General features: G+C 42.9%; 2 protein-coding genes and 1 non-coding gene across 12 annotated transcripts; 1 reads left to right on the top strand and 2 right to left on the bottom strand.

Annotated features, from left to right (window-relative positions):
- Positions 1–19078: 19078 nt before the first annotated feature.
- emilin1a (elastin microfibril interfacer 1a) lies at positions 19079–39772 on the top strand. Its single transcript, XM_070849744.1, has 12 exons — positions 19079–19191; positions 29560–29676; positions 31796–31992; positions 32390–32489; positions 32901–33009; positions 33104–33277; positions 33857–35125; positions 35962–36376; positions 36717–36842; positions 37029–37046; positions 37147–37281; positions 37990–39772. The coding sequence occupies exons 1-12, from the start codon at positions 19079–19081 to the stop codon at positions 38307–38309; spliced, it is 3093 nt and encodes a 1030-aa protein (XP_070705845.1). The 3' UTR covers positions 38310–39772.
- A 7136-nt stretch (positions 39773–46908) lies between these two features.
- On the bottom strand, positions 46909–46991 carry trnal-cag (transfer RNA leucine (anticodon CAG)). Its single transcript has one exon. It is a non-coding gene; the product is annotated as a tRNA-Leu (tRNA).
- Positions 46992–48979: 1988 nt separating this feature from the next.
- On the bottom strand, positions 48980–143154 carry afdna (afadin, adherens junction formation factor a). 10 transcript variants are annotated; one of them, XM_070848787.1, is made up of 38 exons: positions 142874–143154; positions 113468–113663; positions 113244–113356; positions 112553–112710; positions 112200–112360; positions 110269–110426; positions 108856–108940; positions 108413–108559; positions 105991–106035; positions 104830–104924; positions 104323–104573; positions 100865–100934; positions 99862–99932; positions 99634–99701; positions 96097–96302; positions 94348–94368; positions 91582–91727; positions 91341–91435; positions 90628–90893; positions 89634–89777; positions 89311–89509; positions 88909–89015; positions 85147–85227; positions 72618–72683; positions 72443–72516; positions 70126–70244; positions 68559–68759; positions 67878–67969; positions 67442–67636; positions 66736–66886; positions 65962–66364; positions 65410–65663; positions 65102–65316; positions 64787–64966; positions 59948–60082; positions 55811–56363; positions 51133–51217; positions 48980–50912 (listed from the first exon to the last, which is right to left on the bottom strand). In XM_070848787.1, exons 1-38 carry the CDS (start codon positions 142973–142975, stop codon positions 50759–50761), a joined length of 5862 nt encoding a protein of 1953 aa, XP_070704888.1. In that variant the 5' UTR covers positions 142976–143154; the 3' UTR covers positions 48980–50758. The 10 variants fall into 10 exon arrangements, with proteins under 10 accessions (XP_070704888.1, XP_070704895.1, XP_070704897.1 ...); XM_070848794.1 differs by having other exon boundaries at positions 56036–56363; XM_070848796.1 differs by having other exon boundaries at positions 56081–56363.
- Positions 143155–144179: the final 1025 nt, after the last annotated feature.

Raw genomic sequence — 144179 nt, 5'->3', positions numbered from 1 at the left:
CCTCTCCACTGACATTTCTCCACTCTGTCGGTCAGAGGTCTGTATTTTGTTTTTTAGATATAATCATATTTCCATCAATTAACCAATTCTGTAAAAATCTATACCTCATTTTGTCTGCCAAGATCAACTCTACACTGCTTTTCATGCGTGGACTGAACTATTTTGTTTCAGTTTTGCCATGTGGTTTGAATTAATTATGCCTCTATAGCCTTTGGCTAAATGGAACATGTCAACCTGTAATGTCAGGGTACAAAAACATATCAGATATTGTTTCATAACGCTGAAGTCGGTCCAAGTCGTACCTGATTTTCAGCCACTTCACGTTAAATCTACTAAATCTGGCTCCTGTGAGACAACACACATGCAATGCAGATGCTGAATAGCGTTAAAGAGTACTACATGCTATACAGACTGGTATTCTGAATATGGGTTCATAGTATCACATGTAACTGTTTCCTGTCTCAGGCAACCACATTTTTTGGTAACTTTTGAAAACAAGGCTCCTTTGGACAATAATGACATTATACAGACAGGAGCATTTGAGGATCAGAAGTTTCTAATTCACAGGAATTGGGTGAGGAAGTCTGAGCATACCATTCTGCATTAGTTCAGCTCATTCATGGGGGTCAAGCACAGATGTGCACTTGTGGAAAAGTGAATTCCCTCCTCTGATCCCGGGGCTCGTCAGCTGACCACCACACTCTCGTAAACCAAGGCCAGACCTCTGCCACGCCTTTGATCACCTTACACGTTGAAGAACTGCGGCACATTTATCACCACTTTGAAGGGGTGCTCAGGGATCTGATGATCCGCTGCATTCCTTGTGTGTGCCATCACAGTGCTTTCTTAAAAGAAGTTAGTATTTCTTTCTCAAAAAAAAAAAAAGAAATACTGCGTAACAAACAGATATCAGCTTTGGAAAAGGAGGTTATGTGCTATTCAGTTGAGACCTTTCGTGGAAAATGAAGAAGCCTGTTCTGTTGTTCTCCAACAGCAGGAGAAGTGCTATGTGCACAAAAAACAGCTGCCTGAATACTGAATGTTTAAATGCACAAAAATAGTCATCTAGTAGTCTAATATATTGTTTTGTTATTATTGGTTAATGTTGCAGTTGTGGTATATTTCTTGAATGAAATCACTCCTTGAAGCAGTAATCAATATTTTTCTATTAACAATGGATGACAGTGTGCATTGGGGTCATTTGTAGTGTCAAACCCACCCCCAAAAATGAAAAGTTGATGTATTAATAACGACAAAAGCAAACTTGGTGAATAAATCATGATAATCATCATAAATCAATTTGGAAATTTGGTCATAGACATGCTACATATGGATGGAAACCTGATCACCTGATTGTTGTGCTGGTAAAAAAAAATTATAAAGTAAAAACCTCAAGATACTATTCTACTACTATTTTATTCCTGATTTCAAAATTTCTCAAATTTGAACTTGTATTTGAAGGTTTTCAACCATAGAGTTAACAACATTCGACATGAATTGTAAGAGTATCTTTAAAAAGTATGACCCACCTCTAGCTTTCTCAGTAAAGCCCCTGGTATCTGTCTCTAACATCTCAGATCTTACTTCTCAGGTCCTGGCTGCTGTTTTCCCAGTGGTACCGTTCAAAAGCAGGAAAGATGGAGGCCTTCCTCCATCCAGGGACCCCTGCTCTTGCCTCTTTCTCCTCTTGCTCTAAATCACAGCAGCAGGACCTGCAGGGGGCAGGGGGAAACATAAAATACCACAGCTCTGACGTGCATGAAAGACTGTGACAGTGTTGCTGGGAGCTGAGACAAGACAGATGCAGATACATAAATGGATGGATGGATGGATGGATGGATACCCTGAACTAATGACCACCCCCTCTGACTATGGACACGTGCAGGGGGAACAGGGAAAACATGAGGAAGCCTGATCCCCCTTCTGGTGCCTCAACTGTATTTATAGATTTTCAGAAAAGCTGTGTGGCGTTTTTAAAATCTGTGAACATCATAACATTGTTTTCATAACAGTCTAGGTAGCTAAGCCAGCTAGCTGAAGCTGCTTCAGGAGCAAGTTGGGGTTCAGTGTCTTCCCCAAGGACACTTCCACATGCTGGCTCATAGGAGCCGGGGATCGAACCACCAGCCTTCCGATTGAGGACCCACTCTACCTCTGAGCCACAGCCGCCCCATGATCAGATATCTTTAGCCTTATTAGCCCTCTATTGACTGAATTGTTATTCAAACATGATCAAAAATGCACCGTATCTTTTCATTACTTAAAATTGGAGATAGTTGGTAAATTGCTGCCATGTGACAACAAAGTACAACCATGGAAAGTATTATTATCTATCTATTTTTTTCTCTAAAAACATACTTATACTCATGAAATTACATAACCCAGTATTTACACAGTGAAATTAATCTACTATGATATAATTAATGGCTTATATAGTCAAAAACACCGCAAAATTCTGCCTACTATTGCATTTACCAGCACAGTGTGTTTGCCACCTGTAGAGCATTTATAATACATTATCTTCTAGGAAGAAAAGATTGTTGTTAAAACCGACTGGGCTCATTCACTAGAAATGTACATAAGAGTGGACATATAGCAGAGTATAGTATAATTTACCTGATGAATTACTCTGATAAGCCTTCACATCTGGTTCTCCATGGAGCACAAGAAACAGTTACTATCAAAGTCTGGTTTGAATCACCTTCAGAAACACACCACTACTTCTTCCCTGAACTACAGTTACCATAAGTCTTATCATATCTGCCTTGCAGAGGCTGATAACGTTGGTAATTTCATTTTCACTCGCTGCCTCCTGTCACCAGGAAGTTAGATGTGTCAGGATAGACAGGACGATTATTTTCAGACAGGAGCAGCACTTAAGACAGGACTGTGTGTGTGTGTGTGTGTTTGAGCATGAGTGCTAAGACTGAGGTATTACAGTTAAACTCCGACACCTAGCGTAATGTGAGAGACAGATCAGTGGAGAGACATGAAACACTACTGACAGTTTATAAGGATTTGGTCCAGCTCAAAAGCAATACAGCACAGATGATTTGAACAGGGCGAAGAGAGGCTTGAAACTAAGAAAGCAATAGAAATAATCTGAGAATCAAGATTAAGGTGATGTGATCTGTATAACAAGCATTTATGGAGCATTAGTGTATTTTGCAGACTATCATGTATCATGTCTTTTTGAATCACTTTAGTCTGTAACTGTTGGATGGATTGCCCACATGGTCCCCAGATAATGAATCCTAAAGACTTTGGTCTTTTATCTTTTCATCTAATGCTGCCATTACAAATAATATACAACAAGATTCAGTGAGCAGTACCAAAGCAAACAGAAAAACTGGGTAGAGATATTCCTGGTTTCCAGACAGTGTATCGGATGTTGGTGATCCCTGACTTCCATCTAGTACCAACAACCGGTGAATCTATTTCATACTATGGTTTATGACCAGTTGCCTGAAAAACTAATGACATTTCCACCAGTAATTGTTTGCATGCTAACATGCCAAATACATAAGAATCTTTACATAAGAAAATTTAGCTAGCCAGACTGAGGTACTGCACGTGAGTAAACCATGCCGTGCTTTAATTATGTGTGTGTGTTTAAGCGAATGCCACTGAAGACCTTAACAAGAGCTGTCTCAGTGCTGTGCTGTGGTCAAAATCCTGACTGGAACACATCAAAACAGTTGTTTATTGCCAGAAGCTTTTCAATCAGAAATGGGAGATTTGATATGGGCCTGTAAGTGTTCATTTGTCAGGTGTCTAGACTGTTCTTTGTCAAAAGTGGATTCATAACGCCGGTTTTCAAGGTCTATGGAAAGACACCTGAAAGAAGAGACATTTCAGCCACTTAAAAAAGGTCCATCTAAAAAAAAATCTGTATTATTATAAGTGCATGCTACAGTCAGAAGTTAGTCTGGCGTGTAACACAGGAGCTCCTCATACAATCCCACTATCTCTTTAATGCAAGGACTATCCATCTTAAGGTGTCTTAAGGCACAGTTTTGAAGCAGGAAGTCAAAGGAGCCATCTCAGAAAAGCATAAATTATCAATTGCTTTAAAGTTCTTGTACAGAGTATATCGAGGCCAGTCCCTTGGCACACACATGACCAGAAAATTGTCACTGATAGTACGGGGAATAATATCTGTGAGATATGTCATCCATGAGAGTGTAAGAAAGGTTCACATAAATGAATACAGAGGTTAACATTACACTTTCTGAACCACAGTGCATTTGTTTGAATATTAAACACCTGAACTAAGTTGTGAACGAGCTGTCACATGACTTATGAATATATTTTGCCTTCATCTGACAGTGCTGGCAGAGACATGAAACATGCACATACATACAAACTCTGTCTGAATTTTGTTCCACATCTTGAACTACATCTGGCACATGATAGCTGAGGACAACATTTTCAGGGTCTACTGTTTGTAGACCTTTAAAAATGACTTATTGGGGATTCAAGGTTTTCACATGACAGCGCTCATAATTACTGAGTGACCAATGCCTAACAAAGAGGAGCATAGCTGTTTTTCAAACTGTCACCATGGCAGCTTAGAGGAAGTGTGGAAGAATTATACGGCACTACAGGGAGAGTGCGTCAAGCACTGGGGTTTTTTATTGGGGAGAGGCCTGGGAGTGTGAAATGTCCTGGCGTACGTGTGTGTTTGACATGTCTATTAACGTTTCTGTTACAGTGTCTGTCAGATCTGTGGAAGCTAAGCATTGTTGTCACTGTAAGAACTGTTATATGTGTGTGTGTGTGTGTGTGTGAGAGTGTGTGTGTGTGTGTGGTAAATTAACTTCTGTCTCCTTCCATTTAGTCTCGGGGGCTAAACGTACATGACAGCCCCACACTGCTGTGGCTGACCTCCACAGCTAACAGCCTCCAGCTTATGATCCCAGACCAGCAGGACTCCTCTTCTCAGCGCAGCAGGGAGAAGCAGCTACTGAGTCTGCAGCCACACACTTTAATGGCCAGAAGAGGTTCTGTTCAGCTATTACTCTAAGTTTCAAAGTCAAACCTTGACTTGTTTTGTCTCACACTGTGATCTATGTCTGCCGGTCTTCCCAGACTGACAGAAGCCTTCATGGAGGATTTTAAAATGGAAAATAATGCAGATATCATTGGTTCTACTCTACAATTTTACCTTTACCTTTATGTCTTTTTGCATCTCTAATGCAGACTACCTCTCCGATCTGATCTCATCTCTGTCTGGCTCAGCCATCACTTGAGACACCAACTTTCTCCAGCTGTCCTTATCCACTGCTTCCTGGCTGTGATCATGATGTGAGACTCTTCACAACAGCAGAAGACTTGGATGAAAACCAAGCTGGAATCCATGGATCGACTACTGTGAGCAGCTCCCCGACGAAGACACAATAACAGTTTCAAAATTAGCCTCCACGGCGTTATGATTAAGTCTGACTCTGAAAGAACAGGAATGGTGATTCAAATTGTCCACAGCTGGAGCAACAGAGAGTTGTTATGAAGACAAAACGTAGTCATATAGCATACTGACCCACAAAGAAAGAAACAGCATGAGGTGTCCATAGTAGTGGGAGGCTGGCGTGTGCACTTCAAATAGATACAGGGATACTTCTGACTTTTTGACACAAGGTGGGAATAGGTTATTCACTGGTGGTGGCATTCACACATGGACTTCCTGTGGATAGAGATATATAGCTACCAGCTACCTGCAACATGGTTGGACAGAAATTATATTGAATTAATTAAATTATAATGTAAAAAAACCCACATTCAGTGAGTGACTTTTATAAATATAGCTTTTATAGTCATATTTGCTGGAACTGTCACTATGTCCTGACAGTAGTTCATGAGACAGGTAATCTGTGGAAAAAAAAACCTGGCTCCTTTGGCTCCTTTCTACTGCCCCTAATGGTATTTGCAAGAATCCACCTCACCTGAACCGAAAACAACCAATCAGAGCAGGAGGAGTCTCTAACGCTGTGTCAACCACTGCTTGTGCACAGCTCCACAGTTCTTCCCCAAGGCCTGGAGCTCCATGGTCAGCTTGCATTGTTGTGAATGGCATCGTAAACCTGGCCTCTTCAGTTGCCGTGGTTAGCCTGAGCACACATGACAGCCCTCTCTGCGGGGAGGGGCTTTGGAGGCAGAACCGAAGCATGCTGGTGAGGAAGGGGGGGGGGGGGGGGGAGGACCTGGAAGTTGTACTCTTTCTAATAGTGAGAATAGGCCAATGTTGTTCTCAATGTTACCCACTGCTGCTTTAAAGCTGTTTTAATTGATATCTAACGATGGATGAGGGATGAGTTTGTGTGGGAACTCACTCTGTAAGTTCCTCTCAGCTCCACCAAGCATTTAAGCATCTTTTAACTCACTGATTTGCTTTTTAAAAACACATACAGGTTAAGGGTGAACCTGAACTTCTTATGATACAAAATGACTCATAGTAACAACAGCGGTGGCAGAAGTTAATAATGCTCTCCAACAGATTCAGTTCCTCTGTAAACAGTCTCACTGTAGGTCATGAGCAATTGATGGCAGAACCAAGGTCAAGTAAACAAGTTAGCTGGATTCCTTCGGCTCCCCAAGCAGTCATATCAGCCGTTGGCCACCTGCTGCTAATCTGCATGGCTACTGGGCCTCTGGAACCATGATGCACCAGAAAAATGCACACAGAGCTCATCCACACACATGATTTGTTAACCCTGTGTTAAGCTATTTGTTGCATTATTCATCCTTGGTAATAAATTAAAAGCTGATGTTAGGACACTAAGGTTCACACACACACACACAAAGATCCAGCACTACAACCTTGGCAGACATTCATCCAGCGGCCCCTGTGCTGCTGCCTGTGAAAAGGGAGATTTCCAAAGTACAGTGTTCTAAAGTTAGAAAGAAGAAATAAGGTAATGTCAAAGAAATGTTTTACCATAACAGTAGGCCTGTGGAGGGAGGTGCTGACTGTTTCCTACAATCCAGTGAAGCATAAAGATAATGGAACACATTGACAATGACAGACAAATTAAAGCATTGTGGTTCAAAGGGAAACATAGTTACCCTGCGGTAATAAATCATCTGAAGAAAGTTTTTGTCATGAAGCAACCAATGAAGCGTTTTTTATTCGTTCACTTGAACCCTGTGCTTTGTTTGAAATATTTGTATCCAGTGATTCAGAGGTGGTGATGTCATGTCATGGCATGAGAACAGTCCTTGATAAGTCAAACCACTCTGCCTGCCTGCTTGAAGAGATAAAAGGAAATCTTGCTCACAGATCTGTGAGTCCTGCCTATCGCTGGCTTGTTGCTGAGGTCAAGGTGGACGGCCTTCCCACACAGCTGGCACACACAGTGCGCTCTACACTGACCAAAGTTCCTGGCACGCTCATTAAAGAGAAATTCTGGTGTTTTTCAATCAGTCTTAAGGCCTCACACCAGCATTTAGAATTTAAATTTCACTGCAAAATTACTTCATTTGAATTGAATCACAGAAATGTCATTAATTTATGCTCATTTTCAAGTTCATACTTGCATTTGAATGTCTTACTGGTTTACGTGGTTTAATGTTCAGAAAACACTTTTTCTCTCATACCCGACATGGCTGCTTTAGTTGTATTTAGAATCGGTCTGAACGTTGAACAGCCTGAACTGTTTTAGAAGAACTGTTACTTTGCTATGCCTCGAGGTCTTCGTGTTACCGTGAGCTGATGTTATAATGAAGGAAAAACAATGGTGGACAGTGAGGTGCATTCAGAAGGTTTTCAGCGGGGTGGGAACAGTTGGCCTGCTGGAGGATCACCTTAAAATGAGAGTTTTCACACATTTATTGAAAGTTGGAACAGGAGAAACAGAAATAGGCACACCAAGAACACATGTTTATGCAGGAAAGACATTAAAAACTGCATTTTGCATAATATGGGACCTTTCCCACTATTATGAGAATAAAGTTAAAAAAACGTCAGAATTTCCCTTTAAAGCTGCCGAAAGCTACTGGACTGGAGTTCATGATTTGAAAGTGGACCGCGCATAAGAGACTAGATGCCATTTACATTTGATGTATGGAGCATACGTCCTTTAAATGGCTCTGAAAGTGGGTGCTAAAACAAATATAAGTGTTTCAGACCAAAACCCACAGACAGTCTTTTTCACACTATTCTCTATAGTATAAACAACTTCTTCTTCCATGGGATCTACTGTACTGTAGTAGCAGTTAGAGCTTTGCTTTTCTTGATAATTAAAAGTGGTTGAGCTTGAAACACTGGCGTGTTGTCCTCAAACACTACCCCTTCAGAATTCAATGCTAAAAACTGTTGGTGTGCTGAGGGGACTATTCATTCAGTGCTATTCATGTTTTTCCTTTCCATGAAATATCAGCTCTACGTTTCTCTCCATCCTGTTGGCTGCTGCTTTCTGTACGCAGTCAGAGCAGTGGGCGTCAAGGATGGTGGACGAACGTATGAATGCTGGGCTTTGTATGATGGCATGTGTGGGCTGCGATCACCTCTCTAGTCTTACCATTTAGGTGGAGGCATGAGAGGGAGAAAAACATAGGGTTTGCTTTACAGCTGGTTTATAAAAACTTTCAAACTTTTTACATTTCCAGACTCCTGCTTATGAATTTCAGAACTGAAGTGGGTTTTGTTGAGCTCACTCACATCAAAGCACAGGGAGGAGCTTGGAGAGTTGTAGCTTAAGTAAAAAAGGAGGTACAAGCAACGGCAGTAATGAACATTTGACTGGTAAAAAGCCTTAGGCCTCTTCTTCCATGTGAAAATCTGCATATGGGGAAGGTAGAGACGGTGGTGCGGGGAGCAGAGAAAGGCCTTACTTCCAGGTCTGTGAGGGCCAATAATCAACTTTGCTGCTGATCGCCAGCGTGCATATTCAAGTGGCTGTATCTGTTTCAGCTAAATAGTCCTCCTGGGCCAGTTTTACGTGAGGGCGGACTCCCTCGTGCCACACCAGATCAATACACGTCAGTGGGGACAAAGAGCGCCTTTTAGAAAACAAAAATTCCAAGTAGCGGGAATCCAAAGTGAAACAGAGGTGCTGCAGTGTTTGCTTTGGATGGGGTTTCACTGTTTCAGTGCTGCCTCTGCAGCTGAACTTACTGCTACAAGTGACGGGAGGTGTAGGTGGTACTTTATAAGATGGTCTACTCCTGCTAACACAAACACGCACACACTCAGTGAATCAACACATTTAAACACATTTTCTCGCCCTTCTGTCTTTCGTTCTCTCACACACACACACACACACACACACACACACACACACACACACACACACATACACAAAGGAAGGCTTTCTTCACTTGGGCCTTTTGCTTTTTTAACTCTGACTCTTATTAAAGCCCCTGCCCCGGCTGCAGCCTGGCTTGCTGAGGGAGTCAGTTGAGTGGTCAGGTTGAGCTGTATGCAGTCATGCACAAGTTTGACCCCAGAAGACCCTAAACTCTCAAGGCTGGACATTACCATGTAGGGAGGTAGGAAGCAGGGCTAGGAGTTTGAGATCACTTCAGTGTGAAATTTTGATTATGCAATATTAACTCCATATTGCATATTGTACTTTTTCCTTTTTTATTATTTCCTTTTCTCTTTTTCAGCTACCACAGCCATCATAACTATCAATCCTCTGCTGTATTCCTCTCATTATCTCATACAGGCCACTGTTGTTGCTGTTGGAAACATAAAACACAAGACTTCCTGTGAGGATATTTACTGAGAAAGACCCACGTGACACAGATTTTGGAACAACAGTGTAAATACTTTTATGAACTAGATATAGGTGGAATCACAGCGGTGTTCGTTCAGTAAGCAATAGAGAGCAGAACACAGCAAAGTGGACATTTTCTTGGAAAATCATTGGTCGTTGCTGATAATATGATTAGATTTATCATTTCTGCAAGACAGTGCTTGTCATCTGATTGAAGAATGAACACTACATCTACTACATCAGAGTAAACCCTAACTGGAAGACAGGGGACAACAAGTCTTGACTATTTTTATCTTGTTCAATACCCAAACATTTGACCTTCTATCTCTATTTATCAGCACAACACGCAACACACAAATAAGTACTGAGTCTTTTCGTAAGTAGGACACAGTGTAAATGTCAGAACAGGCTGTTACTATGCCAAAATCTAGCTGCGGTCCCGAGCGCAGCCTAATGTTTTCCCGAGAGAACCAGCATCAGAATGGAAGTTCCGGCAAGGGGCTGGCGCACTGAAAATACACCTAAATGGCCAAAAAAAGCTGAGCACAGATAACGAGGACCACTTAGTATCAAGTTTTTTTTTCCCATGGGAGAGTAACACAATGACAAAGCAGCTGCTGCAAGATGCATGCAATAGCTGCAGACATATGGTAAACATTGTGCAGCAAGTGGAGCGCTCATAAATGGAGAAATAGTGCAAATCTGTTGTTTTTTTTATTCATTTTATTCGACCATGTGTGTTACAGTGTTGGACTTCTGGTTTAGGGCCAGGGTTAAAACTCTACAGATGGGTAATTTTCTCACACGATCTGCGGCCTCCCCCGCAGATCGTGTGAGAAAATGACTTAGCTCAGTAACAGAGCACACCAAAATTAAACAAACGTTGTTAAGGTTATTTTATTGAATATAAAAGTGTTGTTTAAGAAGTTAAGCGGTGGTTTCTACTTTTACTGGACTTTGAGTTCTGTATATCCAGGGTACAGAACTCCAGAAGGTCTAGTGTTATATGGTGTGTGCATCTGTAGATTTATGGGAATGAGCATGCATATGTGTGGTGTGTGTGTGTGTGTGTGTGTGGCAAGGGTCCTGGTGCTTAAACTCCTGCGGTTCCTAATTCATTCTACCTCACATCCCCATAAACATCCTGCTGCAACTCCCTCGTGGTTTGTTTATGAGCTCAGCCTCTTCAAACAAAGCCCACACAGGAGATCAGTTCTCTTGTATGACAATGAGGCAAAATGCATCACATCATTCTGAGTGTGCCATCAATGGAAGCTATTAAGCAGCTTACAAAAGTGCAAGCATCAGCAACCACCAAGAATAAAAAATGAAACAGAACAGGAGCGTTTTCTTTCTAGAATACGCCCAATAATCGTTTTTATTGAGACTAAATTGGAAGCTTAAGCCCTGCATCTATTTTCCATTTTACATTACATGATTTCCTTTCTAATCCCCCACCTTCTATTATGTGCAGACAATATGAGACAATGTGTGTGATCTGGTGTGTGGCACACTGAGGGGCCTTCTACTGAATGAACACCGAATAAACATGTGGTTCAAAGCTTCTGACGCTAAACCAGCTCAAGACATCTTCATCCTCACCGTCACAAGCGCCGCGCTAATGCAGGGTTTCCTAGACAAACATCCGTGGTGATAAGGAGACGAGGTAATGACTACAATGATGGGGAAATTGTTTCCCCTGCGCCCCGCCCGGCAACGCTGGAACACCGGTTTCAACACAGCAGAGCAGACAGAGAGGGCCAAGTCCCAGGTCTGGGTATTTATTTCAACATGTGATAGTGATGAGACAGTCTCTTGAGCAAATAAACGGAAGCGTGCCTGTGTTAGTGTTGGAGAGTATCAGATTTTACAAGCTTTTAAAGTGAAAGTACAGTGAATTGTGGGTTTCTAGGCTGTAAAAATCTTTCTCAGTCAATTCAAAATCTGCTCTAATTCAAACTTTTATATGATGGCGCAGCACAGAACTGCTCTGATGACATGTCATTGGCAACTGTACCATATGTGTTTTGTAATTGTTTCGGGTTTTCACACATTACTGATACACTTGTGGCAGCAGGGTTTGAGAATCCACACATCACACTCAGAAATGTGGCACTCATCAGACTAAAACACACAATTTGCCACAAGTTTGTTCAGTTTGGTGAATCTGACTTGGAGCATTAACGTTTGTGTAGGGAGGAGACCAGGGCTTCTAATGGGTCAAACACAGGACTTCACCCAGGAGACCGGGGGATTGTGTCCGGTGTGAAACCAAAAGTCAGCACTAAGTTATTCTAACTGATGAAAATGATGTCATCACTTCTTGAATTAGTGTAGTTATTTTAATCAAGACCACAAATGTTTTTGAAACCTAACTAAGTACTTTTGTTACCTAAACCTATACATATAAATACTTATATACATATGACCACGTGTTTATTGTTGTTGCCATGACGGCCTGGTAATCTGTCACTGTGGACGTTGCTCCGGATGTATTGATAATATGGGAAGATGTGCACCTTCTTGCCTACTGGTGCAGTCAGCCCCATCTCAAGCAATCTAATGGGAGTGATAATAACCTACTAACATCATTTTACATACGAGCATTTAGCCATTGTTATGTCTTTACAGCATGCAACTTTACTATTTCCATTCACCTCATTCAAAGGGTATTTGTGACCATTTGAGTAAGAAAAACGGTTAATGTTAGCCTCCAAGCTGTAAATGGACTGTACTTCATGGTACTTTAGAACTACATTCACATTCACCCATTCACACACCATTCATACAGAGATGGGAGGTTGCCAACCCTGCCATCAGGAGGTAACTAATCATTTACTCACATTCACACACCGAAGCTGTGCTTCAGGATGTCAGTGTCTTGTGACTTTGATATGTGGACTGGAGGAGCCAGGGACGGAAACCCAGATCTTCTGGTTGGTGGATGAGCTGCTGTACTCCCTCTGAACCGCAGTCGCTCTGCTGTAAATCTGATTTAGAGATACTGGGGATTCCAGGAACCTCAAAATACAATTGATTCAGTTGATATAAAAGGAGCTATATATAAATAAGGCTCATATAAATAAGAATGAATATTAGGCTCACATCATCTCACACACAACTCCAAGTGAATGTTCCTTTATGTGTAAATGTCATAATCAACTGTTTTCTGGCAGGTTTGACTTCATGAGGTGATAATATATCATTATCATGTTTACAGCTTGCAATACCACAAATTTAACATTTGGTCTTGCTATGCTTGCTTTTGCTTTTGCTATGCAAAAGTCTCAGAGTGGTATTAGTCAAGTATTAGCAGTAGCAGAGAGTCATCATCTCTTTGATCACTAAGTGTTACCAAGAAATCAACTCAGCGGGATTTTAAAAGAAATAAAACATAGCATTCACCATCCTAAAAGCAGCCCACCATGACACCCTGGCCATGGTCCAAGAGCACAGCACAGGCTATGGATCATTACTGGGAGATATAAGTCATTCTCCCTTTCCCCTCCAAGTCTCTGCATCATAAAGAATTCCTGTCTAAACACAGAGGTGAATCAGTGGAGCCCCAGAGTTTAAGTTTCTAATAACAGAGGTTAATGAACTTGTGTTCTGTGAGGGAGGGTCACACACGTTACTTTTTTTCGGAATGTGAATGTGCCACTCCTGGTTATTTCCTATGAAACTTAAACTTTATGACAGCAAACTCTGATGATTAACATTGAAGCACCTTCTTAGTTAAAAACAGGCTTTGCCACAGTCACATTTTATTTTACGTTTTGTTTATCTTCGTCTGACAAGGCTTTAAAGTGAAGTAACTTTTTGTTGGAAGACCATAAAGGGGTTAAGATAAGTTTCTGAATCATTGGCTCCTGCTGTGTGTGTAAAGTCTGGAAAAACACGAAGGTACTTTGTGTGTAAGGAAGCTGGGTTTGCTTAGGACTACTGTATGTTTGCTGCACACACACTGCAGTGTGACTTATGAATGTGGGCTGTCTTATAAGTGCATGTGGCCTTTGCATCTTAAGTCTCAGAAGAATCAAATCAGACAGCGAGTCCAGAGCTTGTAGCCTGACAGAATTTAACTCTAAAGACACCCTCCCCCGAGGCTCAAGTCTTTTCTGTGCAGCAGAGCATACCACACCAGCAGAGGCATTTTAAAGGTTCCTCCAAAGTGCGAAATAACAACCGGGGGTCTCCCATAATAGTTAAAGCAAACAAAACACCCTGACCCGCACAAATGTGAAATACAGGCCAAGCTTCGAAGAATGTCAACATGGCAGCCACAAAGCATCGGAAACATGCACCATTCAAACGCCACACACACACACAAAGTCTAGATAAAGGCTGTGGCGGAAGCAGGGCGAGTAGATAGAAAAGGAATGGGGTACAATGGGAACAATAGAAAGGCAGAGAATTATAGTTTTTCACAGTAAACAAATCAGAGTTGTACACAAAGTGTTTAGGGGAATGGTGCCCTGATCAGCACATACTGTATGTTGCTACAACAGAGAGCCTTGTTGTTTGTTTTATTGTGTATGGTCTAATCCTGCCTATTTATAATGGCAGAGAAACAGTGGTCCCCCCCCGCAGGAATGTTAATCTTCACAAGGACTTTGGTCAAGAGTCCAGCGGCCTGGCCAACGAACACCACACAGCTGACAGGGTCCATCCAAGTGCATCCCAATGCTAGTTGGCTCTTTAAGAAAGATGCAATTAATCGAAAGCCACAGGAAAGGAAAGAAACGCTGTCCAGATGCATTCTTTAAAGGCAGCATCACAGTGCAACCGCATAAACCGATGAAACGCCACAGATTCCTGTAAAATGAAACTCACTGTGTGGAAGGAAAGCAGAAGAGACTCATCAGCAAGTTTCACCCTGCAGCATCTGCAGGAGAAAGTGAAAAGTTGACTGCGCATAAACTGTAAGAAAGAGCCTGTGACACTCTCAGATGGTATAGAGCTCTCGTCGGACGTAGGCTCTTGGGTATGTGTGACATGGATGCTATCATGGCTTGGGAGGTAGGTCAAGCCCTGTGAGAAAATGGAACGGCAGAGTTACACCAACATGCAAATTCTTTGGGAGAAAAATGTATTCCTAGGTTAATATTAGTCTTATTTATATACGCCTGGCCAGCAGGAGGTCTCTGGGGATGGCAATGTGGGTCTGTTGATAGGTCGATCAGTCAGGCCGCCACTTTGGTCCAACTAAAATATTATAACAACTAAGGACTGCATTGAACATTTTGCTCAAACATTCATGGTCCCCAGAGGATTAATCCTACTGATTTTGGTCCCCTGACTTTTTTTCTATGGTTGAAACTTTTGTTTTGAGTGAAATGTCTACATATGTTGGGTGGATTGCTGTTAAATCTGGGTGGTCACTTAAGTGTCCCTCTGGACGAACAGTAATTGCTTTAGTGATTAATTTTTTAACTTTTCATCGAGCACCATCATCAGGTCACATTGTTTTGGACATTTTACGCTTTTGTTTGACTGAAACAGACAGGACTTTGTGTCACTTTGTGTCATGATCAAATACAATTTTTACATGCCAGTAATCAAACCTTACAATGCTGAACACCCTAGACTAAGATGATGATAACATTACACCTGCGAAGCACCAGCATAATTGCATTTTCATTGCAAGCATGTTAGCACTGCTAACAATACCACAATGTAATGCACCGCACTTTACGGATATGTAAATTATTGTTGTGTGACATTTTTAAGTGATGATGAGCTGAGCAGCTCACGGGACGATTCAGAGATCCAGAGAATTTGGCGTTACTGTACATTTATTCAGTTCAACTTCTTATTCAATTATGATGGGTGATTCCCACAGGCAGTCTTACTATAAGATCTATCATCAGCTTCAAAAAAAAGTCCTCCACACAGTCCACCAGCAGCCCCCGGGATGATGAAATCTGTCATGCTCTGCACAGCACACAGAAGTTGAATGAACTGCAGTGTGTTTGAAAAGCGCAGTAGATAAGCTGGCGACACCTGTCTCTAAATGACACACTGGCTCATAATGCTCTATAATACCAAAGGATGCTAATTTACACAACTGATTCTAGAAATCTTACAGATTAATCATGGCGAGCTTTGGCTCCTGAGAAGAAAGTAATTTAGAGAAGGAATTTGGCTGAAGTCTGTGTGTATCTGTCCAGATGAATTGCTTTCTAAGATTTACAGCTAACAGAAGAGGGAATGTCAACAATAAGTTGTGCTTTCTTACAAGATGAAGGCAATCCTTCTTCACAGCCTTCTTTCAACTCGCCCCCCATTAGAGGTCTTCCTATATCTGGTTTGTGTCATGCATCACGTGGTTTGTGAGGCCTGACATTTACCTTATGCTGCAGCTCGGCCAGCGTCTCACACCAGGCACAGTTCATTTGATTGGTACAGTAGTAGCTGTAGCCTGTAGATACAGTTAATGAGCCATAAGCCATTCAGAAAAAATCCAGTCCTATCACCGAAACAGAGTTTGCCACTTCTCCATCAGCTTAATATGTTCCAACTTTTACTTGGCAAGACTTTTTCATACGTTGTTTTGAATGGACCCAAAAAGTTCAGAGGCCTGTGTGGGAGTGCAAAGGCTGATTTTATGTGTGTGTCACATACTTTGACTCCTTTAACTATCAACCAGATTTATACTGATGGCTGAAGTGCATATAAACCAAGACAAACAAAGCAGTCATGGAAGACATTTGTCTTCTAAACACTGTCACTGTCTTGAGGCAACATGAGATTGATTTGACTGATGTCTTGGGTTGGTATATTTGGTGAACACTCAGATTAGATGCCAAGTTAGCAGGTAACTGGTTTTTACATCATGCACGAGCAGGTAGTGGCTATATGTTTCTGTAATGGTGTCATCCTCCGCGGTATGCCTGGCTGAGGCCTCAGTGGGGAGTCGCAGAGTCTGTGACAGAGCAGCTGGGAGAGCTGATCTCATTAGTAGGCCGATGGGAGGACTGCTGAGCTGGGCATTCCTCTGTGACAGCGGCAGAGGAGATGCACAGCTATGATTGAGTAAAAATGTAGAAATAAACTAGGAGAACAAATGAACAAATGACCCCCTACATGAGTTCTCACAAAAGCTGGAAAACAAAAGCAATCAAGACTCTTAGAAAAAAAAAAAAAAAAGAGTAACCTTCTGAACCACAGATCCCCCAAAACGACTTTCTCATTGGAGTCCGGCAAACGTGCCAAAATGTGGTATGATATACTGCACTTAATTCACTGAACAATCAACTGGAATGACGTGGAATTTCAACTGACTGTTACTGTATCTGTGAACAGGAGGAGAACTGCTGAGATTGCAGACGTCTATTTTTAACCTTTTTGGCATGTTTGCCAAATTTGGATACAGATAATGACAGGAAAGAGGTGGATGGGGAAATGAAGTGCAATGTAAATCATGGCACGGAGTCAAACTCTCTCTTGGCAGCGGGAGTACAACAGCATCAATCACACCTTGAGAACAGCCTCCTTATCCGGCAGATAAGGAGCTGCTACTACGTGCTGTGTGTGTGTGTCTGTCTGTCCCCTGAGCTGGACTGTTAGATGTCATGCATCTCACAGATTGGAATCTGCCATACTGATCAAAAGCGAAACAGGCCAGACAAACTGATTGCTTTAAGATTGACTGTGAGGATGAGGAGGGGGACGAGGGCCCGACGGCCATCACTGTACGCAGACACACACACATGCGCACTCACCCACTCGTCTATTTGCTGAATGTAAATAAGCTCCTTCTCAACTCCTGCGCTTTAAGTTTTCTCTTTGCCGAATAATTAACCAAACTCAAGGTAAAAAAAAAACAAAGCAAGTTTGTCCAAGAGATTGTGGAGAAAATATATCATCAGTATGAAATAGTGAGACTGGACGTTTATTCTTGGACTTGGAAACAGTAGTGAATAATCTTCTCACCACGAGGTCAGTTTTGTAGCTGTTCTGGAACTTTCAGCCATATCACATCATCTTCATCAGCAGATGAAGTTTGTCCATTTTCATGGAATTGTACTGTAGGTGTTCAAATGACCATATATTGGATCGACTGACACACTTTTCCTCTTAGCAATAAAAAAAATGTTCAATTACTCAATCAATCAATCAATCTTTATTCATGTAGCACCGATTCGAAGCATTATCTATAAACAGTTTTCATACGGAGCAGCTCGAGGCCAAACTTGAATTCATGAGCCATAAAACACAACCTTGCTCAGCCTGCCTTGGCAGCTTCTGTTTTCTGTAGCCAGCCAAACGTTAGCTAGATATTCTGCTCTGGAACGGACTGAGCCACTTCACCGACTTTATGGCTCTTCTGTGCTGCTACCATTTCAGCTCAATCAGTCTGTCTGATGACGGAGTCTTTAAAGCTTCACGAACGAGGGAATATGAGAAAATTCAATGTGCTCTTATTCTGCAATTACAATTTGCTGTAATTGTAGTTTTCAAAAACTATCTATTGTTAGCAGAATACTTTTAGTAAAAATGACACAGTGCCGCTTTCAGATAACATGAGCAAGAATCTACTGTGACTCCGTGACAAGGAAGATCATGTTGAGATTGTTTCAACAATAGAAATATGTGTTTAGTTGTGCTATAACATGCATTATTAATATTAATACATGTAAAAAAACACAATATATCACAATACTTAAAGACATTTTAGTCTCTTTATTGTCACACACATGAGGATATACAACACTTCCCCAGACAAAACACAAAGTTATGATTTTGAAAAGTCTCATCATAAAGAAAGGAAAAAGTTCCACCTGCTCTTGAACTTAATGTTGGGGGCTTTTAGGATTTCTGGACTTTTCCCTTGTTTCTTTTGGACAAGCCCTCTTGTTATTATTTTACTGTAAAATTGCTTTGGTGAGGTCGGAATTACCTTACAGTGCCAGTGATACGGTTTCAGCTGAGTGGAGCTGAAATGAGTGGAGCTGAAGTGAGTTTTTTAAAGAGAAGCAGAGAAGAAACGTACATGCGGAGAGAGGGAGGCAGAGGGAGGGAGGCAGAGGGAGGAGGGGAGGTGGGGGAGTGCAGAAACCCTGAGCGGGCATGACTGCTCTTGGATCCCTGACAGGAAACTTTCCTCTTGTTGCTCCGCTCCTCAGCTGCAGCACAAGTCTCAGGCTCCACCGCTTCAGCCGCAGTTTACCATTTTAAATGCACTTGACCGGAGTGCGCACGGTTTGCGGGAGCTTCTCTCTTGGTGGAGTCATGGCTCTGCACCTTCCTTCACTGGCGGCTCACTGAATCCAGCAAACAGTGACCAGGGGACTTTTCAAGGATAATCTTTGGAACACACAAGCCATTTAGTTTCTTATAACCCCCCATTGGACGCGAGTATGGAGACCTTGTTTTACCTGCTTGCCTGCGTCATGATGGCCCGGGTTAGTTGGGGTCTTGGGTATTCGGAGTCCAGCATTCAGACGGGACAGAGAGCGGCCAGCAGACACAGGTAGGTGTTCACTTTTAGATACAGCTGCAGTCCGTAATGTTTGATGAAGGGTTGTGTCAATGATGGAACCTTTAAGTGCTCTGGTTCCCAAAGTGAGGTTCGGACACTCTCAGGGGGCCCTTTAGGGGCTCCCACTGGGTCGTGCCTAATGAAATATTAAACAGTTTCCGGCTGTAACAATTAAGCAATTAATTCATTTATTGAATGATTTTAAGCTCCAGCTTCTCAAATGAGAGGATTTGCTGCTCTTCTCAGTGTTATACAAGTGTCAGAGGAATATCTTTCGGTTTTGGACTGTTAATCTAATAGAAATAGAAATAGAAATATTTGACGATGATAATAAAAAAAATATATAATAATAATACTAATGATGATAATAATAATAATAATATGAAGAAGAGTAATAATGAAATATAAATAATAACCTTAATGTGTTTCACTATAACTTTAATAACAACACATCTTTATTTAAATTCTCGTTAAGAATGTCAAAGTCAGCAGAAAGTCTCTGTCAGAGTCCATATTGTGAAGATATCATCGGAGTAGGTCTTGGAGAGGTAAACATGGTGTCAGTTCTTATCTTCAGAGGAAATATCTTGTTGGTGCTTTGGTCTCTTACTCCGCAGGATCCCTCCCTGAATTGGGGGTGATAGGTGGGTGGGGTGGGGTGTGATGATTCAGGGGGCCCATAGGCTGGACAGGGGTTACGGGGATTATAGGTATTTACTGTTTCAGGGCTCCAAGTAAAAAGTCTTCAGGGGGCCCAGATACCCCCCCCCCCCCCAGCTTTCGCCTTGTTGGAGGAGGATTCATCATTTTTTTTCTAATAACGTCCTCCAGTGAAGTTAAGCTGAGTGAGCTCCATAGGGAGTGACAAGTTGCAGAGATACTGAACACTGGACACCATTAATCCAGAAGACTGAAAAACATGGAATTTAAATTCGGCTGCTTAATAAGTTGTTCCTATTATCTTAATAGATGTGAAACTGTTATTTTTATTTTATACTTCTCTTTCTCCCAGTACTTCTTTTTTTTAATATAAGACCTCTATCTTCTATATTTTATTCTATATATTTATCGTGGCTTAAACCGGGACCTGAGAACGTAATTTCGTACCTCCCAATGTGCAAATGTGTGTTGGTATGACAAATAAAGTTCCTTGAATCCTTGAATCCTTGGAATTTTGAATTGAGTGATTCAGATTTAGGATTCCTTAACTACCATCTTGCCCTCTTTCATGAGACAGTAAGAAAACCATTTAGATCTTAGCGACTGTTGATTAACAGTCAGCAGCAGTAGCAGTAAATCAGTGATGCCTGTTGGAGTTTCTGCTCATAAAGCTGTTCGTACTGTCATTAAGCCAACACATGCATGTTTTTATTGTGCTGTGCAGCCCCATAGTGTGTTATTAGCATGTAATTGAGCTTCTGCCTGAGGGCCCCTGCTGTGGAAGACCTCTTCACCTCTGCGGACAGATGTGTTTGTGTGAGTTGGTGTGCTTGTAAATGAATCAATGAGGAAGTTTTGGCAAATTGATTGATTGATAATGGATATGTGTGTGTGTGTGTGTGTGTGTGTGTGTGTAAATCAAAGGGGTTACAACAGAATGAGTGAATGAATGACAGAGTCTACCTCTCACATGTGTTATGTGTCTGCTTGCATGCCTGCATATGTTTGTACTTAGTGTGTGTGGATGTGTGTATGCGAGGCAAAACAGGCTTCTGGGACTAGCAGCAACAATATGAGCTTCTATCAGGTTTCTCTTTACATCACAGTGATGACTGGCCTTGTCGGTGTGCGATGACGCCGAAGTGTTGGCTACTGTGAATGAGAGGAAGCGGGAGAACATGGGACACGGGGCAAAATGTAGAGAAAGAGAAGAAAAAGAAGGATAGGGGAATAGAGGAGAGGCGGGAAAAAGATATATCTCAAGTATTCGCTTAAGGGAGAGGAAGACAAGATGATGAAGTCAAAAAGAAGAACAAATATTGGGAAAACTGGGAGGACAAAGAAAGTAAAAGATCTGGAGGGGCGAGTTAACCCAAGCAGGCGTGACAAGAGAGGATGAAAGAGTGAGAGAAGGCGAGGATGACCCCCCATGACAAGAGAAAAGACAGACTGACAGGAGAAGAGAAGAGGGGGCCTTCCCCCTGCTGAAACCAGTAGGCTATGGAAGAGCAAGCATGGCTGGCCTGTGACGTACACACACACACACACACACACACACACATACATACAAACCACACACACATAAAGTGACGCATCGGGGAGAAGAATGCGCTGGCCCGTGGCAATGCGGTTTGCCCCTCTGACATCCGTTTGAACTCAATTGATCTGTTTTGACAGATGTGTGAAGCATTCCATAAGTGGTAAAGGCTGTTGAATGAACTGAAGACATCCAGCAGTGGTCTTAAGGGGGCTCAGGAGGACCCAGAGCTGTCCGACTCATCTCCTGCCAAAATGTCAGAGCTGCCCGTCGGCCTGTCAGCTCCAGACGGGGACAGAGGTGGGGGAGGGAGGGAGGGAGGGAGCAGTGTGTTTTGGGGCTTGATGCAGGTGAACTGCCGATCTGTTTAGGCTAATGCACAGTTTGAAGGACAAGGCTTTAGATCACCACTGGAGGGGAGCAAGGAGAAGGTACAGAGCATCTCCCCCCTCCATCATTAATCATACTTATTTCCACTTTTTTCCTTACATTAGCATTGGGGGTGCTCCATACAGAGGCCATAAGGATAGACAAATGCACTCTTATTCAGTCACTGGAGTTCCAGATGTTGTGTTGATTTAGATTAAAAAAATTAAAATATATGGTCGTCTGCTTCGTGGTAGTAACAGGAACCCTAACCCTAACAGATGAGCCAAACAGACGATTAGTTCTGATTATCCTAGTAATAAAAGTACACTATATGGCCAGAAGTATGTGGATATTCTTTTGTTTTTTACTCGATTTGGGCTGTGTGTGCTACAGCACATAATATTTGTGTCCTTACAACTTTGTGGCAACAGTTCAGTGTGACAGCGCCCCCATACACAAAGCCAGGCCCACTGAGAACGTGACTGACCTGCACAGAGCCCTGACCTCAAAGCCATGCAACACGTTTGGGATGACTGTGTCGCCCAAAGTCAGTACCAGACTAAACCTAACAGACTGCTACGAAGCCGTTAGACACTCCTCTAGTCCCACTTTTTTTTTCTTTTCATATTTCTCTCTCTGCTACATCCAGTCTGGCTAATGGCACATAGATCATGCTTCTTCCGTTGTTGTTGAAAGGACTTTTGGGAAAAGTAGGAGGTCGGCAATTCATATATCCTAAAGGCGATCCAAGTAATATCTAAGGAATTGCCCTTGAGAATGGGATAGGGTTAGACAGAGACTGATTGTCAGTAATCAAGCTTATTTTAATAATTGCTCCGGAGCAAGCGAATCGACCCCAGTGGCTCCAGTGCAGCAGAGGCAGACTGTGGTTTCACAATCCACAATGCGCTGTAATATGGTGAGGAAATCTAGTCACTACATATGTGATGGCATACCAAAATGCGCCAGTGTGTCTCCTAGCTATTAGACTGTAATGGGATTGTCCCCTTCTTGACCAAAAACATGGAAAGTATCCAAATTCACTTCATCTCTGTGATTTTCTGCTAATTAGGGCAGTAAACAAATCTCATTAGAAATGGTAATACAAATGTGGGAAAAGGGGCCCTTTTTAGTCACAGCCACTGTAACCTAATTACCTCAGTTCCCAGCATAGATTTAATTTGAGACTGCTTTCTTTACCTTGTTTAGATAAACTTACAGAACACTGCAGAGATTTGAATACAGTCCCCCCCCCCCATCCCACCACATACGAACAACTGAAACTATAAACTTCCTCTCAACTTAAGGAATACATGGACATTTAACCACTGAACTCACTGTTTTGTACTTCAGATCAGCTACTAATAGTGTACCTACATATATAGTATAAAACTATTTTGGGCAACTGCAATGTTTAGGCTTTGGGGGGATTTATGTTTCAAATGCACATTCCTCCATAAATGGTTAAAAGCCAAGTGAGCCACTAAAACCCCCTGCGGGTCTCCAAACGCTGATGTATCTGGGTAATAAAGCTAAAGCAAATGGCAGCATCATTGGACATTCTCTGTATATGCTCCTGACCGCCAGGCTAAACAATCAGAGAGAAGTTTACACAGTCACGCTGTCCCTTAATGTTGGACGGAGTCCAAAGGGAAAATGGTGTGTGTGTGTGAGTAACACTGCATTTTAAGACAGAGTAGAGAGACTGGAAGAATGTGTGTGTTTGTCCGTTGGCATGCGATCACTCAAGCACGAGTGAGTGCACTCGAGTGCGTATGTTGTCGTCTGTGACAGTCTGTGTGCTTTTCGGTGTGTGTGCAGGGGTGTACCTTTACAAGGATGTTGGAGGGGTGCTTGACCTTTGGGTCGCAGTTCAAAACACCGAGACACACCCCGTTCCATCCAGTCATTCAGGTCACAGCTGAAGCCTTTTCCTTGAAGCTAAACGAAAGATTGCTCAACAATAGGCGCCGCCAAGTAATTTCTTTGTTTAAGTATTAAACCTCTGCTCCCCCTTTTCTTTCTTTCATTCCTTCTTCCGCCCACTTACTCCCTATGTCACTTTTGTCGCGGACCATTCCAATTTTACCCACAATTCACCTCTGTAGGGCTCATGCGGAGATGCTGTTGAATAAAATGAGCCCGGTATGTGTGGGTTGAGATGTCAGACAGCAACTTCCTGCTTGGCTGTGAAGTGTCCGTCTGCTATTTTATAGAGAGGTGAAATTTATTGGGAAATAAAGTGATCCTGAGACAGGTGCAAGAGTTCCACTCACGCTGAGTTATGGCTCTATAAATAGAAATAAGACGTGTACAATGAAAGTTTCACTGCTCGATGCCGGGCAGAGGAGTAATGAAAATGTTTGCATGTAAGGTGAAGGACAAAGTGTATTTATGTGAATTAACATGCATGTAAGTGTGTTTAGGCTTGTTTCCTGTGCTTGTTTGTGTATCCGTCTGGGTACGTTTTATTAAATGTGTGAAATCAAACAGTTCTTACAAAGCTAATCCCACTTCAGCTGCCAACTATTTGCTACTCGCGATGGTATGGCAAAGTTTCAGCTCGTGCTTTTTAGTGTCGTCAGCGTCCTCAAGGAAATGATATCACAAAATTCACATGCGTATTTTATGATATGATGCCCGTGTTAATGTACAGTTTACCATTTTTTCCTCTTAAAAATAATGTATAACATGACTATGTGGCTGTTCGTGGTTACAAACACACAGATTTATTATCTCTCTGTCATATAGAATTTTGTAGAGTTTATATATTTCACCTGCTTATTTGCGAGTTTATTGTATACACCTACCCAGAACTAATGCGGGCTAATACAGGGTGTATCTGTATTAGCTTGTTCCAGCTCCTTCCTTCATTGAAGGACTCCATTTTTGATGGCTACAGCATTTAAATCAAGCATTTCTGAATCAATTTGTAGGCTTACATTTTTTTTTTTTAGAAACATTACCCCAGTCAAAGCTGCACATTAGGGGTGTTAACCAAATGTGGATTTGCCAAACCAACCAGTTAGACTTTATCATTGATGTCTTTCCACTTGCATAAATGAAACATGGTGTCAGAAAGCACCATAAAAAATCTTTGGTTTTACCCCAGACCCCATGAGGGTGAGGACCAACTGGTTGGTTTGTCTACATCCAGTTAACTCTTCCCCTCTAATAAAGAGCAGCACATTATTGCTTCCATAAGTTTTTCCATTAGGGAAGCATGAGACGGTCCAAAAGGGGGCTAAGCATTACCGTAAAAAGCAGCCTGACATAATTTGGTATCTTTGGAATCTTTGAATATAGTTCAAGTATAGTAACAGAGGGCCATTGAGGTTTGAGGTCTTCATCAACTTAGAATATAAAGAAAGCATTTTTCACATCACATAAAGACGGAGTCTTTTATCTTATAAGCATTCTACAAATACATATTGTAGCTATAAACACTCAGTAATATGTGCAGGAAACGGAGTGTTTATTATGCAGTGTTTTCCTGTGATGCTGATATGGTGAAGGAAACAGGCAGCTGAATACGCCATTGATGGGAGACCAAGCACACACACACACACACCATGTTAGGTTTTAATCTTCTATTGTAACTGGCATCAGTTTCTAAAGGTATATGGCTTCATGTGTAAGTGTAAGTAAAGTGGAAAATAAGTCAACCTCTTCCTATCTGCATGTCTTAGTGTCCTTGTCAGGCGTGAATGTGTGTGTCTGTGTTTGCTTGTAATTGTATTTTACACTTATGGAATAGATGCCAAGTCTAGTTAGCGGACTTTCATCTTAACAATTTCTCTGCAGCTATTTGGATTAATGGGACTTTATTGGATTACTGTTTGGAATGTTTAACTTCACGCTGGTTACAGAGAGAGAGAGAGAGAGAGAGAAAGAAAGAGAGGGAGGGAGGAAAAGGCCATCGGGTTTGGAGCTGAGATGTTGTTTTGAAGGTATCAGAAAACTTGCATGCAGGAGCACATACAGTATACATAAATACATGCATGAATAAATGGAGGAGACGTAAACAAGTCTCTCTTTTGTGAAGGGCGTACGTCTAGGCTAAAGCACACACACACACACACACACACACACACACACCTAGAGACAAACTCGGTGCTGCACTAACACTTAGTCATCCCCCTGCAAATATAAAGGCTCCTCTTATGCATTTCACTGGAGTGAGAAGCCCATGATGAAAAGATGGAAAATGAAGCGGCAGGGAGGGTGGTATGTAAGTGTGGGTGTTTGGAAGCTGCAGAGATGGAGGGAGTTGTGTGTTTGTGTATTTATATATATATATATATATATATATATATGCATCCACATCTGTGTCTGCTCAGGAGTGAAAAAAGAGAGATGGTTAGGTTTATTTATATGAGACACAGTGCCTGGTCTCCATCAGAGAAGACAGGGTGTGAACGTTGCCAACTTTATGCTTTATCTGCTGAGTCTGTGACCCTGAGAGTTAGTAAGTCAGGATAATAGATTGGCAGAGCTGGCCCACTGAATCACAGTGACAAAAATAGCAACACAGTGAAACTACAGGGGGATGAGACAGAGCTGTTTTGATGTATCACCACTGTCTTATTGCACATTTTCCCTAATCCCGTCTGTATTAATCCAACTCCTGATGGAGATGTTAGATTCCCATTTTTCAAAAACTCTGAATCCAGCATGCACAGCATGGTATGACAAACCGCAGAACACGATAACACAGCAAACCCTCACACGGCATAATGCAGTAAGGATCGCTGTGATGAACCACAAGACTCTGGAAAGACATGAGGGGAGACACAGCTGTGTTTGGAAGCACCGACGTTGCCTGATTTCAGATGTATGGTGGCAGAGTTTTGCTCCAAGCTCTCACAGAAAACATTAAAGACGACGTCATGAACCACAGGATAGCGAGGCGAAACGTAATGTAATTCAATGCATAGCTAGAGGAGGCCATGTGGATCACCGTGAAGAACCGCAGGCCTTTGGAAAGGGAGTTACTGGACTATTTGGATGCATGAACGCTGGTTGATTTCAGCCAAATGACATTCTCTTATGCTCGATTTGCTGTCGACTCAAGGCTGAGCTGAATCCCCCCCTAAAACTAGTATTTCTTTCAGATCAGTTTAAAGTAACATGATACACTGTGAATATATGAAATATGCAAAATCTTCACTACTTTTAGTGAAAGGTTTCTGCACAACATAAAACAGATACTCCAAGAATACACTGTGTATGTCTTAATTCACAAAAAAGCAGCGGTCACACAAACAGTGCTATACAGCTACAGCGTGACTTTTCAAGTTTATCAAAAGATCAAGTCAAAGCTACAATCCCTCGATGACATGCTTCTAGTGGTATGTTCTCTTGTCTGTCTGGGGTTTTGGAGAGTGGTACCAATATTGATACTGAGAGTTTTAAAACGCTGATATTGATACACTGGAAGCTGTTTTTAGTGATTACAGTTACAGTGAAGTTATATGGCTCAAAAAGCTTGGGACAGAATCGCTCCCATACAAATGCTTTTTAAATGAATTGCATATAGTAGTCAAGTAGGCTAGTCTGCTTACAGAGGTCTTTTCTTACATTAGAACATATGTGGGGAAAAAATTGGATAATTCTTTCCTTTCCTTCCTGTTGCCACACAGTAACCCCTATGCCTGGCTAAAAGTAAAGTTCTTCTCGCTGAATGAAAAACGTCGTCTCTGTTTGGGTTCGCGTTGTTATGAACACAAGAAAGAGCGTGGCTTTAGTTGGTGACAGGCTTTAGTGACGGCGGACTGATCGTACTAACAAGTTACAGTGCAGGAACGTACGCAGTCTCCTCCAAGCTTGTGATAAATTGTGAAAAACGAGCCAACACGACGCAGCCGCAAAAGTTGGCGTACATCAGGCTACCTTGTGTCAAATAAACAGTCGTGGCTGCCAGTGACGGAGACAGTAAATGAATGCGGTCAGGGAAAGCACCTACGGTTGCAGTTGTCTTCGTCAAGTGGATTTATACTGATTTATACTAATGGGTAGAGTAAAAAATAGCCAAACTGTCTCTTTCATTACTTTGTCAGTTGGATAGTAATCTGCACGAGACGTGAAAGATTGTCTAATAAACACTCCCTAGTCGTGATCAAGTTGAACAAAAGTGATCAGTAAAAGTGGTTTCCATTTAATACATTAGTTTAACACTAGTTTTTCTTTCTTTTTTAACTTTCAGTGCTTGCTGGTGGACAAAATGATAATCTAATGGCACTTCTGTGATGATATTTCTTGTTACTTCTTGGCCAAGATATGGTTCTTGAGAAAGACCTTTACAGTACAGGGTCTGAGCCTGTTAATTAGTTCTGTTCACTTTCCCACGTACAGTAGCAACAGGAACAGGAGGTCATGAGGAGGAGGTCGTGAAGGGCAGGGGAGGATTGTAGCATGATAAACGCCTTCTGTCAGTCAGGCAACCTCAGGAATGAAGGGGAGGATCACGGTCATGGGGGAACAGGGAAGAGGTGTAGTCGCACAGAGGGGGAGATAGAGCAAAAAAACAAGGAAGGGAAAAGGCAATGATAAACAGAGATGGGCAAGGAGAGACGCAGGTGGACGGGGATGAGTTGAAACAGACAGCGACGGTGAGAAAAAGAACGAGGACGGGAAGAGATCCACACAGACAGGGAGAGCCTGAAGAGGAAAATGAAATGAAATGCACGGGGGGAGATGTGTAGAGCAAGAGAGACATGAAGACAGACAGAGAGAGGACAGCTGCTGATTGACTTTCCATCATGAAGGGACTCCTTGTACGCTCTAACTTTTATCTGTAAACCCTTCATAGTTCTGTTCAGATGAATATAAGAGTGACACTAATTGACCATAATAACCACCGGGGAAATAGCAGTGGATAGGGGATTCTGGGTAATAGGAAAATGATGAAAGAAAGCGACTGAAGGACGTCTGTGTCTTAAATCTATCTGCAGTTGTTATCACGAGAGATATTTGAGGGTCAAGGGAGGTCAGAGGGATGAGGACAAATCAAGCTGCATGTAGACTTCTTTTGTTCTCTCCATTTGAGTTTGGGGAGTTTTGATATGTGGAAATTATTTTGTGGTGGCCTTAACTGGGATTAAGTGAAAACCTGAATCCACTTTAAATGTGCTACAGTCAATATTTTTTATTACCATCAATGGAGCACACGTCATGTGAAAAGTCACTCGTAGTGACGAACTGAAGACATGAGGTCCGATCTGAAGCGTTCCCAGTGGCTAATTGAAAACACACACATTGAATCACACTTCAGTTTTATTTCCTGTCAAATCTCTGTGTGTTGTTACACGTGTGAGATGGTCAAAACTTTTATTCTCGCTATGTTACTAATGGTAGATTTCCCATGGATATGCAGTATAAACACTACATGGATCTGTGTGCGTGTGTCTGTCTGTGTGTGTGTGTGTGTGTGAGTGTGTGTGAGTGTGTGTGTGTGTGTGTGGGGGGGGGCATACAATGGTAGCCATTGTTGAAATCATGCAGTTATCCCAAACTGATCTGATGTTTGCTCCAGAGGACAATTTCTCTTGAATGTTTTACAGAATAATGATCAGTCCGGGGTTTGAGATATTGATCTCGAACCACATAGTGAGGGCTAACAATCGAGTGAACAGATGTTTGATTATTATTTTTACAAATCTTTCCTCTTTTTGCTGGGAAACAGTGTACAGTGTTTGTGTCGACGCCTGACCTAAACTTACAGTAAAGTGCCAGTCATCACACAGTTACTCATGTGTCATTTCCTTTTGCCTGCTTGTGTGTTGACTTCATAGGAACTGGTGTGCTTATGTGGTGACACGCACTGTTAGCTGTGTGATGGAGGATGGGGTGGAGACGTACATCAAGCCAGACTACCAACGCTGTACCTGGGGCCAATGTCCTAGAGTTGCGTGAGTATCCTTCCATCTTTCATATTTCACGTCTTCTGATTATTCCTGTCTGTTGCTGGAATCTAATCTGTATTCAGTCTTGCTCCTCCAGCCTCCTGTCCTCTTCCACAGAAGTATGTATCCTCTGTCCATCCAACTTCTCCCCGTTTCCTGTCTGTGGATACTGAATTCACTCAGCGCTTTTCATTTTCTCTCAGGAGAGTCTGGTCATGGAGGTCTCTGGTTGTAGCTGGGCTAGTGTGGAGCCAGAACATCACTGTAGACGTAGTTACAGCTTAGTATGCGGCTTGTTAATTCCAGTAATTAAATGTTGGTCTCAAACTGACACATGTTACTGCAGTGCAGCTCCACACAGACCAACTGGGATATCCAATATTAAAAATACTGGAGCAAATCTACTATAGCTTATTGTGTGACCAAATTTGGATGTATGTTTTCAAGACATTAATTTCAAGGCATTAATCAAGCACTCCTGATGTTTTTCCCCTTTTGAAGTTTTCACCATGTTGTTTGACCCTGGACTGGCTGCTTGATCCCCATGTCCTGCCAGGGGCCTCGGCCTAAACCTGGGCTATGCTAAGAATGAAGCCGACAGGGGTTCCAGGCACCACAGTCTAGTCTCCTGCACTGAAAAAACAATCTCTTCTTCTTACTCTGTCTTTCTTTCTTTTTATGACTCTCCCCCGGTTTTTTTACTCTTACTCTAACTCTCCAACTCCTCCTCCCGCCATCTCGCCAAGCCCTGTTTTTGTTTTTCTTCGGAGAGTTTAGTCGGATCCCTTTTTCTCACGCTCTCAGAGCAGGGAGCTGGAGGATGAAGTCTTTTCTATGGCACAGAAAAGACTCCTACCATTACCTACAGTGATGTTTGTGGGTTGGCATAAAGGAGAGCAATGTGCTGAACGTTCAGAGTCACGGCTTGTTAATGCTCCTGTGACGCTGCCATAAATCTTTAGTGAGACTTCCGGCCAATTCTGGTCTATTTATTGCATTGTTACTGCAACGGGGAGTCTCTTCAGTCCCAGAGCTAAATGACACATTAGTGATAAAACTACAGAGGAGCCATCCAAATAAAACATAAATATAATAGTTAGAATAAAGCAAGAAAATAAGATGTAGTTTAGGCTAAATGCAGTTGATGACTCAGTGCACCTTTAGTGTACAGTGGTGGTGTTCAATACAGGGTTCAGGGGCCATGATGGGTCCTGAACTTTGTTATCAGTAGGGTTGGATTGATTTCCAGTTTGACCTGTCCAGTCCAGTCCAGTCAACGAGCTTAACCTGGTTTGATTTTATGGGGACTGACTGAACTGGCATTTGTCATTATGAGGCCCTCTGGCTAATTAAAAAGTAGCCTACATTAGCAACCTATGCCAATGATGGCAGTAATAAGTATTATGACAGCGTGATTAACACAATATTATGTTTGTTTGGGCTACAAACAGAGCCTCTGGTGTCTCTAACAATGGAGAATTTCGCTGGATGAAACACTAAAACTAAACAAGCAGACGAACCAAACAGATGAAGCTCCGTCTGAGGTTTTATCTGGAAAAATCCTCGTTCCTGTTATTTGTCTGGACTTCAGACGCTGTGTACACATGGAGGGGCTAACGTTAGCCCTGTTAGCCTCCAAGACTAAAAACAACAAAAACCTGGGTGAACCAGCTGCTTCTAACTATCACTTTTTTTATGGCCCCGATTGCCTTCAGTGGATCTAATTTCCAGTTCCTTCTAAAGTTCAGCAACATTTTTTTTTAACTTTCGGAGCAAACACAAAGTACAAATGGGAATGTCAGGTACAGTTTGTGTAAACATGGTAATAAACCAAAACAAGGTATCATTAAATTCAGTAGGATGGTGGATGTTTGTGCAAAATTTCACAATCCAATCCGATTTCGATCGATATTTCAGGCTGGACCAAATTGGTGGACTGATAAGCCAATGTTACTATTCCATAGAGCCCCATCGCTGGCATGGCTGAGAAGAAGAAGTCACCAGTCTTTGTCACAGTGTTCAAACTCAAGTCATGTATCAACGTTTAAACGTAGAAAGAAACGTAGTCAGGTAGAACAAAAAATGTGGATGACATTTACATCTTAAATTCCTGTTTGATCATCAGCTACCGGACATACAGGAGGCCGAGGTATAAGGTAGCGTACAAGATGGTGACAGAAATGGAGTGGAAGTGTTGCCATGGTTACTCTGGGGAAGACTGCCACGATGGGCCGAAGGGAATCGCCGACACCCAGATCAATGGAGGGCAACCCCGCGTCACGCAGACAGGCTACAACACAGGTGGTGGACAAAGAGGAGAAGGTAGAGATGGTTTTTACGTCATTGGGACGGGATTTTGAAATGTTGCTAAACTCTGATTGTTGCCCTTAATACATGACACCTTTTTCCACCTGAGCCCTACCTTACCTCGGACCTTATACAAGTGAGGAGAGCAAGCACAAAAACAAAATGCAGAGATCTTTCAATAGAAAAGACCAAAGCTTTTGGCAGAAAAATGTTGATGTAGCACCTAATCAATCACTCCTTGTAGGTAGCTGATTGAGAAAACACACTTCCAGAACCATAAACAGCTCTGTCAATACTTTTTAAAGCTTCCATACTTTTTGTATTGGGTTTGTATATCCCAAGCTGTAAATCTGAGAGTTAAACTTCACATTTTGTCCTTCTGTTGGCTGTTATCCCTGCTCTTTGTCTCCAGGTGACACCGAGAAGATCCGACAGCTGGAGGAAACCATCCGTGGTCTGAGCAAAGACCTCCACAACATGCAGACCACCATTCACAACATAAACCAAAGGCTGTACGTCAACGCTGTTTTAAATACATCATGTAAATGTTGTATTTCATGAAGTGTATTCACCTGCTCACCAAAATCCTGTTTATTCTCAGGAAACTCAGATTTGCTAGTTACATTGTTCTGATATCACCCAGTACCCCAGTGGATGTACACTGTATATAATTTGATGTTTACTATAGTTTATTTCAGTAACTCAGTTTATCGAGAGAGGATCCGCTTGTTTATTAACACGTACACATAGATTTGTAATTGGAGTGTGACGGTATAAATAGGCAAACCTTGACATGAACTGTATAGGATGTTACATACATACAGTCCTCTCCACACACGTGGCAATTACTGTTTCATCCTCCACTTTGATGTCATATATTATTTAACATAAAAACTTGAGGAAATCTCAACTCTTCTGTGCAGGCCTGGACTGAATGGGGCCATTGTCCCTGCTGATTCAGCTCAGCCACACATGAAGGAAACTATCAACAACATCCAGACCAAGCTGGATCATCTCTATAACAGGACACAGGTAAGCAGTAGCTATTTCTTTCTGCAGTGTTTATACGTAGAATTCAAATAGTAGCAGTGACCATTTTACTTCATGTTGGCATTTGCGTGCTCAGGTCCATGACCAGACCCTGCTCACTATTAACAACCACCTGGTGAACGGAGGGGGCAATGAACTGGATGGAGTGGCCAGAGGAGGTGGAACTGGGGGGAACCAGCTGAACACTCTGAAGGAGGAGATACTGACAGAGCTGGAGAGAAGGGTGACTCTGTCTTGCTCTGCCTGTCAGGTGAAGCCCGATATGTCAAAATCAGATCTGTGAGCCTCAGGCACAAACATTACCCTTCATTTGTCACCAGCTGTGACGCCAAATTTGGTGCAATGGAACACATGCCATGCGAGTGTTTGTCGAGACAGATGAACAGTGCCAGATTTATTCAATATGTCATCCTCTCATGGATGAGAACATCCAAGTAAAGGTTTAAAGTATCTTCTCCCTAAATAGTATGTTTTATTTGTTAAGGATGGAATGGTTATTGTTAACAGATGTTGCAAAATGCTACTCCCCTACTTCCAGCATCCTTGCTTGGATCACGCCCTTCTCCAGGTTATGATCTCAACCGCATACCTGAATTTTTTCGTGCAGTCTCTCCTACCTAACACAATAGCCCTGCTCACCCCTGTAGAACTTGGTTGTTGTACACTGCTGCTGCTTTTGGTTGAAAACTACACCTGAAAATCAGTATTCATATAATCCATATAGGAGATAAAGAGAAGGTGTCTAAACCCTGCCCGTATCAAAGCGGATGCAAGCTACACAGCTAGAAAAAACAAACACAACAGTTCATGTAATCCCTGTTGGTTTTAGGCTGGTGTGGAGGACCTCAGGCGCCAGCAGCAAGAGGACAGGGAGCGGATCCAAGCGCTGGAGAAGCTGATGAGCTCCATGGACCAGCACCTGAGACAGAGTTTGGATGTCTCCCGCAGCCAGACTGAACGCTCCCAAGAGTGCTGCAACACAGTCACCGAGCTGGAGAGGAGGCTGTCTAATGTAGAGGTCCGTGTCACCTCCACGGCTAACAAGTGTGACACTATTAAAGGGCGGCTAGATAAGGAGCTGGCTGGGACAGGTGGAGGAAAGGGAAGAGTGACAGAGGACAGGCTTAATGGCAGACTGAGAGAGCTGGAGAAGAGGGTGAATAACACGGTGAGGAAGACGGAGCAGAGGTGTACTAACACTGGAAACAACTTGAAGGACAACGTCCAGAGGGACATCACGCAGCTGCGCAACATGGTCATCAGTCGGCTGGACGACCACAGCTTCAAGATTGGCAAGATAGAGCTGGACGTGGCTGTTCTCGGAGATACAGTCACTGACCACAGTCGGCGTCTAAGCCAGATGGAGAACGTCACGACCTTCCTGGACAGACGACTAACATCAACTACAAACATGTGCAATGAGACGTGCGGAAAAGGCCGTAAGAGTGACGACACTGTGAAAACCTTACAGTGGAGGGTTGTGGCCAACGAGGAGGAGATCCAGAGGTTTAACACCAGGTTGGATGATTTCTCTGTGTCAGGGGACTCGCTGATTGACAGGGTGATCAACTTAGCGGACGATGTGAAAAAGATAACAGATGTGACCGGGAAGAATGGCGAGCACTTCAACCGGATTGTCACTGAGGTTGAAACGCTGGCCCGTGACTTTGAGGACTGTTCTGTTTGCGGCAGCGTAGAGGAGGACTTGCGCTCCCTCACCAACTCCACCCAAATCGGCCTCAGCAGGTGCCAGGCTGAACTAACAGACCTGCGAAGGAAGGTGGACTCGGGAGAATCTGTTTGCTCTCAGGTGTGCTCCAACCTTCAGGAGGAGGTGGGACGACTCAGAGAGGAAGTGGAGGAGTGCACGGGGCAGTGTAGGAGCAGCATAAATGATCTGAAGAATCGCCTGGATGGTCATAGTGTCCATAGTGGAAGATTAGGAGGGGATCTGAAGTCCATCCAGGGAGAGCTGTCTGAGGTCTTTGCCACGTTTAGCTCCATCAACGACACCCTGAAGGGTCTGGGAAGGACTGTCCAAACGCACGGGAACACGCTGACTGATCTGACCAACACTAAGGACGACATCATCTCTGAGGTAAGGTGATGTGGTGATGATGAAGATGATATGTGGATGATAATGCTGCTATTGCTGTGGTACTTTAGTGTATTTGACCTTGGTGACCCTTTAAACTGAAATCGTCGCAGGAGCAGTTCAAAGAATCATCTTCCCCGCTCAGATTGTTGAATTTAGATTGTTGTGGTCTGGATATCGGGATCATAGCCGAGAGTTTAGAAATACTAGTTTTCATAGATGGCTATTCTTTTTAAATGTTGCAGGTATTAGCTGAAGTTAACTCTAATAACTAGCTCAGGACATCTCTATTTCCTGAAATTACGACCAGATTACAAACCTCTTCCAAGAAGATTTCAAAGGAAATCAGCATCAGCTGTATTGGCCAAGTGTGTGCACGCATTCTACAAGGCATTTGACTGTGGTTTTAAGTTGCTCTTAATGTACACGCACTGTTCCAAGAACAATTTACAGGAAGATGGAAAAGACCAAAAACAAGGACAACAAAGCTGAACAAAGATCAGCTGTTTTAACTGGACTTACTGAAACCTAACTTTTCTATATGGACTTTAGAAACAACATTATGTCAATCAAATATGCCTCGTGGTTATCTTGGCAACCGTGTTTTCACATAATATTATTATAGTTAGGAAAATATTTGAGCATATTACACACATACAAGTCCTCTTGACAGACATGTCTTAGATAATACGCCTACATATTTCTGTGTGTATAAGATACCATAGGAAAATAAATGAGAACAAAGATGGAGGGGGGAAAGAGTATATTTATACTATGAATTTGTCAAAAGAAACTCATCCAAAATACACACATTAACAAGTATTTGCATTCTTTACAAGGTGGACAATTTGCAGAGGGAGCTGAAAGAGCACGCTGATGACCTGAACATTCGATTCGACGGTTTGGGCAAAGAGATCCAAATTATAAGGAGCAACTATGTGACAGAGGTGGGGGAGTGCCGGCGGTCTAACGATGGCCTGGACAAAAGGCTTTCCAAGCTGGAGGGAGTCTGCGGACGTTTGGACTCTTTCTCAGACAGCCTGGAGAGGATCAAGGAGGGCCTGAACCGACATGTGTCTGGGCTGTGGAGCTGCGTTAATGGACTCAATGTGACAGTAACGTCTCAGGGAGATCTTATCGACAATATCCAGAGCGTCCAGCTGGAGAACATCCACTCCAACATACACAGACTGAACTCTTCTCTGGTGGACTTGGTCAAGGACTTCCACAATTTTGTGGAGCAGGACTTCATGGGTGAGTTGCAGAGGACGGAGGGCATGGGATTTGACTTTTGGACAAGAGCTAGCACTCAGTGGAGGGGAGGCGAGGTCAGGGTGAGGGGAAAATAGACCGATGAAAGAATCTAAGCTGTCATTTGGAAAGCCATTCACTTAAAGTCTGCATTCTGTCTGAAAAGGAGTTCTAGTAAACATGAGGGTGAAAGGCGCATCCTGAGTCACAGCTTGAATATCTTTCTTGACTTACTGGTCATGTTTTTGTGTTTGCTCCAAACAGAAACTGTTGCGGGAAAGGATGATTTTCAGGAGGGTGTTTTCTCAGATGTGAAGTATCTTGAAATATTCTCCTCCCGCAGGTCCTGCTGGTCTACCGGGCCCCCGTGGAGAGAGAGGAGAGCGTGGACACGTGGGTCCTATGGGACCCCAAGGGAGGACGGGTCCTCCAGGCAGAGAGGGCAAGAAGGGACCAGCTGGACCCCCCGGTAAAGACAACAAACCATGTCTTGGAGTTGTTTGATTACACTTTGATATAATAACTTTCACTGGTTTAAAAGTCGTATCTTGGATCTTTCTTTCTTCACATCGGCTGTAGATCCATCGTGATAATGAATGATAGAATGATGTTATTGGATTAACTCACTGCTTTTATCTCTCGTCTTGCTTCTCAGGTCTCAGAGGTGAACAGGGTATGTGTTGTTCTTACTAAGCAGCACATCGAAACACTCGTCAGTCTTAGATCTTAGTTTCACACTAAAGTCCCTTTCTCCGTCTCTCCTCCACCGGCAGGTCTTGCGGGGTCTGATGCCCACGTGCCACGCCTCTCTTTCTCCGCTGCACTCACGCGCCCGATGAGGAACCCAGGAACCATAGTGTTCAATGAGGTCTTCGTCAACGAAGATAACGCCTACAATCCCAAAACAGGTACGTTTTGGATCGGCTGAACTTTGAACAGGTGCAAAGAAAGGTAGATGTTTCTTATGTGAATCTTAAAAAAGCGTGTAGGGAGAAATTAAATAATATTCATAACTATATTTCAGTTGCATATAATCACCTGAAACTTGAATCGTTGTGTTTTCTTAAGCTTAGACTGAGCCCTTCATATCTACATAGGGGGTGCACAGAGTGCGCCATTTTGCACCGCAATGCTTGTACAGTAGCCCAGAATGGACAAACTGAAGGTCTTTCGTGTTTCTACATTATAGTGGAAGCGTGAACTGGTTGAAAGCGAAGAGGAGGAGGTGTTTTTTGAACCAAACTTTTGGCAAAGTGTCACCTATTATTTACATTAAGGCCGCTGAAGTGTCTCCTAAGGGAGGGTGGGTCAAGGAGTATTCTGTGCAACTGTGATAATGATACTGAAAGTGTCATGATACTGAACTATAATAATGATACTGAAAGAAGCTGTTTGATTTTCCTGAATTTCTATTTTCACTTAAGTTATTCAGCCTGACATCATTCATTTTTTAGAATGATGTAAATGCATTGACTTTTTAATGTGATTCAACAGATGTTATTTCATTAAACTCCAGAGTTCATGAGCTTTATTGTGAAATAAGGAAGTCTGAGCTCTTCATGACACAGCAAATACACAACACTAAGTCTTCCTTGTCACGGGCTTCCATCCTCCAGGTTATTTCACAGCTCCAGTGAGTGGGAAGTACTTCTTCAGCGGCATCCTTACGGGCCATAAGAACATAAAGATCGAGGCTGTGTTGTCCAAGTCCAACACTGGTGTGGCCCGAGTGGACTCCGCTGGCTATCAGCCCGAAGGCCTGGAGAAGCCCATGGCGGAGGCCAAACACATCCCAGGAGCTCTGGCTGTCTTCAACATCATCCTGCCCATGGAGGCGGGGGACACGGTCTGCATCGACCTCGTCACCGGCAAACTGGCCCACTCCTCCGAACCCTTGACCATCTTCAGTGGGATGCTGCTGTACGAGACCATCTGATGAGATGCAGTCTCGCTGTAATTAGCCTCTCTGGCTGAAACTTTGAGCATGAGGGCATCTGATATTGTTTGCTGGACTATAAGAGACAGAGCCACTCACTGAACTGTCAAAGAGACTGAAATAACTGGACTGGATTCATTCAGCAAGGAGAAAATATATTTTACTTTATGTGCCAAGAAGAATAAAACCATTTCAACCACAATATTTTTTTTGTGTTCAACAGCTTTAAGGAAAACAATTTGTGCGAAGAGCCATTGCATATTTTAATATATGACATGTTTTCCTGAGAAAAAAGCCACTGCAGGATTATCCTGTTATTCCATATTTCATGCTGTGCTATAAACTTGAATTTGTTCGACGAGATAGCCGTCAGATCTCACTCCTGTTAATGAAAGGAAATTCGGTAAGCCGATAAAAGGTTATGGATGTGGGTTTTTTTTTTTGTGTGCGATCCACCCCCAGTATCTCAAATGTTGAGAGTTTTTTCTGCTTCAAATGTAGTTTCTTTTCCTCGTGCTCACAACTTCATTTTGACCACAAGCAAATTCCCAGAAACACAACGCTGAATGCCAACTGCCTTGGAAAAAATGCAAGAGGGTGTGTAGGCGGAGGGGACTCAGTCCAAACCACTATTCTTTAGAAGGAAGTGCACAAATGAAGTCACTGACAGTTCAGTCGAGAAGCCACAGGATTTTATAAATCATACAACAGCAAAACAATGAGACCATTTTAGGACATTCGCTATGCCCAGAAATACTAGGCGGAGGATGGCCAGGGGGAAGAATGGGGATTTTTTTTCCCTCTGTCCAAATAAGGGCCATCCAAACTTAGAGGAGGATCAGGAAGTTGAAGTTGTTAAGCTGCTACCATCAGACTATCTTAGAATGGCATTTTTACTCAAAGCTCGCAATAACAAATAACGAAGCTACTCAAACCCTTGTCTCTACGCTCCAAATCCAACCTCTTACATAAATACACACACTTCCTGCCTTTAGAAGTCTAATTGCAATATCTCCCGATGGAAATACGTGTATGATATTCAGTTTGTATATATTCTTGAAAGGATTCTAAAAGGAACATTGCACATTTTCTGCAGAGACAACAAAAGCAGATTGGGGCCACACATTGCCTTATATTTACATTGTGATGGAAGTAATACATGAATTGATATCTGCATATCAAGCTTTGCTCACGATGCATTCTTTTGCCACATTGTTTTCAGTGCTGAGTGTGGGAATGTAACTGTATTTGTTTCAATGCATTGTATAACCTTGAAGGACTGTAAATATTTTTTTTTAGCAGTTTCATCCTTATTAGATTTTTACGAGTTACCACTTCACCTGACAGGTACTGTATGTTTTGTATGTTTTTGCCACATGTGTGCCTCAAATACAGATACACAGTTTTACACAGCTGATGTCAACAGTCTCACTTTCATATGGATGGTGTTCTTTTATTAAAAGAGTGTGTATGTGCTGGGTTTTTTTTTTTTTTTTTTTTTTTTTTACACACTTCTTAGCCTGCTTGGAATTTCACTTATTTAATCTGGCACATTTTCGTCTTGCACAAATACACACAGCTGGGCTGACTTTTGTTTTCTGGCTCCTTCTTAAACCTCTCTCATCTCTTTCTCCTAACTCCAGTAGGTTAATTTTAGCTGAAGACATCGAGGAGAGAGCTGAAAAGCCTCGTGCTTCTTATGCTGCACTGCAGTGACACCCTGTGTTCAGTATAGCGAGCCTCACTGCTGGAGGGAGGTGAAGACTTAAAGCCTCCTAAGGGAAACAGAATCACTTGTCTTCCACTTTTTGGGCATTCGTGACTCTGCAATGAGAATCACATGTCTCTTTGTGAGCCTCTCTGCACTTAATAGTTGTCATTTCACTATCAATCACACAAAGTCATCCCCAAGAGTAAGTAAGTTGATCTATGCAGTGACAGTCGAGGGCAAAGGGCCAGTGATTCTACCTTGGCTGCTTAAGGGTGTAAGGATGCACGATATGATTTGGATTTAGATTGTGCTAGTAGTTTTATGTTGACTCCAGGAAGACTAGCAATCACTCCGTGGAAGCTAATAAAGAATGGAGAATAATGAAATCAGTGCTGTCAGAAATAGCAGATAGTGGCTTGGATTACACAACACAAGTGTTGCTGAACACATCCATTAATTATACTGCTTATCCTTCAGGGTCGCCAACTGACATTAGGTGAGAGGCGAGGTACATCTGATGACACAATCACCACGATGCATTCTACATATTTTTACCTGCTCCTCACACGCCCTCAGAACTTCTTCCATCTCCTCACCAAAACTTCTAGTTTTCAATCCCTCACTGCTACTGCCTTCTACTGTGGCACTTTCATTGTCATCTGAAGGCTGTACTGGATCGTCTTCGTTCTCACTATCCTGAGAAATATTTGAGACATTTTGCACTGCAATTGCTAAATCATTTTCTGTTGCATTTTGGTGTTCTTTGGATTTGTGTGCATTGTGTGTAGACTTGCAGTCCCTGAATGGTCTTAACACACACACTCACACAGGGCAATGAATGAAAATTGTGATACCATCTCTATGTCCACGTACCACTCTCTTCTCAGAATGTGTTTTTGTCAAATGCACCTTCAGTGAATTGAAAGTACCAAATGTACACATGCAGTTAATATAGAGGCAAGGCAAAGGTGACACTGTTGAATACTGGCCTTGGTAGAGTCTGTAATGTCTCCATAACCGTATTTTTCAGACGCTACAAAAAACGCAAAACTTACATTTCCACGTTTTACACTTGACTGAACAACTGACATATAAAACTCCTGGAAAATAATATTTAAAAAAACTTTGTCAAAGTCACCCACAGTAGCCTGATTTTAGTTTCATGTCTATGAAAGCGGACAATTAGTGGCTATGTTGTATGTTGCTAATACACTGAACAAAAATATAAACGCAACACTTTTGTTTTTGCTCCCATTTTTCATGAGCTGAACTCAAAGATCTAAAACATTTTCTATATACAAAAAAACAACCATTTCTCTCAAATATTGTTCACAAATCTGTCTAAATCTGTGTTAGTGAGCACTTCTCCTTTGCCCAGATTATCCATCCCACCTCACAGTTGCGGTATATCAAGATGCTGATTAGACAGCATGATTATTGCACAGGTGTGCCTTAAAAGGCCACTCTGAAATGTGCAGTTTTGCTTTATTGGAGGGTCTGGGGGGGTCAGAAAACCAGTCAGTATCTGGTGTGACCACCGTTTGCCTCACGCAGTGCAACACATCTCCTTCGCATAGAGTTGATCAGGTTGTTGATTGCGGCCTGTGGAGTGTTGGTCCACACCTCTTCAATGGCTGTGCCAAGTTGCTGGATATTGGCAGGAACTGTCGTATACGCCGATCCAGAGCATCCCAAACATGCTCAATGGGTGACATGTCTGGTGAGTATGCTGGCCATGCAAGAACTGGGATGTTTTCAGCTTCCAGGAATTGTGTACAGATCCTTGCAACATGGGGCCGTGCATCATCATGCTGCAACATGAGGTGATGGTCGTGGATGAATGGCACAACAATGGGCCTCAGGATCTCGTCACGGTATCTCTGTGCATTCAAAATGCCATCAATAATATTTCAGTGAACTTTGTAAAGCACTATGAGACAACTCTTGTGATATTGGGCTATACAAATAAAATTGAATTGAATTGAATTGAAATAAAATGCACCTGGGTTCGTTGTCCATAACATATGCCTGCCCATACCATAACCCTACCTCCACCATGGGCCACTCGACCCACAACGTTGACATCTTGGAGGTGAACATGTTGGATGTGGAGGTCCTGGGCTGGTGTGGTTACACGTGGTCTGCGGTTGTGAGACCGGTTGGATGTACTGCCAAATTGTCTGAAACGCCTTTGGAGACGGCTTATGGTGAAGGAATGAACATTCAATTCACGGGCAACAGCTCTGGTGGACATTCCTGCAGTCAGCATGCCAATTGCACACTCCCTCAAAACTTACGACATCTGTGGCATTGTGCTGTGTGACAAAACTGCACATCAGAGACATGGTGTACTAATGAAACTGGTGTTTTAGTAATGTACTGCAGATCAGTAATACACAGTACTTTCTGAAGCAACGTGCAGTTAACCTGACATCAGCAGGTAGGCCGAGAACAAAGCTAAGAGTGGTGACATGCATGAAGCTGACGACACAAACGGGGCACGAGCACAAAGGCCTCTGGAGAGAAGCTACCCCTGGCTAGCGAGGCGGCATTGACCATTCGTGAGGCGGATTTGACCTTTTCTGCTGCACCCACGACTGTAGTGGAATTAGATATAAGATGTGGGCAGAGCCTCGCAGGGTCAGAGAGATTAAGGAGATGAGACATTGCAAACACAGGCTGCTTGTGTGCTTCTGTTTGTATTTTATCGCGCATTAATGCAGTTGTTTTTATCATTATTTTGAAAGTCAGTTGCTCACTGGCTCTGAATACAAACCGTGGGTCACAGGAGGGGTGGGATGTTGATCAGTATTGGCTCGGGATAGGCGTCATCGCACGTCTCAACCAATGAGAGCACCATTGATTCCATGACTACGGAGAAAAAAAGTTCTCATCCACCACAAACAATAACCTTTTTGACCTCTGACAACGACCTCTGTGCATTTAGTAGTAGTTTTACTGTCCATAACTCTTAAGCCAGCATGAGCAGAGCTTTCATCTGACTCTAATGAGAAGGCTCTATGACCACTTAGAAAAAAATGACCTTTCATAGCTGAGAAGTCGTGGCTGATGGTGGATATTTTGGATTTGGGGCTCACACACGTGGAAAGTCGATGACTGCGGACTGCAACGACCTCTGAAGACTTCCTGCAGATGACTCATGTAGAGATCTGTCCTCCAGCGCCACCTTCAGGGCAAACCTCCACTTTTATGTCAGGTCATGTTTGATCTTTTTCCACTTTTCATGGTGTGTACTGACTGTTCCAGAGCCACAGATGTTGCTATAGACTTAGTCGTATTATGTGTGTGTGTGATGGAGAAAGCATTATCTATAAAGTGATGCTTAATGACTTGAAATCTCACAGAACATAGGATCATATGACATGTCTGACTCATTTATTTGATTGAAGTCGACATCAAAGCCGTCAAGTGTAGAAAGCTGGTGCTGAAGGCGGTTCGTTGTGTCCAGTCGACTTCTGGGGTGCTTCCTCACATGCAGTTGGTCCCAGGAAGAGTCAGTCCTGTCCTGTGCCATCAAAAACCAAGTCATAAATATGGATCCTTTTCTTGGTCTCTTGGCTGTCAGTGTCCTCCAAACTTCACTAATAATAATGGACTATGAAAGACTAATTGAGTCATAGTTAATTCATAAATAAATCTACATGAACCAGTGTTGTCACAGGTAGAGGTTGTTTAACTATTCCTTTAATGTGCAGCTTAGTGGACAGGAAGACAGGGATCCATTGCTCTCCATCTTGTGCCCGGTCATCTTTACTCATCACATCAGGATTGGTCGTTTCTGCTGTGTCGTCAAGGAAACTCCGGGTGGATTTCAGGAATGTTGACGCTGTGAAAGAGAAAATAAAGGGAAGGCTTATGATCTCTGAATGACTGAATTTAAGTTATTTAGGTTATTCTATATATAAGTGCCATGCATCTGTCAGAAGACCAAAGAAAGATAAAGTGAATGGTTGAGACAAACGATTCACATTATTGAGGAAGTAATATCATATGAGTAAAGAGGATAAGACGATGACATACAGTATATTATTTTCTCTGGTTTGTAATGAAAACTGTCCTTGGTCACTTACTTCCTTTGTCAGGAGATGATTCTCCTGTTTTCATCCACGGTGAACAGCAGCAGCTCAGGTGGTGGAGTGACATAAGAGAAAAGTAAGACAGGAAATGATTAGTAAAACAGGTGATTTTTGACACGTTAGTATTCAGTGACTAACAGAATACTTCATGTGAGGTGGATGGCAGGAGGAGTGGAAGAGGAAGCATCAGAAGGAGTGAAAGGAGAGGAGGAGTGCCAGGCTCAGTCAAACCTTTTGTTTGACTGAGCACTACTACTACTACTACCACTACTACTACTACTAATAATAATATATATATATATATATATATATTAGATTCTGATTCTGATTCTGATAGGTCAGTCCACACATTACCAGGAATGCATCAGCGTGTCTGGGGAGGCTGACCCACAATGTCACTTTCAATGACGGCAGAGAATTTTCACAGGTTGGTGGTGAAGTGGACTTGTGTCAGCGTCACCGGTGACTGTGAGGAGGGCCACACCAATATCTCCGAGCTCTGGCTCAGACTCATCCTGAATGAATGAAAGAAAGATACTAATCACTAACTCATGGTGTGTACAAACATGTCTATGTCAAAATATAACATGTATTTCCATTGAGTTATAAAAAATTTTAAAAAATCAGATACATAAATTAAAAAAAAATCTTGTCACATCAACAAAGCTCTAAGAATTTGTGTGTGCTAATATTTTCAGACTCTTACTTGTTCATATTTTAATCAGGACTATGTTTTTGAGAGTTGCTTTGTGAACAGACTACACATGAAGAGCTGACAGACAGATTGTTTTATCAGGAATCAGCTGAGATACCAGTGAACCTATGCGGCAGGAGATAGACCGATACTAAGCTTGAGAACATGTACAGGAAAATCTTTTACTAAACTTCAGTGTCGCTTTGAACAAAACAACACTGATCCAGTTCATTTGTGGAGATGTGAAAACAGATCAAACCTCAGCAAATGACACAAACTATATGGACAGAACTATAAGCCTAGACTGCCGGGGGACTCCTATGATGCACTGGGCTCCTCTCTCCTCCTCTTCCTCTCCATCATTATGTCTCATGTCCGCTTATGTCTGCTACTAACTTGCTATCTTCCCCGGAGCCTTTCTGTGCTTTTCTCATCTCTCAGGCTCCTGTGGATCCTGGTCTGCAGGGGGTGAGAGGTGTGGTCCATGATGCTGAGCAGCTTCCTCAGCATCCTCCTCTCTGACACCTCCGCCGCAGACTCCAACTCGACTCCCAGGACAGAACCAGCTCTCCTGATGAGCTTGTCGAGTCTGTTGGCGTCAGCTGTCTTCAGTCTGCTGCCCCGGCACACTACAGCATAGAAGATGACGCTGGCTGCCACCGAATGATAGAACATCTGCAGCATGGTTCTGCAGACGTGGAAAGATCTGAGCCTCCTGATGAAGTACAGTCGGCTCTGAATGTCGGCTCCTTTCTTGCAGATGGCATGTGTGTTTTCTGACCGGTCCAGTTTATTGTCTATGTGAACGCATAGAATGTCCAAAATGTCCACCTCTGATCCATTGATGGTGGCTGGGTTCGGACAGGTCCTCCGTTTCCTGAAGTCACAGTGATGTGATTGTAAGCTCACACTGTGATACAGTAATGTGTTTTGTTATTTAAAGGTTAAATACAGTAATTATAAATCTATTAGGATCTTGGCTCAGCGGCATTTAGCAACTTTATTTCAGTTACTTCAACAAATGTAAGTAACTAAACACTGAAATGCTACAAAAAACAAGTTTCACTTTCAAACTACATTGTGCAGCTGCACCACCATCCTGCTCACACAGAAAGATCCTAATTACAATGTTACAGGAATTATGTTCTATCAGTGCAACCAATCAGATCATGAGTGGTAGAGATCATCATTTTTGTTGATCCCCCTGCCTAAGCGTCATACAGTCTAATATTTATACTGAGATTCGATATTTTAGTTTAACATTTTAGTGGAACTGCTCTAACACCACATGGTGGTGCTGTGGTTAGCACAAGCTTTCCTCAATGCAGTCTTACATGGAGCCCTAAAAACTCTGTATTTCCGGGCTCATCACCAGCACTTGAACGCAGCATCCGAAAAAAATCCTTCAGGATTTTCAAGTGTTCTGTTGCCATGGAGCTGAGTTTGTTTACTTCCACTGGCTTTGACAGGTTGTGCTTTAAAAGAAGATGGGGGCTCACCCCAACTTGCAGGACCACATGTGGATTTGTGTGCCCAAACACAAATAGGCATTAAGACAGAAATTCAAACCGTGGTGTGTTTAATGGCGTTTCCACAAACACACAACTGGTTTTCTTTTAGTCCGAATCAGTTGGTGAGGTTGTAAACTTTTACCAAGGAGAAAAATCCGAGCGAACTGAATGCATCACTTCAAACCACGTGAGAACGTTCTCTCTGCTTATTGGTCAGGTGTGTCTGGGGCGGGAGCAAGCAAGTAAATAGCGGAAGTGCCTTTTCAGCACAAACGACCCGCTCCCTTCTTCTTTGGGGATCGGACCGAGACCGCCTCCTCCAAACAGGCTCGGTGCAGATGTTTTGGTCCCGTTGGTGCGATTAGTTTATTCACACCCGCCCGAACGAATTGCACCGAGGGAGGTAACGAACCACAGTCTGTTTTAACCGGACTTAAAGCACTAATACAAGATAAAGTAGAATAAGCCTCTTTTGATCCCAACAGCATAAATATATTAACAGTCCACGAGAAACTGAGTTAAAATTACGAGCGAAAAAAAGTGACACAGATGGCTACTAGGTGACTGGATGAAGGAAAAAGGTTGTTGTCAGAAGTGGGATTCGAACCCACGCCTCCAGGGGAGACTGCGACCTGAACGCAGCGCCTTAGACCGCTCGGCCATCCTGACATCTGCGATACGGTGGAGAAAAATCAGTGTAAGTAGTTTCATATAGGACATGAGTTATTCAGTCTGCTCTTTATATGACAGGATTATAAATGTTGGAGCCTTTTATCCTGAAGACTCGCCCCTCCTCACTGCTCCGTGCTGACAGGCCACCGTTGTGTCCGCTTGTTCCACGGCGGTGTCTCATCTGGGGGAGGTTGAGGCGGGTTACTAGGTGGCGCTATGACTGTGGTTCTAAATTAGCATGTGCATGTCTTCAGAGCCGGACAGTCATCAAACAGTGTAAACGTGGTGAAGATAGAGGAGAGTGGAGTTACTGCACTTTTAACTTCGATCGAAATTTGCCGCATCGCCATGGCAACACCTTTTGACGAAAACTCACAGTTTTCACTCCAGACCAACATCAACGTCTTAAAGGTTTCCTGACCACATTTGAAGTGGATCTGGTCACCTGGCTGGTCTTGAGACTTCATAGCGTAAAACGTAGCATTTCCTGTCGCCACCAGGTGGCGCTGTGACTGTGAGTGAATGTTGACATGTAGAAGTCTTCAGGGCGGGACTCTTATCAGACACGTCAAGTTTGGTGCCACGCCCACACCGTTAAAGTTTGGTAGAGACTTTTAATAACTTTTCATCGTTGATGCCTTCTCTAGTCCGTTCATTTACGACCCCTGTAAATCGCCAAAAATCCAACATGGCCGACTTCCTGTTGGGTTTAGGTCATCCCTCCAAGAGACTTTTTTGTACACCTTGAAGAGATACATGAACCCACCTGGGGCTTGAAATTAGGGGGCGCTATGGAGCCATTTTGCCACGCCCATTTGCAAGACCCATAAAATATGTAATGTTACACCACGACTGATGCGTGTGCAAAGTTTCATGAGTTTTCGTGTATGTTCAGGCCCTCAAACCTGCAATTTATTTCGGATGCATTTCCTTACATTTCAATAGGGTCCTCGGGCCCTAATAAAAGCTACTCAGGAGTGAAGTGGAAGCATAAAATATTATTAAAGGGAAATAAGGACAAGTTACAACTAACCTAGAGTAAAAAAAAATCCACTGTTATGAAGATTGAATTAATGAAATCAGTGCACTGATGATTATTCTTACTTATACAACTGTCTCAAAGAACGATGAGACCCTATACAGGGATGAAGTCCACAGACTGACCGGCTGGTGTGGGGAAAACAACTTGTCTTTGAACATCAAGAAAACTAAGGAGCTCATCCTGGACTTCAGACGGAACAAGAACGAGCACCTGCCGCTGAGGATCGGAGACCAGGAAGTGGAGCAGGTTTCAAGTTCCTGGGGACTCACATCAGCAACGACCTGACATGAAGCATCAACACCACTGCTGCAGTGAAGAAGGCCCACCAGAGACTGTACTTTCTCAGGACCCTGAGGAAGAACAACATCTCCCCATGTCTGCTGAAAACCTTCTACCACTGCTCCACAGAGAGCGTACTGACTTACTCCATCCTGCCGTGGTTTTGGGAACTGTACAGAAGCAGACAGGGCTGCTCTCCAGAGGGTAGTTAACACGGCTCAGAAAATCATGGGTCTCCCCCTCCCTTCCCTGAAAGACGTCTACAGGTCACGCTGCCAAAGCGAGGCAGGATCACCAAAGACATCACTCACCCCTTCCACCATATCTTCTCTCTGCTGCCCTCCGAAGTGCCGTACGGCAAGGCTGAGGAACAGCTTCTACCCCTCAGCTGTTCACGAGCTGAACTCCTACCCCCCCATCCCACCATCTGAACTGCCCAAGGACTTGTTTTGTTGTTTTCTTTATCACTGCATTGCACCTTATTTCTCAGGCACTCCACCACTGTATTTACTGGACATCTGCCTGTGCGTGTGTGGGAGTGAGCGACCAGTGAAGAGCTTTTGTATTGTACAATGCAATGACAATAAACTATTCTATTCTATTATTGAGTAACACCATCAGAATATTTGCGACGGCGACAAAAGATCACACTTCCAGCCTGCACTGTTGAAAAATCTGTATTTATTAATGATTTACAAAAGGCTAAACATGAAACCATTTAAATGATTCAGTTCATTTTGAAACCTAGAAAGGAGTTGTTGTTGGAGTTGTGGGGGGGGAGAGGAGAGGAGAGGAGAGGAGACACGTCTGCACTGTGTTTACAGGTCAGTTATTATAACAGCATCTTATATCTCATCATGTAGAATCGGTTTCAGTGGAGGCTCCTGGAGAGGAAAATAAAATGAACCCACACACAGGATGGAGTCACTCAAACAAACTGCAGAAGAGATACATTTGAAACTTCACTATTTTCATCTTCTATTAAAACTGGAGGACGCGCCGGGGTCTGAAGTGCGTTCCTTTCCTACATCCGCAGAGCAGTGGTGGTGAATGTGATTATTGAAATTGTGTGTATATATATCTGTACAATCACAATTCTATCACCGAAACTCCAGTCCCAAAAAAAAAAGAAAAAAATCTGGATCTCTTCAAACTACAGCTGGTGTAAAAACAGAACTCTAATGCAGAAGAACAAAGATTATTACCACAGTACGAGAGGTCCCAAATGTAATCCACTTCTTAAAACAGTTTGCAGATACATATTTAATATTAAAAACGAGTTTTTTTATGCAAGTATGTTTTTTTTTCCACAAGGTTTGAAATAAATATCTGTAAAGCAAACGAGGACTTAAAAAGTAGTTTTAATTTCTTTTTTTCTTTTTTTTTTTATTGTGAAAACCAACATTAAATCACATTGTGAATGAAAGAAATCCTTTTCTGGCTTGAATTTAGGGTACAATCAATCAAATGAATCTCACACAACTCTGCAAAAAAATGACTATTAGATTTAAAAGAAAATAAAATTACCTCAGATTTGGGCAAAACATTTTTAAAAAAAAAAAACATTACCTCCACTAACAGTGAGGAGTAGCGGGGGAGATTTTAGCAGAACTTCCTGTTGGGATTATCTGTCATCAAAATGCTGTTAAATCACATTAGTGTTGCAGTTTTTAGTGGCCTGGCAGGTTTCTACAGTAGTAAAAGAGTGAGACAGTTGTGGACCCAAATATTTACAGTAATGTTGTGCACTTAAAGATCCTTCTCTGAACTGACTGATCCTCCTCTGGAGAATCTAGCGATGTTAATTCAAAACAACAAAACAAAATCCCATGCTTTCCTGCTATGGAATGAAATAACAGTGTTTCCACTCACCGAGAATTTAATTTTAAAAAACAAGAAAATAAAAATAAAAGATTGGTCTGGAGCTCAACCATGGGCAGGGTGTAATCAAGAGAGTGAAAACAACATGATGCAGAAAAAGAGCTTAAAATAACACCATAAAATTGTTCATATTTCAGTGAGCTATTTAAAAAAAAAAAAAAAAAATTAAAATGAATCCCTCACCCCATGAACCATTTTATAAACAAAAATATATCCCCCTTTTGTGTGATTCTCAAATTCTCACTAGATACAATTAAAACTTTTTTACAGTGCTTTATCATTATATATCTTTGACAGACCTTAACGAGGGGGAAGGAAATTTTAAGCCATCAGTGTCTCTCCTATTGCAACGATAGAGCTACGTCAAAAAAAGTGAATGGTCCAGTTATTTAATGAGTAAAATAAAATAAAAAAATAAAGGGGAGAACAACACAAACAGGAGGAGACGGTCAGTGGTGGGGAAGCGAGCGTCGGCTCGCTCGACCCGGCTTTTCCCAGGAGCACCCAAACGCCACGGCGGTGGCGTTAAGGTGGTGCTGGGAGGGTGAAAGGTCCGGGTCCGCTACTTGGTGTTGAGCTCGTTCTCCAGCTCCATGAGTTTGCGTGAAGCCTTGACCTTGTTGGAAACCTCCTTCCCCTGAGAGAAGAGACGCTGGCGCTCCTTAAAGGTCAGACTCTCCGGAGCGCCGCTGGGGTTCGAGTTCTCCTGCTCCTGACTGCAACACACACACACACACACACACAATTATTCTATTATCCACGTAGGGCACACAGCAACACAGACACAAGTCACACTGTACATACTCCTTTACAAGTACAATTCCGGTAATGATGAGATCATTCTAGTAAAAGTCTGTAAGAATAATCAGGAAAATGTACTTTTCACATGTTGACTTAAGCAGACCTTCTACTTCAGCCCAAACCAGAGAGACTCACCTCTTCGTCCATTTGTCTCGCGGGTCCTTGTAGACTTCTCCCGATCCTACAACTCCTGCTGAGTTTCCAGTGTACGAGTTAAATCCTGTCCAACGTTCAGGAGTCACACGGCAGAGAGACAAGGCAGTGAGATACGAGTTAGCATCGTTCATAATCAGCTGTTGTCATCTGAAAACATCGGAGCGAGAGGCTGCTGGGTGATGGCTGGAAAGCTCTCTGGGTTCCCGTTTCCAAATATTCGTATAACTCAGAAGGAATTGCAGACTTTTATGCATTTTAATCACAGAAACCTTGTTTTAAGTTGCATAATATTTCCCCATTACAGCCGTGATTGTTGACCAGAGGCCCTGGGTGCCAGTAACCAGCAGCTTCTCCTCCTGACATCATTTCATTTCCCACAGACCAGCCTGAGCAGAGGGAAGGAACAGAGGGAACAAGTTCTGGAGAAGCATTAGGCAGAAACAATCAGATCTCATTAAACTAGAGCAGCGAGCCGAGAAAAGAGAAAGAGAGAGCGTTAAAAAAAAAAAAAGGAGAAAAAGAAAAAGCTGTTAAAGGGCCATTCCAAAGCAGCAAAAATGGTCTGTGGACTTGTGGGTGGGATCTGAGGTTGAGGTCACCATCAAACATGTCTGAACTTTACTGTTTTAACTTTCTGGTTTTGTCTAAATGACAAAATGAAAAACTGTCTGATTTGTTTTGGAATCCAGAAATGTAACATCCAATTCAAGCCAGACTATGAAGAAAAGCTCCTGCATAGACATGAGAAGTAAAACAATTCCTATCCTGGGCTTAAAGGGTTAAAGCTGGTGGAACTAGCACGAAGAAGGTGACCCCGACCTTTGACCCCTAAAGGAGATGTTAATCAGTTGGCTCATGTGTCCCTGTGTCTTTAAACACCCCGGCTACGTCCAGGCTGAAGAGAGAGAGACAGTCAGACCTGAGAGTGTCACAGCTGTGTGACTCTGGAGTCTGCAGACTTTTATTTCCACACAAACAGGAGATCCATCAGTTCCACCTGCTGATTTAGAGGGTGTTCTAATGTTTCAAGTTTATGGTGATGTAGTCGCACTATGTTACTGCTATTGTCAACAAATCCCATGAAAAGACCAAAAACTCCAATGAGCGGATCCTATTAACGTCCTATTATCGTATAGATGTCCTGTATGAAGAAACTTGACTTGATGCATTCTGATAATGTCAGAAAATACATGCAGTCTCGTGCTGCTTGAGTAACGTTAGACGACTACTGTGCCCCCAGCCGTTTTAGGAAATTACTTAAAGCTACTATTACTACTTTTTTTAAAAGTGTAAATGAAACTAATTATCTGTCAGCTGCCTTTGAAGATGATCAGAAAGCACTGAGCAGATTAACACATTCTTACTTTTGGTCTTTTTTTCATCGGATTTGACAGAAAAACGCAGAATAATACCAGCCTCATCCTTTAAAGCTGCAGCATTTTTTCCGCCACGACAACATGCCATCACAGTTGCTAACACGCTGGGGACTGATCGGAGTTGGGTGTTTAAATTGAGAGAATAAAACCCTGCAGACTCTTCACGGCACAATATTTCACGCCGAAGGCCGAGAGGACACACAGGATCCAAAGAGTTCTTCTTTCTTGTTGTATTAATTATTGACAGCAGGTACTGACCCAGGAACAACCAGGACTTGGATATTAAACACACAAGTCTCAACTCTGCTCGACTGTGTTTCAAAATAACACAACATGGGAGTCCAAATGCATGTTGGTCTCGAGTTTCAGATGAAATGGAAAGGGGGCTTGGTACGGTTCAGATGTAGACACAGTGACAGGGTGTGAACCCAGACGGATTCATCCAGCTGGCAGCTCCTCGGCTCTTTCTTTGGGAGTTTTATAGCGCCACAGCAGAGAGAGATCTGAAGTGTAGTTTGGGACGGGATCAAGCCACTTCAGCCTCAAACCACATAAACACAAACTGGCAGAGAACAAAGTAACCACAGAGAAACAAGCCTTATTCAAGGCCAGTTACATTCCTCTGTGGAGCCAAAAGAGATGGAAAATTATACTTCTGGCACTACGATTGGAAATTCTTCAGATTCACAAAAAAGTGAAAAAGGCTTTTCATGGATTCTCAAAGGTTGTGAATGTTTTTCTCGGGCTCAGGCTCTGTTATCTTAGCCGCCATGGAGTCCAAAAAAACTCTCTGTTTTTTTGTTTTTCTGCACCAATACACAGTTTTTGTTAAAACATCCGTCTCTAGGGATAACTGAATTTGTTCTGGCTTTGTAGCTCTCTCCAGTTCGTGCACCTTCTGAGGAAAAACTGGCACCAGCGCTGTCTTTCTTATAGTTCTATTCCGACAGAAAAATAATTTGCCTTTCAACGAGAAGAGGCCACTTTTTTTTTTTTAATTAAAGTCAGACTCGAGCTTTTGGAGCTGCCCTGCTGATCGAATCGGAGACATTGAATACATTTAGAGATTCATATGTCAGGCAAGCCAGAGACTCAGGTGCCATTTGGTCACCTAAACCTGCTGCAATGCCCTGTGGGAGTTGTAGTAAGGTCTAGTAAAGCCGCAGTGTTAAGACAGAATTGCAGCTACAGCGGAGACACAGACTGACAGGCAGAATGAAGGACAGCCGGATCGGCTGACAGAGCCGAAACAGGCGGACGACAAAGCACGTCATACAAGGGGGGGGGGGGAAATTAAGCCAGACAGACCGAGAGACAGGCGAAGTGGGGAAAAGGAAGCAAAGACACAAATAAGGAGTAAATATAGACAGCAGGGTGCAGCCTGGTGGAAGCTACGCTCAGGCAGCAAAAAGCAATAGACATCAAGCCGGTTACTGGGGTGAGCTGCTGGCAGCCAGAGTGCAGTGTTGTGTGTTTATGATGCATGTGTGTGTGTGGGTGTGGGTGTGTGTGTGTGACGGGGTGGTGAAACATGCAGATTTGATTTCTGAGGAAGGTGGGTGGGTAGGTGGGTGGGTGGGGCAGGTAGTGGGACGTTAGTGGGATGTTTTTTGGTTTTTTTTTTCTAATTTGAGTGAAAAAATAAATGCAACACAAAAGTTGACCATGAGGTCCCGGATGTGTTTTAGTATTCAATAAGCGGCAGGGATGGAGGAGGTTTACGGTGAAGGTCCGGGCAGCCGTTTCTTCCTGGACATTCAGGGGTAGTGATCACATTCACACTGTGCTGCATTCAAGCGTGTTCGTCGTGTTTGTCTGTGTACGTTCAAAACCGCTGGAGTTTAGAGCTTCAGTAGTGGCAGTTAAGATGCTGCTGACACATTAATATGGAATCAGCTTGTGGCCACACGTCACTCAGGCTCTGTATCGCTTCCCTGTTTTTTTTTGTACTAGTGATGATGTGTAAAATTAGTTTTACATGTATTTTACATTACTTTGATAATTAAACATCTTCTATTTGATAACCAAGAGAGGCATATACCTAAAAAAGAAAAAAAAGAAGGCCAAACCAATGTGATAATATTTTCTTGTGTGAAAATATAACCATATAAATACCAGAGTGTCTAAGGTAAACTCATGGATGGATATTTTGGGAGAAAACATTCTAGACGGCTGCCAACTGACTGCAGCAGGACTCCTCTACAGTTAGATACTGCTGTCCAATAATGGGGCCTTTTGAAGAAAAGCTATGATACATATCTTGACATAACATTTGACATGGACAAGAAAAGCAGCCAGTCTGTCAAATATTTGAACTATGTTAAGACAGATTACTTCTAACCGCATTCTAAGTTCCTTTTAGAAGGAACTGTGGCCCGAGCATGACCTTGAATTAATGAATACCAGCAGCTATGATGGTTAACTGTCACTAGGTGTTATACCGAAACTCAAGAGTCTGACGACGAGAACATTTAGAGTGTAAGAAGCATTTCAAACAGCCACAGACAAAGAGCAGGCGTCTCACTCAACACACTGCTGCTGCGCGCATTTTTGCATGTTTGTGAAATGAGAGCGGATTCTTTTTTAACTGCGTGACCGATGGGTGTGTGAAGCCAATGGTGTGTCTCCTTCACTTTAAAAGCCAACACCGCTAAGCAGAGCCACGGGGCAGGAAGGGGGCAGGCAGGCAGACTGAGGGCTGGCCTCGCGCCCCGTCCCAAGCAGCAACAGACCAGACACAAAGGAGGCGGCGAGCGACAACACCAACAGTACTATGATTGGCTCTGATGGGTCTCAATCTGCAGCAAAAAGTGGTGGCGTGATTATCGATTGCTTTTTTCTGTTCGCTTGTGCTGATCGAAGAGGGGGGGTGTGTGATTGGAGGAAGATGAGGAGGGAAAAAAAATTTACTGGGGACAGGAGATGGTGTTCAAACAAACCAACATAAATAAATAAAATAAAAATAAATACAAAACAACCTGATCTGCTTGAGGAGAGGGAGGAAAATTTCCACATATAAATTAACAAACAAAGTGATGAACGGAGGGACTGATTGACAACAAAAAAATGGGGACAAACATGTAAAGAAGGAAAAAGTAGACGGTGGAAATGAAAGGCAGAACACCGTTCTACTGAAAAACAAGGTCCAAATAAACACAAAAGAGCACTAAACTATGAAGGAGTGGGTAGTAAATGAAAAGATGAGTGACTGAGAGGGAGGTATGGGAGCTGCAGAGGGCGCTGTGGCGAGCCTGACTCCTCTCTCCTCTCTCTGGGTCTACCTTTATAGCCTCCTGGGGATATGGAGCTGGGTTTGGCAGGAAGGGGGGGACCTGTACTGTTGGAGTTGTTGAATGGCGGCTGGAACGAGGCAGACAGGAAGATGCCGTCAGAAACAGGGCGGGGCTTGCGCGCAGTGGGCGGCGGCTGAGGCCTGCAGTGATTGGGTGAGGCTGTGGCAGGGAGGTCGCCGTACGACTTCCGGGTCGCCGACAGCTTCACCTGACCTGATTGGCTGCCACTGCCACTGCCTGCTTTGGTGGATTCCTTGCCTTCCTCCTCGTCTTCCTCATCGCCCGCGTAGGTGACAAACTTGGCGGTGTAGAGCGTGTCGGGGGAGGTGACCTGGGTTTTGAGGTAGGAGGTGTTTCTCTGTGGGGGGGGCGGGGGGGTGTTAGTAGGGTTGTGGGGGGCGGGGGGTTGGTAATCCCGGGGCAGTGGTGGCCGATACAGACCGGCCGGCTCGTCAGGCGTCAGCAGCTTTCTCTCGGCCTCCTCGTGCTGCCGGCGCCGCTCAGCCTCCAGGCGAGTGTAGTACTCTTCCTCCTGTCTCCTCTAAGGGAGGGACAACCTGTTAGTAAGCTCCACTGTCATTGGCTCTCACCTCAGTAAAAGAGCTCCACCACCCTGCCTCTACCACGGGTGAAACCACATCGGTCAAGCAAGACTCTTCTGGGCCTAACTAGACCTGCTCTACAATATACAAAGATCTGGTACAGTACAAACACCAAGTCCTCCACGACTACCAATTTAAGAGGAATGAAACCTAGCTTAACTGATGCTTACATCAGGGGCCTCATTTATAAAATACTGCACTAAGGAATACGCTGGTTGTCTTGAGATATTTCATACCTGTTCATATGGTGGAGCAAAAGCTTGTTCACAATAATCCATGAACTGGCACAACTGACAAATTCAATTTCCATTCAAGCAAACAAGAGGATGAGATCCAGTACGATGTGCCAAGCTTTGAAAGCAGCACGTGAAAACACATCTGCTTTTGTCATATAGGAAGATATATTTTGGCGCTGCATTATTCTAGTGAGAAATTAATCTGTCTTGCAGATTAAGCGAACAACGAAACAAGTCACTTTTCCTGATTGTCATGATTTATTTGACTCGTTTGCTTTGGTCTGTAAAAGCGGAGGCCACTCTGACAGCCACACCATAACCATCTGTTTTAGCCTCCCAATGCAACTTTATACTGCCAAAGAATTATTATTATTATTTTTAACAAATGTCAAATTTAAGAATGCCAGTTTCAAAATAAATCCAAGACCAGTTCTATGAATGTTGCCCCTGAGCTGGACTTGACCTAACTGGTTTGCCACGTCCACCAGTCACTACATTGTGTCTCACCTTGTGTGAAAAGGACGATATTGTGCTATCCCCGACAAAGTCTATATGCTGCATTAAGAGTGCCGTCAGACAACCAAACCTAATCTCTTCTCTGAAGGCCTGACAAGTTCACCAATCTGGCAAGACACTAGAAGAAGGCTCTCTAACTGGGCCACACTACCTTGGCAAGTGTTTCTGGACTTACGGTAAAACTCAGCCCCTGCTTCCTGGACCACCCTGTCTACCACCGTCTCCCCTTCCCTCAACACAGTGGGAGTGTACGCATGAGTGCACAAACTATATGTCCATATGAGCTGCAGTTCTCTGTGAACCCCCAGTTTACACTATATGGTTTTGCGGGCAGGCTTTTCATTCAAAGCCCACCCTGTCTTCAGTGGCTGCGCTCTAAGCTCCTACACTCCAGGGAGACGCCTGTGATGTTACAGATGAAGCTACACTGGAGAAATGTGTTTAGATTTATGGGTCTGGAGCTCGACCAGCTGCTCCGGGTCTCATCGTGTGCTCAGCCTCGATGCCTCTGATGTCAGATTATCTTCAACGTTTTTTTTTTTTTTTTTTTTTTTGGTCCGTTTCATGTGTTGGCTGAATGTAGTCAAGATGAGCGCATGTCCTCAAAAAGATAACCTCTGTGGGCCGTCTCTAGTGGTGTGGATGTTTCCAGGCTGATTGTGGCGTTAGCCCAGTTGGAATCTGAAGAAACTGGGAGGGATTAGTGGGTGTGTGGGTTTGAATGAGTGGGTGACTGGGTTTCTGAATATGTACAGCATGGATGGCTGAGGGCAGGAATGAGGCAGGTGGGCGAGTGTAGTTTCCCTGTGTTGTGTCTGTGTGTGTGTGTGTGTGTGTGTGTGTGTTTGCATAAATATGAAGCATGTGATTTTTGGGGAAAGTGGGAGGGTAGGCAGCATTCCCTGAACACAGTTTCTAAAGTGATGCTGGATGGAGATGGTAAAGAAATCAAATAAAAATGAAAACCTCACAAAATCATAACCGCTTCCTTATGAAACTGAAACAACTGAACTTCCTGATACACACCGACAACGACCAACAACGACAACATGATGGGAGTCCCATGCTTGAGGTGGGTGGGAGCACATAACATGACACAGCAACACATCACATAGGGTGGGGGTGGGGGTGGTAGGGGAGGGGAGGGGGGGTGCACAGGATGAGGACATGCAATTGGACATTTTCACAATATACAAAACAGCATCAGATTAACAGTCATAACACTTTAAAAACAACATATCTGGAAATAACAACTGTCATAACAAACAAAACGACTTACTTGAAGCTTTCCACAGCTTCTTTTCTACTTTTTTTTTTTAAACTCAAGTAATGAAATCAGTCAAAATCGCTAAAACAGTTTGAGAGCCACTTCAACGAACTACATCATTCGGTGGCGACGTTTTGTCTTTGCACAGATTTTGAAACAACCAGTGGTGCGATCAGTGGTCTATATATAGTTCACAGGACAAAAGCACCAGAATCATGGCGTCATGGTGAAGGCAGTGAACACGACACAATGACAAAACACGGAATACACGTTTGATTCAACACGAGACAGAGATGGGTGGGTGGACACCAGATCGGACTACTGGCCATTTAAAACCCCCCAAAGTACAAAATATTTCCCAAATTCAGAATGATTAACATTTTCTACATTATAACCCCTGTTTTAGGAACATGTAGCATCTTCAAGTTAGCTGAGGACTCGAAATTAAACAAGCAGCCTTGACAAAGGAGGGAGAAAATTAAAATAAAGTCATTGTAGCATTTACAGTGGTTTCAGTCGGCACACACTTTATTGTATTATTTTTAAAGCATGTGAATAAATAATAGATTCTGTACTCAATAACCCACAAAAAATGGAAAACTTTTCTCTTTTCAGTGTTCAGACTTTATGGTGTTCCAAATGTAGCTCTGGTGTGTAGGTCATTATGTGCAGAATTTATTACTAAAAAAAGAAATGTAATCAAACTTAAATCAATAACTATAACGACTGGATGACATGATAAAGTGTGCACCCATAGAGGGGGTCTGAAGACTTTCTAAGTCACTGTACATCCTGGGGCTGGACTAATATTTTGGGCTGACATTGCCCCTTTTTGTAATTAACCAGTAAATGCAGTGTGCCTCTGATACGATAGAAGTGAGGACGTCATTTAGGATGTTAGGTGCACTGTATTTTGAAACCTGAAGCTGTAGTGATTACAACAGTGCTTCTCCAGGCTTTAGTTAACACAATCGTCTATTTAAATGATACAATTGTCATTTTTATAGAAGAATAGCTCAACTTCATACTATTCTAATGTCTCGCCTGTAAAGTATGAAGCTGGGGCCAGGAGAGGGACAAAGACTACATATATAATAAAATCCACCAGCCAGCACCTCTTAAAGTTCATAACACATTATATTTAGTTTGTTTCCAAGGTGGTTGCACTTACCTAAACTCTTAACCTACTTTGTCTGTGCCACATCATTTTATATGCACTTGTGCCAGTAAGTCAAAACTGAATGGGTTTGGCTTTCAGTGGAAAGTTGAATGACTGTCTAAACACTGTTTTAGGGGCTTTTCCAGCCTGAGATAGTGAGGAAACAAATTTAAAAAAAAGTATATTTTGAAGACACTAAAATGTGTTTCCCGTCTATGATTCTGTAGTCGGACTCACAAGTGTCTACGGTATCATATCAAAACATCCTACACGTGCTACAGCTAGGGTCGTTGTCTTTAAGTCTGGCCACATAACTCCTAGAGTTTCACAGACAAACAAACCGACCTTCTCCGCGGCCTCTCGTTTGGCTCTCTCCTCCTCCCTCCACCTCCTCTCCTCCTCCTGCTTTGCGCGCTCCTCTGCCTCCCGCTTGCGAATCTCCTCCAGCTGCTGCTTACGCCGTCGCTCCTCATCCTGCAACTGCTCGCACACACACACACACACACAAGACACACACAATAACATGCCAAATGGCCCGCAAAGACAGGCACACAGGCAAACAAGGAACCGATTAGTAAAACATTAAGAGTACGTCACTCACACACAGACTCTGAGAGCATCTCCACATCCAATGGCTCTGTTTAACTGCTCGGACACTAATGTGCACTAACATGTTGTTTGTGATGTGAGGTAGTTTGGTTTTTGTCTCACAAGGCTGCTCCAGAGGGGAGGAGCAGTGTGCACTGCAAACACACACAGACACACACACACACACACACGCCCTGCTGAACATGCAGACAACAACATGCAACAAGAACAGCAACCAGAACAGGGCAACAGAAACAAAGACAGCCCCTCTTTCAGCTACTTAAGGTGTATTTTGTTTCAGAGAAGCATTTAAATGTCCTGCTGAGCAGGAGAGGGATAAATGAAATGTACCTGAAGTAACTGCAAGCTTGGTGGGCTGCTGTAGAAATGTTGTGCTAACAAAGCCATCCCAACACAAACTCAGCTGACTATAGAACAAAGACCCTTCTCTCTGGGCTGGATGGTGGTAACAGGGCCAGTTCAACCGAATCCCAAAGCAACATATTTGCCACTTGCCCCTAGAGGTATCTATCTATACAGAAACTGTATGATGCTGTTATGACGCTCTTTGGGCCATTTTGTTTTGTGGAGCTAAAAAAAAAATAAGAAAATGTAATTCTACACTGTTTTCATGGGGACATTTAGTTTTTTGTAAAAATATTGAGCTTATTTTCATCCAGAACATGTCATAGATTATAATATCAGTTTATTGGCGGTGTGTACTATTTGATGTTCTGTTTTAGCTCATAATACTTTTTTGTATACAATTGAATGTTTCATTTTTAGTTTATCATTTTATTTTCTATATTTGCTTCATTTATATATTCTGTATATCTTTATTTATTGTAGCCATTCTTATTCTATCCAGACATTTGTTTCTATACATTTGTTTTCATTTTTATATATTCATTTATTTCTATTTTTGTTGTACGTTTTTATTTTTATTTTTTAATCTAATCGTGTATTTGTATCATTCCTTACACGTGTTTTACTTTTATCTTATTAAGGAATTGAATTTGCATCAGTTATTCAAATATAAAATACATTGATATTAATATTTAGATTACATAAAAATGTAAGAAGTGCTCACTCTGTCTGTATTTATGGCACCTGGCTGACGAACCCTAAAGGATGTCAAGAGATTTTCAATGTCAGTAGAGTTTGAGATATTTTTCTTATATTCATTTTTTTCCATTCACCTCAGCGGTGTTAAGGTATCAACCCAATAATAAAAAGCCAATCTATCTGATGGATAGATAACAACGAGAAGAACCAAGTGAGAAAATATGTGTTTTTTGTGGTTGAACAGACCCTTTAATCAAAGAACATGAAGAGGCTCAGCTGGGCACACACACAAATGGATGGATGGGTGGACAGATGGAAGGAATCATGGACGACACAACATCATGATGTGGCCCTGCGCAGGCAGCGCTGGGGGCTCACAGGCCTATCATGCGTGGATCCCGACCTGGACACCCCCTGTGATGCATTCAGCCATGCAGACGCCACCTCCATATGCACTCAAAACATGACTGCTGACAAGAGTCACACAGACCTCAGCGCTGCTTCTTTGTAAGCATGTGAAAGTTGGATTTTCTGATGCTTTTACGTTTTGGAAACACAATTGCAGCATCTTCACTTGCCACCCCCCCCCCCCAGCAGTTGTTTTGAGTGGACAGAGAGACGGACAGCTTTCCCAGCCAAACAACATCAAGCATCCCAGGACGCCCTCTCCATGACCGGCTGCTCTTTAGCTAATCATGGCACAGCCCTGCCTCCAACCCCGACCCCACCCCCAATGAAACGGTAACAACAGTAGTCCAGATGGGTGGGGAGAGACAGATAGGAAAAGGAAACACGGGCAGGTGTGCAGCCCAGACGCAAAAAACAGGAAGTGATGTAAGGGCAGGGAGAGGATATCATTAACAGGAAGAACATACCAAGTCTAGAACAGAGATAGCTGGGACAGCATTCTGCTGCTGAAGAAGAAGAGAATAGAGAGTGAGAGAGGGGGAAGATCGGGAGGGAGGAAGGAAAAGGAAAATACCCACATACTGAAAAGGAAGATGTGGAGTAAAACTGAGTTAGCAAAACGAGGGGGGGGGGGGGGGGGGACTGAGGAGTAAAGTTTAAAAAAAAAGGGGGTGGGCATACAATTAAGTGAAAACATTGCTTATTTTTTTCTCCACTGTGCTAATGACAGCTGCACCACCTAACCACTTCTTTAAGCTATCTGTTTTATTCATTTATTATTTTTCAAACCAAATTTGAAATACATATGTATTTGTTTTGAATTGTAAAAACCAAGATGAAAAACCAATTGATGCAAAAATCCAACATTTGCTGCAGAAATATAATTAGTAATAATGATTAATGACCCTGGGAGCTCTGCTCTCTCCATTACTTCTCTATTTACTCCTCCTGAGGTTTCCATGCTTGGTTTTCCGAATAAAGAACCACAAAAAAAGCTCTTGGCTAGAGCAACCAGAACAACATTTGGGCCCCCTTTTACCCTCACATCTAAATCTGCTAAGAAAAAAAGGCCATTTGAACTGAAAAACTAAAATTCATGCGGGCATGGGTTAAGGTCCAAATTTGTATTGATCAAATTACAAAAACCAAGAAATCAAAACTCATGATTGGGTCAGGGATTGTATCCTGGACAGAAGGTAAAATTCTCCAGGACCAAGTTGAGATTTTAGACTAAATTCAATTATTAATTTGACCTTCTCCTCTGATCTGTCAAATGATACTGTACATGCAGCCAGAAAAAGGCTTATACCACAACATCCAGAAGATCAGTTTAAATTCTCTTAAGCAAAAAAAGAAAAAGAAAAAGGGTGGTACCAAACCAACCAGGTCAACTGCTGTACAATCAAACACACCTTCCAGCCACTTAAGCCAACCACACACAGCTGCACCCACCAGCACCCACACACATACTGCCACCAAACGCACACACACATTCACCACAGCTTGTCACAATTAAGAAATTAAGAATTTAAGAAAATAATAATGCATAATTATTCAAAAACGATGTCTACCAGATTCAAGAAGGACCAGAAATTTACCTGAAACGTTTTGGATATTTGGCATTGACATTTTAATGCTGTAACGGTGTTAGATAAGTAAAATAAGATAAGATAAGATAAGATATTCCTTTATTTATCCCAAATAATACCCATGATAACTTCTATATCATCAGCCTGTGTAAAATCTCTGTGGGTCGGTTACTTCCACATTGGATTATCTGACTATTGCACAGTTTGATGTAAATAAAGATGGGATGTAATTATCATCCACTTCAACCTTGGTATTATGCAGACTTATATAATTAAATAAGCAAGTCATCAATATCCGCTCAGGATGCAAAGAACCTTGTTGAAATGCTGAAAGTGACACTATGGTCATGGTTCATTCTTGCTATGTAACACTGCACATATGCCAAATTCTATTTAGGAAAATCGTTAGTGAAGAGTAGGAAATGGGGCTGAGTGATATGGGGGGAAAAAAAACATCTCAATCATAGTAAAAGTCAAAATAGGCATAATATGATTTTTTGGTTATGAGTCACAAGTTTAGTGGGAATAGTCATGTTTGCATTTAGTTTTCACTAAAAAAATGTATATAGAAAAATGATGATGTGATTTTTGCTGGGGTCTATACCAAACAAGCAGGTTCCATTATGTCTGGAGAACATCATTAGCAGGCCAGAGCATCTCTGTGCCACCACATTGCTTCAGTTATAATTTCACGTTGTGACACTTTTTTTGGACTTGGATATTGCACTCTGCTATATTGCGATTTTTATGATCATATCAATTGTTCAGGCCACTAGGAAATCATCAATATAACACCATAACTAACCAAATGCTGATGAATGGAAACCATTCATCTACAGCAAACGTAAGTCACATCTTCAAAAGCACTTGCAGCCTTGACCTGTCACCCTAAAAACCACAGAGTTATATGCTGTCTTATCCAATGCTGCTGTGAAAGCAGCATTGACAACAACCTCACCTGCCTGCCCCCGAAACCCTCCCATCCACCCGTCCAGCCAATCAGATTTAAGCAGCTCAGCATGGCAAAGCGATGACAGAAGCATGTTGCAGATGCACATTGCAGGACATTCATAGTGGGAGTGCTGCCCCAGAGGAATTCATTCCCCCTTCTCGCATTTGAAAGCAAAATTCTGGTTTTCCCCTCCATCAGCCTGAATTAAGCAATTTCCCCCTGGGGATTATTAAAGGAATTCTGATTCTGATTCCTGTGGCTCGCCCTTTCTTGTGTACTGAAATGCAATTTGTTTGTGAGGTGTGAGCCGATGGACTTCTTTAACTTAAAACTGTGTTTTCTGGCATAACACCCTTTGCACTTAATACAATTTCCTGCCGCTTGCTTTTTTTTTTTTTGCGTCTTCCCTGCTTCCCTCAGCCCTCCCTGTAAATGTTGAATTTGCTCCCTCTCTCTTTCATCCTCATCTCTTTGTGGCTTTCTTGTCACTTGAGTTGCTTGTCATTTTTTTTTATTTCCTCCATCCTTGCCATTTACTTCCAGTCTCTCTATCCTTTCCTGTCACCATCACCCCCGTCTCACCCTGGCTCTCTTCTCGGCCTCCAGCCTCTGCATGATCATCATGGTGTCCACGTCTTCATCGTCCTCCTCCTCCTCGTCCTCGTCGCTCTGCTTGGACTCCTGCAGTCGTTTCTGGAACTGCCACTCCAGCATTAGCTTCCTGAGGCGGTCGCTTTCCTCCGCGGTTCGCTCTGGCTTCGCCTGGAAAATGAAGTATGCTCAGAATTGAATCGGGCTGCAGCGGCTATTCGTGAATCCGTCAGTACGTTTGTGTGTCCCTCTTAAGATAAAACAGAAAACAAGCCCCTCTGGACAGAGCTTCATTTGTGTGCACACCTGGAGCTCCTGGATCTCCTTATCCAGCAGGTCGACGATGTGAAGCTGCTGCTGTTTCTCGGCCTTCTCGCGGGCGTCTCGCTTCCAGGGGTCTGGAGACAGACTGTCGCTGGACGTTAGCTCCTCCTTACTGATGGTGATGTACTGCAGGTCTCGCCTCTCGATGGTCCGCGGCTGCTGCTGCGGCAACAGCTCCCTGATCACTGTGTCCATGCCTACACATGCATCAGATTTTATTCATTATCTGCACATAAAAACAGCCAACGAGTAACAGTCTTACAGATGAAACATCAAATCACTTGTGTTACCAGCAGGGTTGGCAGCAGTGGCCGGAGGAGGAACAGCTGACCGCGGCAGGCTGGCCAGCTTCTCCGGTCTAGATGGGGGAGGCTGGGGCTGAGGCTGTGGTGGGAGGTATGGCTGGGGTGGGGCCACAGAGGCCAGAGGGGGCTGGTGGTGAGGAGGAGGCATAGATCCTCCATTGTTGTGAGGTTGGACGGGCATGACAGGGTTGGCCCGGATCTGACCCAGCTTCCTCTCCTGCTCTCTCCTCTTCCTCTCCCTGAGAAATCATCATTAAAACTAAATTAGTAATTATAATTACTAACACTATTAGTTTGGTCTTTTAACTGGCTGTTAAAAACCTGACATGTTGTAAAAGTAATGCTGCATATGTGTTTCTGTGAATAGAAAATTGGTTTGGGATCATTCTTTTTGATGTGATCTCCAAACTGTAGATGGCGCTGTCACTTTCTTCCTCAGTTATCTTTGCTGTGCCTGTTAGCAGACTTTCTTTCAGTCTTTCCCTTGTGTGTGCTATAAAACATTTTGATAAATCTAATAAAAAACAAAAACCTCACCTCTCTTCCTCCAGCCGAGCCTTCTCCTTCTCATACCAGCGTTGCTGCTCCTCGCGTTTCTTGCGGTCTGCAGCCTGCTGGGCTGTGACAGGAGTGACAGCAGCGGGAGGCGGTGGGAGCGGTAGATCAGGCTGGGGATCGTAAGGGTCGTAGGCGTCAGGGTAAGGGGCTGGTGGCGGGGGTGGAGGAGGGGGCAGGTCCGAGCGGGATGGCGTCTGAGCAGAATGTGCTGGCGCTGAATGGGGGGCGTTTGGCGTCTTCCATCGGCCCGGCCCGGTCTTCTGGTTCTGGGTCTTGTTGGAGGAGGAGGAGGAGGCTGAGAAGTTGAGGTGCTCCTGGCTGGACGTGGATGACTCCAGCGAGGAGGACACCTGGGGCTGTGGGGCCCAGTGGTCAAGACCTCCTACACACACACGCACACACACACACACACACACACACACACACACACACACACACACACACACACACACACACAAGACATTTTATCCTTCTGCGCAGATGGAATATTTTTGTCAATCCTAACTGACTGACTGTAGCACCGTAACAGGATTTCTCATTTTACTGACTCCACTGATGGCCATTCCAAATTAACTAACATATACAAACAATACTATCACTTATTATTATATTTTAGAGGAACACTTGGATGCTAAAAACCACTAAGCTGTTACATAATCTGGCAGCTAATACACTATCAGGTGCCACAGTCCTCTTTTTGTCATCTGCTCTCTGCCTTCCTTATCTGAGGTCTCTAGTTCTGTCTCTTCTTACCCCCTGGTGGACCTCTCTGGTAATCAAGATCTCTATGTTGGTAGTCCAGGTCCCGGTGCTGGTAGTCCTGCTGGTAGTGCTGCTGTAGGCGCTCGTCTGGTCTCAGACCTCCTGGAGGCGGGTACAGCTCCTCCTGAGAGTGGTTAACCCGCTGGGCAGAGAGTAAGACGTAAAGTAAGAGACAGGAGAAGGAACACAAAGTCTAAGGAACACTGAGGAGGGAGCGTGGTGGGGTAAGACATTAAGTAAGGATAGGCAGCAGATTGTGCAAACTTGTTTTGTCGAAGGATTCAAACATTCCCTGACTTTTCCAAGACCGTTTTGCAGTTCAGTACATCTGATTTCTACAAATTTGCTGAGGGAAACAAACAAAATCTATTGACTTCTACAAATGTATAAGTTGAAAACAGTATACAGTATGCCTGCTGCTTTCAGATAGTATATTCATTCATTCATTCATGTATGCTCTGATGAAGGTCTGATGGACTGAAAACCTTTCAAGCTATTTAAGTGGAAAAAAAGGAGGAAAAACTGTTATAAATTGTCTTGAACTGTGCTGTTCTGAAAAATAAAGTTGAAAAAAAAAAAAGCTATTTAAGTGATTTACTGCATAGATCTAAGTGAGTGGAAACTTTTTTCATCAGAGAGTACATTTATAAAATGTTTATCCCAAAGAAGACCAAGTTGGTGTGTGATGCTGCCCTACCTGCATGCTGTTGTGGATGTTGTCGACCACAGGGAGGCGTTCTCTGTCCTCCATGCCTTGCCAGTGCTGCGGGGGCCCCTGCCCAGGACCGACAACCCGATCCTGGCTCTTTGAGGCCGGGATGGTGAAGTACTCTCTGGGGTATGTCTGGGTAGGGATGGGGTAGGCCTCTGGACGGGGAGGGGAGGGCTCATCCTGATGAATAAAACCATAATTTACTGTGTGAAAAGAAAATATTTTGGACACCTTCCCGAAGCTGAACAGGCACCACATTGTAAAGGAGCGGGTTTGGATAGTAATGCTCTACATGAAAAATGATTTCTCATCGCAGTTCTAGATACTGTGTCCTCGAGTGTTAGTGTCACTCTGGTCTCGTCTGATCTGATGCAGCATTCCACATGAAGACGCCACCGACTTCAATCGCACAGTTACTCACGTCTGCACACAGGTTGCCGGTGGAGACGGAGGTGATCTTAGTGCCAGGCCCTCCGGGGTACACCGCTTTGCCTGCGGGACTCTGGCCCTGATCTGATGATGCAGCAGGAGAGACAAAGGCATTAAAAGCATTCACGAACAAACACAACAATATTCAGAACTAAACTATGAATTAGTTTAGAAAAGGAGAGACAAATCCTAAACTACCCAAAACTGTCAGTGAAAGTGATTTCTGAGATTGTTTTTCTGCAAACAGTGTTCTTACCCAACAGTGTCGTGGCACTGTGTTTCCACATCAGGGTGGAGTGCTCTAAGAACAATACCAGTGTAGTTTCACTTTTTTTCCTGTTTCCATTACTGCCAATGCCACGGACACTTTCCATATTTTCGTAAAGATTTTTCTGTATTTGCTTAAATTTAATGCCTACGTTATGTGGAAATGTTATGGATCTGTGATAACATCTGTGTTATTACGCTCCTGTCACAATGCAATCACTATGAATTATGGATATTTTTCCTTAATACTCATTTGACATTTAAACATAAGACTGTAATAGTGATAATTAGGGAAAATAAAGAATTTAACTGGTAAAATTGACTGGCAAAAAAAGCTGGATTTAAAGCCACTTCACACTGATGCACTGTATGTGTGATGTATGCACAGCAGGGGTGGTGGGCTCACTGGCTACGTTGGGGCTGGAGCGGTGGTCGGCTCGGTTCTTCAGGAGTCGATCTTCGTTGCTCATCTTCTTTGGTTCGGGGTAAGAATCCCAGCCGGCCTGCGGACTCTCCGGAGAGCCGTTCTGCACCGAGCTGTTATACAACTCAAAGCCTTCACTCTTTGGTCGCAGTTTCCCGTTCTTGTCGCGGCCTCTGTCCGACGCTGGACGTAAATTGAGATGTAGAGGGTGAGGAGGTGAGAGAGAATGAGTGTTTGAAAAAAAAAAAAACGTAAAAGCAGAAGAGATTTAATCTTTTGAATTCAGTAGTTAATGTTTCAGTTGCTGTTATGATTATTTTGAAATTATAGTCACTATTACACTTTGTCAATGCATTTTGCATTTGGCATGTTATTATGATTGCAGATGCAAATGCAGGTTTATTTAAGACATTAAATTGAGTCTTAAGTGCACAACTTTCTTTCAGTCCTGTAAATCTACATGTTCTTTCTTTGAGTACAGTCACGTCCCTCAGTCTGAGAGTCCTACACTTTGACTTTTCCAGTTTCCCCAACATTAACTTTATTGTTATGACCAGCGTCCTTCACTGCTTGGTGGTTAAATTTCCCCATCTGCACTGGAAAACACACTGTGGTCAAGGGAATTCAGGAGAAACACCCCGTTAGCGTTATCCTGGACCACAGGCAGACCCGGCCAGAAGACTTCCTTAATGAATCTAGGGTCACATTCCAACAGACAAAGACCTGCATAGAGCCAGACTACCCAGTAAAGTCTATGCCATGTGTATGTGTGCGTGGCTGGACATGCATGCAGCTCGTCTCACACACACACACACACACATACAAATATCTGGCTGTGGCCACAAACGCTCATTATATTCTTCTGTCTGCTAACTGGTTTTTTACTGTGCAGAGAAGACAACAAGGACACACTGTCTGGACAAGTCTGCTTCTCTTCTTTCATCCACAACACCAAATTACTGGCATTAACTAATGGTTGAACTAACAATAGTCCATTCATTACAACTATTAAACTGAAAAAAGGTTGCAGAGTTTAGAAAGCCAACTTCATGACTACATGTGATTTTTTTAAATTACTTTCAATTAAAGTCTTTATAATGTTCTTGATTGTTCGAGGACAATTCATGAACTAGTACTTAGAGAAAAACAGCTGAAATAAAGTTTGTATTTCCACTATTCTGTATTAAAAGTGGACCTCCACTTTCACTACTGAGCTCATTCCTTAATCATTAATATTTGTTGTTGGTCTATTGAATACACCAAAACAGAGAAAAAGCACACACACACACACACAATTATTTAGAGCACAAGTTGACATATTTAAATTAACTGTTAACTGCAAAACAAATGACTATTACAGTCGTTTGTTTTGCAGTTCACAGAATCATTCAACTGAGCACGTTACTTGGCATCATCTTCTTACAAATGAACAAAAAAAAAATGCAGATTTCAAGATTCAATCCCTGAAGATATGACACACTATGTTAGTATTCAGTAAACGAGGAGACACTAATGTAAATTCTGTATCTATGTGCGACGATGTGCTCACCTCTGGGCATCATGGGGCTGGGCTGGTTGAGGAGTGTAGCCAGTCCGTGGTAAATGGCTCCCTGTTTGGCGACCTCCAGAGTCACAACTGAGCCCGTCCTCGTCATCAGCTCAGCTGCCCTGAACACAGAGGGAGAAGGAGGGAGAGAGAGAGAGAGAGAGAGGGAGGGAGAGGGGGAGAGGAATTCATATTTTGGGCATAAACTTGTAAACACACCTTCAGGTGATCTGACGCTTTAACTATTCCCTGTAGACAGTACATTAACATTATACACATTAACATCTAAATGTCCAGTTTGACTGCTGTGAGCTTTCTGAGCTCGGTCTTCTATGTGGTCAGAACACAGTGCCCCGTAACAAATGATAACTGTGCTGCAGTAGCATCGCATTACACACATGTGAATCAAATTAAAAAAGGCAAAGTGACGGATGGTAAAATACATAGTAATGTAGTGAACCACTACTTTACTTCATTCACTTCAAATACTGTACAGAGAGGTAAATGCTCAGGCTGTGATCAGAACTAAGGAATCCATTTTGGTGGAAAGACGCACACTGGCATATATCCAGGATGTTGGTGTTATGATAACTATGAGGCTTCTTCCTTTGTTTTCCCATTAAAGGATTCTTTTTGGGAGTTTCATCATACTAGAACAGAGGGTCTAAGGATGGAGAGTGTCACAGGCTGCACAGATCGTAAAGCTCATTAAGGGCAAACTTTTATTTTTAATTTGTGACTTTGATAAACAATTGATCTCTAGTTTCTCTACAAAAATGTCAAAAAACCTGTGAAAGAAATCAGTTTCCCCACAATGGTTTCTTCAAATTCCTTGTTTTATCTGCCCAACAGTACAAAAACCCGTAGATAATTCATTTACAATGATATAAAACAAGAAAAGCAGCAAATGACCACATCTGAGAAGCTGGAACCAGAAAGTTTTTGCTGTTTTTACGTCATAAGTGACTGAAACAATAAATCAATTACCAGAATTGTTTCAGCTCCACTGTAGATATGCAGCATCAGTGCACTACTAACAAAATGACTACTTTCTGCCATTGTGGGAAACCACTAGTAAAGTTTTTCTCTACGAGCATACCAACAAGCAGAAAAATAAACTAGAGAACCTTCATTATGAACCAGAGGAAGGAGGGATTATATTCATCATTGCCAGAGACTCACTTCACTCTAATTTGGGTACAATCCTGCTGTGTCACACACACACACACACACACACACACACACACACACACACACACACACACACAGTACCCATGCTATTTTCTGTAACAGCCACATGTGCAAAGGGCTTTAACCAAATCCTATAAATAGTTGAAAGGCAGATCACACAAGGTAATGAGCCGTGTGTGTTTGATTGGATGGAACTCCTGGAATGCAACATGAGGCTCTGAACTCACATTTGGAAATCTCACAGGAGCTTTTAGCGTTTACACAAACATATACCAGATCGAAAGGCTGCAGATCGTACGTCATCTTATAACCTGTTGGGAGGAAATTGTAGGAGTGGAACAGGAGGTGATCATCGGATGACAGCACGACTATAAAACGCTCAGAAATACTGGAAGCCTTGGCTGGCTTACGCTGAAATAGCCTGACATGACCAACTCCTCCCACCTGCCGCCTGAACACAAAGGCAATTAAACAAATGCTTTCTAAATCCAGTTTGACACACAATAAGCAGCACCACTGAACATCAAGCCTGTACATGCTGAGGGAGTTGGCGTTCGCTGCTGTTTCCAAAACATACACACCCTTTTTTTTCGGCCTCCCCCGTTGGAAACTTTGTCTCGTTACGACGACAAATGGGATGCAACTGCCTCAAAGCAAGAACCTCGAGATGTCTCAACTCTGAGGTTTCCAACTCTGAGGTTATTTGATGCAACATCAACACGACACTTTACTTTTGAAATGTTTTCAATTCTCAAAATAGAATTCAAATTGAGTTTTACCCATTGCATGACCCTACCTACGTCAGTGCTGTGCGGTAGGGGGCAGAGCATATGGAGAGAAAAATACCACATGTACCCACATTTACTCTGGTGTTTCATAGAGGTAGACCACTGGGTGTCATGGAGGTTTCATTGTAATTGACACGTGTCAGCTGGGAATTTCCCCTTTTTTTAATTTGCAAATGGAAATCAGCATAAGAGGATATTTAGTTGGCAGCCTGTGACATGACTTCTGGGCCTCAAAGCTTTGAATTTTTTTTTTTTCCTCCAACAATTTGCTGCCAATTTGGCTGCCAAATAAAAGACTAAATCCTTAAAAACATCAGCACTAATCAGACGACCGTCTTTACCTCTCTTGTGATAGGCCGACCAGACTGCGCCCATCCACGCTCAGCAACTGGTCACCAGCAGCCAAACGACCATCCTGCAGAAACACGCACAGAAGCACGCCGCAGGGGTGAGTCACAATGTATGCTTTTCCACATCACTTTCTGTTATGGCTCCAGTTTCAGTGTGTATACTAACCACGTCAGCCGCTCCTCCTTTGACGACAGACTTGATGTAGATGCCCAGCTTCTCCTGACCAGCACCCTACAGAGAGAGAGAGACACACACACACAAAGAGACACGGAGAGATTAACCAGCTGTCTGGCAATTTAAAACAGTTACACGTTTTGTTTCGATTGCATTCAGCAGGGTAGAGCAAATGGAAAGCACACAGCAGTGTAAAGACACGCATACTTTTAAAGAAAGCACGTTTATGACAAAATAAAAGCAATGAATAATTCTACTGTGAGATTAGTTTGAGTCTAAATGTGCTGCAGTTTGTGATCTCGTGAAAAATCACACTTGTTAACTAGAAAACAAAGATTAAGACTTATAACATTAAAGACCACACAGTGTTATTTTCCTAAGAGTGTAATGACGTCTTTGTGGCCTGTACACTGCTTTTATTTATATTCATGTGGCTTTACATGCCGCAATTTTTTCTCTCTCCCTTTTTACTGTGTGTGTGTGTGTGTGTGTGTGTGTTATGTGTTATACTGTAACATACAAATATTGTTACCTGGCAACATTGGGAATACCTGCACACTTGATAAGGAAAGCTTAACTAGTACATACCACAGAACAGAGGAAAGTACAGAAAACACTTTCACAATATTCAGATAATAACTCATAACAAGGAGGGAAAGAAAAACTTTGGTGGTGGATTATTTTCAAGTGGTGGAACTGGGCTTCCAGACCTCCTTCAGATGGTGTGCATTTGGTAAATGGTCTCTATTTGTGGTCTACTCAAAGTGCTTTTACATTACATCCTCATTCACCCATTCATACGTCATTCATTCAGGAGGAATCGAAGTTGGAGGAGACTCTTCTTTCACACACTGAAGCTTCAGGAGCAAGTTGGGGTTCAGTTTCTTGCTCAAGGACACTTTGACACGCTTTGATCGAACCGATGACCCACTCCACCTCTGAGCCACAGCCGCCACAGGTGCTTGAGCAAGGCATCAGCTCAAACAGGAGGAGACTAAGGTCGTACTGAACATAAAGACAGTCAAACCAAACTATAACCAAATCAACCGCTGGGGAGCACTTGTACTTAATTCTAGGTCTACATGCTCCATAATGTTTCAAACCACGGATACACATTATTCCACTGCACTTCATGCAGGGTGTGACTGACAGTAAGCCACGATTGGTGGGGGTTTAACAAGTAGTCCGACATTAAAAGCACCTAATCTGACCTAGTGACAGTCTTGAGACAGAACCGTTATGTAGGATGAGAAAGAAACAACAGTAACATCCAGCAGCACCGAGTTAATGTCTGGACCGGATGGGAGTCCAGCACCACCAGGAATTTCAAACACACACATTTATACACAGCTATTCGAGAGTGTTGACACAGAACAGAGTAGGGTTGGATTGGAAAACTATCGTTTCCTGAACACAGAGCCTCTTTTATCTGAGGTAGCAAGTTCACCAACATGTCAAACTGAAACATTTCAAGACGTTTACCGAGCACCAGCAGCGGTCAAACACATTCCAAGTGTTTCATGCTGCTTCCCCTGCTTATTCTCTCTGTATTCTAATAATATTTGCTGCTGAAACAGGGAAATATCTCAGTAGAGGTTTTTATAATATTTACTTTGAATCAAGTCCTTTTCTTTATCGAGTGGCAACAGAGCAACAAGGAACAGAAAAGCGGAATAAAAGGGGAGCAGAAACACACACACAAGCCAGAGCTTCTGTGTGTGTGGTTTTCTTGTGAAGTGGGGAGGTGATTTACAGTGCAGCAAAGAGCTGGCATGTTATCAGATGTATCACACGCTTTTCTTTGCCATCGTGACATGTTTATTCAGAGTTTGTGCAACAGCAGAACCAGAAACCAGAAAAATATCTCAGAGGTCTTTCTTAAACAGAGACCCTCCGCTGTGCTAAATATCAAAGTCTTCTCCCACTTCAAGACATTATTTGGTTTATCTGAAGTGAAGATAAATAGAAAAAAATTCTCTTTTTTTTTTTTTGCTGGGAAGACAACAAAGAGCAAACAAAGAGACAACCTACAATGTTGCTGACAGAAAACTGAAGACGTCTCTTGATGATTTTCAGACTTGCTCATCGTTTTGAAGCAGGTTTAAAGAAATACGATATAAAGCAAAGAGCAAAGAGCAAGCAGAGAAAACACCACAGGAAAGGTTCAGACATTAAGAATCACAGCATGTTTATAAAGTCGCTCGTAAAACTGGAGTGGATTAAAAAGACTCCTAATTACTGCCATCCGTCAGAACTGGCAACCTGACAGAGACAGAGAGTGTGGTGTGTGTGTGTGTGTGTGTGTGTGTGTGTGTAAAGCCACATCTGGTAAAGCAGAACCAGGGGTAGAATATAACAAGGGTTCACCAAATTAATTAAATCTAAGACTTTGTAAGACCTTTTCAATACCACATACACTCAATTGCCAGTTTATTGGGTACACCTGGCTAAAACTAATATGTCTAACACAGCAGCCTTACAATAACTCCTCCCTTCATGAAGAGTAGAGTGAAACAGCTTTAGATGGGGGCAGAATCAGCTGTATGGTGATCGCTGGTGAAGTGTACCGTGTTGCAGAATAGGTGGTGTTTCCATTATTTTGTTCACCTCATTTATTTCAATGAGGCTAGGGTAAATAATAGAAACACCCCCCAGTGTCGCATTAATGCAACACAGCACCCTGAACTAGGTCCTTCGAAATGTCCATACAGTTGAATCTAGACCTCTCTAAGACAATTTCGACAAAAGTCATTATTACCATTACATTCTAACCTGCATAGGGGGAAGAATTTATTGTAGGGCTGTTTCATTGCACATCATTAGTTTAGGCTTGGTACCTAATAAACTGGCAAGTGAGTGCACAATGTAATACCAGTCATAAAATGACTTGAATTATTTAATGAATTAATGAACTGTACATCAATTTATTGACAATAAGGTAGGGGAAGCATGTGATCTCAAAAAATATCTTCTAAGTGAACGTTTGATGTTTTCTAGCTCAAATGCTGAACGATTTAACCATATCCTAACAGTCATCTACGCTGGCTGATAACCGGCTCGCTGCATGAGGACTTTGTTCGCTGTGAATTGCGTTGTTCGGTGTCTTCCTGCAGCAGGAACAACTTTTGAATATGTGGGGGGGGCATGAGAATCTGGGTTCAAACAGATTAGTTCGTTTTAAGTAACAATGAGCTTTGTGTCGCCTTGTCATATAAATGAAACAAATGCATTCCTGAGCTTTCACATTGTGGCACATGCTTTGGTCTTGTCGTGCGTTTCGAGCGTGAATGAGAGCATGTTGTTGAAAGCTGGTGGCTCGGGCAACAATCGTTTCACCAATTACTTGGATATTTATTGCTATTGCTACAGTAACATTTAACGGATCGATCACAATCATCAGTTGGAGGAAACATTTCTAAAGTGCATCCATCCACACTCCGTTTTTTTATATCTTATTCTCCAAATGGGTTCTTTTCTGTTCTATATGTGAATGGAGTGAACAGAGATACATTGTCTATTAGCCATGCCCTCCATCATCCACAGATGTCCCAGCTGTGTCTGCTGTGCAAAGAGACAGCAGACACATCAGGCCTTCAAACTATTTGACCTTCAATGTTTCAACCCTCTGTGCACATGATTGTGTGTTTTGTGTGTATATGCAGTAATGAGGCTGGATTCATGGAGGCACGGATTTCCTGGAAGTGACATTAAGATGAGAGAAGAACAGTGAATCATTCTGACCGTTTTATGTCTGTTGTACATTACAGAAGACATTAAAGAGCCTCTGTGTCAGATGGAGCCACAGCTTCATGCACTTAGTTCCAGAATGGGGACTGGAGAGCAACTTCAGGCTCCAGAGACACTTGTGGGAATTCCCCGAATCCCCCGAGGATGTTTGGAGGGACTTTTAGCAAGTTAAGGCGATCCCAAAGGGGCCAAAACTTCTAGCATTCCTTATCATAGATATAATTTTCTGAGACCCTTTTAACACAACCTGAAACAAGATTTCAGTCTAATTAAAAACTGCTGTCTCGTCTTATGAGATGCAATTTTGTGTCTGCGTTAGGCTGGACCCTCTCTTTTAAAAACAGCTCACCTTTAAACAGAGTTCACCTGGCCTTGGGGTGAAGTTTGCAATTAGAAATGTAATCTAAAAGCTGTGGAATAATGTGTACACAGTTCATTTGGCATGATGAAACATTCCTCACTGTCCTCAACACCCAGTATCATTAGAATTGGGTGTGGAGTGCTGTCACCAAGAGTGAATCATACCATGTGTCACAAAAGGAGGGAATCATATACATGTGTAGTTGAGCTATATCGCAGATTATCTTCTAATGAGCGATAGCATTAGCTTATTGCCTGTTACCCTGATAAGCTGCTACGAGGCACAAAGACACACACGGATGATGCAATTCTGTAAAATATATACGTGTAAAATGTGAAGAATCTGTGCTATGCAAACACAGAGGTGAATGCACAGGTGAAGTGCAGAGACATGGGCATGGTGGAACTTGTGCACATGTGGACACGGCAGGTTTGTTGCAATAATGAAGCTCTAAAACTGGCGGCAGACTTTTGAGAGCGTGGGTCAAAGCGAAAGCAGATGTGCTGCTCGTCACAAATATCATCACCATAAGATAAAAAAAACACACCTTTCTTAGGGTAATCCCACTAACTGAACAACTTGAGACATTATACAGAGAACATCTCTGAGTTTTCTATTGAAGTGTTGCCTCTGAATGTGTACGTGTTCTGTTCATAGACCCTTAAACCATGCTTAGGTTTAAGGGAATAGCTGGAATACCTGAGGGAGCTTTACGGTTTGATTTACTCTGTTTTAATGGACGGCTCTGGTTCTTTAAAGTGCCCTGACACAACAAATCAAGTGCCCATTAAAGCAGCCAGGCTTCTATATTAGAGTGGGAAAGGCCTGAAGGAGTCAACTGCTTTGGACAAGCTCTCCACTGTCGCCTTGATGGAAAGACTTTTAATAACAGATACAGAACACCTTCATACCGACGGGAACATTCATCTGCCATTTTTAAAATGCAAACTACATCATCCCGCCATGTGAGGAAGCATGTACTGTCTGATAACTTTGGTGTAGACAGCAACATGGCCATAATTCTATCAATTTCCTGAGGTAAGCTTTGCTGGCTGCACATTCAAACTCTCCCTCTGAGCACAAGCTTGTAAAAAGAACCATGGAGTGCAAAGGCAGCACGTGGTGTTTTTAACTCTCTTCAACAAAACTCGACAGGACCGCTCCAGATAAAGCAAAGATGTCGAGAAAAGAATGCTCTCTTTTGCCCAAAAACGTTAAGTTAATGTATTTCTGCAAAGACCTGACCAATTGGGAAGTGCCTGGATATTATGTGACGTGAGGGGCTGCATTAATCAATTAGTTGCGTGGTCTAACATGTTATATAGGAGCGTGGATTATACAAAACATCTCCTCGGCCGTCATGTTCGTCTGATATACAGATGACAAAACAGACTGCGAGCACAGGATGGTCACACACCAAGATTACAGCTCACAATGTTATCTAATCTATTTCAGTCTGCTTTCGGAAGCCTTTCTGAGGTTAAACACACACACAGGTATTTTCAGTCATTCTAGCAGATTAAAAATCTTCTCAGGACTTTCTCGGCGCGGACAGACTGTGGTTGATCGACACCGTTTGATTCTCCTACTTTCATTTTGTTGCATCTCATTTTCACGACACCGCACCCAAGTTTAATCTGAAGAAGATGTCCGATGGGCCAAAGTCACTGACGGCACCTGCAGAGGAATGTTGAAACTTTCCTGACAGCACCAAAATTAAAAAGCTGAAATGATGAAGGTGCGTAGACACGGATATTAGATATATTACTCACACAACGTGTTATTAGTTTTTAATTTCTAAGTGTTTATTTAGCAGTAATTTAAGTCATTTTCTGTACGAGTTGCGCGACATTGCGAGATGCATTAGTATCACGTTGCAAATGAATCATTTTTAATATTAAGGCAACAAATGTCCAGCATCAACAGCCTGCTGGACTGAAGGCTTCTTTAGGAAAACAACCAATGATCTTAACACTTGCACACAGCATTTTTTGCACTTAATGCCAGTGAGCGTGGAAATAGAAAGAAGTAACTATAATCAAGGAAGGTTTCCTCCTCCTGTCTAACTATTTCCATCACGGTAATCCAATGAGTTTCTGAATTTAACTCAAACAGATGTTTAGATTCAGGTGATAACAGTTACCAACAGTCTTGGCCTGTTGACAACACAGTCACCTTTTCAGTTTCAGTAGCTGCTGTTTGGGATGGCATCCACACTGTGCAGTCCCCTCCAACAACACTTAACAGCAGCAGTTGATGTATACTGTACATGTGCAGCTCCTTGAAATGGATCTAGGCGCATCCAAATATCATTCATAATGTGTTGTCCTGTTGAGTTTAATCTTCTACAATATATCCTCAGGCTACACCTCACCTGAAATAAACAGATATGAGAGAATCCTTAGTTTGCTATGGTACTGTGCACCGTTATCAGTCTTACAGTTACTGTTTCAAGTTGGCTTTATAATGATCCGCAAGTCCTCCGATTGAAAAACATCACACACGCTCTCGAGAGAGACATGAAGGGATTGTTCCTCTGTCTGGAGCTCTAGAATAGATGAACTGTGCTGGAATCTGTTTTGAGCCTTTGAGATTGGAGTGCTCCCCAAATGGTAAAGTCCACATGTACATAAACATTTCATTGTTGCGGTAATTACAACACGGAGGATGTTAATCTACTGTACATTTGTGTTGTTTTCTCGTCCGTTAATCTATCATTTGTGCGGTTAGCTGTTGTCTGCGTCTAGTATTTGCGTTACGTACCATTCTTTTTGAGGGTCATATTAATGTGTCACCTACATAAACTGAAAATAAAAGGATTGAAAGAAAGAAACAGATCTTTGATTTATAAAGAACAGATCACATTAAATTGTATTCAAATTGAATCAATGTTGCCGTTATAACAGATCAAACCCCACAGGTCAATGTGGGGCTCTAATTGCCATACTTAGATATACCCTATGTGTTAGAAGCTGTTTCACACCAGTGTTCTCTGATGGCCTCCGCACATGAACTCAAAAACTGAGACAAACACATCAAACTAAGTGACGTGTTTACTTTTGGTCAAAGACAAAGCAACCAGCGACGTAGTATTTTGGATGATGTGGAAGCTGCTGTATAAAGACAGGAAGCGGTTCAGCTTGTACACAGAGAAGACGACGACAACGCGCGCCTCTCTTATCCTGCATGCACGTCTTCATCTTTCCATACAATCCTGCCAAATGGTCATTCTACCACAGTTATACGGCGGCTTTTATTAATGAGCCCCGAGATGTATGACTGTTCTCCTCCACGCACCTTGTAAACACCTCCTGTTCGCAGCTTTGCAGGAAAGTGAGCGTATGTGTGTGTGTGTGTGTGTGTGTGTGTGTGTGTGTGCGTGCGGTACATCCTTCCATTGTTTCAGCCCTCACAGTGGGTAACACTCTCATAGTATTGTTCCACTTCTAGTACCGTTTAGTGAGCTAACAAACAAACACACATACAGCCAGTACTTCAAACACACTGTGGAAACAAACAGACCGAATCCAGCTTCAGGAGTTTGGACTTCAGTTCGTTCACATGGGATGAACTCTTTCCCCAAGTCATTTGTGTTTTAGTACTTCAGGTTAATCCCATTTTGGCCGTGTGTTCATAAACCACACAAAAACTCCCTTCGAAAGTTCAGGATCTTCACACTGTGATGCCTGTGTCTACATGTACAAAAAAATAAAAAGAGTATTGAGAATTGCAAGATTTTTGAATGGAGTTTGGCATTAAATTCTCTTTTGCATGAAACTTTGTCGTGTTTTTAAAAAAAAAAAAAATGTGGATTGCTACACACCACAAATGAAGCTTAGTTATTTTAAATTTGTACCGAGGGAATGTTCTGCTCTTTCCTCGATAAATGACACCAATGCATAAAGCCGGGGGGGGGGGGGGGGGGCAGCAGGAGGAGGAGGAGGAGGAGGGTTTCCTCGAACGGAGAATGACCAAAAGGCAGCTGAGGACAGCAGGGAGTTGAGGAAAACAATGCCGTGACAAACGTGAAACACACACGTGGGTTTGTCTGATATAATATTTTTAAGGACGCGGATGTTTCAACGCGCCGCAAACTCCTCCACTCATTTAGTCCACAGAGAAAGACTGAGTGTTTGTCATGGTTAATAAGACACTACAGATCAATTGCAACTACTGCTTGTCAATCTGGTTTTATTAATGTGGGTGAATAGTGCTATTCTTAAACTGGAGCTATTGTCAAACTGTATTTCATTGAGGTTTTTTTTTTGTTGAAAAAACGTCTCTATGCCCAAATATGGAGACTAATAATACTATTTACGCAAGTGTCTATTAAAAAGCTGATATCAGTAACATCGGATAGAAATAAGTCAACCTTAATGTGCACGCTGCCCAAAATGCACGTGTCGTTACCATCTGTCTCTCATTTGTGTACATTAGTTTAACCATTAGCAGAACAGCCCTGAAAGCAAAGAGCGACAAAGTGACAAACCAGAAGGCCGTCACACTGTGGAGGGTCCATGCTGGTCGCCTATCATTCAACGTTCAACCTGCTGCTGCCAGCTTCACTGTGCACCCCCGCACGGTGCCTGTCAGTGTATTAGGAGCCGCAGCACAAGAACCAACAAAGACAAAGAGATTCACAATATGAATAAGATACCGAGACATCTAGTCTTTCAAGAGAAGAGTGAACAGATCAAACACACTTCTTATGTGCACAGACACACACACACACACACCACTTCACTTTTTATACTTAGCTCATTCAAAAGTAAAACCAAAGAGTGCAGATGATCAAGATGCTTTCAGAAGTAAAAAGAAAAAGTATGATAATGAGTCTTATCATACACACACAACTTTCTAGGTGCTGATACACATGCACAAACACACAGTAGTGTCTCCATCACATTATACTGATATATATTAACTTCCTGTAGACTTAACTCACCACTACTTGCCTATCTCTAACCCTAACCTCACCTTAGCCTAACCTTAAACCAGTCTTGTAATGATTTACATTATGGGGACATGTGCTCTGTCCCCCAAAAGAAAGGTGAGCCCCCACAATATGACTGTGTGAACAGATTTATGTCCCCACAAGCATGAGTAATACATGTCCACACACACACACACACACGTATTATTAAAGCACTGTTACCTGGTCTCTCCTTCCCACCACAGAAAACCACATGTTGTAACCGTTGGTCAGCGCCGTCCAGACCAGTTCACACTGGGACGTCCAGACTGAGACACACACAAATGCGCACACCTCCTTTTATCCCCAAGAGCTCTTCAACCTGCTAACATGCACTGACAAGTAAAAGCCCCCAAATTACACCGGCAGGGAGTAATCCATTCAGCTGAACGTCTACGTTTGCTTATAATCACTATTTAGGGCTGGAAACACCAGACAAAAGGGTGATGTGAATTTGTTCGTGTGTGGCAAAAATTTGTAGAAATGCAGCGCAGGTCATATTAAAAAGTTACGTGAAAAAAGTATTGTAGAAAATAATAAAACAAGTAGTGTCAATTCAAAAAGCTGTAAAAATCCCAGCATGTGCGGTTAAAGAAATGAGGTCAGTTCCTTAAATCCTCCCAAGTGTGATAAAATTCCTCCACGAGTTCCTAATTGCAGCGTGTTTGTCAAGAAATAGTGAATCCAGGCGGCGATCCAGAGGTGAAGTGTCGGCTGAGACGCCAGCTGGCCAGACTGAGGTGGAGCGCTGCTGCAGCTCCACCAGGCAAATACCAGAGACACACACACACACGCACACACACACACACTTATATAACAGGACAGAGGCTCAGCCCAGTTTACTGAGAATTCAAGCAGCTGTTTGACAAAATTCTACCTGCCTATCCCATCCCACACACACAGGTCTCTCTACTGTTCTTCTGCTCGTAGATCCACACAGCTTTGAAAATAAACAGAGCGAGGAGGTTTCCTCAGTACGTCCTTCCCTCCCACATTTCCTCTCGAAACACAGGCTGCACACACATGCACGCAGCCACACAGGAAAGCTCTCGCCTTCTGCAGGAAACTCACTCTACCCTACAGAAAGACAGAAAGAATCCTGATGTTCCACACTGGGAACGAATACTATTAATCTTGCCCTGCCGCTCACACGTTATCCGTTTCATCATTAAAAGAGTTAAAAGAAAAATAAGAACAAAACAGGAAGCAACACAACAAGACAGCACATCAGCCTTACCCATGATGGCAGCAAACTCAAGCACACCCAAATCTATCTGTTCGTCAATAAAGAGCAGAAGTGCTGCACATCAGAGACGCAGATTAGACAAGTTCTGAATGTTAAGACAGCGAGGAACCCCATCTGAGCATAAATGTATTGATAGAGAGGCCTAAATACAGAATTACGCAACTGCCTGGCTTGTAAGTGCAGGGCTTCCCCCACAGGAAAGCTGGTAGTTTTCTGCCATTTTAAATATTCAAATATGGGACATTGTGGCGTTTCCGGCCCTGGACCGTATGTGACGCGACACAGAATGTAAAAACATTTAAAACACCGTAGCGGGTGGTCTGCAGTGGCGAGGACAGCGTTTGTGAAGATCCAGGGTTCATTTATCTTTTAACGATGTCATCAAACGGTTACATGATCAGGATGAGTCGGCTGATGATCACTCTGTCATATGAAATTAAAGGCTGATGACAATGATGTTGTTTTAATCGCAGATTACTGGGCTGGATGATGACAGATGGAATTATCCAGGTTTTGTGCCGTTCTCTCACTTTATGGACATTGTGTCATAGAAGTTTAAGTGGTGTGTTTCAGCATTCGTTTGACATATATTTCTCATTTATTTCTAAATATTTGATTTATTTTGTTAGGTTTTATGCACTGAATATTAAAGTATATTATCATTGTTCTAATAATCAGAATCATCATTAGTTGCAGCGCAGGTATGAGCCACATTTTAGCTCTAATTTAACAATATTGTAATGTGCTACAGTTTTTTGGTTGTTGGCAAATACAGCATACAGTAGACCAGTCTGGGTCCAGCAATAATGATTTTACCCAGCAGATGCCACTGTTGCACATCTGTCAAACGCTAATAATGAACTGCTTATTTTTCTCATCAATATGCTGAAACTCTTGATTCAAACAGCATCTTCTGCTGGGGTGTCAGAAAATTAAAGAACCCTGAGTTTGGCAAAGTTAAATCTCTGACGTCCAAATCCATCCTAATCCAATCACATCCAGCCCCTAACCATCCTACAGTTAATCCACATCCACATGCCATAAAAAGTTTTTACAAAAAAAAAGAAAAACAGATTTGGTAAGTCTGCAAAGAACATGGGAGAAGTGCAGGGATCTTATTTCATTTTTCTGAATATAATCGCTGCCATATTGGAACACAGTGGTGACATGTATCAAACTTATTTTTTATAGAAATACAGAATACAGTTTCAGTTTACATGTTTTGTGCGAGACGTCTGATCAGACACTTCCAATGACTGGTAGTCACACCATAAATACCTGAATGTCTAAGTTTCTCTTGTCCGTACCTGTCGTGTGTAATGTTTTTCTAAAAGACGAGTCATTTCATACAACCTTGCCAATGAAGCTAATATTTATAGACTAATCCATGACAGAAGTTTAGAGCCAACAAACCGAGTAATCTTTGTGTTATTTTTGGCATTGATACTCATGACATCATACAAAACTCCATGCAGAGCATTAACCAGGCATATTGCACTGTCTTTGTATTGTATTGTTTGTTTTTATACCTGTTATAAAGCACTTTTTATTTGTATTTTGTACGGTGACCATTATTATTATTGTTAAATAAGCTAGTGAAGCTGGTTAGCTCAGGTGAGGGAAAGGATCAAACACAAGTGGGACTAAATAAAAACTGTTGACTGATATTTCCACACTCCAAAAAAAGTGGACAGTGGTCCATAGTCCGACCCCCTCACACCCCCTCCCCTCTAACAAGCAAACTAAATAGGCCACGCTTTTGTCCAACAGTCATCTAGAACTTTCTCTGCAGCGTCACTGTTTAGTCTCTGCGCTGCTGTCAGACTCAACAATGAAAGCACTCCATTTAAAATAGCAGCGTTTTCTGTCAGCACTGTGACGCTCAGCCACACACACACACACACACACACACACACACGCGCAGCTCGACACAAATCCAACTCACTCTGCCTCGACAGCCAAGATAAAAACATTAGTTATTTTTGGATTTCCTGTCAAAATCTTGCCTGTCCTTCAGCTCAGCTTTAGAAAATGTTTGAAAAAGTATAGGATTTCTAGCTTGAGAGTTTTCTAACTAAGAAAACTTTCTTGAAAAGCTCAGAAAAAATCTCAGATTTGCTATACTTAGGATTTGACTCCTGACACGCAACACAAACAGACACACATGAGCACACTTCCAGGTGGTATTTCCTACCTTGGCAGCCACGATGCTGAGGCCCATGCCGTTATGCTTCTTCAGGGTTACCGTGACAACCTCCGGCTCTTTCCTCATTGGCTAAAAGGAGAGATGGACAGGAAGGACAAACTGTGAATGAGGATGAAACCTCTTAGATGTGTCTTTAAACAGCCTCGGGGAAACTCGGCGAATGTCCTCTAGCGTGTTCCCTCCGTCTGCCTCGAAAACATTACGGGGGAAAATGAGACTGTGGAGTAAAAAGAGGGAGGGATGAGAAAAGGGAGGGAAGGAATGAAGGAGGGATAAAGGAGAAAGGGGGAGACCACAGAGGAACCTGTGGTTGCTGGAAGCAAGTCAAGAATGGAAACCACATCATGGCTACCCACACACACATGCACACAGACACACACACAGACACAGACACCAGGGCTCATTTGAGCAGGGCTGGGTGACTGGGTGGGGAGAAAGAGAGAGACAAAGAAAGAGAGAGAGCTATCGAGGTTTCCCACATCATGAAAAAAAAAAATATTCTGACAAGGGATACTCCAAAATAAATAAGCTTATGTCAGACTTGTATGCTTATACAAAAGGATGTCTGCGTTGTAGTCTGTATTTCTTGGTGTCTGTGTGTGTACTTGTGTTGGCATCTTAGCTGAGTGTGTGCAGTCGTGTGTGTGTGTGTGTGTGTGTGTGTGTGTGTGTGTGTGTGTGTGTGTGTGTGTGTGTCTGGACGGCGCTCTTGCAGATAATAATGCAGATGGAGTGAGTTGATCATTCTGCAATCTGCAGGAACACCTAGAACCAAACGAAAAATGACAACCACACAAGTAGGTGGTCGGGTTCGCAGTTTCACGTCCATCTTACGACGCTGACACGAGCACTGAAAAGGTTGCTGCTGTTGTTTCTGCTGTCCACACTGGCCTTACAGAGACCCCCGCCTGAAGTGATTACTGCGTGAATGGCGAGGCCTCCTTCTGTGTAAATATGGCTTCTATAGTTCGGCTGAAGATAATGGAGATATCAGGCTTCAGCAGTCTGCATATGATTTGGATAAAACAAGAGGATATATCGCAACGTTAGTTCTTTTTAGTACCAAATCCCCACCTTTAGTGAACATCCCTTTGTTATGGCTTAGCTGGAAAACGCTGTGTGATGAAACACTATGAGGGGAATGATTACTAAAGGAGACTGACCACTTGATTTGTCTAACATAGACATGTCTAACATTTGTCTGCAAGAAGTGATCTCTTTCAGGCCAGCGTGGACAGCAGGAGCAAACAATAAACCTCTTAATGTTCAAATGCTCGTGCCAGTATTGTTTTAAGACGGACCTGGAAAGAAGCCCATACTTCTTTTTCTTATGTAAGGCTTTTTACTGTAAAGCAGGTACAGCTTTGTGCCCTCAGCAACGACTTCAGCGACTGCTAACTTCCGATTGCGTGAAAGTAGGTCTAAATGAAGACAGGTCCGTTTTAAACACAGCAGGGAGGAAGGGAAAAAGAAGAGACGCCATGAGCGGGTCAGATGGAAAAGACACTGTAGGCTCTCAATTCAAGGTTAAGTGACACCTTTTACCGTTAGAGCGCAGGTATCTTAAGTCATGTGAAAATATGATGTGTGAGTGTTCTGAATCCTGGTGTCCTCCATTTAACACAAACATACACCTTCACGCTAAACTTCTGCACCAAGACGGTTTGTTCCACGTGTTGAAAACCGGCGTTAGCGAACCTAAACCATTTACACCAGCTGTCTGAATTTGGGGGTATTTTGAGTATTTCTTGTGGGATATTCCTGCACACACCTGTTTGGCTTCCTGTTTTTGAAACAAAGCATTTGCTGATGATAGATAATATAACATTCATAATGTTCTGCGTGTAATATTGATCAAATGTAAAATATGTAAATGCGCTACATCGTCATATCCACAGTGCTGAAGAGGACACAGAGCACAACTGCACTTGTGATGGTGGCACGAGGATTAGTGTTAGACCGGGCCTCGCCCCCCCCCAGTCTGCCTGAACACATAACATTAATCAAAGTGTGTCTGTCTGTGCGTGTGTGTGTGTGTGTGTGTGTGTGTGCTTGAGAGACGCCTGCATTATGTCGAGACTACAGTCATGAAATAGTAGAGCAGGGATAAACAGACCAATTACAGAGGAAGTGGCTGTGTGTGTGAGTGTGTGTGTGTTGCATTGAAAAGAAGTCTATCATTTACTGCTCCAGGCTCACTAACTAACTTCTGCAGTGTGATCTGTGCTGATTAAAATGTGTGTGTTTGGTGTATGTCTCTGTGTGTGTCTATGACGGTTGTTATGAAAAGTAAATTGCTCCTTCTGAGGTCACTGTAATCACTGCCTTCCAACTGGGAGACCACACACACACACACACACACACACACACACACACACACACACACACACACACACACGCACACACACACACACGCGCACACACGCGCACACACGCGCACACACGCGCACACACGCGCACACACGCGCACACACGCGCACACACGCGCACACACGCTCCTCTGGACCACAATGAAAGCAACTTCCAGGTTTAAACTTTTCTAAAAATAGTCAAACTATGTCAGTCGTGCCGTCATATTGTCCACAGCTCAGCTTCTGTTGAGGAATTTTACCTTTTTTAGTCTGAAATTCACCTCGACACTGATCCCTGTTTTCATTTTGTCACGTCTCGACTACTGGAACTCCTGCACAATCTCCCTTAAACCCATTAAATCCAGTATAATTTACACCTGAATGACCCAGTTCAGTGGAAAGATGAGCTTAGCCAGAAAAGGTCAACCGAAGGGAGTTTATATAATGTTGATGCATTTCAATAGCTTATCCATATTAGCTAATACTGGCGACTCTGAGTAAGTAGCTCTTATTTTATTAAGGATTAAGGATTAAACATTTCTTTAATGAAAGTATCATTCATCTTTAATATACTAACAATATGCCTTAACTTTTACCTTAAATTAAATAAGCTTATGTGTATTATATTTAAAATAACGGAGTGGGTAGTGTTTATCCTGCTTCAACTTAAAAATGACTAGAAGAAGAATTAATCATGTGTGCTTCACTGATTTTATTTCAAAGGCTGGGGACAAAAGATGTCCTGCTACGTAAAATGAGTTACAAGGTTGAAAATGTAGCTGTAGTTTTTTACATTTTGAGAGATGTATTTTAAAAAACAAAGGTTCAGGAGGAGAGCTGTTTGGAGAGAGCAGCTGAGAGGACAACCTCACCACAATTATGTGACGTGATGAAGAGCTTCGTGGTGGCTACTAAACGGACCTCGTTATTTAAAAGATTGTTTTCTTGACCAACATAAGAGGTTTTCACAAACCAGTGCGAGACTAAAAGGTTAGAGGATACTATAAAAGCCTTGTTGTTTCCTTTCCTTACTTTAAAGTCGCACGTGTCTTTCAATGCATACGTTCAAAAGATCAAACACGGACAGAAGTAACTCGATTTAAGAGCCATCTAAGTACAGCGTGGATGAGAACATTGAAAAAGTAAATCAGTGTGTCCTGAAGTGACCCTGAAGCTGTGATCAAAGAATCTGCGGCCACTTTTGAGGCCCCACGAATTTGTGTCCTCGTTCTCTGCGGCCTGAGCTGTCAGATCTACTGCGCACTTCAGTCTCCACAGTTTCTTATGAGTCAGCACTGATAAACCTGGTCAAAGTCCTCTGTGGCACCGGCTTCACACACAAATGCGCCCCACATATACACAGAGAGTACTTTAGAGTGGGAGTGCGTCTGTGTCTTACCATCTCTGAACTGTCAGCAGCAGAGAAGTGGCTGTCACAGTCAGCCCCTTCGAAGTGGACGGTCCAGGTACCAGGGGAACGGGGGTGGGGCACTAACCTACAAAAACCTGGTGAAGGAAAGTCACACCATCATTTTACATGTTTACGGAGTCATAAATCTAAATCTCTCTCTCTCACTATGGGGTAAGCACACTCAAAAACAACTCTTTTTTTGTAAATAGAAGAACAAGAATTGAAGAAATAGAAGAAACATTTCATTTACCAAGAACAAAATACATCAAATTGCACAATCTACTGTGGCTACAAGCAACGCAACAATTGGGGAAAAATATGTTGCCTGCAAACATCAGACTGTGGCGTCTTTGTATCCCGACATATTGATGGAGGTCCTGGTGACTTTACCTCTCTGCAGCAGGGGGTCCAGGAAGTCCTGCAGGCCGTTAGGGAGGCTGCGCACCACATCACAGGAGTAGCCGTCCTCAGGCAGGAGGAAGGGCAGCTGCAGGTCTGGATCTTCCTCCAGCTGCACCTCTCTCCCGTCACTCCTCGCCAGCTCATCTGCTGTGTTTTCTGCCACTGCCACCACGTGGTCTATCAGTTCCTGTACACACACACACACACACACACACACACACACACACACACACACACACACACACATTTATAAAGACAACTCCCAGCACACTTCATTACATCTAAAACATGTTTCTGTGCAAATGTCTTACAGGTGGGATGTAAGGCTCGTCTGGAGCACAGTGGTAGTTGGTCATGAGGGCGTGGAGCTGCAGGGAGTTGAGCTTAAAGCACGTGTTATGGATGTTCTGCACATCCTGCATGGAGTATTTGTCCATGGTCAGCAGGGTGGTGGCCTGGAAGGGACACAAAACATTTCAACCATCCAAATATCATGTATATCATTTACATATTGAATTTTTATCATTTCCATCTCCCTGTTGTTATCCTCTATGCATTTCACTGCTCATATATACTTTGATTAAAGGTTCTTTCATCTTATTTTTGTTGTTGTAACCGATAGCATCCTGCATGATCACATTACTATCAGTGAGTCAAGAGTCAGTTCTGTATTTCTGACACAGATGGCCTGTGTTCTCGCTGGTCTGAAAGGATGAGGCTGTGTTGCCAGTTATCTGTTTCCAAGCATCACTTGGCATTCAACAACAGAACAATCAAAATCTGATCAAACAGCACTCGTGCATCCTGAAGAAGCAGATAAACAGAGATTTTGATCAGTCTTAATAAGGATTTTTGAATTTATCTATTATGTAGTCACAAATATTGAATGCTATGGAGAAATATGGTGTATAACTTTTACAACAAGGTTTTACAAGTTTTAGTCATTTCTTGCTCCTTACAAGTCAATTCTTTGACTTGCAAGTTTTTTTTTTTTAGCTTTTCAAAAATGTAGTAAAAAGTGGCAAGCCAAGCATGAACTTAAATGATCAAGCATTAAAGTGAAAACGAGCACTAATGAACTAATAACTGAGATGTCTTTAAGAGCTAAAAAGGAAAAAAGACTGGCAAGAAAATTCCCACTGACAGTTGTGGAAGTAAATCACTGAACAGCACAACTCACAAAGCTTTAAAAATAAAAACGCTGATGAGTAAAATGAAGCCCGCGGCCATCTCAGTCTGGCAGATGTGACAATCTGCTCATGCCTGAGCACACACCTCTCTCATTTCCCTCTATCCTCCTCTTACTTGTACAATTCGACTGAGGTGGCAGTCGGCGGCGAGCTCCAGACCCTGTTTCTCCGCCCAGGCCTCAATGTGGCTGAGCTGCTGCCGGAGGATGGCCCCCCAGTAGTGACAGCACAACCCCGACTCTGTGTCTGTCACCAGCTTGTTGAAGAGCCACATGTTGATGAAGTGGAAGAGCTGCGAGAAGAGCTGGATGGTGAGGGCGGCATTGACTCGACACCGCCGCAGTAGCGACATCGCCCCCGTCAGGGTGTGCAAGACGTCCTCTGGAGGGGGGACACAATGACACAATGAGGGTCATCTCACATCAGACCTGTGGCAATCTAAATTCTCTGCTGCCTCAGTATATACGGTTTATTGTTCTAGCTTGGTGTGTTGTGCACATGTAGATTTTATTCTATATACAATTTCTATTTCATAGAATTTTATTTACAGGCAAGCTATATTTGTTAGAGCATAAGCCGCTCTCCATAACCCAGCGTAGGCTGCTATGGTTTAAGTTGTGCATCCAAGTTGTGCTGCACAATTTTGATACTTAATATACAGTGCTGGTAAGAACAGTAAAACAAATAGATAAATAATGCTATGCAATAAATACAGGGCTTCAAATATCCCCCTATGATCGGTACTGGCCGATAATGCTTCCAGCCATCAGTGATGCTTTTGAACGTTACTTGGATACTGCATGTTTTTTGTGTGTGCTTGTTCATTACCGATCTTGGGTCTCTGCGGGTTATGTTCCTCGGGGTCGTCCAGGAAGGCGGGCATGTAGTTGTTGAGATCAGCCTGGAGGCAGTGGACCAGGTACCTGCACCAACACATGGCAGCTTGTCAAACACGCCAGACCTCACCATCAACCAAGAAAAGCTATCTATCCAATCCTCTGGCTGTCAGAGAACTTAACAAGAATTCCCAGCCCCGCATCTCCCCACACAACCACTCAAACAGACTGACTTGAAAGCCATCTGAACCAGATGGGCGAGGATGTCTTGGGCGTCCAGGGTGATGCGATTCAGGTCTCGGTCCTGCTTGATGAAGTTGAGCAGCTCGGAGGCATTGGCCATCCAGAAAGCCAGCGCTCCCGCGATGTTCTTCTGCTTCTGTAACATACCAACCGCAGCCACACACAAAGAAAAGAAAACACACACACACACAGAGGGTGTTGTTAGAGCAGCAAGATGAAGGAGAGACTGGAGAGTTAAAAAAAAAAAAAAAAAAAGAAGGCAGGAGAGAGGGGTTTCTGTTTGAGTGGCAGCCAGAAGGAGCAGTTGTTACTTCAGGGATAGACTCATGCCCCGCCCAGCCCTCCCTCCCTCCCTCCCTCTAAGCCACGCCGATGCAGAGACGAAGGGTGGTCATCACTGTCACTTAAAAGAAGACGCTCGACTGAGGTGCCTTCATTTCTTGGTTCCTTCACCGCTTAAATGTGAGCTTCAACAGTTTTCCACAACAGGCAGAGGATCTTCCCTTTGACTCTATGAGTGACATTAATGACCACTTCTTCCTCTCTCAGACACATGTCCATTCACCAGGTCACCAGACACTAGCCTCCTCCACTGACACACTGGTTGAGCTTTTTCTTTTGTGTTCAGACTGTGGACTTACACCATGGATCACACGGATTCACACTGCGAGCAACAAGATCAACAAGTTAGTAGAAGTCGACTAATTTCCAAAAGATCCGAATGACATACAGGAGCGTTCTTTAGTCGACTGTGGTCAGATTTAAATGCTTTAGAGAGACTAAAGCCTCGAGGAAGGTGTAGAATGGTCAGTAATTTGGAGCTGTTCGACGCTGAAATAAGCTACGTATTTATCTTACAGACACGAGGGCGGTATTGATCATCTCATCTCCCAAAGCGTATTTTCCAAATTGCTGAATTTATTGTTGTAATTCTGGAGCTGCTCATTACTGCACGAAGTTAAGAGCCTCCTGCAGAGCAAAGTGAGTCATCAGCCAAGCAGCTTGCAGAGTGAACAAGTAGCAACACGGTAGACCAGGATAATAATATCAGAGAATAATTAATGACATAATTATCTCAAATGGCCAAGAGTGAGTGGATAATATCAGACTTTTAATAGTGCTCCATGTGTCAGTCTACAGTCTAAAAGGACAGTTTTCTGGTCCTGAGATCAACAGTGAGGGTAGAGTTAAGTGTCTGAGGAGCTGACTGGTTAATATCCCCGCCACTCAGTGAGGGAGGAATGTGCGAAGCGCCGCTCCCCTGCACTCATCTATCCCCGCCTTGAAAAACATAACACATATATATATATAAAACAAAAAGGAAAAAACCCTTCATTCAGAACAGCCAGAGAATGAGAGATGGGGCCAAGTGCATCCAAAATGAAATGCCACAAATAAAACATTGAGGAAACACTTGAAAAAACAGACGGATGGTTTGACCGTATTAAACGAACTTCAGAACAGACAAATGAAGCAGAGGAGGTGGAGGGAGGTCGGAGGGACACGACTTGTCTCTCATCCACACTGTTGAGTAGGAGCAGCAAGACAGGATGTCACACGAAACGGATGCCAGAATTAAAAGATGGAGCAATGATGGAGAGAGAGAGAGAGAGGTTGCTTTGGTTTTGCTCTGTTTTTTCGAGGGTTTTTTTTTTGTGTTAATACCAGGCAGGTCCAGGAAGCTGAATGGAATTAGTTGGGTTGATGTTGCTGTTGTTGCTTAGTTTTCCAGCTGTGGGAGGACGTATTATTATGGCTTTATTTTACATTTCTGTTAGAATGGAGAAAAAGAAGCAGCAGCAACAATGAAGGGCTGGTCAAAAAAAAAGCAGACAGAGAGCAGTAGAGAGAGAGAGAGAGCGAGAGAGAGAGAGGAGGAGATACAGATGAGTAGAGAAAGTAGCCAAGATGTCGATGAGGTTGAGCGACATGATTTTACATTAGAAATCATTTACGCGGTATCTAGTTTGCCTTCATAGGTTCGTGAAACATCGTGAAAGATGGTAACTGTGCAATAACATAGTTCCTTCATCAGAGTGATTTATACATCCCAATTAAAGGCAACAAATTCTTTTCAATTTGCTTTCAATGCTCTTTGATTTGTAGGTTGCCAGGACCTGATGATGATTTTTAGGATTATAAAAATCTGATTTGTCAAACTGATTTTTACTTTATAAAAGAAAAAAACAAAACATATTACTGTAAGTAAGTGTGAGCACATTTTCATTTTCATCTGGCATTTTCTATTCCATTTGTACTCTCTACATTCCAATAGAAGAGCGGATGCCACTGACATCTATTTTCATTATCGATTAATACACTTATTATCTTAAGTTAAGTTCACGGATTGTTCATTTACTTCATAAAATGTCAGGGAAAAAGTGAATTGCTTGGACCAACCAGTCCAAAACTTAAGGTTGGTCTGTTTACAATAATATACTATATAAAAAAACTGAAAAAAATAATTTAAGGAGCTGGAACCAGACAACATCTAACATTTAAATAATATCTTTTTATTTTAAGAAGGCATGAATATTCTCTAAGTGTCTTTATAGGCAGAAAGTTGAGTCCCAACATCTACGAGCTGGGTTACAGATTTTAGTTAAACAAACAATGATGCATCATCCTATTTGTGATATTTTATCCATGTCGCCCACGCCAAGAGAACGAGACAGAGAAACAGAGAAACAGAGTGAGTGAGGGAGGTAGACGAGTCTGTAGCAGCCGTATCATGGTGTGCTATTGTGCTATCCTACCTGATCCCCTTCAGGAATCTCCTGGATGGAAGGAGGAGGGGGGAGGAGGAGGAGGAGGAGGAGGAAGAGGAAGAGGAGGAGGACACGTTCACAGGACAGAGAGAAAACACGTCAACAGCTACAGTATGGACACAGCCGTGTAACACACACACATACATTTTGACACACACATGGTCATGGGTTTACGACGTAAAGCCATCTTGAAACAGTTTAAGACGAGAACTGGAGAGATGGAGGTCGGCTGAAAAGCACATCTGGTCAAAAAAAAAAAAAACATTACTGGGTGTCTGAGAAAATTATCAAGTTCAATTTAGGGCCGTCTCTGATGCCTGATGAAGACGAGTAATTAAGAAAACAGGCAAGAAACAACAACACTGTTGGAATAAAAGGCTTCATATGTAATAGAGTTAGACTTAAAGGTTTGGGGCAGTGCAGCTGATATTAAAGTGTTCAGTTCTGTATACCAGCTGGAAATTAAAAGTAATATTGAGCTGCGTGCTAACAGGAAGTGAACAACTGTGAAGGTGTATGAATGCGAGCAGGAAAATTAATTCCTGAATAAACTAAGGGTAAACGTAATGAACATTTTTACAGGATACTTTCTATACAGCAGAAACTCTCAATAGACTAAAGAACTGGGTCCTTTCATGTACTTCAACCCCAGTTTTGCTCAAATATGTAGTCTGTATTTTCAAATCCCAGTGTGTCCTGGTCCGCTGCAGTCATGAGTCTATTGCTCCTAAAATACCCTGAACTGATGCAGATTCTAAATCCATCTGAAGCAGGAAGGTTGAATATTTCCGAAACAGATTGAAATAGATTAGTTTGCTTTTGGTTAGCTTCATACCTTCACTGCATACCGACGGCAATGAGTAACTGGCTGTGAGCTAAACAAATAAAAGTGAATGGCGCTGATGAAAAACAAAATAGCATCTGTGAGTTATTGAGCCTGTGTGGGCGTCTGTGTGTGCGTGAGAGAGAGAGAGACTTTTTCCCCCATAATCCTCCAGTCTACAAAGGTCCTATGCCTCATTTCATTAGAGTTCATGCTTTTCAACACTTCTCAACACTTTTAGCCAACGCTAAATAAAGTGGGGGTGGGTACGGAGATTCAACTTTTATGGATAACGAGCATAAGTGTGTCAGTAGCACAGACTAGTAAAACTGTCAAGTACTGAAAGCTGGGAATAGGTCACATTGTTTCATATTCTTCAACAGGCTGTTCTGATTTTACTTGGGTCAAAGTGTGGTGCGTTCATACAAACATTTACAAAGTGCAGCTTTTGTTCGGCCTAATTTCCAGCTCTATTGATCGGTGATAGCGCCATGCTAGCTGAGGTTTATCACACGCTATGTTGTGGCACGGCAGGCTTCGCACCACGAGCATTTAACACCGACAAGTGGACAAACATCAGACAAAAGCACAGGCTGGTAACAACAGAGGCAACTGTGGAGAGAAAGCTGCAAGAAATACACACCCACAAACACTTATACACACCTTACAACAACTACAAGTGTAGTAGTTTGTAAGAGTACAGTAAAAAAAAAAAAAAGGGGGGGGGGGGGGCATTAAGCAAATTCCAAAAAACTCCACACACAAGCGAGAATGCCAGTATGGGATGCATCAATAACAGCATTGTGAAGGAGCAAACTAACAGCAGCAGAACACACTCAAATGACATCAATGAGACTGCGTTCAGTACGACAGCAGAGAAGCGTAAGAAGGATGTGAAAAGTAGTGCTACTGACCTGGATGACTCCCTCCATCATGCTCACCATCTTGTTGACGATGGCGATGACCTTGTGCGTCCTCTCGGACGGCGACATGTCAGGCCGGTAGGAAGGACACAGGACGTAGCGGCAGGCCATGTACAGGACGTAGGTGGGCGAGAGTTTGAAGTGAACTGTGGAGCTGTTGGTGTAGTTGATGATGGCGGACAGGAAGGTGTCTTCAGCTGGGTGGACGCACAAGAATGGGACAATCAGACCGAGTTTAGAGAAGGCACGCCAAATACAACAATGTCACTGGAATCTTAACCCAGAGATTTTTCAGTGGAAGCTGCTGATGGGTCACACTTTGTGCCAACAGAAAATATGTTTTACTTCAACGGAATTCAGAGGATATCAGCGTTTCTCCGACAGGCTTTTGTACAAATGGAAATGGCTACGAGACAATGAGATCAGATTAGATAATCTGATTGGATAATAAGATAATAAGGACATCAAAACTACACGTGGAAACAGGCTACCATGTCCAATATAAAGACTGCCTCTGCTACCTCAAAAAAGGAAAAGCATCAAACTTTAGGGGAGAAGACCTCACACTGAAAATGCCATGTTCATTAATAGGTGAGATTATTGTTTAGATCCTCATCTAGTTACTAAATTGACCAAAAACAGATGAGATAACACCTACCACCTCGTCTCAACTATATACTGTCACATGTACAATATTGCTATTGCTGCTGCTGCTAATTAGGGCTGAAACAATTAGCTGATTACTCCATAGTCAGCAATCATCAAATACGACAGAGTCATCGCATTTTTTTTTCAGGAAGAAGTGCCACATTTCTAGTCCGAGCTCCTTAAATGTGAGATTTGCTGCTTTTCTCTGTCTTGTATCATCGTAAAGTGAATATGTTCAGGGTTTTTGGACTGGTGGTCAACTAAAAGAAGACATTTGGAGACGTCAGCTTGAACTGTAGGAAACTGAGATTTACATTGTACAGGAAAGATGAATAATCAATTAAAGAGAAAATAATCAGCAGAGTAATCGATACTTAAAATCAGCATCAGCACCTCACTACACTCACTCACGTTAAACCAGACTCAGCTTGTGCCACAGTACAATGTAACATCATCTGGCAAGATGAAAAGCATTGGCCAATCGAATGTTCGCAAACCGACATTCCTGCAAGATTACTTTGTCACACGGACAGCAAACTTCCACTTTACTTGGTATTGTTACAGCAAAAAAACACACAAAGCTGTGATGGTTGTGTTCTAAAATGCTGTATAACTGTATCATAAACCCTTGTGCAGTGTTTTTGTGTCTAGTAAGCCTTCGCATGCATGGATTTGTCACTCCAACTGGCACTCCTGGATAAGATTTTGTCTCCACCAAAGCAGCCCCTTGTGTCCGCTGTGAAGTAATTCTACCACTGCTGCTGCCACAACAACTGCTCTCTTACTTTCACCACTCATATTACTGCTGATCTCACAAGTGCTAATAATAATAATAATAATAATAATAATAATGATGAGGCTTTCAGGAATAGTTCTGTGGAATCTGAATGAATTCATGTTGGGGATTTCTCACAGACAACCAGTGCAGTACTGAGCAATTCCTAAATAAATATGAAATGAGACTGCTTTGTACTTCATCATACCACAGATGACACTGACTGGAATTGATCCCCTTTTGAGCTGCACAGGCAGCTTGTATAAGACACTTTGGTGGTTTGTTGGTCACGGAACTTGGCTCCACATGTGTCGTGTGATACACCAATAAACCACTTTGAGCCAGACTGTGGTATTCTTTCGGTTTAGCTTCCTTGGTTAAGTTTTTGATGTCAAACCGGTTGCAGCTGCACTGCGAGAACTCTCCTCGTGAAAGCTTAAAGAGAGCAGTAAGTGTTAAGGTTTCAACAGTGCGTGTGCGTCATTGTCTTAAACGCACTTTCGGCCTCTCAGAGCATTTAGTCTCTCCCAGTGCATTGTGGGCACTGGACTCTCCACCACTCTGCGGCCAATCAAAACCCCTCCTTTGGCTGGTAAAACAGATGATCTCACACTATGCCAAATATATTCAGAGCACACACAGACACCCTGAGGCCCCCCGAGCACGACTCGAGTCAATAAACAGAAGTGTTAAAAAAGACAGAGCAAACAGCTCGAAGGGCTGAAAGCTGCGAAGAGGGTGTGGAAGAATTACACAGTTCAACCGGTTTGGTACATTTTAACCCTTCGGACCAACCTACTGGCTGCTACTGAGTTATACCCCCCCAGGATTTTCCTCCATCTAGTCAGACAGAAGTAGGAGATGACATTTTCTTTTTTTTTCATTGGCCATTTTACTGCCATCCGAGGAATATACAGCACAAACACAGCGAGGGTTAACGGACTGATCTGTGTCGAGGAGAGTGAGGGTGGTTATGTTGGACTACAGAGCAGCCAGCACAGACAGGATATCAATCCATGTAGTGTATTTTGACAGACGACGGCCCAGACACTAGACAACCTCGATCTGCTTCGGTGTGTTAGGTGGTTGGCAGGCGATTTGTCCCCTTGTTGAATACTGACACGGTCGGTGCATATTGCCCGTCATAGATTAAAGAGGTACAGTAGAGGCTATTTATAGCAGCAGTGTTAGTCCAACTAACATGAAGCCATTTCTGTCTTTACACTCATTTTCATGCCCTCTTCATCTTTCACGGTCTCTTATACGCTCTATTACTGTATGCAGTTACTTGGCATTTTCCTTAGTGATTCACATCAGCCTTAAAAGGACCCTTTCACTGCCACCAAGTATCAAAGTAAGCCGTGCTAGTGAGTGAGCATTTCCTGCTTTGACAAGTCAAATGTCTAAAAGGCTCTATTGGACTAGCAAAAGCAATCAGTTAATGCTGATGAAATGAATATGAAGTCCCTACTCTAGCTTCAGCAGTTTAGCTCCATAATAGCTCTTCAGTAAACAACGCTCAAATACCCCTTAGTAAAAAAAAAAAAAGGAGAACCCAATTCTGAGCGCTTAACTCATAATCTTTAAACACTGCCAAATTAACTGTGTTATCTTGATGGAATTACAGGAGACAAGGCTTTTAGGCTTGAAGATGATCCAGCTGATTTTCTGTCAAATGCAAGTGGCACGCACTGCAAAATGCTGAGAGGCTGGCAGAGGAGAGCTGCTGTTTTTCTTTGTGTCTGTTCATGGAGATCATATATCAATGCCACAAAGTTAATGCTATAGTGGCTGTCTGAGGTTATCGGGCCTTCCTGTACAGTACTGTATGATGGCATAATCCCATAAGTCTGCATTGAGGATGTTTACAGTCAACAGGGTGTGAAAGCTTCTGAATTTACCTACATTTCCCGTAATCTTACAATGACCATATATTTGCTATGAGGTATGAATTGCATACCAGTGTTTGAGTAGTTAGGTCAGTAGAATCAGTCCAGTGTATTGTAAAGACAACTAGGAGGGTTCAATAGTTTCCAGCTATTGACTGTTTCACTAACACAGTGAGGGGGATGGAGAGAGGCGGAAAGAGACACACTAATACTCACAGTTGTCTCTGAACTCGATGCCGGCTGGCAAAGTCAACTCTGGTCTGTCTGCTGAAATGTCCTGAGACCTGATCAGACAAAAGAACACCATGAGAGGGGGTGATAGCACTAAATACAGAGAGGCTGCTGAGGAGGAGGACGAGCCAGAGGCCCGCAGGGAGGATAAAGATGGAAGGCGAAGGAGAGGACAGGGAGAGAGAAAGAGGAGAAGGGGAGGGTCAGTCTGACCTGCTGTCCTGCTGCTCTCCTCTGATCATGGGTTTGACCATGCCTCTCTCCATCTCCAGCTTTCCTGAGCTCTGTTCACACAGAACACACAGTGTCAAGCAGCTTCCACAAAATCTAATTTCACTGTAATTGAATCCATTAAAGATGATCCAATATGAGAATGTACAGACATGCGGATAACGACTCCTGTATTATAAGGATTCAGCCGCACATTCATCCGTTCACATACAATGGAAGCAATGAAACGGTAAAACTACAACAATTAGAATATTTCTGTACGGGTTCTCTGAACTTCATGTGATCGAAGAAGTGGTCCCGTGTGGCTCTGTCTGCGAGCACTGACGTGGTGTCTCGTGTTTGCTGGCAGCACTTTTAAGAACTAATAGAAAGCAGCTAACGCAGCATGCAACAGATGCGGTTTTTCTGGTTCTGCAGTGGATCAAAATTTTGTATTTGTGCTATAAAATCACCCAAAACTTGTATAAAATAGTTTGTAAGATACATAGAAATGCTGTTAATGAACATTAAAGGATCTATTTTTACATATTGAGTTGATATTTACAGCAAATTTGGTGGTTAATTGCTTGTTTTAGTCATTTCTAAAATGAAATGTGCCAAACTTAGTCTGGTTCAAGATACCCAAATGTGTGGATGCCCTGCTTTATGTTTCATATAATTCGAATTGAATCTCTTTGAGTTTTTGACTGTTAATTGGACACATGGAGCATTTTGACAAGCATTTGTCCGAAATTTTGTACAGCAAAGACTTAACTGATTAATCAAGAAAGAGCAGATTGATGATTAATGAGCAGATTAATCAATATTGTAAATAATTCTAATTTTCAGCCCTACATATGTCTCCATACATCTTTGGTTAACACATAGGACAGATGTTTCTAAGCTCTCATAATTTTTCAGCATATTATTACAATTTTAAACAAGATACAAATACAGCAAAAATTCAAATGGTGTGTGTGTGTGTGTGTGTGTGTGTGTGTGTTACCTTGCTGGTAGGCAGAGCAGCTCCACTGTGAACGTCTCCGTGAAGGTCGAAGGTGGTTTCTGGTACACTGCTGCAGAAGAGACACAGACATGCAGCAGTTTAGATGAGAAACTGTGCTCTCCACAGCTGACTTTTCATTACTGCCGACGACAAGAGCTCAGACTTAATCCAGACACACACACACACACACACACACACACTTATCTAACTCATCGTCGGGAAAGAGAGCGCTAGATCAGAGCTGCGCTAAATGAATGACTCACTAATACATGCAGGCAGATAGTTTCCTTTATGCACATGCACACGCTTACATAACAGCCTAATTAGATATAGAGAAGCCATGCCAGGAGTACTGACAGCACTGTTCTCAGAAAAGCCTGTCTGCTGTGTGTGTGTGTGTGTCTGAGTGACGTTAATCGACTGTGACAGCAGTTGTGTTTCGAACATGGGCGTCTGCTTTTCGCGCCCCACATTACGGGAGAGCATCGATGTCAAATAAACACAGCACAACACTAAGAGAAACGCAAATGGGTGGCCTGTGTCACCGACAGGGGGGTGGTACACAGTAACCACCGCCAGCAAAACTAGATTATTAACATTCCAAGAACTGATATGTTTATTTATTTGTCTAACACTTTCCATCTTTTGAATTTCACTCTTTAACACAAATGCAGATAAAGTTCAGGTTATGTTTTCAGCCACTGAAAACAGACCTTCTTCCAAACCCTTTAATGTTAGTACATTTGCAGTGGATAGAAGTGAAAGGGAAGATTTTTTTTTTTTTTTTCCTTCTCTTCACCTCATTAAACTCCAACACAACAATTAGATAATTCCATATATACCAACTTGGTAGGACAGATTCTCCTAAACATAAGCACAGATTAAGAATGGAAAAGGCAAAAAGTGTCTTTCAGATGGCACAAGTCAATCTTTACATTTTTTTTTCCAATTTACTGGCATGAGGAAAAGCCTAATCTAGTTCAGCTAATGAAGGTAACTCTTTGCTGTGTGCTGTTTGCTAATGTAATAGTTTGCTTCTGTCAATCAAGTCCAACCAACACACTAACCAAACTCACCTGCAAATTCATACGATCGAGTGAGATACATCTCACCACGCCTACTGTGTTTATTGAGTATACTTTAGAATGTTTGGATGGCATCTCATGCATAATACCCATTAATGGGAAGCTAGTAATACAAAATCATAACAAATCCAGTGGCGGATTGCATTTCTCCCAGATTTCCAGTACTGACTAATGCAAAATGCTTGCAGAGAGGCGGGAGATTAAAGTTCTGAATGTTCGAACACTACAAGATCATCTGTTCGACTGCCAAATCCCAGTGCCAATCTCAGATCTTAAAAATCAGTCATCATGCCAAACTGTGGCTCTACTCGTTCCCGAAATCGTGACGCGTCTCCAGCTTCGACGGCATTGGCAAGCAGCCCAGAAAACCACATGGATCCACATCCACAACATCAGGTCTGGACTCCAGACACAAAAAAAAGACAGCTGGTGAATGTAATTCATTACATTACAGAGACTTTTACTGGGAATTGTACGATTACACTTTATGGATGTGTATGGTAGTAAGAAGCGGTTCCTCTCTGTCCTCTTTGACCTCTGTAAAGACAGACTGCTGGTCCAAATAATACATAATTGTACACTGAAACATGAGGTCAGTTTCTTATTCATGTAAAGAATCTATCGGAGGGCAGTGAAGCAAGCTGTAAAGTCAACACCGAGTTATCCTGACTTTAATTTTATGTAGCGGTTATGTTAGGAAGCTGCTTTTGTCACGGGATGAGCGGACATGTTCGCAAAATTAGCATCAATTTAGAGTCGTATTTCCAACCACCTGATCGATCTCTGTCCAATATTCACTCTAATTTAGCTCCGGTTTTGCTGCCCACCAAAATATCTGTCTTTAAATGCTCCACTAGGTCTGTCTCGCTTGTGGTGCTGAGCAGTTAAACTGTACCATGGATGTTTAGAGCTTTCTCAGTGAAATCAGCTGATGACAGCAATAAGTCGGAACCAAAACCATACAGATTCGGGACATAAGCCAAAACAAAGACTTGAGAGATGCTACAATGCTACACAGAGCTAAGGGGAACTAGGGGGAGGGGGGGAGAGAGGTCTGTAATTCACTGAGGATTCATCACTGCATACTGCCCTTTTAGTTGTTTTATCCATTAGTCATCTAAAAAAATATACATTAAGGAAGCATTAATGTTATGAGCTAACTATTTCAGGTGTTACGCTGTAAACCTCCCTCTGTTCCATCACTGATTTTCCTAACTCTCTCTACATATGGCCCAGTATGAAGTGATTAACTGAATATAATATAGTGACGATCTTTCCAAAAAGGTAAAACGTTTCCGATAAAAGTAAAAAACACAGAGAGGAGGTTTACGGGACGTGACCCCTGCTGGAGTTCAATCCTGCTCACTCCATTTGCTGATTACATCTTCCTCTGAGGTTCTAAGGTGCTAATCAACCCGATGGAGAACTTGGAATATAGACCTGTACCCAGTTACAGACCTACAGATCTACACATGTGATTTACTTCATGTCATTATTCATTTCTGATCTAAATTTTTTTTCCCTTTGAAATATTTGAATAAAAGGCTTATTCATTTCTGGTGCAGCGCTCTCTCACACACACACACACACACACACATCTTACACTCTGCCGTCAACTTTTAACAACTTTAAATGTGTTCAGTACTTTAGTCAACTTTAGAAAACACTTCAAAAAGTTATATGATAGACCTCAAAAGTACTTCACAAGACAAGCTCCATTAGAAAAACCAGAATTTGTTACTTCTAGTGCATTTAAAAGAACCAATTCACGGATAAGCACACACAAAGCAGTGAATTATGGTGTTGGTTACTAACCTCTCCCTCGCAGTGTTAGTCATCCATCGAGCCGTTAAAGGGCCATTCAATTCAAATTCAAAAGCTCTTTTTTCTTATCTTTCACTCATCCCTAGGCAGCTCACATACTCCCCTCTCTTATCTGGTTGCTCCCTCTTTCTGTCTCCCATTAGTGTGTGAGGCAACAGCGAGCAGGAGGCCACACCCAGCACCATGTTGATCAGATTAGAGGGCAGCCTGCCTGCCATAACCCTAGACCTCCGTTCTTCCTCTCCTCTCATTTCCTCACTCTCTCCATCTGTCCAACCCCAGATTTCCCTCCTCCCCCTTTTTCTTCCCTTCATCTCTCGCTCTGCCTGCCAACTCCAAACCTCATCCTCTCCTCATATACAATCACACCCTCTTCTATTTTCCTGCTCGCAAAACTTGAGAAAACAGTGTGCAGAAAAGGATGAGAGGGAGGAATCACGGGAAGTTTGAGGGGAGGAAAAGAAAGCAAACGAGAGAGGCGAATTGAAAGGACCAGGACGCGCACACACAAACACACACACACACACACACCCTCCTTCTCTCCCTCACCCAGACTTGTGTCGGCTCCTCATCATGGCGGCTGGTTCCCTCTTCCCTCCCTGGTCGAACATTGGGTCCACAAACTTAAACACATGTGCGGAACCAAACTGGAGGGTGGAGCCTGAACGCAGCACCGTCGTCTCTGTGACTCTCTGCCCGTCAACAAAGGTGTCGGCGTCTGGGCCATGTGGCGTCACCGTCACCATACCTTCACTGTGCATGAGGTTGCAGTGGTGGGGCAGGATCCCAGGACCTAGCAGCTAGAGACAAATGATGGATGGTATATCAGCGAGGTACCAACTGGCAACGTCTGCACTGTAATTTGATTGGTTCAGTATGTGTGTAGGTGGTCGGTCAACCACTGTCATGAGAAAAGCCAACCCAGAGAAATGAACCATAAGTTTCCAGAAATGTGTCTAAAAACGTCTCTTTTATGAAAACAGAAGGAGAAAAGGCGAGGAGAATTTAGATGTGAGTGTGACATTAAACAGCTGGGTGTTTTTCCGTGATAGTTACCTGAATGGCTCCGTCCTCTGTGCAGTCTGAGCCGACCTCAGTGATGCTGTGCTGAAGCCGGTACAGCTTTGGTTTGTCCCGTGAGTCAGACCCGTCTAGACACACACACAAACATTCCCATTTACCACTGGCTAGGATGGTCTTCGCATCAATTTTAGAGCCAATTCATTTCGTTTAGATACGGTGGTACACGAGTCCAACCTCAGACACACTCTCATATTGACTGTCCACACACAGCTGACAGGATAGGATCCATCCATCATTTCAATAGGAGAGTCAATACGACATGAAGTATACGGAGATGGACGCTGCTAATGTGGTACAAACTGTGGGTGGCTGGTGGGGCTGCAGAGCGATTACTTATTAGTAGTAAACAGGAGTTTAGTAAAAGCAAAGCAGCGTATTAGTTCACTAAAGAAAAAAGGGGGGGAAATTTGCTGCTCTGGGGAAAAAAAAACTGGGGAAAAATGAATGGGTATCAGAAAAACCTCAGAACCACCCTCTAAAAATAATGCAGAAAAAAAGAAATCAACAGAAGGTTGAATATAAACTTGACTACCAGGACAACTTGGCCTTTTACAGTATTGCTTGCAGTCCCCATAGGTTACTTACCAATTATATAAGCTTTAATCAACAGGACTGCGGGAATAACCAAAATATAACCAAACCTGGCGCTACAAATGCATATGAAGTTATAAAATGAATCCAAAAACTACTTTAGAATGTCTTTGACATTTTGGGAAATAAACCTATTGGCTTTCTTGCTGAGAGTTAAATGTTATAGCCTTTGGCTGGAGCTTGGCTAGCTGTTTCCACTCCAGTCCAGCTGCATAACTGGTTATGCAAAGCTAAGCTAACTGGCTGCAGCTTCATGTTTACTGTACAGACATGAGAAAGGTCTTCATCATCTCATCGGACCCTCAGTAAGACAGCGCGTTTATTTCAAAATGTCAAACTATTCCTTTAAATTGTCAGTATCACGTGAAGTGCAGGGACATTGAATTGACTCTCTATTCGTCTAACATTTCAATTTCCACAAACAACTGTTTATTGTGTGACCTATGCAGTAATCCTACTGTGGACTACAAGTGCAACGCAGACATTTAGCAGGGGGAAATGTGCCATTGCAACAAACACAGAAGAGGTGTGGTGGAGTTTTACCTTCGTGGTGCCGATAGGCGTAGTAGGCATAGTGATTCCCTCGCCCTAGGCAAACAGGCACGCAGGTGCAGAGGGAGAAGGACACATGCACAAGACCCCACACACACACACACGCACGCACGCAGGAGCGCACGCAAACACACCATGCCATAGGAAGGTGGGAAAGAAAACACACACACATAGCAGAGGGTGAAAATGCAGCAAGGAGGAAAATGCAGCATTACCTTGTTAACTCATTAATTGCATGGATGCATACAAACACACACACACACACTCATGTGGAACATTTCTGAGGGTCTTTCACTGTCTATTTCTGAAACACAGGGGACTAGCATACGCCTATAATAGAATACATTACACCTCAAAGACCTGCAATCATTTAAACCCTTTCTCCAAGTTAGTAGGTTGAAGTGCAGGTTACCATAGCTGCATGGTGCCACCAACCACAAGATAATAACTGTCACTAATACTCCTAATTGACTATTTATGCATATCAGGACATGTTGAATTGTATTTTTGTGCTTTTGTTACATCTCTTGGCACCTTGGATTTTATGTAAAACTAGACATTTGCATTTGTAATTCAAATGTAAGAGATGTGAGGGCGAGCAGATCATTCCCTTCCTTTTAAAGCCTCAGACTGATCATTTTTCATTCTAACTAATTTGGTTATCAAGGTTAACAGTACAGGAACGAACACACAAAAACTTGTACTTCTATACTTGTGAGGACTAGCATTTACATGAAACATTCCCCGGGCCCTTCCCCTAACCTTAACCATCACAACTAATTGCCTAACCCCAGTCCTTACCCTGAACGTAATTCTAATCTGAACGTTAAAACCAAGTCTGACACCTTAAAACAGGTCTGTCAGACAGTGAGGAGCAGCCAAAATGTCCTCACTTCCCAAAAATGGTCTTATTCCCAAGGTCTAAAACTGAGATCGGTTCTCACAAAAATAGCTGCACAAGTTCACATACACATTCCCGCACAAGCACGCACAGACCAAGCACTCGTCGTTTAGGAGAGCCATCAAATAATTTTTCCATCTTGGCTCTTTTCCCAAGACAGTGACCCATCAACCTGACAGTGGATGAAGTAGATGTGTTAGTATATTCCTGGACCAGACCCACTGGTTTCCCCAATACCATTTCAACACTACAGTTCAGACTAGTTTGGTGCTGAGAAGTGTTTGGGTTACCATCAGGCCAGATGAGTAAATGTCATGAGGCATAGGACAGACAAAGGGGAAGCTAAAGAGAGAGGGGATCAGTAGCAAGAAACAAGCTGTTAGGGCAGGAAAATGTCACAGTTAGCAAGACTCTGTGAGGGGTTTGTTTCCCAAAATGCTCCGATAGGTTTGGGTGTTTTTCAGTGTCACATGTGTGTCTCCATGTGGGGAGTTTTTTTTTTTACAGCATTCCAGGGGTGTAGTTGCAGCAACTTACCTTTTGCTGTACTCAAAGTTCCTCAACCTGCCAAATCTACTTCTAAGTCAGACATTGTATATACACATATATATGTACATATAATTCCTCCATTTCCCACAATGCCTTCTACTTTCAGTCAGTGGACATATAACAATAATTAGCTTTGTTGGTAACTTGTTCACCTCGTAATGTGTACATATGTCGACAGATGTACCTCCAGGATTCGTAGTCTGTGTTAAACTGCGCTATTACATTTCCAATTTCTGTGCATAATCTGTTCCAGAGATATTTTTGTGCAACACAGTCAGTAGTAGTCTACACTGGATCACCTTCATTCCATCATTTGTCTTTAATGTTAAGGAAATGCCAAATATTTGCCTTATCTTCCACTCCCGAAGTCCATTCTTTGACGTTAGCTGATACCTGGCTGAATGGGAATTAGTGTAACTGATACTAATAGCGCTGAAGTTTAAAGATGCTGCTATAAATAAGTCTCATTACAGAAAAGCTTGCTGGTAGATGTGCTACTTATGTAGCTTATAATACTGTAATAACGTGTTCGGGAAGCTTCAAGGATTCAGAACGGCCTTTGGGTTCTTGAATGGAAGTCATCCGAGGTAGAACACCCTATAATCCATCTCCACTATAGGTTTCAGTAACTCTTTACCTCTTGTAGTGGCTTTTGTATACTGGGGAAATCCTGTGCTGGTAGGGATCAGAAACCACAAAACATCTGGGATCCATACTGTGGCCACATGCAACTCACTCACCTTAGCAGAGAGAAGGAAACCAGCCTCACCTTTGAGTAACCCTAAATGTTATTTACTGCAGCTGCATGGCTGCCTGCTGACCACTATAAGTCAGAGCAGTAGCGCTCATCAGAACAGTTGCCACTACTGTTACAAGTCCAAGTGATGGATACCAGAACTTCACAGACAGAGGAGCAGGCATCATGGTGTTGTGTGTTTATGAGCCTGTGTGCGGTCGTTCTACCTGGGCTCAGCTCCACCAGGTAAGGCAGTTTCTCAGGTGGCAGGGAGCTGCTGCTGTCCTTCCCTCGCAGGCCCTTGTCATCGCCTTTCCTTCCCTTCCTCCCTTGGTAGTCTGGGGGCCTCTTCTTCAGCTGGAACACTAGCGCTCCTGACGCACAACACAGTAAAATGTTTTACATGGAAATGTTGGATCAGTAGCGTTCGTCTAGTTAATGATAGCTTAGAGTAGATCAGCTGATTCTTGAAACACTGATGTACTCGTCTTCCAATTGGACCAAAAAAAAAAAAAGGAGGAGGAGGTGAAGATCGACAGACAGAGCTGTAATGATGGTAAAGCAGCAGGAGGGGGCGGTAGCAACCAAAAAAACACAAGAGCAGAGTATAAGACAGAGACGAGATAAATGTATTGTGATGGACTGACGGACATGTTTCTGTGTGCCTTACCTCTGTCAGCAGGCCAGTCCCTGAAGATCTGCAGTGGACACTCTGAATCGTCCAGAATCACCTCCTTCCCCGACTTATCATCTTGCTACAAAGAAAACAAGACAAAAAGCAAAGCGCCGTGTGAGCAACTAAACATACAAAGGCCCTCCAGTGACAGGACCAGAGCTTACAGAGATTTGCAGATATACTTTGAGGTCCTAAGACACTTTTATTATTGTCACAGATGGCACAAGATCACAAATCTTCCTGAACTGGACTAATAGATGTTTCTTATGTCCACGGGCTCCTGTGTCTACATTCAGTAAGGTTTCTGGGAGATGATATGATTAAAAGATAAAAATTCTTAGCTAAAGATTTATTTCATGCGTACTGATTCGCTAAAAAGAAAAGAAAAAAACTCATGATGACGCATTAACTGGTATTTTGTGAACAAACAATAGCGCTCTCCCACAGGTTTACTTTTCATAATGAAATTTTGATGTTCTCAGGCTTCATAAATGTTGCAGTTTTGTTGAATTTCTTTGCAGAATATCACATCTGCCTCACATCTCCTCGTCCTATTCAGCCTCAGCTCAGTTAACACTCTCTCCCCCAGGAAAATAAACACACTAGCTAACATGCTACTCGCTAGTACACTAATGCTTATTTCACATGCTCACTAACCTAATGGACTTTCCCTGTGCTTCGGTCTCATCAGCAAATTGCAACTGACTATCAACGGTGTGCCTGTGTGTGTGTGTGTGTGTGTGTGTGTGTGTGTGTGTGTTTGGTAACTGAAGGAGCAGTAGTTATCTCATATGATTAGCCATAGCCATCACAGTCCATCTGAGAGGATCGATATGGTATATGGTAAAGGCTGTGGGGAGGTCCAGGGATGTGGGGGTGGAGGTGGGTGCAGGGGGTAGGGGGTTGGGGGCGGGTGACCAAGTTCACCGTCATGGCAACATGCACGCACACACACACACACGCGCACTGACATAGAGCATCTGCTACTACTATAGCACTCAGTCTGAAAGCAATTGAATTGCATTCCTCGCGCGTTTGTTCTTATGCACGTGACCATGACCTTGGCTGTCCTCAGCACAGCCCCTCAGAAGGATGCTGGAGGTGTTTATTGATGAGATAGGGGAGATAGAGGTTGTGTGGAGAACTAGGAGGACACAGATGTTAGGTGACAATGGCCAGCACTATTGTCACAAATAAATTCACTCTGAATGTAGTGTGCTCAATTATGATAAATAAGGTGTGGAGATCAAATATGTGAGTGTGCGCAATGCAACTCCTCGTCTTTTTTAAAATGGTATCAACAGCAGCTGGAGGGACATGCAAGTCACAAAACTAGCATGTTCCTCAAAAGTGGAAGTTGTACCAAAACTGAGGGTGAAGTAGCTTTAGTAAGATGAGCGCTGTTACCCGGGCGATGCAGTACTCTCTGGGGTTCTCCTTCTCCAGTCCGTACTTCTCTAGCGCCTCCACCACAGCAAAGTCAGCCGTGTCTCTAGTGGAGAGCAGGATGGTCTTGTAAGGGATGTTGGGCTTCAGGCTGTCGGCGTATATCCGCAAAGTGCCCCCTGCAGAACAGTACAACACACACATTTTATTAGCCATTGCACCGTGCTCAGAAATAAAAAGCAAGGTCATTATCTGAGCAAAGAAAGACATTTGAATTTTTGAACCAAATGCTATAATAATGTAGCCCGCTCTCATCTGGAGGCGCGCGTAGCCGTGTGGCTGTGATGATGTGTCAAATGATCACCTTCGCAAATCTTCAGCAAAGCAAACAGGATTTTCAGAAGCATTACGTAAAGTGAGCTTGGTTAAAATAGCACTGTTTGTTGGGAGAACGTCACTGTCTCACCACAAGCCGTCCCATCCCACCAGTTGTGTGTGTGTGTGTGTGTGTGTGTGTGTGTGTGTGTGTGTGTGTCTACCATATGTGGTCAGCGGTTAAAGCTGTTTTTAGAGTCACTTCACTCGTCCATCTGTCTGGCAGAGTGATTAGATAATGCCCGAGTCATACACTGAACAGCCAGCGTGTTTGTGTCATTCAATCAGTCATTCAACGCGTACATACGTCTGTGTGTGTAAACATGTCAGCATGACACTTTGTCCCAACATATGGCTGTTTCTGGACCAGCTGATGTGAACGCGAGCCATGGTGATGTACAGCGAGACTACATTTGACTGTTTTATTAAAAAAAAAAGAGAAAATGGGAATATCTATTTTTCATGAAATACTCGGACACTTCCTTTGCTATTTTGTACAAGCATCACTGGCAGTAATTACAGCGTGCAGAACACCTCTGCCAGCTGTTTCCTCCAGCCCTCCTTGCAGATTTCACAAGCTCTGTCACACTGGATAAGGAGCTGCAGTGAACTGTGACTTTCAGGTCACCTTGCAGATTTTCTCCGGGGTTCACGGCAGATCTGCTTCAAGTCACACGGGGGACATTCAGACTCCAACGCCGACCGAGCTTCGCCCCTGGCGGCGTGATTTGCGTTGTTGTCGTCGTGCAAAGATTCACCTTTCTGAGCGTCATGTTCGCAGGTTTATATTTGGCTCCGGTTATTGTTCCGTCGATCCTGATCAGTCTCCCAGCACCTTCTGAGAGCACGATGCAATCAGTGCTGCGCTACATGGTAGAATGCTACCCGGATTTTCCAGATTTAGCCCTTTGCCATTAATAATAATAATAATAATAAGAGTCAGTTGCCATTTTACTCACTCGACCCAACATTGTGCAGATGCGAGCGACATATCTATCCCACCAACGTCATTTTACAGTTAATCCAATTAATGTAAATAGGTAATGCAGTTAACTGCATAGGAAGAGGACATCCCCATTGTTATTCCCGCCTACGTGAGTCTGACTGATCTACTGATCTACTCAACAACACCAGATATATTTGTCTACCTGCTCAAATCTGAGTTGTGCACCACGTCACAGGTTGGAACCAGACTAGTCCATCAAGTCTGCTAGAAGCATTTTTGCCACCTCTGCCAAAATAATGTTGCCTCATGTTGCTCAAGAGCTCTTTACTAAGCTCTATATGGTCTGGCATATGTCTTTCACTCCACTCTTCAGATAGGATTGTTGCGTAGGCGGTTGTCCTTATAACAAGGTCTCTAATCTCTGCAGAGATGCTCTGAATATGTTCATTACACTTCGGTGAATCACATTGTAACGCTGGGAATGTTTCTTCATACCCTTATCTGGAGCTATGCCTCAACACTATCTCAGGTTTTACATGCTGAAGTCACTGGCTCGGTTTTTTTCTCCGACTCCCACTGTGAACTATGAGACATAAGGACTATACATGACTGTGCCAGGAGGTTTAAGTACCTGAGTCTGGCCTCCCATCGCTGCTCATGAACTCCTGCATGCGCTTCTCCAGTTTCTGCTGGCGCCTCCTCTTCATCACCACCTCCGGGTTGGAGATTGTCCTGGTGAAGCTGGTCTCCGGCATGTCCTTGTAAACCTCCGCCGCGAGACGACTGTTTTCTCTAAACCAGAGGAGAAAAAGACAGTGATTTAAACAGTCGCCTTTCTGTTCCTCCATCTGATTCTTTCCTCGTCTGGAGCCTTCTGTGCTTTTCTTGGCATTAAAAAAACAAGATCCTCTCCAAGGACTGAGAGGATGTAAGGGCAGGACAGTAAGATGGATGACTGTGTGTGTGTGTGGGGGGGTGTATTACCCGTCCTCCCGGCTGAGCGCCTGCTCGTCTCCGTCGGGGATCCGGGCGAACTCCTTTTCCCGCTTCTTTTCTTTCTTCTTCTCCTTCTTGGACAAAGTTCTCTTGAAGTTCTGGATCACTCCATCCTTCTCTTTCTCCGGCCCATTACTCTGACTCTTCTGGTAGAGAGGGGAAGAAGAGTGAATGGGGCCCTTTAAGAGACTATGAGGAGAGGCTTGCTACAGTTTGTAATGACGCACTCTTCTCTGAATGAAGAAATAAACGAGCAAATAAACATACTGAAGGAGGAGTTACGTCAAGTCAAGTGTGATGAAGGGCTGTAATTTAGTTTTAAACCTTATTTATTTACTTCTACTTCAGTTAGTGAGGTCCTACATTTAAAAGAACACTTTTTGACAGACAACAGATCAAATTAAGGACAAAATATAAACAAAATGTGTCTTATCAAAATATAGCTTGTCAACGTGGTGGTTAAACTGGGGCAAAAACAAACCCCTTACATTAATCAACACACATCTAAATGACCACATTGCATTCTAGTCTTCTACAATGGATTTCTCATGTATCCAGACATATGTTGCCAGTAGCTGCAGGTGCTTCCTGATGGGTGAATGAATGAATCTGCTCACTAGTAAACCGACTGATTCACAGTCTAACAGGTTAACGGGCAATCGCGGACAGAGCAGCTGACCTTAGGCAGGATGTCGTTCTCATTCTTCAGGACAAAGCGTCCTTCTCTATCATCTTTGTTCCAGTTCAGCTGAACAACAAGAGGCTTCTCGTCCAGGTCCAGCTGACGCTCTTCTAACACACACACACACACAAATTATTATTGGGAAAACATTGGTAAAAAAAAATAGTCAAGATCATTTTGGCTCGCTTGTGGAAGTTTTTTGGCCGGCGTTTGGGACTCACCGCCACTGACATGGACCTCGTACAGGGAGTATTTTGGCGAGGAGAGCATCCTCATGTCTGGTCTGAACTTCTCAGCTAGCGTCTCAATGACGTCCTGCGTTGTCGCCGTGCTGGACACTCTGATGCACTTGGTGGCAAAGTTACCGGCGACCCGGTCCTGGAAGTAGAACCGCATCACTCCGTGGAACTCCAAGTCCTGTTGAAGAGACAGAGAGTTCATAATCTGTTTACTGTTAGATACAAACTGTTAACTGGAGGTGGGTGGTGATTGTTCATTTACTAAGAATGAGTCTGGCATTATACAAGACAGTTTATTTATTTCGAGCCAAATGTTTCGTTTTGCTTTACATCACAAGAAAGTGAACGCAGCGTTAACTGTAACCGGAGGAGAGCGGCACACAGGTGGAATGTGTCAGCAGGTTGTTCCATCGTTCACTGGCCTGGCTGTCACACCACAAAACCAAATATTTCCAAAACAATCTTAAAGAGTTTTTAAAGAGAACTCTGTATATTATATTCAATATTTAATTGATACACTTCCAATTAACTACCTCTACTTGCAAATTCATTGCTTACATGTTGACATTTACCTCTGCACAGACTATACTAGAGAACAAGAATATCTTCACACATACACACCCACCCAGTCCTGATATAATCACATGTAACACGGTGCTGATGCAGCAACTTTAGCTCGCAGTCCTGTGTGTGCATGTATGCATTTCTTAAGGGTCAGCAGTGAAACTGGCCTCATATTTCATTTTAAGTGCTATTAAAAGAACTTAGCAGACCTTAGATCCCTGTGGGGGCTGGTAGACATTAGAAGGTGGTTTTTCCTTTTCTTCAAATATCAAAAATCAGCAAAAACAATATCAGTAACAGGACAGAAAGCATCACCAAAACCTATAGATGAAAAACTTGCTATGAAATTTAACATAGATAGCTGTAAAATCCCATAAACAAAGTGAGCGCAGCAAGCAGACATAGCAGGCGTATTGTAAGGATTGTGTTCAGTTCCATCCATTGAGGGGATTTTTAAGTAAGAAGGTTTTTCCTAAACAAAATAGCGGATGTGCCCTTTCCCCTTGAAGTTTTCCAAGGTTTTATTTCATAAAAGCTTATTCTTGTTCATGATGTTAGAGGAGGATGTTGTGCCTTCAAACCTGTCAGTGGCAAAAACCCTGACAGTGGTTCTTCTACATCTTTTTTTTCTTGCGAGGATGCCAAGAAGGGAATTTGGAATTTGAATTTGAAAGAGCAGCCTTGATAGCTTTAAAGAAGGGTAGACAACTGGCCAAACGACTTTCTAAGGTGACAGATGAAGTGTGTGTGTAACCTTCAGCTATGGCTGAGGAGTGTGAGCAGGGTGATTTAAGGAAAAGTTTTAAACTGGATTTAAATAGACTAAACCTACGCTGCTAAAGTCTGTTTGTGGCCTCCCTCTCACATACATTCACACAGTTAAGAGAAGACGGTGAGAGGATGTGAAGACCAACTGATTCATAAATGGGGAGGGGGAGACTGTTGATACAGATGCTTTCTTCTCTCTATTTTACATGAAAGGCCAAACATTCTTTCCTCCCCATCTTTCTCACTCATCACCTCACCCCTTTATCTCCCCCTTCCCATGTTTGATAGAGACACAGTCAGGCAGAGTGGAAACACTGAGCATAGTTTCGATAGGAAAGGGTGGAGTCGGGAATGTGTGTGTGTTGTGATTTACTGCTGGAATGTGGGTCATTGAGGGCTGCCGTAGTCAGGCTTGCGTAACCATTGGTAACTGTTACTGTGGAGACACTAGTCCAACTTGGGTTCAGACAAAGCCCTGCTAAGAGCCAGCAGTGGATAATTAACACACAGCCCAGTACAACCACAGTCCCCTTTTGGCTACTGGGAATGGACAAGTACAAGCACATGTAGTTCAAGCCCAGTGCCACCAGTCCTGCTCCCCCAAACCTTTAGGACAGTGCATGCCTCCATGTTATGGTCATACCCACACCTCCAGTCCAGTCTCACACACATATTTACAGACCATGGCCCACTGCTACCCTTCCAGAAAACGGTCCAGTCCAGCTTTCCTACATTTCAGGGCCATGGTCCTGTGCTAAACCACCATATCCTCAAGGTTATGGCCCCATTCAACATCCCCATAACTCCAAACCACGCTTCAGTTCTATAAACCCAGAACTTTGTGACAATTCTCCAGTTCCACCAAAAACACAAATAAATTCCCTGGAGCTCAAATCAAGCACAATATCCATATTCCCCCGTACTTCTAGGACATACAACACTCCTACAAGTCCCTTTCTCCAAGCCACCATCAAGTCGTGTACCTCCTTACTTCAAGGCCACAGTCCAATGATAAACCTCCATGTCCTCACACCTACAAACCCAGTCCAGTCCACTTCTAACTAAAATGCAAAAAGTGGTCTATGCTGGACCTCTGACGTAAAAAGTGAGATGATAATAACGATATATTTCTCATAAGATGGAGTAACTACAATTTGATGCATAATTTAACTGTAGCCAATGTAAAAAGTCAATAAACAGGTAGGTGAAAGAATATACACATCAACATATTATTTAGTAGTAAATATGTTTAATGTTTTGTCTGTTTACAACATCCATTTGACTAAAGCATGAAAGCCTTTAACCAGGTTTGATTGTAATTAAGGTTTACCTTGTCACAGAACTGTATCCTTCTTCAACATGTACACAAGACTTGCAAACTCTGTTAATTATTTACTTGTGTGGCCTTCTGATGTTCTACACTCTGAGAAGCTTAGAAGAGGTTTGATTTACTCAGAGTAGCTAGTCTATGCCACTATGATAATGTCATCCGACAAGGCTGCATGGGTGAATCATGAAAAGGGTTTTGTATTTCTGATGTAGTAAGGTTAGTTGAGAACTCCATGAGAACTCCAGAGCACTATGGGGGGGGCGAGTTCTACAGAGACAAATCATGACAACAAATGCAACAATCCACTGAACACACAGTACATATGGTACTGGGGCTGGTGTATTTTTGTGAGCTTCATGTCACAAAAGAAAAATAGTGAAAAACCTTCATTTCTCACGACAAAACGTTATAAGAATAGGAACAAAGGACCAACTCATTTAGACTTAGGACACGAGCCTGACCTCAAACATCATTTTTAGCTGCTTGTATATTTTAAGCTTATTTGAGCGCCTCAGCTAAATGCTCAAAACTGCAAAATGTAAAATGTGAGTGTAAAACAAGAACGAACTGTTCAGTTTATCCTTTCTGCAGCTTTCATTCTAATAATCCCTAACAGCTTTTTTATTTTGCAAACAGCACACAGCCTAGCAGGAAACGCTAATGCAGCAGTATGTCGCCCAACAACCTCCTGGATAAGACCCACTACATGCCGTCTGTCAAACACACAGCCACATATATTTCTAGTCAAGTCAAAGGCACAGAGGTATCAACGGAAGATTCAGGGAGGTCTGATTTCTCGGACTGCTTCCGTCTCCTGGGAATGTGTTACATAGTGGGTCAACAAGTAGTGTATATGCAGACTCTGCTAAGTGTTCAATACTGCAATGGCCTGTTGATAAAAGCTGTTTTTGTGTCTGGTTGTTTTGGCGTACAGTGATCTGTAGTAGTTGGAACAGGTTGTGTCCAGGGTGTGATGGGTCTGAAGTGATGTTTCCTGCCCGTTTCCTGACTCCTGGATGTGTAGAAGTCCCTGGATGGAGGGCAGGTTGGCACAGATGATTTTCTCGGCAGCCCTGACAGTCTGTTGTAGTCTGTTCCTGGCCTGCTGGGTGGCCGATCCAAATCAGACAGTGATGGGAGTACAGAGAACAGACTTGGATGACTGCGGAGCAGAACTGGATCAGCAGCTCCTGAGGCAGGTTGAACTTCCTGAGCTGGCGAAGAAAGTGCATCCACTGCTGGGCCTTTTTGAGGACGGAGTCTATGTTCGGCGACCACTTCAGGTCCTGAAGAGCTGACTCACATCCTCCTCGCAGATCCTGGTGATCCTGGGGTCAGTTGGGGAGGGTGGGGTGGTGGCAGGGGGTGTACGTGGATTTGTCAAAGCTTCAGTATAACTCATCACTAACTAAAGGAGGCAACCCCACCCCCCCCCCACACTGTGGAGAACCACCAACTGGCTGACGACCTGCATGTCTTTCAGGCCTCACCACACTGATGCCGGGTCGTTGGCTGAGAACTGCAGAAAACGGTTTCTCAGCATTTCAGTATAGCACCTCTTTGCTACTCTGATCTCCTTTGTCAGTGAGTTCCTGGCCTGGTTGTACAGGATCCTGTCCCCACTTCCGTAGACCTCCTCCTTGGCCTGATGGAGCTGCCTGAGTTTTCCAGTAGACTAGGGTTTGTTGTTATCGTATGTGCAGAATGTTTTCGTCGGCACATACATCCTGACAAAAACTGATGGATGTCAGTGTGAGTGAAACCGTCCAGATCTATAGAATCAATCAATCAATCAATATACTTTATTAATCCCCAAGGGGAAATTCCATTTTACAGTGGGGGGGAAAGTGGGGAGGAAAACAGGAGGAGAGAGAGAGGGGAGGAGAAAAAATATGCAACACCAGACTGTACTCATGTGGAGTGCAGTGTGGGACCGGTGAAAAAAAAACCTCAGCACAAATTTTAGCACATCACATGACAATAACAACATTGGAACAGGGGAGGGGAAAAGGGGGAGTGGAGGTATCCAGCACCGTAGGAGGCAGGCCGCAGTCTCCAGCCCCGGTAGGCGAGCCATTGGACCACACCCCTCGTGCTGGAGGGGTGGGAGCTGGCGAAGGCGTTGGATTTAGGGCAGCAGTAAGTCCTGATGTGTTGCTCATCAGTTCCCAAAAACCCGCCTCAGTTCTTTCGTGGTCGTCGGCGATAACATGGCGGTTGCCATGGAGACGTCCCTGGTCTGGTTCCAGACAAGCCAACAAACACCAGGTGGATAGGGGTGCAGAAGATGAACCATACAATGACCAGAGAGTCCCCAAGCTGGACGGGGCATAGAGCAATAGGCGCCCTTTACTGTGGTGTAACAGTGGAGCAAACAGTCAAGAGCGTTTGTATCCCTGGTGGGACACTTGATATGCTGTCTGAATTTTGGTAGTTCGTGGCTGAGATGTGCTCTGTTGAAGTCCCTCAGAATAATGAGCAGGGAGTCAGGATGTTTGTGCTCCGTGTTTGTTATCTGGTCAGCCAGGTGTTGTAGGGCCTTGCTAACAGAGGCCCGAGGGGGGGGGGCAGCGAACAGAATAAACAAACTCCCGCAGAGAATGAAACAGTTTCCAGTGAATCAAGAGGGTTTCTAAATCAGGGCTGCATGATCTCTTCAAAACTGTGAAGAACGCAGTACAGAGGCTGCCACCCTCGGCGCCATGTTGGTATATTAGACAAGTACCGTTACTGTTGGTCGTATCAGTGAAGGAATTCACAAATACACACACAGAAGGGGGGGTGGGGCAAAGATATGCAAGTGATACCTGTGACTAAACGTGAGACAGGACTATTTATCACTCACACACACACACACAGACAGAAAGTAGGGCAACATGGTAGATAGCCGTTATCAGTTGAAGAAAACCTGATAGCGAAGTGCTCATTACTTTAAATGTGTGCATTCAGGCTGTTGGGCGACATTAGCAGTAATCCCGTTATCTGTTTACACATATCTATTGGCAAATATTGACTTCAGCTAGTAAAAGTTTCATTCAACACTGATTTACTCTTTAATAAACCCCCAACAGAAACGAATGAATTAGCCGACTGTAACTTAAAGTAGCCGAGATATATTGGCGCAAATGTCGAATGAAATAGTAACAGTGTTTTAGGTGGTTTAGAATCAGTGCCCCGCTCAGTACATACGCCACATCACATCTCTTTAAAAGGGCAAATTTGTGGGATCCTTAACATGAGATGATTTGTGGCAACACACAAATGCTATATACGGACTTAAAGCAGCTTATCCACTCCTTTTCATATCATTTAGCTCAGGAATGCCACACACAAACCACACATCTGTAAAAGTGCATGTGAGTGTGTGTGACCCTTGTTGAAGTGGGAACGGTGTAGTGAAAGCATGCTATGCGAGAGATAACCCTGGCTTCCAAAGCCACCGACCATGCTTTGCGACTAACACCTTGGAGTCAAAGGTCTCCCAGGAGAGGGGTCGAAGGTCACGTCTATATTCGAACGAGTGAGTGAGTTAACTTCACCCGCTGGCCGTAAAAACCAGATCCCACCTGGTGCCTGTCTCTCGTGCATGTGTGTGTGTGTGTGTGTGTAAGTGGTGAAGTGTGTTTTATTGCACTCTAAAAAAAATAAAATAAAAATCTAATTGTAAATTGGCTGTCAACTGTAAACTGAAATCTGAAAAAGATATCAACTCTTTCTGGAATTAAAGTGACCAGCTTCCCTCCTCTGAACAATGGAAGGTTAATATGTAAAGACGCAGGAAGGAACAGAAAAATATTACTCATCTATTATGAAACTGTCACATAAATCACTTTGACGATAATGTACGCACTCCTTACTTCAGTGTTCTTTCTTCTTTTTGCCAGAGCAGAGTCATACATGGAGTCAGAGTTACAACAACAGAAAGCTCCATTTGGGACATACGTCTCCATATGAAGTTCAAAGATAAGCACAGTAACATTATTACACTGTGGGGCTTGTGTAATATGTAACCTTTCATGCAATGTATACATGTCTGAATACACTGAGATAATAAAGTTTACTCAACTGTTGAGGGATTTTTTTATATCACTTACAGCACAGTATGTTCAGTATCTCAGGGTTGTATTACATTGCATCACTTTCATCTCGAGTTTTCTTAACACCCAATTCAGGAACTAAATTGTGTCCAGCATCTTAAATTCTCTTACAGAAATCACCAAGGTGAGCCAAGGTGTGAAATACATGGAGGGAAAAGGGGGTCCAGACAGGCTGGGATGAACAACATAAGGACCACTGGAAGCTACGTGCTTGCAAAGAGGGAAAATATTTGTTAAAAGTTTCAGATGCACGGCCGAGGAAAATCAAATGCTGCCCGAGGAGGAGCATTTAGCTCAAAACATGTTGTCTGCACATCAGGATGTTAGGTTTCAGCCTTCTAATGTAAGTCTGCTCTGCGTACACGTTTGCTGTTGCATCATCGTCAGAAGCTTTATAAAATATTTACAAGCAAGGAGATTCCTTCTGAGTGTGTTGTTCCAAAGGTGATGCAGAGGTTCACACGATGTCGCCGTCCTAAAAGCAGCACATACTTCAGATACAGGCTGTGCCACTACAGTTCACTGCCTGATGCACTTTTAGTATAGAAATCTCTTACATTTGAACTGAACAACCACACACAGGACTGGAACCAAGTAAATTCGGTTAATTAACTAAACTAATTGAACCTTGGACCTCCACAGTCCACCATGTCTCTCTGACGTTTATCTGTCTCCCACATCTCCCTTTTACTCTACATCTTACGAATAAAAGCAGCAAGCCTCCAAAGCCATTTCTAAACATATGCTACAGCTGGGATATATTTGTGTGCGTGTGTCAGAGGGAGAAAGTGGGCGAGCGGTGGGTAGGGGGTTATCAGGTGTTCAGGAGACTATCCAGAGCTCCACTTCCTAACACGTAAACGACTTTTGGCCTCAAGCATGATGCTTATGTGCTGAGACTGAGCACAGCAGCACGTCAGAGTGAATTCTGGTACATACGCAGGATCCAATACAGTATCTAGGATAGGGTGTGCACCATTCACAACTGGGCTGGACAGCTCAATAGCTGTGATTATTGCCTTTCAATACTGTGATAAATCAATCTTTACGAGCACACTAATGGAGGGACGCATATAATGGTCTGCCGGAGGCAGTCACTAAGATCTAAATAAGACCAAACAACAAGCACGTTATCTACATTTCTAGTGATCCAATGAATCATATCAATTATGATGAACTTGCACTGAAATAAAAACCTGGCAACTTATCTACTTGTGTTGTGGAAAAGGCGTGACGCTTTGATGGCAACATGAGATGCGCTTCAGCAAACATTTTCATGCAACATTCAGATGTGGCTTTAAATGCATGCGCAAAATAAGCAGAACTCTATGAACGCCTGCTGCGTACATAATGAGGTCAAATGGGGTTACATTCTGTGGTTTCCAGTTTCAACAATACTGTGTTTCTGTTGCCATAGAGAGGGAAAAAATAGAGTTATTAAAATGTTCCTGAAATGCCAGCATTATGTAGCCGTGCTCTTACAAACGCATCAAGTAAACATTCAGCTTTTCGGGCATTTTATTGCTTTTACTGGGTAGCGGATAGTATTGAGACCGATAGGAAATGAGGGGATAGAGAGAGATGCAACAAAGATCCCCTGCTGCAATCAAACTGTGGATACTGTGGTTACCAGCAGGCCCCCAAGATGCTGCAGCCAACATTCACTTCAAAGTCAACTGTAACCTGGTTACACCCTGAAAGTCTCAACATTTCATAGTGGCCACCTCAGCTGTCCAGTGTCAGCAATTGATCCCACGATTAGTTTCCAACTGGGCAACTCTTTATCACTTAGAAACTCTAAGGTTGACACAGTGGTTCTCTATTACGTAGCTGCAACAGTAAGCAGGAGCCCGTTTCTGCAGGTTTCGGGGTTTCAATCTCAATTTAATAAGGCCAATGCTCACTGGGGTGTGATGGAAATGCAATATGAAAACAATTAAAGGCAACAAAATGGTTCCTATGACACAGCCTTGGCTCACTGGATGTTAGATAAACCATCAATCTTAAAGCAGACTCTCCCTCTCTTTTGACTTTTTGAATCTAGTCTTGGGCAGCTTTTCTCTTGTCAAAGGGAAACTGGAAATACGACTTATCACTCGGTTTAAATGAGGTTTTAATGAGCCCTATAATGTATGCATGAGCCCTATACATCAGTTGTTCGGGGCAATATGTGGCCCAGTTTTGGCTAATTTGAAGCCAAGCTGCCGTTTTGCTCAATACCAAAATCACAGCTTTATTTCAGCCCCTCTAAGTGTAAACCAAAGTTTTGTTTTCCACCTATACTGTGTCTCTTCTTGCACTGATACTGCAGCCCTGTGTTTAATTAAAAACCAATACTGGCAAGCCAAAAAAGGTTTAACCCTAGTTTCCATGGAGATGCTGAAAACTTGAATTTGGATTTTTTTTTTTTTGGCATTGAAAAGATGAATTTAAGGAGAAGGGAGGAGAAGAGCTTTCTGGATGATGGCTGTTTGAAAATGAGAATAGATTCCAGCTGCTGTGCGTCATCTTAGACTCCTTCACACACACACACACACACACACACACACACACACACGAACATGAGCCTAATAAAATGAACTGAGTTCCTGAGTCAATATTGTTGCAGCCCCACCTGCAGTAACACAGGGGGATTCCTCCCTAAGTCTGTGTCTAAGGTCAGCTGGACTGAGGTTTTAACTCAGATGTGGGGAGGGGAAGCTCATCCCACATCAGACCCCAGCAGAAGCATTGCAAAGACATCAGAAAAGCCGACAACACCAGAAACAGAAAGAGGAGCAGGGTGAAGACAAAGAACCCCAGCACATGAGGCAGGAGAATTACTTCCATCCTGCTTCAAAAAGCCATGGGATGCAGGGCTCATAGCACATTATCCACAATATAAAATGTGTCATTAGAAGCGGAGGTCTACCTTCTGTCTTGTTTTTTTGTTTAAGATTTGAAAAGGCTCGACGATACGCCCTCCAGCAAAACAAAAAAGGCCAGAAAAGTATGGCAATGTATTTCAGCCTATCTACACGACAAGACCCATTTAAGACATCCTTTTCAAATACTGCATTCATAATAAAGATAAATAGGAAAAATATATACCGATGCAAATACAAGGGGATATTAGTGACATGTTAGTGTTCCATAAATCAGACGGGATCTACTTTCATCTCAGGAAAAAAACTAAAAACTAAAATCCATTACTGTGTGCTGGAGTTATGAGGCCTCTATTAATTGGTTTCAAGGTATTTTATGCAAATGCTGACCTTGAAAAGACCTTGAATTCTAACAAGCTTGTTTTCAAAATTCCTAAGGGTCTGCATGTGTCCAGAAATGTTTTTTTTAAACCAGTCTAAACACATATCTAAGGACAGATCTAGATTTCACCACATAAACCCCAGATTATCCAAAGGGATGCAGAGATTCAATATGCCAGGTTGGTATAAGTGCAGATGTTGACTTATTGACTCAGGTGTGGTGACGATATAAATCTGGCATGACTGTTGTTTCACTGAATTTCCTGCCGAGCAAAAACAACCTGAACCACCAGGAAGAACAAAGTGAGGCAGCAGAGGCCTGTTGTTCTGAATGAATGAAGAGGCTACATGCACACATTTTCTCTGTGGCCGCAAAAGAAAAGACTCTTTGTTTCAGGTGAGTTTCTGCTTCGGTATCGAGCCGTCCAGCCTCCACTCCCATCCACCCAGCTCGCCCCCGTGTCATCGTGACAGAGTGTGGCATTGTGGGAAGGTATGGCATAAATCGTCCGGACCCAGTGGTGATGCCTGGCCACAAATCAAACCTGCTCACTGCCTCAACACCTCCATAAGCAATCGACAAGGATCAAGGCTGGAAGATAACTGCACGGCCACTGGAAGGAAATCACTACGTGCTAGTGTGTGTGTGTGTGTGTGTGTGTTAACTGCCCACCACAAGGCCGTTAAGGGCAGACGAGTTTGTGTCCTCTCTTTAATTTGCACACACACACATACAACACAGGCACAGAGTAAACCCTACTGGTGATATGAGACATGATGTGGAGCTGACATGGCTGTCAGCTTGACTAACAGCGTTGTTAAAGATGTTTCATCATCTAAAAAACAGTATTCTGACACGCAAACTGTCTCCTTGTTACCCATCATAGGTGAATTTAACCATTCTGAAGTCAGAGTCTGCAAAATATTAAAACTATGCACTGTGTTTACCCAGAACCTAAAACAGGGTTTATACCATATCACATAACTGTAAATGCACATTTAAATGAGTTCTAAACACACAGTATCTAAAAATGGGCCGACATGTCGATCTAGTAACATCTTCAAATTTGTTGTTTTGACCAACCAACAGTTTAAAATGCATTCAATTCACAATGTTGTGAAAAAGACAAAGTGTGAGAAAGTGTTGATTCATTTTGATGAATCATTTCAGCTCTACATCAGGTCCTGATTTCAACTACTGCGCTTAGTTTGGGTGAGTGCAGTGGATTGCAGGGTGTGGACCGTGACCACACTTTTATTGTGCAAACTACTGATGGGGACATGTCTATCTGTCTTTGAGCTTTAACTGGACTCTCGCACACAAACACAAACACACTGTTAATGAGTAGAGGCCCAGGCTACTGGCTATTACAGAGAAGCCATTGTTCTCCAATGAGCATCGATGGTTCCGCCCAAAGTTAGGACGCTAAAACAACACAACATGATTCTGCTGTTTCAAGTTGCACGTGCAGACATGCAGAATGTGTTGGTTGCCTTCAAAGGGTCTTATTACACAAAATCTGAGGTTGAGTTTATCTAGAATCTAGACTATAGCATTAGTAGCTGGAACGTATTATCCCAGACATCTGTACAAGCAGTGTTGAGTTTCAAACCCCCAAAGTAGAAAATATTTGAATTAATCAGTAAATGAAAATAATACTTCTGTTAGTTATGAGTATGGCATAATGTTGATGGAACTAGTGCTGAGGAAATCCTGACTTAATCAAGAAAATACAGGGATATACGGAGGAAGTTAAGTTTGCAAAATAAATAAAAAACGCTCCAGGCCAGGAGACGGGGAAGATCTGACTCATATATTCTAAAATGTATCAATGAAAACAGGGAAAATTAGAAAGAGATCACAATTTGAGTATAGGCATTAAACTAAAATCTAAAAATAGTGACTGTTGGCCATCAGTAAATCCTGAAATATCAGCATCGGTATTTGTGTCAGCCATGACAAAGTCATATCAGTCTAACTCTAAGTGGAAATGTTCAAAGCGGGAGTCAGAAACTAACTGGATAATGAGAGGAAGCATTCACTTCTGCTCCATTTACTGATATTTTCGCTCTCATTCTCAGTAACTAAAAAAGAGGGAAGGGAGAGAGGGAGGGAGGGAGAGACAGACAGACAGACAGACAGACAGAGAGAGACTTCAGAAAAAGCCAGAAAGGTCACAGATGTTTCTGGGCGTGTTTGTGTGTATGTGTAGTATGTACAAGAAAGATCAATAACAGTCTGCAGTGGTTTACGGGGGGAGGGGGGGGCTGGTCAAACATGGCACCTTGTGATCAGAGCTGTGGCGTCGCACACAAACATGCGTGCACAGACGAACGTGATCACAAGTGTGACCTTACTAGGCGTTTTTGAAGGTCCCACCGTGCAGAGAATAAAGAAGCACTCTTAAGAATGCAGTGTGCACACATGCACGCTCACAGACACACACACAAACACACTCGGGATAAGGCACTGAATTATGCAGGTCCGCCCACATCTCGCTCTCTCAGCCTTGGAGTGACTTTGGTGCAAAGCTGAGGGTGGGTGGGGTGTAATGACAAACTACCACTGACCAACAGAACAAAACAGTCAAACAGTGAACCCACCTAAAGTAGTCATCAGGATGTCTGCGGGTCCACAAGAAGTCTTAATAAGTCTCTTTTGATTACCTACTGTATAGCAAAGACCTCAGCAGTAATTAACTGCCGTGTAATGCAGCCTTTAAAGCACTATTCACATGGGACTAGCATTATCTGGGGTCCTCTTAAGGCCTTTAATATCCACAGAGGTCGCCTGCATGCTTAATTCTGTGGGAATCTGCCATGACGCTAATCTGCAAACTCAAAATTAATAAAAGAATTTCCTTCTACCAATTCCACCAAAAATTTGCTCGAATTCAGAGGACATCTGATAAAGTCCAATGTGAATGTGCATTTAGTTAGTTAGTCAGAAAACTGAAATGAAACATAGATTTTCTTGTTGACAAAATCTCAAACCAAGGTCCACTTACTCACTTGTTTTCTAGACCTTTCTGTCATGTGTTATGGTCTTCATTAGCAGTCAGATAATTAAAGTGGAAGAGGACAACTTTTGTAATTTAACTTTTAACGAAAGATTAGCAACTAACAATTATACAATTTAGTTAATCATTAACAGTCAATACTTTCTAAATAAATAGTGGACCATCATTTAAAATATCCTGGAAAGCCTATGTGATATCTCAAAATGGTCATATTGTCTCCTACAGTCCAAAACCAAAATGTATTCAATTTGCTATAACACAGTAAAAAGCACACATGTGAAAAGCCAGAAACAGTGACTGAATCAGTCATCTAAATGGCTGCAGATTAATTTTCTGACCATCGACCGATCATGTAGTCGTTAGTAGTATAAAAGAGTGGAGTACAAATCCTGTGACACCAATGGGTCCTTGTACACTTTCACACAGTGCTGCCTCCAAAGAGGAGAAACAGCTGACACTCCCATGAATAGTAGCTACCAATGGAACCCAACACCAACAAGCTGGTGAACGCTGCTATGGCAACCACTTCCAGCTGGGTGTCATGTTGCCATGGCGCTGGTAGGTGGGCCATGCCCAGTTCTCAGGTGTCAGGTGGACAAACAAAGAAAGGAGGGAGCAAAATATGCTACTGCAGCAAAACTGGTCCAAGTGAAATAAATACGCCATGTTCGTTATAAATAAGGCTCGTTTAGTCCAAACTGATTCTGCAATTATTCCAAATAAAAGCCTACTTCTAATAGGCTTGATGTACATAACTGTTATACTAGTCTTTCTCCTGACATTCCCCATTACTGGAAAACAATTCAAATAGCATCTTAGTCGTACACGCAACGCAAGTGTTGCAGACTGCAATGTACCTCCTCCTCCTCCTCCAACTACTGTCCATAGTGTTGCTCCTGACTGACCTGAATCTCATAACCCTGATGATAAAAAATGTGATCAGAACGACTATCCCACTTGGGCCAAAACCATTTAGAGGTCATAATCATTGGGCTTTTGCTGTAGAGAAATATACAGTATGACAGTCAGGAACACTGTTCACTGAACCGTAGTAACAAACAAGGGGTTTGATGAAGTAGTTTGATTTCGTATGCGATGATAATTGATTCATTGTTTTGTCTAAAAAGAGAAAAAAAGAAAAAGAAAATGGCTATCACAAGTTCAAAGAGTCTGAGGATTGTCTTCAAATTGCTTGTTCTGTTTGAATATTTTTGGGTTGCGACTTTTGGTCAATTTACGATGATATGAAACAGAGAAAACCTGAAATTACTCACAAGCTAATAATAACCTAGAACCAGTGTTTCTTCTTGTTAAATGACTGAAACAACTGAGTGATTATCAAACCAGCTGGCATTTGATTTTCTGTCAAATTAATTTAATTTGTTTGTGTAGACATGAGTTCTGTACCGATCACCAATCTCCATCAGTCAGTTGAGATAGAAACTACTACATTTGAACATTTTGGATCTCTTCAAACCTATCTAGTGTTCCCAACATATTTCCTAACAATTACAGGTTGTTCACAGCGTCTGAAAATGTATTGGATTTGACTCCAGAACTCGAACTGATGGCTGACCTTCTATGACACACCAAAAGGACAATTTCTTGGCCTTAAAACACGGCTGTCATCATAACGTCTGGGGCAGATTTCTAACCGGGATTCAAAAAGGCCTTGAGATGTCTTGATGAAAGTTACAGATATCCTGAAACTGATGCAACTGATGCCACAAGTATCTAAATTAGCAGATGACGTCATCTGGCCTTCACCAACAACCCAGTTCAAAGCAGGAGAAACCCTGATCTGATCTTTATTTCCACATGTGCAGGATTTACTGCACCAGGACATTCCAGCAGTCCATCACAGAAAAGTTTCAAATACTTTCCGCTATGGCTACATTGCCTTGGTATCAACGCCGTTATGTGGTGAACTCTGCTGCTTCCAACACTGTTGGATTATGTAGTGCATTTGCATCAGGCACTGCCTCCTTAGACAAACAACTGACCAGGAACAGTAGCTTGGGAGTGCAGCCCATCCTCTTCAGTACACTCACACAAACACACATTATAACATCCAGCAAAGCCCATAAACATAAAACAAACTTACAGACAAATCTTTTTTTTCTTTCCCTTCCCTGAGAGAGGTTTCCACCCAAACCCTGAAGTCCAAGGTACACACAGATACAAGAGCACATAAGCACATGGCGCACGCACACACACAAACACACACACACACACAAACACACACACAGTCCGGGTTTGCATCAGCGATGTCAGCCCCAGTCACGAATCACTGCCGCCCCCCTGCACTGCTGTGTGTTTGTGAGTGTAAATGTGTGAGCGTCCCTGTCGAAACCATTCTTATGAAACAGGATGGACAGCGAAGATCAACAAATATGAGTGGGTGGGGCAGAATGTAGGGAAGTCCCCGGCACACTGAGGTCACCCACACAGTATTATTGTATGTTTGTGTTCAAATTCTCCACCAGGCCCGACCAGGAGGGTGGAGCCGAGCCGAGCTGAGCTGAGACGGGGCTGAGCCGAGACAGGGCGAGGACAGGGTGCAGCTCCATCGGGGGGCCTGCTAACAACCAGCAGATGAGAGGAGTAGACTTAGGACAAACACACAGGCCTCTTTGATTGAGTTGGTATGCAACTTAAGGCTGAAGCACCTGCTTGTGTTTCAGCGACGGCATCTCACAAATGTACTGTAGCCTATTTTGCTGCCAGACAGTAAATACAAGTTTAGATTCCTGCCCAGTGGGTGTTTATGTGGGTTGTAGATTGTTGACTTTTGTACGTCCGACATTCAGTTAAACAGTTATTGTGTGTTTGTGCTGCTTTGGTGACTTGGGTTAATTAACTCAGGTCAACAGCAGTGTTAACAATTTACCAACTCAGTCTTGCCACACTGCGGTCTGGCGATTACGTTAACATTAAAGTTTATTTGGAGTCGTGTTTCTGGCCACCCGACAATACAACTCCAGTATTTGTTCTTCTTTTAGCTTTGTTTTGGACTCCAAGCCATTTGCTAACATTATCGGCCTCTTCTTTGGTGCTGCACAGGTAGTGTACAGTGTGTACAGTGAGTTGCCACAGCTGAGGTTATGCAAACAAGAGTGATGAGGCTGTCCCAACACAGTAAAGCTGCGGGCCCTTAAAGCCCATGGAGCTGGCAGAACTGCAAGGTTTGATAATAACACTGCGGGCTCATCGATATCGACCACCACTTTCTAATCAAATGTAATCATTCAATTCATTGTTAATGTGAAGCTGTAGATCTCTGTCCCCGCTAATACTTTGACAGATTAGACCCCCCATCACGGACACCGAGCCCTCTCTGAAAGAATCCATGCATTCATTTCTGAATGGACATAATGGTGAGCATTCATCTAGTGAGCCAAAAACAAAACCGAATGTTGACATGAACACAGTTCACAGTTTTTTTTTTCTAAGAAATCAGGGAGAAGTGAGGTCCAGCTGAGTCCATCTGCTGTCATCAGATTATTATGCGTGATGCTTTTTGAAGGCCAACAAAGCCAAACCAGCAAACATTTCAGCACAGTCACACAGAGCCAAAAAATGTTCTGGTCCCCATTTTAAAAGTTGTGGAATGTCTCTTGTGAGCTGTATTGTTGTTCAATGGAGCCATTTTCTGTGAGTCTACAACTCGCTTAACCAACTTTTGCAAACAAATTAGATTTTATGAAGTGCTATAACTCATTTTTCAAAATATATCTCTCCTTTTATATATTTCTCACTGACCCAGAAATGCAAGGGTACACCAAAGTTGTTTTTAATGGCTTGTGTTTGTGATGTGGACTTTTATATACGAGTCAGCCACATCCAGTGTAGTGATAACAGCCATACTGGCACCTCCCTCTGACCACACGTAAACTGCTAACAAGAGGTAAACAATAGGTTTTACTCCCCAGTAATGACATGGGCCATCCCTCCTTGTTTTCCCTCCTTAGGGGCCACGATTTAGACATTGATCTGTTGCAAAGCACCATGGGAGCTGGTAGCGAGCTGTGCTAAACACTTATAGTCATTGGTCCCTGATTGCTGTCTGATCCTGTGAGGTCAACGGTGGGTAACCTCCCGTGTGATTGGCCCACAGGGAGCCGAGCAGGCTCTGACTGACAGGCAGGGGAGCAAATCAGCTGCCTGAGAAGGCAGCGCAAACCAATGGAGGCCGGAGGAGAGAAAAAAGGGGCAAGGCAGGGAGGAGGTGAGCTGGGCCTCTGAGGGGATTAACACGGTCTGACAGGCTGGCTGGGACAAACACACACACACACACACACACACACACACACACACACACACACACACACACACACACACTCACATACATACACAGCTTTTAGGGCAGGCTGCTCTGCTGAGCACACACAATACACTGCTTGTTTTAGAACAAGAGGAAAGAGAGAAAAGATAGATAAGAGAGAGGCCAAATCACAGAGAAGGAATGTGTGTTTGACAGAGGGAGCAGGAGCTAAGAGAGAGCGAGATTATGAACCACAGGTGCTTCCCAACTAATGTGCTTCCACTGGAGACAGGAACTCCCACTGTGGCCCTAATGTAAATTCCATGACTCTTCCATGACTTTTCCAATTGCCCTTCTTTTCTGAAACGCCTGCACTCACTCCACCCAAGTCTCACTGAAAGCTGTCTACTGCAATAAATATTTTAACTAGCTGAAAAACACACACATTATTTCAACTTTGCAAAATTCCCCAGCATTCTCTAATTTTCCACAGAGGATCTATCAGGTTACCTGACCTCCTCTGTCTGGAATTCACTGCTCAAAACTCAATTTGCATTCCAGGAATTCCATGACCAGTAGGAACCCTGAAACTGTGACATATTACCCAGTTGGATCCTCACAAACTCCTCAAACACACACACCACTGATGTATTATTCTGGACTCCTTATAGAGCCTTCTTTAAGGAGCTCTTTACGTGTATTGATCAGATTTCGGCAGCCCGTCTAGGAAAATTAACTGCCTCCAGAGTAGAGCGACATTTATGCAAGACTGACCAAGTCTGATTTAAGACCTAAAGAATCTGTAAAAATCAATGACCTGATCATTTTCACAACCCTCGGCTCAGATTATTGCATTGGATGACAAATTTAGGGGCTTTTGTGATCCTATAAATTTGGGTTGCTGTTGTTTTAATATCTAAATCTTGTATTGTTTTGTGTGATCTCTGAGCCTAAATACAAAGTAACTAAGGAGGTCGAATGTTGGGCTTGATGACACATGCTGAAAAATGGAAAAACTACCTGTAATTAGTTGTATATTTGCCTCGTAAGAGTCAGGTCGTGCTGCTGCTGCATCGAAAACAAAAGCAAACCTCACTTTAAACCTGGAGGCTGATAAAGATACTTTACCAAAGGCTGTATGAAAGTATGAATCATTTTCATTTTTCTAATTAAGGCTCTCAAATCAAATTGTGAAATCATGGTAAATATTGAATACCTTTGCCTAAGATATTAACACATCTTGCATGTTATCCCCCCTACTAACCTGTTTGACTTAAGTAACTGCATTACATTTTGCATGTACACGTCCTGAAAAAGACAACCTACAAAATCACTCTATAGGGGGCTGCAGTAGACTTCCTAACACTGGAAAATAGACAGTGGTGATAAATATCGTGGCTGTCCAGTGTGACCGCATCCTTCTTTGTAACAGGCAGCAGCCAATAGACCAAGGCCAGCTGCATTAATTACAGCTAGTACAGCGAGAGATGCGGCTGGACAAAAGATTAGATACTGACCTGGAGAGTTCACAGTCAACAGTAGAAACATGAAGTGGACCCTGATTTCAAACTGTGAATTTATGAATAAAGAACAGCAAGGTCCCTCAGCCGTGCCGTCAACGTGGAGGGAAACTGTCAGAATAATGTGAACCACAGCACTAGTCCGCCGAGTGCAGAACTCAGTGAATCTCCTAAAGCTGATGTCCTCAAATGTTCTGTTCACAACGATATTCAGTTCGCCGTCATAGAGTTAAGAAAACAGAAAATATTCACATTTAAGAAGCCAGAATTGGAGTTTTGACATTCATTTCTCTTTAAAAAAAAATTCTCAACCAACCAATTGTGAAAATATTTGGCAACTAATTTAATAGTTGGCAGTTAGTTGATTCATCAATTTGTTCTAGAAAACATGACATGTTGCAAGCAGTCAAATTACAGCCAACTTAATGATAAACCCCCAAAACCCACTGAGAAATATCAGAGATTCTTTCAGAGAACTAAATTCAACATGACCGAGTAGTGGTTGGCTGATGGAAATGAGCTGCAAGGTCCAATCATATCAATCTGTCTGTTTGTGTATTTATGTGTGTGTGATGAGATCTGCCATAACTCTGCAGGACAGGCTGTAAGACCCGTAGTCGTGATCTTTTGCCCTGCTTCGTAATAAACCACTGTGGAGTGATTTCTCTCTCTCTCTCTCTCTCTCTCTCTCTCTGTCTCGCACACACACACACACACACACACAGTTTGGCCATGAAAAGTGACATACAACACATTTAAAGCTTCGACTGGTTGGGCTGATAGGCAGACACTTGGCAGATGAGTTGAGTCATACAGGTGGACACATGCTCAGACACGGAGTTTAAATCACCCGAAGTCGACAAAGTGTAGGAAAAGCAACATGCATTCCAGCAAGACGCGACCAATCAATCATCACAGCAACTGCAAGTGATACGAGTTTGACACCTGCCACTGTGTGTGTTTACAGTCGCTCAGAGTGCAGATGAGGCTTCGTGCTATTTTTTTTTTTCCCCCATTAACATCCTACTAAGCCTTCACCCATTTTGACACACTGAGTTATTCATGCACTTTTTACATTTTCCAGTCCGTCCAGAGATCCTAGTTGCTGTTGTCTTGTCTGTGAACAAGCTCTACCAGCAAACCAGGAAATGAATGAAGCAGCATTAGCAGACTAATTACTGTGGTCTCTACAATGCTACATCTTAAGGTTTGTGACATGCATTCTAGCAAAAACGCTGAAAAGGTGTAAATGCATCTGTCTCTTCGGTATGCATACATAAGCTTTACTCCAAGTGGAACTACGTCAGCAAGTGATCTGTAGTAACAGCTACTCATAGTGTCTGTCCTATGATAACGAGGCCCTAAGCTAAGCAGCCTTCCTCCGTGTCTCATGCAAGCGACAGTTAAATGCCGTTCCAGTGACTGAACATCGCTGCGTCGTTGTAGCATGTATACAATCCCTAATCAGTTCAAGCGGTGTGTGATCTGTCTGGGCGAGAGAGCGATGATCTGTATGGGTGAGGAAGTGACCTAAGCACGAGCCTGTCAGGATGGTAAAACTTTTGTCTTGCTCGTAGTCCATAAATCTAAGTCATCCGTGTGTTGGCGTCAGGATTGGGGATTGTTTGGTTATTGTACCACTACACTAGTTCATTTACTGCCCTGTCAACACATGCAGGTCATCTTCTTCTGCTCCGTGTTCTCCTTCTTGTGCCGTCTTCTTCTTGCAGGGGACAAACAGACGATTATTCCACCGCACCATAATTCATTCAGTGAAGAAGTGCACAAGAAGAACATACAGCAGAAGAAGAAAATGTGTGTTGACAGTGCAGCGCGGCAGTTGAATAATCGTCCAACCCATCCCCCCACAAAGACTGGCGCAAGAGGACAAGAGCATATCGACCAACCAAACGACCAACCGACTGAAAGATGTCAGCCTTTGCTTTTATCTGGACGCAAGGCACTTGATGTGAAGTGTAAATGGGGTCTAGCTTGGTCAGAATCCTCCAGATACCTGGAGAATTATCACATCTAGGAACTGAAAGACGTTTTTGACGAGGAGGCATAACTTAGCCTTTAGCTGGCACAGTCAACCCACACAGCTGCTATTCCAAGTGCAGCAAAGTGAGAAGATTACTGAATCCTGTTCACTTCTCAACTTGCATCAGAATAAATCCACTTATGATGCTAACTAATGATGGCCACTTTGACCTGTATTAAGAATACCCTCAAGGACAACCATCATCATTACTGCAGACTGACAAATACACACACACACACACACACATTTTACAAGCCTGTCAACTACAGGGTATGCGTGTGAGAGGCCTCTTTTGCTGAGCTCCTGTCGACTATGCTCATCACAGCTACAGCGTTACCATGGTGACGCAGCCAGCTAGTGGCCACATGACATGAGAGAGAGACAGAAAGGGGGAAGGAAGGCATGGCCAATGAACACACAGAGGGACAATGCAAATAGAGATAAATGCACAGAGCAGTCGGCTACTGTGTGTGTGTGTGTGTGTGTGTGTGTGTGACCTCATGGTATTGTAGTTGTGGCTGAGGCCAGCAAATCTGTTAACCAGAGCGACTGTGCTGCTGCCAAGCACACCGCTACTGTCGCCAGCTACTACTGTCGCCAGCTGCTACTGAAAACAGGTACACAACAGGCCGACACTGCCCGTTCTGTCAAAGTCAGACACCACCTCAACAATCTTTTACCCTCACTAGTGACAGTGTTATTTTTTTTAGTTGCACATAATTTCTTTTCATCGAGCATTTTGACCTTCCACGACGGCCCAATGCCATTTCACAAAATAGCAACATTCCCAAGGAGAAACAAGACACTTTCCTTTATCCGAACATCACTTGACTGCACAATCCGGTTCAGTTTATTTCTCAGCATATCTCATCTCACCTTTGCACCTGTGTTTACAGAAAGCTGTGAAGGAGAATAGGAGATATGTATATACTTAATAGAGTAAATGAGAGCAGCAAAATGTTGCTGTTTTTTGTTATACATTAGCGTAAAACATTAATGGCAGATCAACTGAAATTACAGTTAGATGCAGCCTGAACATAAATTTGCTTACAGTCCAAGATTTTGCGATACTGATTTAACCAAGGGAACCATCCCCATGGCAATGTTGCAAATCAATGCGCAGGTTGGCTTTATATCAATATTTGATTACTTTTGCATCCATGTGATGGAGTACTGGAGTAAATTGATGTGTTATCTGGTTATTTCATCGACATTGCATTTCTCAATAGATACATTTTCCAGACAGTTTGCTAACAATATATCAGTAACGTTCTATAAAATGATATATTGTGATGAGGACTCCATCCATATCACTCCCTCTTAGTTTTAGAAATATCAAAAAACAGCTCCTGCATATTGTCAACACTTGTTTATGGGGAAGCTTTGTTTTGGTGGCACAACTTTTAATCAGCAAGGCAAGTGACAAAAAGGACATATGCAGTAAATTCATACTGTAAAACACTATCAACAAAGTTAGAAGATTTTAAAGGCCTATCCTAGCAAAGCTCCAAATAAGGAGTTCAAACTCTTTCAAGTTTAAAGATAACAACCTATGGTCAATGTCAATAAACCAAAATAAGAACTAAAGAAATATAAATTGCTAATGTTAATAAATAACTACAGATGGTATGGGTTACTGCACCAAGACATAGCTGAATATCAAAAATGATATTAGTATCAACCATGCATCGCTGTCTGCCACTCTCCCCACATTCAGCCAGTATGTGGACTGCTTCGCCAGAGACAATAAAACCTTGGACTTACTGTATGCAAACACCAAGGATGCATACACTTCATCATCCCTCCCCCCGCTGGGCCGCTCAGATCACAACCTGGTGAGACTGCAGTCCATTGGTGAAGAATCTTTGGTGAAGAAACAACCCCCCACCAAAAGGTATGTGAAGAAGTGATCTGAGGAGGCCACTGAGGTGCTGCAGGACTGCTTTCACACAACTGACTGGGATGTGCTGTGCAGCCCCCACGGAGAGGATATTGACACTCTGACCCACTGCATCACGGGCTACATTAACTTCTGTGTGGAGAACACCGTACCCACCAGGAAAGTACGGTGCTTCTCCAACAACAAACCCTGGGTGACCTCAGAACTGAAGGCCCTGCTAAAGGAGAAGAAGGGGGTTTTCAGATCTGGGGACAAGGAGGAGCTGAGGAGGGTGCAGAAGGAGCTGAAGAAGAAGATCAGGGAGTGTAAGGCCAGCTACAGGACCAAGATGGAGAGCCACTTGCAGACAAACAACGCAAGGGCGGACTTCTCCAGTGCCTTCAACACCATCCAGCTCAGGGTGAAGCTGGAAAGAGCGGGAGTGGACTGTCACCTGGCTGCATGGACAACGGACTACCTCACCAACAGACCACAGTACGTGAGGCTCCAGGACTGTGTGTCTGACATGGTGGTCTTCAGCACAGGGACCCAACAGGGGACAGTACTCTCCCCCTTCCTCTTCACCCTGTACACCTCGGACTTCAGTTACAACTCTGGGAGCTGTCACCTCCAGAAGTTCTCCTACGACACAGCCATCATAGGGTGTGTGTCAGAGGGGGACGAACAGGAGTACCGGGAGGTCGTCACCAATTTCATTGACTGGTGTGAGCTAAACCATCTTCAGCTCAACACCAGCAAGACAAAGGAGATGGTGATTGACTTCCGCAGGAAGACACCCCAGACTGCACCGGTGAACATCCAGGGACTGGACATTGAGAGGGTGGAGACCCTCAAATACCTGGGTGTTCACCTCAACAACAAACTGGACTGGTCTCACAACACAGATGTCCTGTACAAGAAGGGCCAAAGTCATCTCTACCTGCTGAGGAGACTGAGGTCCTTTGGAGTGTGCAGGACTCTGCTCAGAACTTTCTATGACTCTGTGGTGGCGTCTGCAGTCCTCTATGCAGTGGTCTGCTGTGAAGGAGGGAGCACGGAAAGGGACAGAAAGAGACTGAACAGACTGGTCAGGAGGGCCGCTTCTGTCCTGGACTGCTCCCTTGACTCCATAGAGGAGGTGTGTGAGAGGAGGACACTAACAAAACTCAAGTCCATCATGGACAACCCCTCTCACCCCCTGCACGGGACTGTGGGGGCCCTCAGCAGCTCCTTCAGCAACAGGCTGAGGCCCCCACCCTGCAAGAAGGAACGCTACCGCAGGTCATTCCTTCCATCAGCCATCAGACTCTTTAACATCAGCATCACTGGCTGATGTTAACACACTGTTTTCATTCATATCATTCCATTCCTTTCATATTCCTGTCCATACATGTACATTTTATGTCCATAGTGTAAATATTTATTTATCATCACCACATATATTTATTTGCTATTGCTTATTTTCTACTGTTGCTTTCTTCACTCTTTCTTTTCTATTGTTGCTGCTGTAACATGTCAATTTCCCCCTATGGGGGATCAATAAAGAAAGTCTAAGTCTTATTCTGGAGCCCTGGAATCTGGAAATAGCAGGTCAAATAAAAGAAAATCTGATCATGCATTGCTCTGAAAACAACCCAGTCATTCCACCAAGAACGACAGGAAACCCACAATCTCCACACAACACACACTTCCTGTTGGCTTCCTGCTTCCCATGTAACAGGGAAAAGGAGGGAGTGGCAGCTGATGTCATGGTGAGTCTGCTGACATGCTGCATTCAAGTCCCATAGGAAAGAAGGTGGATATGAGCTTCCTGCTGGTAAATTCCTTTTACCTCAAATTCAGCCAGTCAGTGCTATCAGAAAAAAACTATCCAATTCGTGACAAAGGTAACTGCAGTGGTTTTGTTTCAGCGTGTCATGAGCGAGAGTTAGTTTAGTGCACACAGAGGTGTTGCTATGAGACAAATAATTGCTTCCATTCTACTGCTTTTTTTCCCCAGGTTAAGTTGTTTTTCAATTAAGCTGTGAGGAAACCATTAACCAGATGTCTGGTGACTCTTGACATAAACCAGCACCCTTTAGTCTCCTGCAAATGTTAGAAAACACCCCTGTTTCTCAGTCTTTCAACCTCACACACACACACACACACACACAGCTGCTAAGCTAAGGATGCTAAACTGGAAATGTCTCCGTGCATCAAAATATTGTCATTCTATACAGCAATGCAAAACACAGGAGCTTCATGAATTCAAGGAAATTTGTGAATTTCATTCAATTTAGCCCTCCTAGTTTATTATCATATATCTATTAAATTATGGTCAAAACTATGCAAGATCGTCCTCCATGCCTATTCAGCCTTTTATTTAGTACAGTCATGTGCACGGAGGATACATGAGCTGTTGCACTTCACTCCCATACGTAACTCGTGTCACTTTGTCACACCATGCGGTAACATGCAAATATGGCTTTCACTGTTATTGCTACGTCATCTGCCGTTTTCAGTGAGACAAATTCGAGACATTTTAAGGCTACGTTACAGCTGCAAGCTTTTAAGACAATTTCAGCGAGGAGAAAAAACAGACCAAAGAAAACATGTCCGACTATCAATAGTTGTGAATCTATAAATAAGCATAACGTTAAAGGAAATAGAAAAAGAAAATATCTGTCATACTGTGTTATCCAAGCATGGACGTCAACTGAAAGAGAACGTATGCAACATAACATAATATTTGCTTTCCAAACTAAAAAGCTCTATAAAAAGTCTTACATTTAGATCTAACACTTTCTTCCTAAGCCCCTTTATATACTGCACTATGGGATCCTCTTAGGAATCTACAGGCTACAGACATGTGGTGAAGTGTGGATGTTAGCAAAGCAAATCACTTAATTTATAGCCTACCATTGCTAATATTTGGCTGCCGACAGACAGAGAGATTTTGAGAGGTCAGTGTTGGGTGGAGTGGATGTGGTGGTGAAGAAGGCCTCGTTCCAGGCAGAATCAATCACTAACTGGACAGACAGACAGAAAAAAAAAAATCTGCTGTTCCTATTTTAAACCATAAGCCTCTCTTGAGTTGTTCAGAAAAAAAGTGGAAAAATTCCTGAGGCTGGCACTCTGGACTTGTGGAGGAGCTTTAAAACTGTCTCAATGTACCTCCATCATGAAAAAAAAAGGTTTAGTTCAATGGACTTGACTCTTGCCTGAAGTCAAACCATTTCCTGATGAGAGATGCAGCCAGGTTTACATGATTCAGCACTCATCCAAGTAAAATCACACTTATACACAGGCAGTGAGAGCATCACTTAACTACGGCTTCAAACTGCCCCTGCCAAGGACAATGCCCGCATAATATACACCAGCCCTTCCTGATTAACAACAATGTTACATGTAATTACTGGTTTAAATGGTACTACCTGCTAATTGCAACATTGTCAGAACCACTTCCATAAGCCTAATTATGTCGCTGGATGGATGCTGCCCGAGTGCACAGTGAAGGCTGAAAGTACATTTGTAAGGTGATATGAATTATCTACTCTGTCGTTTATCTTGCACGGTAAACAAGGCTTTGCTTGTCCTGCACAATATGTGTCACTATATGTGTTTTATATGTGCCCCAGACACTTTTGTTTACGGCTTGTTTAGATCTGTGCTGCCAGTGTACCAGAGATCTTAAATGTAATGAATCCACATGTAGGGTTGGGTATCGAGAAGTGGCTCCGTGATAATGAAAACCATGATTTCCCTTACAACTACTTCCTATTCTATTTTACCCATCACTTCCTGAAATGTTGCTTTGGATCTACTGCACTCAATACTTACGTATAAAGCAAAAGTTGTTAGCTAGCTTTCCAGGCAACAGGAATTGCTGGATATCAGTTGTCAACATTCAAAGTCTTATACACGTGAAACGTTGTGTTTTGGGGTGGATTCCTGCAGGTGCTGCAGACTGTGCTCACAATCCTAAAAAAAAAAAAACAATAGTGCTTCTCCTCAAACAGGACTGAGAGTATCATTTTAGGTGACATAACAGTTGTTCGATGCCATCATGTTGTACATGCCAATGGTCTGGCCTGGATGAGGGAATAAAATGTTGATTTTGTGAGGTCATAAGTGTTAAAACACATGAAGGCATCTAATAAAACACATGTGTTTTTAGGTTGAACATGCTCCACTCCCAACTTGCCATCAGCCTCTTCACACACCTAAAGGGACTAAGAATTATGTATTCTGTCAAAATAACTATTTCTGCCCCCTTTTTGGACCTAGACGACCTAAATACAGAAGTGAAGCAAAGAAAACTTTCCCCACAACCTTTTATTCAAAATAAAGCAATCTGTTTGTGTGACTGCATCTGAACTCCGGTACATCTATTGTGCTGCATCGTACAAGCCTTGTGTTTACTTAACTCTGCAAAAATAAGCCCCACATCTCTGCCTACCAGGAGTCCCCACGTGACACAAGTACCTGTTATGTTATAATGAGCCCCACCATAAGTCCCACAGCGGGACTTACTCAGTTTGGGTTGCAAGATTAAAAAGTTTGAGAACCTTTGCTCCAGACTAATCAGTCATCCATGGCTAATCTAATCACGCAAATGATCTCACCACACTGAGCGGCAGTTTGGTCTGAAATTCATAAATCAAGCATCGTCGATTATAAGATTTTCAGTATGCGTGTGGTGAATCAAATCTTAAAAAAAAAAAATCAGTATCAATCACAGACCGTTCTGAAGAGTTTTATTCCAAATGCAGCATATTTCACACACAGCTACACTCAGGAGCAGTCTAGACAGTGTGAAGGACACTTGTGCAGCTTGGGGGGGCTCTACCAGCTGACATATGGGGAGGGTGAGGCGTGGCAAGGAAGGCCACGCTTCTGCTTCCATTCAATCATGTTGTACTGGACTGAACGGAGCGGTCCTCAGCAACAGAACTGAGGCGATGCTTCTTGTACAGTGAAAGAATTACAGCCTAAAGAACTTCTGGACTGGGTTAATCATTCCTCACAGAATGGAGAGGTTGTGTGTGTGTGTGTGTGTGTGTGTGTGTGTGTGTGTGTGTGTGTGTGTGTGTGTGTGTGTGTGTGTGTGTGTGTGTGTGTGTGTGTGTGCACAACCCTGGCCAACGGCTGGCCACCTTCAATCCTGGTAAATTAATCGGCTCAAGAAGATGAGAGGGGACCCTGTGCCCCCACACCCTTATCCAGGAGGAGGTGGGGGGTGGGCTACCCGCCTAAAAACACTGCAGCTGACGCAACCAGTCATTGCTATAAATCAAAACTACTTAACCATGAAATGCACCGGTTAGGGGGGATGGATGGATGGATGGGTATTGACTAACTCTTCATCACCAAAGCCCTTGCTGTTCTCTCGGATCGCTAACTGTCTGAACCCTGCAGGGAGGAGTTTCTTACCCTGTCGTGCTGCTACAGTAGTAAACAACCACAGACTGAGTCCAAACAGGCGATTTAATTACAGCACTGCTCCTCAAGATGTTGCAGGGTCAAATTATTGCTGGTCAAACGAGCAGCTCGCTTCCATGCTAGCTAATGTGGGGACAATGCAGGGCGACATGACGTGGTGTGTGTGAGTGTGTGTGTGTGTGTGTGTGTGTGTGTGTGTGTGTGCTCACCGCACTGACAGTGAGATTGTGTTGTGGTCTGTAGGCTGGTAGCATCCGCTCTACCTGGTGTGAGCATTTACACCCAGCTCGTTGCTAATACGTTAAGCTTTTATCTATTCGCCTAGCGTATCAAACACCCTCACCGTGTTACTGGGTTTGTCAGCCATTGCGGGGCACTGCTGCAAGCCCGCTTCACGACCCGTACACACAGCTAACAATGGCATAGCAGGGTCGGTTACAACTTTGGTTTCGCGTTTTAAAAAGCTATTGTGCGTGTTGTGAAATGTACGCCACTAATTAGGCTAGCCAATTTCTTCAATTTAACACAATTGCGGGGTTCGTATTTGCTCTACAGGTAATGTGCTTGCTAACTGGCTAGCTAGCTGCGATACGTGCCGTTTCCTCCTGTATTGGAGATCACCGCACGCCAAACTCCATTCACAATCTGGCTATTTTTCTGCCTCTTATCGCAGAAGCACACATTTAGACAAGCAGTCAGTAAATCATTAATATTTACTTCACGCTCGGTATATTCATTATGCACAAGCACTAACGGCTTCAGTGCGCTGTCAACTTTTAGAATTATTTATTCTGTCTAACGTTAGCATGCTTCCGAAATACACAGTTGTGGGCGGTAGCTAGTAGCTAGCTAACATTACGTTAGGGTGATATGCTCCTAAAAGAAGGTATTTTGCTAAGACATTGTGCTGATCTGTAGACACATGTTTAATTTGCCCGTTTAGTCACCACGAAAGCTCAAAGATTAATTGAATGTTAGAGGCCTCATGTTGTGTAATGTGTGTATATCACGGCAGAGTAAATCACCAGATTTTTCAATGGAGTTTGGCAATCATACGCTCCATGCACGTACGGGGACTTACCACCCAGTAAACCAAGTAAACCACGCTGCCCACAACAGCTTGGCTTTCAACATTTCCCAGCCAAATGTCAGCCAGTGGCAGCTTTACAGACCCTCATTCAGCCAAGAGAGGGCCCGCGAGTCCGCGGCCTCTCTTGCTGCTCCGCGGTGGTCTCCTACCTCTGTGGGCCGGCTGATCTCGAACAGGTCGAGCCGGTTGGCGTTCCAGTGGTTGATGATGTCGGCCAGTTTCCTCCTCTCCTCCTCCCTGCTCCCCGACATGGTGGACAGGCTTTCCGACCCTCTCCGTCCGTCCGTGCTGTTGAATAAAACTCCCCGTAACGTTAGTCCACAGGAGAAGAAAACGCCGCCACAGACGCCGATCGGTTGAGGTCTGCCGTTTTATCGCCAGTACTTGCAGAGGTCTGTGTCTCCGCTCACCGACCGACCTGCTGTCTGATCTGTTTCTGCTTCGCGTTCCCGGTGCGTCCCTGCGCGCCCCCGAAGCGCTCTGGATGGATGTCTGTGAACGCGCAACAGCGTTAACTGTTTCAGGTCCAATACATGTGATTCATGACGCTGCTTTCTTTAAAGCACTCTGCTAAACAGGGTTAACAGTAAGTACTGAGGGTAGTAAGCACGGATACGTCAGTATGTGTTCAATAATAATTTACTCATTTCATTTACTATCTATAACATTTGACCGTAGTAATGGTCAATGAAGAGTTTTACTCTGAAAATCTGACATCATTCTCATTACTTCTAAATATGTTTACTCATCTTCTCATTAATCATTTGCATGCACTTAAAATTGTGAAGAAATTTAGAATTAGATTCATGGCTCCATAAATGTGTGTCTGAGACCATTTTACTGCACAAATGCTCAATTTGAAATGATGGAACATGTCATTTTATCTACAACCACAGTTAGAAAATGAATCTTCTTTCGATTGTCTATCAGAGATGTATCTTTTTCTAACTGTAGGAGAGGAGCAGTCTTTTTGTTTGCTGCTGTCACATTGTCTCCTAGTTCAGTCCTATAACCAGCAGGCGTTGAATGCCACACAGCACTGCAAAGTCTCTGTGTCCAACCACACACACACATCTGCACTGCATCCCGATCTGTTTGTCAGTCCTTCTAGTTCTCTCCTTCGAACTAACACACTGTGAAAATAGATGATTATCCTTCTAAAACATCTTTATTTTTTCTTAAAACGGAAAACAAATCTATCAATTGGATAAGATTAATTGTTGTCTATTAAAAATCAACTTATATGAAGACATTTTAACAAAGTTCAATCCATTAAGTATCAATTTTAATGATACAAATGTAGAGAAAATACACAAAATATACAGATTTTAGGGAAATCAGGGAAAATAGGGAAACAGGGAAAATCAACTAAATCTAAATCTGAAACTAAGTATGTTCGAGTCACTTTTAGTGACTTTAGAAGGCTAACCTCGTGGATGGATGAGCCATTGTCTA

The sequence above is a fragment of the Pempheris klunzingeri genome, chromosome 18 (genome assembly GCF_042242105.1).
Source record: "Pempheris klunzingeri isolate RE-2024b chromosome 18, fPemKlu1.hap1, whole genome shotgun sequence".
Lineage (NCBI taxonomy): Eukaryota > Metazoa > Chordata > Actinopteri > Acropomatiformes > Pempheridae > Pempheris > Pempheris klunzingeri.
The sequence above is the reverse complement of the archived record's forward strand: the minus strand, read 5'-3'. Positions and strand labels throughout refer to the sequence as shown.

Excerpts from the sequence above, each read along its gene's own strand:
- afdna (XM_070848787.1), bottom strand. The coding sequence starts at position 142,975 with ATGTCGGGGAGCAGGGAGGAGGAGAGGAGGAAACTGGCCGACATCATC. Across the intron at positions 89,510-89,633 it reads ACGAGCCTTACATCCCACCT|GAACTGATAGACCACGTGGT; the intron begins GTAAGACATTTG and ends GTGTGTGTACAG. Across the intron at positions 66,887-67,441 it reads ACATCCACAACAGCATGCAG|CGGGTTAACCACTCTCAGGA; the intron begins GTAGGGCAGCAT and ends CTCTCTGCCCAG.
- emilin1a (XM_070849744.1), top strand. The coding sequence starts at position 19,079 with ATGGAGACCTTGTTTTACCTGCTTGCCTGCGTCATGATGGCCCGGGTT. Across the intron at positions 36,377-36,716 it reads TGTGGAGCAGGACTTCATGG|GTCCTGCTGGTCTACCGGGC; the intron begins GTGAGTTGCAGA and ends CTCCTCCCGCAG. Across the intron at positions 37,282-37,989 it reads CGCCTACAATCCCAAAACAG|GTTATTTCACAGCTCCAGTG; the intron begins GTACGTTTTGGA and ends TCCATCCTCCAG.